This window comes from Eptatretus burgeri, chromosome 7 (genome assembly GCF_056783735.1).
Source record: "Eptatretus burgeri isolate ZD-2024b chromosome 7, Ebu_testis_v1, whole genome shotgun sequence".
NCBI lineage: Eukaryota > Metazoa > Chordata > Myxini > Myxiniformes > Myxinidae > Eptatretus > Eptatretus burgeri.
Genome location: NC_140967.1, coordinates 30480288 through 30624466, shown reverse-complemented (window position 1 = coordinate 30624466; position 144179 = coordinate 30480288). Strand labels below are relative to the sequence as shown.

The following is a 144179-nucleotide window of genomic DNA, read 5'->3' as shown; positions in this document are numbered from 1 at the left end:
TAACCTCTAGCAAAACGACCAGAAGAGTTTACTGTTCATCAACGATCAAGATACTTTAACCTGGGATCTTTAACATCCATCTACTGGAAAGTTCATAGAACACATGACCCACAAGGTGCGCTGTCTTGAAAAACAACAACATCGGCGGGGTCGACGAGCAGATAATTTGGTTGGTCGTGATGACATAAAATGCCGTAATATTTTGGCCAAGCACCGCTAAATGGTAGGGTTTTGAAAGTGCAAAAAGGGCAATTTATGTTCTCCAGTGTTCAAGTATGTATGTAATTACTGTATATTGAAATAAAAAAAAACATGTTAGAGTTCATCGAAAACTTTTTTTCTCCAGAAGTCATCTTTCACACCACCTTATTTTAACCGGTAAATGGTAACCTGAGATTGTAGGAACACCAAGCCCAACATATATTTTCAAAAAAAGTAAAAAAAAAAAAAAACATTTTTCCCCCCAAAAAATAAAAAGTTATTATATGAATTTCAATTTGATATGAACATAATGTTATTGCAATAAAATTCGAACATAACATTTTTTTTCTAAAAATAAAAATTCCTTTGGGTGGGGGAGATCCTAAAGACCCCAGGTTGCCCAGATGTTACTGTGGCATGAAGGTTGTCCATTAAATGTTAACATGTTACATTAGTTATCCATGCCTATTTGTGTCCTTTATGACATCCTTAAAAACAGTGAGTTTCCTGCTTGGAATGATTTTCAATTTTGTTCGACTGCCAGACAGGCAGAAAGAGTGAAACTATTATCACACTCCTCTCTGTGCATGTGTGGTAGGGACTAATTCAGAGCCAACGTACGATTAAATGAGAAACTTGTCTTCTTATTCATGTTCCGATTCGTGTTCAAAATATAACATTCGATTTAAATCAGCCGCTCCTCAATCATAAGCTGACGATCATAACCTGACAATCAAACTGAACAGGCTGCCAGACAGACGGATGGAGGGACATGAACCAATTGCTTAACCCTGCTTTTTTCTTGGCATATATGGGGTAATGACTCAACAACATGCTGACAGATGGGTCCTCTCACCTGAGGTCCTTATGATGAATTTTTATTTATTCATATATGCAGCACAATGCTGTGCAGTCACATCATTGGCTGAGGGTGTGGCTGTACTGCTGATGCAATGCCCTCTGCCGGTGAGGGCAGGAACTTGGAATTTGTTCATGGTGCCGGTGATAGCTTGCCTACTCGTCATGAATCGAAGGATACCATGGGATCTTTAACATCCATCAACGAATGCAGGCAGACGGGACGCCCGTTTAACATCCATTTGAGGGACGCCACACACATTGACGAATCACCCTGCCTGTGAAACACCTGAATGACTGTTTATAGCTGAGTCTGGATTCAAACTCAGGCTATAGACAACTTAGAGGCGAGTGTACATATGTCTAGGCCATCCTGTCAGCCCCTTATGATGAATGATGCACACATCGAGTTGTAGCCTGACAAACAAAATACCTGGGTGATATTTTATAGCTGGGTCGGGATTTCAACACAGGCTAAACAGCTCGAGTGTGAGTGCGCACACCTTAAGGATATCCTGCCAGCCCTGTTTACAAGAATTCTGTACAGACCGTAAAACTATTTTCCAGATTATAATTAACATTGAAGTTGTCAAAGGTAATCATTGATTAAGGGCGTTGATTACAAATTCTGTATGTACGTCAAAATAGAAACATTTTTCTATTATCTTCTACCTTGAAATTTGAAACATTTTCATCCTTATTTAATGATAATTGAGCTTGCAGCGCTTTTTCAAAACCCATTGTAAGTGAGGAATAAAAGTAATATAGAAAAAGGTCAAATGTATGCACACTTAGCTTACTGTACGCTCTAATGATACAAAAGCAAATACAACTCTGATTACATGTCATGATAACCAAGGTCTATTCTAAGTTATTTCACAATCTCCTATTATACTTCATAACCTTGACGTGCTTTCACATAAACGATAAATTATAATCCGGTTCCCTATAATTCAAGTCAAACTCCTAATTATACAATGCAGAGAAGCTCTTGGAAGTGACATTTTAATCTTCCTTTACGTTTTGCCCTGTAGGCAAGTCCAACAGGAAATTAGAAGGCTCCAGATTTCAGAGCAAGATTACTTTTAACTCAAAGTCTCACTGCTGGTGAAATGTCTTTCACAACTTTAGAAAAATCAGGTGCACTTCCAAACCTCCCATCATTTTCACAACTTCTTCCCGAAAATAATCCTTCCACTTACTGCTTGATACCATCAGATCTTGAAAGCCAATGAGTGGAGCTGGTGAGAACTTTGAAGAGACCTCCATGGAGAGCTTTATGTTGTCAGCTGAAAGACTAACATATCTCAGTAGTTAGAGTTATCATGTCTTATATCTGTAGTCTATGATTTGTTCCCCAGCCTAGAGTCAAATCCATCCATAATTGTCATTCTGGTGAAATCCCAGAAAGGGGCACTGCATCTCAGAGTTCACCATCCTTTGGATGGGGGACATAAATCTGAGTATCTCAACTATTAAACCCAAATACATTTAGGTTGTGAATATAAAAGTATGCACCATATCTCTCAAAAGGAGGGGGCCATTGGGTACTGATAACTACATAATAAATGGGCTTTATAAAATTCATGACATTAGAAACACCTGCTCCCTACAGGAATGGCAAAGAAGAGGATACAACCACCAAGTTTCAATGCGCACCCCGAGTACAACTAACTCGTTTTGATGCATTTCATTCCACAAACGGACAGCCAGACACACATTTCAACACATTCACCCCACATTTATGATGACTATAGTTTTCATTGTTTCTAACAAAGAGAATTGGCATATTTTAGAATATGTACAACTTCCAGGAGATTTTTTGTTGTCGTTTTTTTAAACAATAACTTCCAGTTTTCAAGTTATTCTGGCTAGTGCTGCAGGAGTGCATGATAATTCACCCACTTTAAGAAAAATTAAAAACTTTATTTGGAGGTGGCCATCCTAACTAAGTAAAACATTCCATGCGCACCCAGAGTACAACCACCATTTTTGGTTCACGAAAAAAATAAGTGACCACTATATTCGTTATTGTTGTGTGTCTCTCTGTCTGTCCGTCTGTCCCGAGCATAGCTCCGTGGGTTTTGATCCGATCCTGACAAAATTTTGGTGGGAAGTTTACATCATGACCTAGTTGTGCGTTTCCTGAGAATGGGCATGGTGCGCCCATTATGAGCGGAGCCACGCCCAAAAAACGTGTTGTTAGGGGGTAGCCGATTTAAATTTGCATCTTCTCCTTGGGGGTTTGTCGAATCTGACAGGGGTTTCGGTATTTGGTTAGCCCAATGGCACCTGCATAGCCCCACGGAGCTCGATTTTTCATTTTCGTCCCAAGGTCAAGGTCACGAACTTAGAAAATTGCGAATTTTGACATAAAAATCCATCTTCTCCGAGGGGTTTGTCGAATCTGGCAGGGGTTTTGGTATTTGGTTAGCCCAATGGCACCTGCATAGCCCCTCGGAGCTCGATTTTTCATTTTCGTCCCAAGGTCAAGGTCACAAGGTCACGAACTCAGAAAATTTTGAATTTTGACATAAAAATCATACGACCGCCCAAACTTTGAGAGCTCGGATGACAATATTTTTTATGCATAATCTTGAGGTCATTCCCCACATAAAGTCTTGAAACCATTTTGCTCCATCTCGAACACCTTGCCCGTGGCGCCCCCTTCAAGTTTGTTTTTACGCTGATTTCATCAAAGTATGGATAATCCGAGGAATGTGAAATGCCATATAGCCTATATGACGTTATATTGTCCCTGTAATGTTCCAGAGGAAGTTTTGCACGAAAGGTCATAATCCTTGACCTTTGACCTTTAAAGTTCTTCTTCTTCTTTCGGCTGCTCCCGTTAGGGGTCGCCACAGCGGATCATCCGTATGATCCGCATAGTGATTTGGCACAAGTTTTACGCCGGATGCCCTTCCTGACACAACCCTGGTCGCCTCTTACGACACAGGGATATGGTACACCTATTTTAACCGGGGTATACACCGGCCCAGTATACTGGTACTCACTTCGCCGACCTCAGAAGGATGACAGGCTGAGTCAACCCCCTGGTGTATTAATTCAGTGGTCCAACGGGGCTTGAACTCAGGACCTTTTGGATCCCAAGCCGCTGCCCTAACCACTGCGCCAACACCAGGCATTTGACCTTTAAAGTTCACAAAGGTCAAATTTTCAAAGTTGTGGGAATCAAACCGGGTTTTCGACCTTCTTCGACGAACTAACTCCAATAAGCTATAGCACGTATCCTGTTTCCTTATTTTAATATCCACAACATTGTTTTGTGACCTTTAAAGGTTATGCAAAGGTCAAATTTTTAAAGTTGTTGAACGAAACTGGGTTTTCGACATTTTGCAGCTAATAACCTATCACTCGTACCACATCATGTTGATCATTTTTATAACTTGGTCAAACATTATCACATTGTCTCATCCTTGACTTCTGAAACAATCTACATCATCAAATACCGCTCATGAACCATCGTAGTCTTCAGACTTGTTCAACTTATTTTGTCCTATGGTTTAGGAGTGCATAAAATACAGAGCACGTATGTAATTTAGCCAAATAGTTTTTGACTATATATCATTTTTCATGCAGAAATTATATAATATCGGTACTGTAAACCACTGGTACTTGAAATACAATCTCACACCGATTGGCGAACGGGAGTGGCATTACAAGATACACATTTACATAGAGAATTTGTCATTCCCCACCCCCCACTCCTGAATCTTCATGACTGAATTTTTTAACACCGAAAATTTTTCCAGGCATACCCCAAGTGCAACCATCAGATTTCAACTCATTCCATCCAGCAGAGTGCATACAACACACACACACACACACACACACACACACACACACACACACACACACACACACACACACACACACACACCTCTATATATAAATGATTATAAAAGGCTGAATATTTTGCTGTTGGTAAGGAGATAACCAAATTGATAGATTAAGTTGAGGTGTGGATACTGCATGGACATGATGGGCTCACCTGATCTTCCTGTTGACTTGTACAGTCTATCCACTGTCTCGGAGATTCTTTCAGTCTCAGGTTGTGGTACTTGGGACATGTTTAGAGAACCAGAAAAGGCATGGAGTGCATCCAATCAGTGGCCAAAGCTTGGTTTATATTATATACTTCACTGAAGTCAACACAGAAAAATGTTATCCTTGCAATGCTGCAAGAAGAAATAATTATAGGGCCTCCATATTTACACCTATGTTGCATTACAGGAGCAGATTCAATGAGTTGAATGATAGGTAAATTTGATGATCTCTTTTTCAAAGTTGTTGAGGGGAAAATAAAAATATTTTGTGATGGATCTCAAGAGAACATTATCTCAGGACCTATCCGAGAACCAGACTAAGGGGCATCTGGCCTTCTGAAAGAATATACTGCCAACAACACTGGGTAACAACAGGGGTGTGGTAATGCACCCTCCTTTGTACATATGGCACTAAGGTGGCAGCCCCCACCAAGCTGAAAATGTCTGCGCTGGTCTGCCAACAAAAGCAGCTATCAAAATAAATGGACATAATTCAACGGCTTTTCGACATGGGCAAGCTCTCGACCTCTGATTAAGTTCATCAACTTGTATCGCATCCCACAGCTCTCACAAGGATACACACAAAGAACTTTGATGTAGGAGGAAGCCATTTGGCCCGTCATGCCTGTGGTAATCCAACCCCGGTATGCATCACCCATCCACACACAAGCTACCTCCAGGTCCTGATAATATCCCTGTACCCCGTCTATCTCCAATGCTTCTCGCTAAATATCTAACTCCAAATTAAACCTATCTACTCTTTCTGTTGACACTACCTTTCTAGCGAGACTATTCTATGCATTAACTACAATGGCACTTGGTAGAGCACATATCTCTGCCAGGCTAAACAGCTTACGTTTTGTATCCCACCGATAGGCTGGACCTGCATCCGGACCTTAACAAAAATCCAATTGGCTCGTTCTTGACACCTACCCAACTCATCCACCAAGTTTTGTAATAACTCATCCACAAATTTTTGAAATATAATGCTATATATTGTTTTTTTTACCCCATCTCTCAATGATGCAGAATCACTTCAAAAATTTCCCGTATTCAGATCTGGAGATGGATCTTCACCAAAATCAAATAATTTCTTCCTTGTCACACATCCAACCTGTCCACCAGGTTTTGTCCGTATCCATCCATAACTTTTTTGAGATATCATGCTCTAAATCGTTTTTGGTCAGATCACGGTAAAGAATCACTTAAAAAATTGTAGTATCCAGATTCGGATATTCACCAAAATCTAATCAATTCATCGTTGTCACACGCCCAACCTGTCCACCAAATTTAATCCTAATCTGTTCACTTTTTGAGATATCCTGTTCAGACAGACAGGGGTGAAAACGTAACCTCTATACACCTTCAGTGGCAGAGGTAAAACTGGCTGAAAGACCCTTGCCTTAATACTGTCCCAACTCTCACCTTCTTTACTCTCAGGCTATGTCCCTTGGTATAACACCGTCAATTCTGCTGAAAAACTCTTTTGCACCTATCTTGTCCATACTCTTCATAATTTTAAACATCTCAATCAGATCTCCTTGCAATTGCCTGCTTTCTTATGTAGAAAGTCCTCTCTCCTTCAAATGTTCCTCATAGTTTAGTCGAGCAAACACGAATCAATCTCGTGGACCTACGTTGAACCCTCTCTATGGCAGCTATGTCCTTCCTGAGATGTGACCTAAACGGTACACAATATTTCAGATGAGGCCTGTGGTGGAAATTTATACAAAAAGAAAACACTTTATAATCTAATAGATTGCTTATTGTATAAACACATGGTGGAGAGAAAGGCTCGTCTCAAGTATACAAGCAGATCTCCGACTCTGAGCCAGAAAACATGTTTTTTCATACGATTGGAAAATAGGGAGGGGTCAAAGCATCAAAGGGTACTGGTTAATCAACACCAGACTACAAGAAAGCTTTGTTAAACAAAAGCTCCTTCAAAGCAAATGAGAACAAGATTACAAAGGAATGCATGCCTTGTTCCAGGGCATGCATGTACAGACTTACAAAGGCAATGATTCAGCGCAGCAGGCTGGTGGAGCATCTGTTTACACAGATAAGGTATAGTTTTGCAAGATTAAGAAGTTCATAGCCTCAGCAGTCCAGCAGAATGAGACTCCTGTTTTACAACCTAAATAAGAAACAAGTTTGACGATGAGACTTGTGTTTCTACAAACTTTGCAGTACAATGGGGAGGCAGAATTAATGAGATTTGTGTTCATACAACTTTGCAATTGAATGGGAAAGCAGAGTTAATGAGACTTTGCACTGTCACTGGTGCACGACTCACTTGTACCAACCAAAGCAGCTTTAATTTAACTTGCCAAACAAGTAAAATAAAGAAAACATGATATTTTTACACAGTTAACTAACACACTATATCTATTCATTATAAAATAACCATCAGTGAGCAATGGTCCATTATTATCAAGTGTATTTTAAAGTATCAGAGCAGCAAACATAACAGAGGGGTACATATTTCATTTAAATTAAGCACGGACATTTAATTAAATTAAGCATGGCATGGACAGAGGGGTACATTTAACAAGATCTTTCATCAAGTCCAGATGTGCTTGGGCCAGGGTATGGATTATATATTCGTAATTGTCATATGGTTTGAAAGTCATCTGGTTTGAAATGTTCACTTTGAACATTTACGAGTGGATTCAGGAGAGCACTTTCTCAACATTGAGAAAGCCAAAGAATATATTAATAAGATTTTAAAAGATATGTTACAGTTTCTGGAATTAACAAGACCATAGTATATTTGAATAGAGATTCTACCCACTCGTGGCCTGTCATAATAAGTTCTGAGCAAACAAAGAAACTTAAACCATGAGCAGCCCTTATTTGCAAACTCAATGAGCTCTGACTTTGTCATTGTGAGAGAACTGATAAGCATATTGTTGCGGTTTTCGCGCCCGCCGGCGTGCGACGGCCACGTAACTCGAATCGCGGCACGTCGCCCACCGGACGGACAATCCAGTCGTGACCCTCTCGGACTAACGCCGGGAACCAGTCACGGGTGGACCTTTCGGTCTCACCACGATCGAGCCAATCAGCCCCCGCGTGGGATAGGGTTGCTCGCCAAATTCGAACTACCTAAGTACCCACGCGCGGAGCGGTAGCCGGGCGTCGCACCTCGCCGCAGGTCGACTTCGGACACGGGCCACTTAAGCGACCCGTTCCGTACTATCAGAATAACCGAGCGGTGTTATCGTCGACCTCGACGGTTCGATTAATTATCGGGCGTATTCAGCCCACTACCAACCCTTTACGTGAAGCAAGATGGGGATTCAATGGAGGAAAAGACGAAGCGAAGCGGGAGAACAGTTCAACAATAAAGCACATTTATTCGCGACGAACGGAAAGCACACAAATACAATTCCACCAAATGCACACAAAAAAAGAAAACACAATTCCATTTACACAAAAAGCAAACATAAAAGTGAAAACACAGTGCAGAGCTAATACCGACTACCGAGCACACGGCAACACTTATACAATTCTACTTCACAGACGGCGCCGACAACACATACCCAAAACCAAGGAAAAGAAATCCCCCAAGAATGAGGTAGGCCTGGGGCCGAGACCGGGTCGGGCCTACCCGTCTGGTGATGAGACGCGGAGCGCGATGGCCCGCAACCCGCGGCCTCGTGGACAGTGCCTGGCAGGGGGTGGGAACGGGGCCCCCTTGGTCGCACTATCTCAGCGCGGGGGAAACAGGAGGGGGTTGCTGATGCTCGGGGTATAGAGGATCTTTATTATATGCGACGAGCGTCTCCACCTCGGCCAGGTCGCGCTGTCGGCCTCCCTCGGGTGCAGCTTCCTGCACGACGCGAGCACCCCTCGTCTGGTGTCGCCGCCTTTCCACAGCTCCGTCCCCTCCGTTCCGACTCCAACGCACACGACGAGCAGCTCCACCGCCCGCGAAGTCTTGACCCTTTGCTTCCGACTCTCCTCTTCTTGACTCTCCGACCTCGTTCTGCTCCTTCTCTCGTTCCGACTCTGACTGCCGGACACCGTCCTTTTATCCCCCGTAACTTCGCCTTTGACCCCCTCCCTTTGACCTTTCACCTCGCTCCCCATTGGCCCGAGAAAAAGTGGGCGTGAAGGCTTTTTGATCCACAAATTTGCATATATCGATCGTTCTGGAGGCGGGGCCAAATCGCCCCTCGCTCACCGATTGGACGGCAAAAAGTGGGCGTGTGTCGTTTTTGATCCGTTTTTGAAGCAGAAAATCCGTGATTTTGTACACGCTGTTCAACGTGCGCCCTACACGAGACCAGCATCGGTGCCCATGAGTGGCGCGAGATGACGGTGATGCGATGGTGGCGAGTTGTGACGGTAAAGGTCGTGGCGGTTGTGGTGAAGCGGCGTTGTGGTTGGTGGTTGTTGTTGTGGTTGTGATCATGGCGGTTGGTCCAAAATAAAGATAGTAAAAAGAAAAACGGCTATCCTGAAGAGTCGCAGCACGTATAAATGACATGTATTCCCACTAGACAACGGGTTTGGGCCTAACTACACATGCACTTACCGAGATACCTCACCTAAGGGACCTGAATGGTGGTTTGCGAATCTGGTAACCACAACACTACCCCCTTCCCTTTTTACAGACTCGTCCCGAGTCGTCAAATTTTCGTGTGCCATCATGTGTAGTTTTCCCCTAGTACATTTTACCTACGGATCCCTGAGTGCGACATTCATGGTATTCGTGTCCCCAAAATAAATAACCTAAGGGCTGCGTAACTATCTAAACAAACTCACTCACACGGACGACTTAAATAAAATTGCCGGCGCTAAGACATACATGCCGCGGGCGCAGTCATATTTACACTACATCTTAACCTTAACTTACAAATTTTACACTAAACCATGGCCCAGGATCATTGAACTCTGCAAAAGAAAGCAGTTAGCAGGGAGCCAGGCTGCCACTTGTCATGCAGTCTCTGGCTCAAACAATGCAGGTGACAGGGAACGTGGCTGGCTGTTCACACGCAGTCCAAGTCCTTCACTTTTGAACTGAACGCAGTGACCCACAACGGTGCTTGGGCTGCACAAACGCAGTCTCCGTGCCAGCTCAAGTGGCACACGCCATGAGCACAACGAATGGATGCATGAACACAAACACGGTGCACGGGCCGCCACTGCAGGCCCGTGTTGTCGCTGCCAACAGGGCAGTTCTTGCAGCTTGCAAACTGTTGCCTTGTGGATCCTGGCGCACATGAAATGAACAGGGGGGCAAAGCAAAAAATTGAACGGGGCTGGTGAACGTGGGCAGTGGCATGGCATGGCAAAGGCAGCAGGCAAACACAGCCCGCAGAAGAAGGCCGCTGCAGGCAAACACAGCCGGCAGATGAACTGGCCGGCACAGGCCTTGAAGCAAAACCCGACCAGCCGATGGCACAGGGCCTTGCAGCAAAACAACAGCTGCCGATGAAGTTGGCCGGCACCGGCCTTGAAGAAAAACAGCCAGCCGATGAAGCTGGCCAGCCTTTGCCGTTCAGTGGAGGTTGGTGGAGGGAGTGCGGTGGTGCTGGCCACTTGGAGGGCGGGCTCGGACCTACCTACCTGTCTCCCTCCCAACCTATCGCCTTTGCCTGTCACTGTACATACCCACTCCCTTAATTTGTCAAACCCCAATTTAGCCCCAACTTATTTTTTTGTTGTTTTTATTTTTACTTCCCCTCTATAAATCGTCCCCTAACCCCCTTTATCGTCTTTGTTCGGCTAACCTATCCTGTCACCCAGCCTACTCCCAACCCCTACGTTCCCTTCCCGGAGGGGAATAAGGGAGAGCTAACGTCCTGTGTCGAGGCCCAACTCAAGCCTCAGAATGGCCTCCCCAGAGTTCGGCGATCTATAACCAAAAGTGGGTCCAGCGGCCCACAACGAGAGCGAGGGATGGATGGTGCGGAGGGGTACATCTCCTAATCTACCCTAACCATTTAACTGTTAAACTAACCCGGGGCTTTCAACAAGCGCCTCTCGCTTAAACTATTGGTTCTAACAACCCAGATTCCCGTCGCCTGTGTTGGTGTCCTTACAATTTCGGGCCCTCGCCCCCAATTTTCTCTCCGTGCCCTCACACGGTCTCCTGGCTGGGACACGTGGCTCCCTTTGGCAGGCACGACCCTCTGCCGATTCTCCGACGATGGCACCCCCGGGCACTACACTGCCTCCAAGCCTACCAGCTCCCTAACACCGGGGAGTGCCCCCCATGGCACCTCCCCTGAAACGCACACGTGGCAGGCTGGCTTCCCAGGCCCCTTTCCGGTGCCCTTGCCCACAACACTGCCCACGCGGCTAATGGCGCCCCGGGCCCCCGCACCAAGCAGGCGCACCCGTGCCCACTACTCTATCCCGGCCCCCCATGGGCCCATGGCCTACCGCGGCCGACTAGCCTGGTGCCCGGGGTACCCACTCAGCGATACTCACCTTTCGCAGCCACGCTCCCAAGCCCGTCAACAGGGCTCCTGCACCCCTCCAAATGGGTCTCGAGCCTACTTTCCCACCAACAACAAAACAACCTCCATTTTTCAATTTGACTAACCCAGCAAACTCACTCTACACTGACCCCGGGGTCCCTTGGGCGGGAGTCACTCCTCCCCCCAATCACTCATCGCACCATGCATTCCCCATTCACTCCACACACACAGACCCGCTGGCCTCACTCACTCACCAAGCACATGCTTCCAATTCACTCGCCAACTCTTCAACACATACACCGCTGAACTCTGCCATCCTCCTAACTACATCCCCTAACTAACTCGTGCTCCCACGTCATCCCTTAAACTACAGCACGTTCCATTTAACCTACGTAGCTAAACTACGTCCCCGCTACACATCCACAAGTCTGTCACTGTTTCCAAATCATTCATTTTATTTCCCAACCTAAATCTGGCTACAATCCCTCTACCTAATCCATTCCACGGACTCCATGAGGACTTACCCCTGCCCCATGAAGTCGGTCTAACTAAGCTAACCCTTCCCCCTAACTAGTTTCCATCCTGTGCCCCGGCAAGGGGGTCTTTCACCCCTTGCCCAGGAATCCTGTACACCCGAAAGTGAGGCTTGATTTTTTTTTTTTTTTTTCCCATGCGCAGCACCTGCGCGGCAACTCAGAGCTCGCGCACTTTACACCTGCCCGTGACGTCATGCAGCTGCACGTGTTCCTCGTCCCTCCTTGGACGCTACCATCCGGCAGAGATACCCCTCCTGCCGGATTCCAACCCCACGTGCAGCCATGACGTCACCGTGCGCATAAAAAAAAACACAAGCCACACGTCTCGAGGGGTTCCCCACGCGAACACATGTGCTTTGCCCGTTGGAGCTTAACACACACGATCGCGTGGAGAACCCGTCCGGTCCAAATCCATTTACCTGCCTAAACTTTGTCCGTCCGCGGGATCGGCAAATCCACCGCGTGCGTTTCCGGACCGGGGCTTCACTCTCGCAAGCGAGCACGTGGCGGTCTCGTGCGTTGCACAGCACGTACCGCGTGCTCACTGCTGGGTGAACCCGGCACGGTCCTCGAAACAGCCACAGCCGCTACTCGGCTTTCTCTCCTCTGTCGCCGTCGTCGCCGCCATTCCACACACGCACTCCCGCGTGTTACGACGCACACAGTCCACACCATCACATTCACACGGGGAGACGCGGCTGCGTGCTCCCGCATGCCAACCGACATCTCCCTCTCATACCGCTCTCTCACACACACGGTCTCCCTGGCACACAGCGACCTTGCACACGGCCGTTCACTCACGCGTGCCTCACTACTCTCACACCGTGCCTCATCCACACACGCGGGGGCACTCACCCGCGGTACCTCACTCACACTCCGTGCCTCATCCACACACGGCGTGCTGGGAAGCACGCACTCTGGCACCATCGCCACCACACCACTCACACGTGGTGCCTCACTCATACTGGCCGTTTCACTCACACACACACGGCCTCACTCACACACACGGTGCCCCATCCACACCCGGCGTGCTGGGAAGCATACTCTGGCACCATCGCCACCACACCACTCACACACGGGGTCACTTCCACACACGGTGCCGCACTCACACCTTGCACCACACACACAGGGACAACCACACTGGGGATTTGTGTCCCCACAAGGGTCTCCGGGGCCTCTACACCCCAAGCTCTCCGTGCACCCGTCCACAGCACTCGTCCCCTCAACCTCGCAAAGCACGACCGAACTCACCTGGTCGTGACTCGCCTCAAGGGGCATACTCCCTCCCTCGTTCCTGGAGGAGGCCATCCAGGTGCTCGCACCGGGTCCCAACACGCTCCGCGAGCCTCAACCCCATTGTCCTCCACTACCTCCGTGTGTGCGTGCGCGTCACTTACCCCGTCTTCATCGTGTAGTCTTCCCTCTATCGTTCCCATCTCCCGTGTCTCTGCCAACTCTTCACCCTTTACCTCCCTTGTCTCAACTATTATTTCTGTTGTCGTCACCTCGTGTCTCGTCTCACACGTTTTGGTCTCCCCATTTAATTTTCCCTTTCGGTCATCGTCACGACCCTCGCCCAACACGTTCCACGAATTATTTTTCACCCGCCTCCACCGCGGGCCTGTCAGCCGTTGCACCCCCACCCAGCTCGTTTGCTCCCACACGTGAAGTCGCCATTCCCAGCTCCCTGGTCACGGCCTTCATGCCCGCCTGCAGGCATCGGCCCATGTTCTGCGTCTCACCCCGCAGCTCTTTCATTTCTTCCCTCATTTGCTGTGTATTCGCATCCATCGTCGTTTTCACTTCATTTGTATTTGTATCCATCGTCGTTTTCACTTCATTTGTATTTGTATCCATCTTTTCGTTCTTTTGTTCGTTCATGCCTTTCATTTCGTTTTTCATATTCGCCTCCATCTTTTCGATCATTTGTTTGTTCATGCCTTTCATTTCGTTTTTCATTTCATTTGTCATTGCCGCATTCATTTGTGCCAGCATGGTGAATAGCTGGGCCATGTCGGATGCACTCAAGTGAGCCGTTTCGGTAGGGGGTTGGGGAAGGGTCTTGGTGGAGAGGGGGGGAGGTGTCATACACCGCGGCCGCTGCCGCACACCTCGGGTCCTGGGTTCAGTTGGGCGAGTCCGTGTTCCTGCACAATCAACATTTCCTGCTCGGGGATTCCATCCTGGACCATGGATCCTACACATTCTACATCCATTTCTAATACCCCCGGCTCCCGCTCGCCTTGAGACGCCATCTTGCTTCTCGTGAAGGGTTAATTTGCTCGCTCGTAATTTGGAGGGAATCGGGGGTCGCTTCTCTCACCCCTGGACCGATTCCCGTGAATTTCGCTGGAGACAGGAGAGCCTGTTGTCCCGCTCTCCAATACCAGTGCCGCGAGGAGGGCGATGAATTTGTATCCCACTCCTGACATCAGTGTTGCGGTTTTCGCGCCCGCCGGCGTGCGGCGGCCACGTAACTCGAATCGCGGCACGTCGCCCACCGGACGGACAATCCAGTCGTGACCCTCTCGGACTAACGGCGGGAACCAGTCACGGGTGGAGCTTTCGGTCTCACCGCGATCGAGCCAATCAGCCCCCGCGTGGGATAGGGTTGCTCGCCAAATTCGAACTACCTAAGTACCCACGCGGAGGGTAGACCGGGCGATCGCACCTCGCCGCAGGTCGACTTCGGACACGGGCCATAGCGACCCGTTCCGTACTATCAGAATAACCGAGCGGTGTTATCGTCGACCTCGACGGTTCGATTAATTATCGGGCGTATTCAGCCCACTACCAACCCTTTACGTGAAGCAAGATGGGGATTCAATGGAGGGAAAAGACGAAGCGAAGCGGGAGAACAGTTCAACAATAAAGCACATTTATTCTCGGCGAACGGAAAGCACACAAATACAATTCCACCAAATGCACACAAAAAAGAAAACACAATTCCATTTACACAAAAAGCAAACATAAAAGTGAAAACACAGTGCAGAGCTAATACCGACTACCGAGCACACGGCAACACTTATACAATTCTACTTCACAGACAGGCGCCGACAACACATACCCAAAACCAAGGAAAAGAAATCCCCCAAGAATGAGGTAGGCCTGGGGCCGAGACCGGGTCGGGCCTACCCGTCTGGTGATGAGACAGCGGAGCGCGATGGCCCGCAACCCGCGGGCCTCGTGGACAGTGCCTGGCAGGGGGTGGGAACGGGGCCCCCTTGGTCGCACTATCTCAGCGCGGGGGGAAACAGGAGGGGGTTGCTGATGCTCGGGGTATAGAGGATCTTTATTATATGCGACGAGCGTCTCCACCTCGGCCAGGTCGCGCTGTCGGCCTCCCTCGGGTGCAGCTTCCTGCACGACGCGAGCACCCCCTCGTCTGGTGTCGCCGCCTTTCCACAGCTCCGTCCCCTCCGTTCCGACTCCAACGCACACGACGAGCAGCTCCACCGCCCGCGAAGTCTTGACCCTCTGCTTCCGACTCTCCTCTTCTTGACTCTCCGACCTTGTTCTGCTCCTTCTCTCGTTCCCGACTCTGACTGACGAACACCGTCCTTTTATCCCCCCGTAACTTCGCCTTTGACCCCCTCCCTTTGACCTTTCACCTCGCTCCCCATTGGCCCGAGAAAAAGTGGGCGTGAAGGCTTTTTGATCCACAAATTTGCATATATCGATCGTTCTGGAGGCGGGGCCAAATCGCCCCTCGCTCACGGATTGGACGGCAAAAAGTGGGCGTGTGTCGTTTTTGATCCGTTTTTGAAGCAGAAAATCCGTGATTTTGTACACGCTGTTCAACGTGCGCCCTACACGAGTCCAGCATCGGTGCCCATGAGTGGCGCGAGATGACGGTGATGCGATGGTGGCGAGTTGTGACGGTAAAGGTCGTGGCGGTTGTGGTGAAGCGGCGTTGTGGTTGGTGGTTGTTGTTGTGGTTGTGATCATGGCGGTTGGTCCAAAATAAAGATAGTAAAAGAAAAACGGCTATCCTGAAGAGTCGCAGCACGTATAAATGACATGTATTCCCACTAGACAACGGGTTTGGGCCTAACTACACATGCACTTACCGAGATACCTCACCTAAGGGACCTGAATGGTGGTTTGCGAATCTGGTAACCACAACAATATTATATACTGCAGACAATTTAAATCTCTATCTCAACTCTATCTCAGCGCACACAAACTATTCCTTATAAAGTGTCTGTCGCCAATGCTTTACAACAGATTTCATACTTCCATATTGTTTATTAGTATATCAAGAGAAATGAGTACATAATTTGTGGACAAAGAACACATCTCAATATGATGAAAAAAAAAATTCAGCATGATCAATACAGAAACACCAATACTTTGCGATAGTCATGTGATCCAAAGAGCTTTCCATCACCATATATGTCCATGCTCACATTTCACAAGGTGGAATTAATTATTTTACTTCCACAGGCCTCACAAAATTACTGTACAAAGTTAACAATATCCCTTTTGATTTATAATTTATCCCACTACGAATATTACCTAAAACCCAATTGGTGCTACCTGCAGTTGTCTGGTTGAATTTCTTCAAACCCTCCTTTGTACATCTCGGTCTAAGGTAGCACCCCACCAATCTGAAAATGTGCTGTCTGCAGCTCCCCCCACCCTTTCCCCCATATCTATTTGCCACTTGGATCTACATATAGATCCTTCTCCTTGGATCAGTACCCTTGTCCAGGTCCCCTGTTGCGCCTGTTACACCACCTTCACAAACTATCCCTCCTCCTCCCACTTACTTAAACACCAACATCCTTTTGTCCTTTGTAATTGCCTCTCCCCAAAGCATAGTTTTATTCCACCCATTCCCTTATGTGCCATGTTGCTTACTCCGATCCCCTACTTCTGCTGTGGCCTTTCTTCCATCTCATCAAACTCTGCTCTCACCTTCCATTTCCAACTAACATTCTGCACCAGGAAAGCATTTATTAACACCTGTTTGCTGAAATACCTCAACATCATGTACTGTCTGATCGTCACCACCTTGAATCTCTTTACCCTCCCTTGTCAAAAGAGTCAATAAAAATTGAAGCTTTCCTTTACCCTCCTCCATCAAAACAGTCAATCAAAAATTGAAGCTTTCCGCCTCGTCTATACAAGTACCATGTTGATACACCCAGCTGTTCCTGAACTCTGTGTCCTTTTCTCCTGATAAGGTGGAGAGCTTGCTGTCTAACCTCGACTCAGATTCTGCAACTGGTACATATGGCATCAGCACATGTGTCCTAAAATCCTGCTCTGCTGCTCTTGCTCACCCTCTCTTTGTTCTATTCGCCCTCCCTGCTCACTGTCATCCACAAGGTCATGGAATCCATCATCGCTTCCGAAATCAAATCCTTCCTCTTCTCCAGTGGCTCAATTTCCAATCATCAATTTGGATTCAGAGCAGGTCAGTCTACCCTCCCTGGACATGCTGCTTTTGCTTTCCCAACAATGGATAGAGGTCCTCAATGCAAGACATAATATCAGAGCCATATCCCTAGATATATCACATGCTTTCAATACGGTCTGGCATCCTGCCCTGCTCACCAAACTCTCTTCCTCTGGTATCCAAGGCAATCTCCACTCATGACTCACAGACTTCCTCTCCTGTCGCAGTCAACGTGTGGCCCTAAATGGAATTATATTATCCCCTCTTCCTGTCCAGGCTGGAGTTCCTCAAGGTAGCATTCTGGGAATTGTTCTTTTTCTGGTTTTCATCAATGATCTTTCCGACTCTCTGGAAAATCCTCTTTATCTCTTTGCTGATGACTCCACCCTCTGCCGTACCATCTGCCATGTCATCCCTTAGACCGGCAAGCAGCAGCTTCTTCACTCTCTGCAGATCTGGGTAAAATCACAAGCTGGTCCAACATCTGGAACATGTCTTTCAATTCTGACAAATCTCACACGCTCACTTTATCTCTCTGAAAGGAACATATGGACCCCCCCCCCCACGGGAAAGCCTCATTTCCAAGCTGAACTCCAAAGCCAGTCGCGAACTGGGCATCCTCTGTCGTGCAAAGTCCTTCCTTGACACACCTGAGCTCCTGACAACAGACAAAGCTTTCATCGGCAGCCTGATGGAGTACTGCCCTCCCCTCTGGGCTGGTGCTCCCACCTCACACCTTTCTCGGCTTCACGCTGTGGAAACTAAGGCATTTAGGATCATTGGTATCTCCTGCGATGAAGCAGAGTCTTTGGGTCTCTCACTCTCTCACCGCAGGCAGGTCGGTGGTCTTTCCGTCTTCTACTGTCTCTGCTCTGGCCTTACCTCCCCCTCCCCTTGTCGCCCCACTCTGTCTGTGATCTGTCTTCCTCATATTTTCACAGGGTGCACAAGGTCTGCCAGCAACCCCTTTCTGGTGAAACTACCAAAATCAAGAATCACTGCTCACCATCACTCTTTCATTCCTCTTTTCCCCCACCTATGGAACAAACTCCCACACTCTCTTAAATCCCACTCTTACCTCTGTGGTGTTGCGGGCCTGCGGGGGCAGGGCATGATGTGGGGCAGCGTCGTGGAGGAGTGGTTGAGAGTGATCACGTGCTTGCAAGGGATATAGGAGTGCGCGCCGCCTGAGGCGTCGTAGTGGTTGCTGTAGCCGTTGTGGCCTGGGAGCCTGTAAGTTGTGTGGCTTGTAGAGTGCATCGAGTACGTAATAAAGGGGAGTTACGGGCAACGTACGCTCACGCTCTCGCTCGTGCAATAAAGCGGGATCGAACTGTTCCCCCGCTCGTGTCTGCCTTGAAGCACCACTACCACGACACCACAACCTCCAGGTCTTCAAGACAGCTGTTCACCACCACCACCATCTCTTATTTTTCCTCATCCAAAACCTCTCTTTTCTACCCACGCTAATCCACCCCAAACCCACCTCCTTCAAATCCCCTGCTTTCCTTCCTAAAAGTCCTTGTAATGTCCATCTTGTTTACCCCATGTTCCCCGCCCCATCCCTCTCTCTCTTCCACAGATCTCCTAATGTCTCTGTTCCCCACTTTTTTGTGCTTCCCTCTCCCACCTCTCTTGTCTCCTGCTTCCTTTGTGACATTTTGTGTATTAGCTCTAGTACAAGACTCGATATCGTCAAACATTGTAGTATACCAAACCATATCACGAACCAAATCCGAACACTTCACTTGCTCCACACGATCCGAGCTCAAGCCAGTGGGGTAACGTACCCCCCCCCGCCCCCCACGACTTGGTGAGACGAACGTTTTTAGGAGCTCTAAAGTGCCCAAAAACGTTTTTGATTGGTAACATTGGAACAAACCGAGCTCCTTTTGAAAATACGCGCTAGATACCTTGTTTAACAAAACATGATTATCTTGGTTTTTATTTTGACTTTGATTCCAGTTTTATAGTTTTGAGCATGAAGAGGTGGTGTATTTTGGAACCATATTTCTGTTGCATCTCTGTTGTGGTTAAATGAGGCATGTTTGTGTCCTCTCGCTCACCGGATACAAGCCCGTGAGCTCATGTTGGTCCCAACGAAAGAGAGGGCAGGGGAGAAAGAAGAGGGGAGAGAGAGAGAGAAAAAGAGAGAGAGAGAAAAAGAGAGAGAGAAAAAGAGAGAAAGAGAGAGAAAAAGAAAGAGAGAGAAAGAGAGAGAAAGAGAGAGAAAGAGAGAGAAAGAGATAATTTAGATGAAAAGAGAAGACACAAAAGGGCTTCGATTCCTTTACACAAGCACATTGCATATTCTCTTTCCAATGATGAGAGAGGAGAGGTAATTTAGCAACAAAATATACTATGGAGTTAACTGCACAAGGGTTTGTCTTTGTGTCCTGTGTGTGCCTCACCGGGATTCTCAAAAAACCTTCACAATATATTTATTATCTCTTCCGTAAGAGAGATGTTTGTCTGTCTGTCTATGTGTGTTGCCATTTTTCTGAGAGATGGCCAAACGGATCTTTTTCAATTTTGAAAAAAGCAAGTTTGATTTTTTTTTTTTTTTTTTTTAAATCGCTCAATTGTGCCTTAGCCTTTGTAGCTATGTAAAAGGTAATAGTAAATGATCCCTGACCCTATTCCTTAGTGAGTATAGGGAAGTGTTTTAGGGCCCCACAAAAAAAAATAGAAAAAAAAAACGATTTCTTCAAAATGCTAACAGGGTTATAACAGCACCGAACAATGCTTGGTACCTCTGCTCGTGCTGTACATGGTAATAAATAAGTATATCTCAATGGTAACTCTCTCTCTCTAGAGTGCAGCCTATGGCTGCTGGTTGCATCATTGGTTGGGACGCGGCTATGCCACTGATACAGTGTCCCCCTTACAAGTACACTGGTACTTATTTTGCCGACCTCGGAAGGATGACAGGCTGAGTCAACCTCCTGGTGTATATTAATTCAGCAGCCAACGGGGCTTGAACTTAGGACCCTTGGATCCCAAGCCACCACCCTAACCACTTAGCCAACACCAAGCTTATCAATGGTAACTGTAAAGAACACTCGATTTACTCGTACCACCCCCATGCCCACCCCTCCCCCCACTATTTTATTTGTGTGCAAAAAATATAGTGTGAATATGTCAACACATGGAGAATGATTTGTCTTGCATCATCTCTTTGACAATTATTTTAGCTGTGTGTTTTAGTTGGGCTTCAACACACTGATTGTTTACTGCAGCATTTTGAGTACTTGGACTGAACTCAATACTCTTTGTAGTGAACTCAAGACTCTTTTGGGATAGACTCTTGAGTCATAAGCTCTGGCATTAAGCCCATATCTGTCAATCTAGCCAGTGCATGTTGATGGTGGAATGTCAGGATCTGCCATCAGGGAAGAATTCCAAACACACAATGGTAATTAGGATTCTTGATCTGCTGTTGCAGCATGGTAGTAAGCTTTGATTTGGTTGAGGTTTTCTGCAGAACATTTGCTTCTCAACATATCTATGTCATGCGTATCAGACTTTGGCTGATATAGCTTAAAGACATATTTTATGCACATTCTTTTCAAAGAATTGCCAAAGTCAGTAAGATCCTCAAACTTCTTTTTGTTTTCCTTCAACATTCCCAAGTAATTTTTTCAATCACTTTCCTTTGAAGGAACTTTGGATATCACAGCCTGTTTGTGCATGAAATGATAGTAAAAGAGAGCACAGATCAGCATCAATGATGTCAGAAATGTAACACGTTTTCTCCTCGCTTCCATTTTTGAAGCAGAGCTGAATGCGCAGTTGAGAAAAGTATGTTGAAAGCATCATCGCAGCAGTTTCAGGTGTCCAAACTATTGCGTCTGCAACGTTATGACTCTTCTTGGAATCAATGATATGTTGAAGCAGTCTCGTAACTGCTTCCTACTGGGTTGAATAGAGGTTTTCAAGTTTCTGGATACTTTCTTTGGATAAGAGCCTCTTTCATGATCATTGAAACCATCAGCTAGCACCAGTTTTTGAGATTCATGAAGTGTACCATGTGGCGAACATAGTCATTGGATAAAAACAGTAGTCATACAGGTTGTCTATATTGATTGTAGGCATCATGAGTCGAAGATAAGAGCTGAAAGATTGGCTACTAAACTATAGAAGATAATGATTACAGATAATTCTGGAGGGTGGTAAGTAGAGAAACATCCAAACACACTCCGCTTACCTCAACTGATGTGGGGGCCTCGGGACCAGCTGATTTTGTTGCCATGTGGCAAGACCATTTCAGTTCTTTGTTGAATTCTGTGTAGAGCGACAAGCACAAGTTGATTGTCATGGAATCACTATGGTCCACTAATTACTGATAATGACGATGTTTCTGTCATAACAAATGAAATTGTTGCTCTTGTGAGAGATATGAAATGTGGCAAATCTGGAGGGACTTACGGACTATCTGCGGAGCATTTAAAATTTGCTGATGCTCGGCTAGTTGAGCTCCTCAGTCTTCTCATAAGTGCTATGCTTGTTCATGCTGTTATGTGCCTCAAGCCCTTACCACTGTTATTTTTGTACCCCGAGTGAAAAGTCAGGCTGGTGTTCTCTCCAGTAAGGACTTGTATCTCATTGCTCTTGCTACCATGTTATCAAAAGTACTTGAGTGTGTTTCTAGCCAGCTATGCCAACATAAGTATTTGTGATAACCAGTTTGGTTTTCAAAAGGGTCACTCCACTGATTTAGCTTTGTTTGTGTTGAAGCAAGTTGTTGATTTTTATGCTACACAGGGAAGTCCTCTATTTACCAGGCGTAGTGGCGTGCGCCTGTAATCCGGCTACTCGGAGGCTTGGGTTGGAGGATCGCTCGAGGACGGGAGCTCTGCGCTGGGCCGTGCTATGAGAGGGTGTAGAGCAGCCCGGAAACATGGCGAAACCCAATCCTTATCCCTGTGTCGAAAGAGGCGACCAGGGTTGTGTCTGGAAGGGCATCCGGCGTAAAACCTGTGCCTAAAATCACTATGCGGATCACAACGGATGATCCGCTGTGACGACCCCTAACGGGAGCAGCCGAAAGATGAACAACAACAGGGAAGTCCTGTATTTGTTTGCTTGTTTGGATGCGCAGAAGACTTTTGACAGAGTTAATCACTGGGTGCTGCTCAAAAAGTTGATGGAGCATGGTGTGTCTACATGCCTTGTACGTCTTTTGCAAGACTGGTTTGCAAATGTTTCTGCTTTGGTGAGGTTTCTGTTCTCCGATGCCTTCTGGGTGTCTAACGAGGTCAGACAGGGTGATGTCATGCATGTCCGCCTTTCTGTTTAACATGTGAAAAAGTTTGAATCGTGCAAAGGTTGCTTGGAAAGTGTCGAGGATGCCTGTGAATTTCATTTGTTATGCTGATGATAGGAGTTTAAGAGCTTCTTTTATGTTTGCCTTATGGATGTTATTGGAGATTTGTCAACACAGAGCTGCTGAATTTGATGTTGTGTATAATGCTGATAAATGAGTATGCATGGTGTTTCAGATTCGACAGGTTAGGTTTGACCACTTACCTGATTTTTACTTGTGTGGTGACCTATTTAAATATGTTGACAGGTATACATACATGCCTAGGTCATATCAATGACATGCGTGATGATCACGACATTAAGCGACAATATCGCTCCCTCTATGTGTGAGCAAATATGCTGCTTCATCGGCTTTTCATCTGCTTTTATAAAATTAGATATCGTTTGTTGAAATCCTTCTGTTGCAACCTGCATTGTTCAGCTTTGTGGAGCAATTTTTCTGAGTCACCCTTGCATAAAATCACTGTCTGCTTTAACAATGCCTTTCAATGGATGGTTGTTGGGCCTTACTACCTGGCAGAGCGCTTCCCAAACTTTTGTGAATCATAAGGTGATGTCTTTAAGAACTGCTTTGGAAGTCAGTGTGTATTTTTAGAAACCATGTCCTTCTCATTGACAAGCTTGTGAAATAATTCATTGTTGTTGGCCTTAGTGCTTCATCACTTGTGCAGAGGTGGAACAACCTCCTTTTTGTGTAATACTAATACTATACAGTGATGATTGATGTATGGACTTTGTGTCTGAAATAAAGGAGTATTATTTATTTATTTATTTTTTGGGGGGTGGATTTGACAGGAATTATTTCATATTTTTTGGGATACTTATTGCATTGAATGAATGCAATAAGTTCTCTTTTATTAGTCAAACTTTATAACAATATACACAATAAGTTCGTATTGTATATATACACAATAAGTTATTTATACCTTTATATGTATGTAATGGAAGTATAACATCGAGCTTAAAGTCCACTACCAAAGGACAGTATACAATAGTACAGGATGAAATACCTTGCTTGTAGAGCAACGAGGATGACAGTTTATCATTGGATCTTAAACCCGTCGGGAGTCAAACTGAGGCTCAACTACTCAAGGGCAGTTGTGCTATCTCTGAGATCCATTGGTCTCATGATTGCTATACAGCAGCATTTATTCTATGGGTCTCATAAAAAAAAATAATTTTTGTTACATATCACTCACGACACTGGCCAGCTGAAGTTTTTGCATCTCATGGACAAATTTGCATGCACACAGGTAATTTAATTGTCCCTTTTGTCATCCTACTCATGCGAGGTTTTCCGCTGCTTCACCTCAAGTTTGCCATTGGACAAAGAATGCGTAGAGGCACCTTGGCTGTCTGAAAAATCCATCCATCCCTGTCTTATTGGTTGTGTGAGTTGAGGCAGATTGTCAAACCAAAGTAGCTTCATGGGGTGTCCTGTATTTGCAATTCGTCATGATGGCGTTCTGTGCATATATTTTTTATTTCCACCGCTTCCCACCAAACAGGAACGTGCCGATGAATCGTGTTATGAAATTATGTATTTATAATACTGCTAGGACATAGTAAGGGTCAAAACCCTAGTAAATCTGGTTATTTACTGATGATCTGGTAAATCAAAGATTGATGGAGTCCAAATGAATATTTTATATCATGCGTGTACATGCATGCTTTTCATCACCTTCATGTTTTGAGATAAGTTTAAGGGATAAAGAAAAACTGGAGATCTGTCTTGCTTTCTGGCTGTCTTTGTAAAAAGCAGGGTTGAAATTAGTTTACCTTTTCGCCATATTGAAAACTCTAATAGAAAGAAGATTGAATAACAATGGCTTATTACAATATTATGCTAAAGCGTCTTATTTATATGTGTAAAAAATCTCGATCCTCTCTGAAGTGAGTTTGTCGATATGCTTGTGCAGTATACATATTGCACAAGCTCTGGTATACTTAACTTGGTGACAAGGTGCAGGATCAATGCCTATAATTGCCATTTTGTACGTCTGACTTCTGTTCCATATTCAAATGCACTTTGCTGCGGTGTGTGTGTGTGTGTGTGTGTTACACACATGCATGCAATAAAATTCTGTTAAACAAGCTCGAGCTGCCTGGATTATCAATAAATGCCAAAAGAGAGGTTTTCAACCTCAACAAGCTGAATACCTCTCAGGTTTATTCAGAGGGTTATCAATAGTTAATGCTACTCCATCCAACCAGCTCTGAAGATGGTAAAAATACCACCTCCTCAGATTTTGAGCTCTTTCCCAAAGTGGCGATTGGGGTGACTGCTGGAAGTATACAGTGACTTGGTTAATCAGAAATGATTTTTGTGAAAGAGATGGAAAAAATACATGTGAATGAAATAACACACAGACGCTCATACATTCAGACATACAAAGCATCCTTTCTTTGTACATTTCCAAGCCGAAGTGCTTCCACAGTCCTTTTCACGTCTTAACAAAAAGGCCAACATCCTTCAGGAAGCCAACCGCTGAGTGTACAACAAAACCTATGAATCCAACTTCCATTGCTGAAATCTCAATGGACCAATCCTTTTTTCATATTCTGCACGCAGAAACTCATAACAGTTTATATTTTCAAGCTCTACATCAATCCATTCTTCCCTCAGTACAGTTACTCGTAAATCAACTATGTTGATATTTTTTTGGGAGTTCGATGTTATTATCAGACAGAGTAGACCAAAGTTTGATTGCAAAAGATATCTGAAAGATAAACCCTGATAATTATTCAATGGGTACCTTCCAGGCTCCAAACCTGTTCATTTTTTTTCGTGAAAAGGACTTTGCTGAGGCTTTTCTCACTCCTTCACAAAACAATGAATCTTTGAGATCTCATCAATTTTTTTCATCTTCTATAACACTACTAACAATAGCATTCCAAACGACATCCTCGTGTTAATGCCACTGAAAATTCACGCAATATGCCTGAAGTTGTCACCGTACTTAAATATCCACCGACACTGGTTGGTGACAACAAAATTTCAAAGAGAGAACTTAAGATAAAAAATTTTTCTGTGTGGCCTCAGCTTGACAAATATCTGCTCAAAACAACCTGCTGATCGAACCAGGTGTTCCCAAAATACCAGCACACCTTTCTGCTTCAACATATTGCAGAAAACGTGTTTTTCTTCCTGGTGTTCTCCTACCAGGGCTTTGATGAAACGTCCCGTTACGTTTTTGTTTCCATATTACCAAAGTATGTTCCATTTGCAATCATAGCTTTATTTTCCCATTTGTATTGTCCCTAAAATGTTTGCGCTTAACTTCACACTCCACCTCAATAAATGACCAAGTGGAACTCCACTTCTGACCTGATTTTATACCTTTACCTCCCTCATGAAAGACTCAGGAGAATTATGAAGCATGCAATAAGATCTAACATTTGCTACTTTAAATTATTCTGCTTGTGATCTAACTGGGAGACACACTTTGACAATTTTACCATACAAGGTTACACTGTTATGAAAGAGCAAGGAGTATATGAAGCCATCCATTTGCTCAAACAAGCTACTGTTGCCGAATGGCAGAGACGTAACAAGAACAACAATGTGAAAGAAGCGACAACAACTACCCTGAGAGAAGTAGCTTGTGATTAATCATTCTCAAGGAAAGGCCGCTGGCGCCCCCTGCCATCAAAGTGTGAGAACCAAGAAAACTTATCTGCAGGTGGACGTGGCACAAATCAGACACAGTATTTTAGTTTGTCCTTCAAATTATTTGTGAAGAATACTTTTTTGCCTTATATTTTAAAGCTGCAACCTTTTATTTATGAATTTTTTCACAGCAACTAATAGTAATATATTTACACATCCTGTGATTGTGAAACAGACTTGATGGATGTAATAACCTTTTCTCGTTTTATTTATTTATTATCGTTGATGTTATGTTCAAGTCACATAAAAATAGCAGCTTAGTATGGCACATAAAAAAAAAAAAACATTGAATACCAAAACAACCTCAATGTCAAATGAAACATTTTTCGATCAATGACTTGTTATTCTACAGCAATATATTTGAAAAAGAAATTGCACTTTTTTTTTTTTTAAGACTCCTATATCAAGTTTCAACTCCTATATCCGATATCAAGTTTGCTTCTCCATTCATCTTGTCCAACCAGTGGTCCTCCCCTTCCACTCATTGTTCCCCACATCCCTTATTTGACCAACTCCCTCTATTTTGTTCCGCTTTTCCTTTTGTTCTGTTGTGTCCTGGTCGTTTGTGTTCTAGCTCTTCCACGAGCCTTAATTTGTATACAAAAAGGGCAACAGGCTCATTAATCCGCCCTCATTGTTTGGCAGTCGCATGCTACCTTTGAGCCTTTGAGTCCACAGTTAATTCCAATTGGAAACAAATCCGATAGGTATGGTGCCCTTTGTATCAATTACGAGCACGATGGGGCATTCCACCACAGAGAATGCTGTGAAGTTGGATAGCCTTCAAAATTAAAACTTTAATTATTGTATGCCATTTTGCCAGATTGGAAAAGAGTAGGGTATCACTGCATCTTTTTAGTTATTTATTCTGGAATGAAAAAAATAATTTTTGATAATATTTTGTGATGTACAACGTTGAGTTTATTTTTTAAGTAAAACACAAACGTTTAAGTACAAAAAACCCAAAACAAATAGATCTAATCATTGATTGAATGATCATTGTGATCATTAAACAAATTGAAGTGCAAAATTGCCCCAGGAATGCCAATGGCTGTATCACTTTTCAGCCTTTTTTGGTATTGTGAATTAACTTGATTCAGATTCTAGTAGGAAATGAATAGAGGGTTGACAATCCGATCACATTACAAGTGTGAGGCTCAATGAATTGTAAGCCTACAATGAGAGCTCTTTCTCTTCAATGAGCCTATATTTTGAGATGCTGTTTCTTCCATGATCCTTCCCATCTCTCTTCCCACAAAAGAATTTTTGCAGGGTGTATATTTGGATAAATTAGCTAAGGTGGTAACTTTTTTTTTACAGGGGGGGGGCAGTATGCAGACAGGACAATGCCAGGCAGCTATAGGTAAAGTAAATAGGGTTTTAGGTTGTATTCATAGAGGAATCAATTGTAAATCAAGAGATAGTTTTAACATTGTACAAGAATTTAGTGAGGTCCATATCTAGATTATGTGCAGTTTTTGGCACCACAACTCAGAAAGGACATAGCTGCCACCTGCCATAGAGAGGGTTCAGCGCAGGGCAAGTAGATTGATTCCGGCCCGAGCTCGACTCAGCAATGTGTGTGTGTGTATGTATATATATATATATATATATATATATATATGTATATATATGTATATATATATGTATGTATATATATATGTATGTATATATATATATATGTATGTATATATATATATGTATATATATGTATATATATATATATATATATATATATATATATATATATATATATATATATATATATATATATATATATATATATATATATATATATATATATATATATATATATATATATATATATATATATATATATATATATATATATATATATATATATATATGTATATATATATATATATATATATATATATATATATATATATATATATATATATATATATATATATATATATATATATATATATATATATATATATATATATATATATATATATATATATATATATATATATATATATATATATATATATATATATATATATATATATATATATATATATATATATATGTAGAGCCTGGTGTTGGCGCAGTGGTTAGGGCAGCGGCTTGGGATCCAAAAGGTTCTGAGTTCAATTCCCCTTGGCCACTGAATTAATACACCAGGGGGTTGACTCAACCTGTCATCCTTCCGAGGTCAGCGAAATGAGTACCATTGTACTGGGCCGGTGTATACCCCGGTTAAAAAATAGGTGTACCAGATCCCTGTGTCGTAAGAGGCGATCAGGGTTGCGTCAGGAAGGGCATCCGGTGTAAAACATGTGCCAAATCACGATGCGGATCATATGGATGATCTGCTGTGGCGACCCCTAACGGGAGCAGCCGAAAGAAGAAGAAGAAGAAGAAGAAGAAGAAGATATATCGTCGACCGAGAATTAACAGGGTCTATCTGACATTTCATTCAAATTTAGAAGTCCATGTAGAAGGGCAACAGAGGAAACTAAGTAAGATTATTTTATGTAACCTTTATATGTACCTGTTATGAAAATAAAATGTTATGAGATAGCGGCAATTCCACTTTGAATTTTTGATTTTATTTTTCTCAAACTTTAAAAAAGTGTAGTTGGACCCTGTTAATTCTCGGTCGACGATATATATATATATATATATATATATATATATATATATATATATATATATATATATATATTTATATTGTTACAGAAATGGCCCTTATTGGACTACTAAATATAGGATTAGCTCAGATCCCCCATTAAATGCATGTTTAGTTAGGTTGTATGGTAAAATGGACGTTACATGTGTGTTGGGAGGTGTAAGAGGCTGTTTTTATGTTTGTGTGGTGGTGATGGAACGAGAGCTCCCTCTTCTTCCTCCCCGCATCCTGGACGAGGCCCCGACCAGTCAGCTGAGAGGGTGTGGCCAAAAAGAGGAAGTGAAACTCAGAGGCCACGAGTGCCGAAAAGGAAAAGTGAAACTGAAGTACAAAAACTGCGGGTGGCTTCAAAGCGAGCGAACGAAGGCTTGCTTCGTAAAAGGGTTCAGTGGGTGTAAACAGTCGCTTTTGAGGCGTGTTCATGTTTCGAAGCGAGCAAACGTAAGAGAACGTAATGCCTGCACATAGAGTCTACCTTTTTGGGGCAGTGGGAGAGGCGGCCTACACGTCAAATCGGCGATCGACTCTTATGAGGAGGTGATTCTGCCATGAGAGAGACGGCAGCCAGCTTTGAGAGGTGAGCGTGGAAAAGGAAAGAAAACGTGATTCTACAGAGAAAGAAACTGAGAGGACGGAGTTGAGAAGTCGGGCTTGTAATGTCGTGGTAGAGGTGCGCCAAGGCAGACACGAGCGAGGGGATAGCACAACCCTGCTTTATTGCCACGAGCGAGAGTGTGAGCGTACGATGCCCGAAACTCCACTTTATTACGTACTCGATGCACTCTACAGCCACACGACCTACAGGCTCCACAGACCACAACGGCTACAACCACGCCTCAGGTGGCGCGCACTCATATCCCATGCAAGCCCGTGACCACGCCTCCACCACACTCCTCGCATCACGCCCTGCCCCCGCAGGCCCAGTACACCACAGGGCTTTGAGGCGGGAAGGCAAGAGAGGAAACGACGGAGCCTCTGATGGTCGCTGCTCACACCAACGGCTCGACACGTTTGCCGATCCGTTTGCTGGAGCCCGGCACCTCAATTTGGGCCTTGTCTGGTGCACAGGCTAGGCCTGGATTTGTATGCTGGACCTTGAGAGGGATCAGCTGAGGCCCATCGTCGACCTTTTTTTTGTATACCTTGTCGAGGCTCGTATGAGAGGTAAAACACAACGCACAGCAAGGGGGCATGAGACAAGAGGGGTGGGAGTGGGAGAGACAAAACAGTGGGGAACAGACACACTTGGAGTTCTGTGGAAGGGAGAGGGATGGGGAACATGGGGAAGAGAAGATGGACATTACAGGGACTTTCAGGAAGGAAAGAAGGGAATTGAAGGAAGTGGGCTTGGGTGGATTATCGGGGGTAGAAAAGATCGAGTATTTGGATGGGGGATGATAAGAGGTGGTGGTGAACAGCTGTTTTGAAAGCCTGGAGGAAATAATGGGAAAGAATAGAGTGAGGGAGTTTATTCCAAAGGTGAGAAAAAAAAGAGGAATGAAAGAGTGAAGGTGAGCAGTGATTCGTGATTTTGGTAGTTTTACCAGAAGGGGGTTGTTGGCAGACCTTGAGTCCTGTCGAAATGTGGTGGGGCCAAATCGCAGAGAGAGCGGGGGGGGGGGGCAAGGCTGGAGAGGAGACAGTAGAAGACAGAAAGACCACCGACCAACCTGCGGTGATAGAGTAAGAGGCCCAAAGACACAGCTTCATTGCGGGAGATGCCAATGATCCTAAATGCCCTGTTTTCGACAGAGTGAGGCCGAGAAAGGTGGGAGGCAGGAGCACCAGCCCAGAGGGGAGAGCAGTACTCCATCAGGCTACGGACAAAAGCTTTGTAAGTGGTCAGGAGCTCAAAGAGGGCCGAGGAAGGACTTTGCATGACGGAGGATTCCCAGTCGGCGACTGGCTTTGGAGGCGAGGTTGGAAATGTGACTTTCCCAGGAAAGGTCATGGCAGATAGTGAGACCCAGAAGCTTGAAAGAAAAGACTTCTTCCAGAGGATTGTTGAGAAAGTGGATGGGGGGGGGGTTCTAAACGGTCCTTTCGAAGAGACATAGTGAGATTTGTCTCGATTGAAAGACATGTTCCACATGTTGGACCAGTTTGTGGTTTTACCCAGATCTGCAGTGAGCGAAGAAGCTGCTGCTTGCCGGTCTGAGGGATGACAGATGGTACAGCAGAGGGTGGAGTCATCAGCAAAGAGATAGAGGATTTTCCAGAGAGTCGGAGAGATCATTGATGAAAACCAGAAAAAGAACAGGGCCCAGAACGCTACCTTGAGGAACTCCAGCCTGGACATGAAGAGGGGATGAAAGAACTCCATTTTGGGCCACACGTTGAATGCGACAGGAGAGGAAGTTTGCGAGCCATGAGTGGAGATTGCCTTGGATACCATGCGAAGAGAGTTTGGTGAGTAGGGCAGGGTGCCAGACTGTGTCAAAAGCACATGATATGTCCAGGGATACGGCTCGGATTTCCTGTCTGGCATTGAGGACCTCCATCCATTGATGGGGGAGCAGAAGCAGCATATCCAGCGTAGAGTAACCTGGTCTGAAACGAAATTGATGATCGGAAATCAAGCCATTGGAGAAGAGGAAGGATTTCATGTCTGAAGCGATGATGGATTCCATAACCTTGCTGATGATTGGGAGAAGGCCGATTGGTCTGTAGTTGCAGGGATCTGTTTTTGCACCTTTTTATGCAGGGCAGTGATGTTTGAAGATTTCCAAGCAGATGGCAGATGACCTTGAGCAAATGAGAGTGTGAATAGAACAGAGAGGGTGAGCAAGAGCAGAAGAGCAGGTTTTGAGGACACGTAGGCTGATGCCGTCTGGACCGGTTGCAGAATCTGAGTCGAGGTTTGAAAGCAAGCTCTCCACCTTGTTAGGAGAAAAGGACAGAATCCAGGGACAGTTGGGTGCGACTGGGTAAGGTGGGTAGAGAAAGTGATGGGTTTAAGACACAAGATTTAGCTGCAAACACCGAGTTTAGGCATTCAGCTTTTTCACGTGTGGTATCAGCAGTGCGGCCATTTGAGGTAAGGGAGGGGATGGAGGGGGAACATACACCAGAAACAGATTTGATTAAATGCCACCAGGATTTTGAGGAGGGAGTGGTTTGAGAGTTCAGACTTGAGATGAGAAAGATGTTGTTTTCTGGCTCCCCTGAGTGTAGATACACACTTGTTCGGAGCTATGTGGAAGGAACTGAGATTGCCCTCAGTTGGGTTTGCTTTCCATGAGGCAAAGGCAAGTCGTTTCAGACAACTGCCTCGCCACAAGCTTCAGGAAACCAAGGGAGGGAGGAAGGGTAGGACAACTGAAGACGAGAGGGGATAAATCTGTGCATGAGGGAGAGCAAGTTTCTTTGAAAGAATTCCCAGGATGAGTTGATGTTTGAGAAAGTAGTGATAGGAGACCAGTCTGTAAGTTTGATGGCTGCTCGGAGACCCTGCCAGTCGGCTTGAGTGAAATGCCAGACTCGACGGCGGTGAGGTGGTTCTCTGATAACAGCCAGAGAGATGTCCACTTTGACAAGGACGTGGTCAGAAGAACCGATTGGATCGGAGGAAGAGCAGCAGATATTGTCAGGAAAATGTCAAAATCAGATCCAGAAGAGATGGAGTACCATTGGTTGAGATCTGGGTCGGGAAGTTGACTGATTGAGTCAGTCCCAGTGAGTCGCAGAAAGCTTTTGCTGAGGTGCCATGACAGGTGAGAGAGGTACCCACACCTAGCCAACTGGTATGATGACAATTGAAGTCACCACATAAGAGGAAGAGAGAGAGAGTTTGGATGAGAAGATAGAAGATGGTCCATGTTTTCGGATAGTGAGGTGTAGATGGAGTTATCACTGTGAGGTGGACGGTACAGTACACATATAAACATGAGGTGGGAGTGGAGGGGAAGCCATAGCCAGAGGTATTCCTGGGGGTGTGGGGGAGTGAGAGCAGTGCATGGAGAGTAAGGAATGGAGTCTGATGAAGAGAGCAACACCTCCACCAGGACGAGGTTCAGGTCTGTCATACCGGAGGAGGGAGTAACCGGGGAGAGATACTTGGGAGTCAGACACGTCTTGGGAGAGGAAAGTTTCTGTTAGGCAGATTATGTCTGGTTTGTCAGTGGCAGCCTGTATGGAAAGATCTGAAAGGTTTGAGCGAAGGCCCCGGATATTTAAGGTCCACACTTTTAATGAAGAGGTAGGGGAGGAGGCTTTGGGTGCAGGGGGTGTGGGGGGGGAGGGTAGGACAAGGGACGAGGAGGGGGGGTAAAGAGGGTTGTTGAAAGTGTGGGGGATTGCAGAATAGCTTGGGGAGGGGTCAAATGAGGAGGTGGAGTGAAGAGATGGAGGTGAGAGGGCAGTGGAGGGAGGAAGCTTGGTGGTGAGAGGGGGGGCAACTTTGAGAAGGATGAGTGAGGGGGATGATAGGTGGGAGAAAGGTGAGGGGGAATTTTTGAGAGAGAGGTGAGAGGGAGGCTTGGAGGGAGAAGAGTGGGATGGTCGCTTTGAGAGTGAGAGTGAGGGGTGAGAGGGGTGAGAGGGGTGAGTTGCCACTGAAGTTGGAAAAAAATAATGGTTGATGGAAAGCGAACATTCATAGCAAACTGGGGTTTTTAAAAGTTTTAGGTCAGAGATGCGATTTAACACAATTCTTGATGGATGCAATAAAGGCGAATTCAGAGAATGGAGAGAAGAAACGCTGTAACAGTTGGATTGTTTTTTAGGCAAGGAATGAAGGAGAGGTCGAAATGAGAGCACTCTGTTAAAATAGCAGAAGAGTAGTGCATTATGAAACAGTAAAGAGTACCACATGTGTGAGAGAGGAAGATTAAGCATTATAAGATCGTTTTTGTTATCTATATATTAATACTGAAGGACCAATTTTGTGCTCCTCCCAACGGTCGCGTCACGTTTTTCTCGGTACTGTGACCTGGACTGAAAGAAACTTCGTACCTGTAAGAATGCATCGCACATAGTGGCAACAGTCAACTTTCAACACTGAAGCAGAATAAACACTTTTCTTTGAGTCGGGGGTGAGGAGTGAAGAGGTGGGGGATGAAGAGACGGGGCAGCAAGTGAAGAGGCGGGGGCGGGGGATGAAGAGACGGGGGCAGGGAGTGAAGAAGTGGGGGCAAGGTAAGCAAATTGAAAGCGGGAGACGGGGGGAAATGGGGCGGGGGATGAGTGGGCGGGGGCTGGGGTGAATTAGACGGGGTTGAGTGTGAGGGGGTGGACAGGGGTGCGGGGGTAAGTGGGGCGGGGAATCAAGAGACCGGGGGGTTGGGGAGTGAAGAGGCGGGGCGGGGAAGGGGTAAGCAAATTGAAGGTGGGGTGGGGGAAATGGGGTGGGGGCTGGGGTGAATTAGGCGGGGTTGAGTGAGGGGTGGACGACTGGGGAAAAGTGGGGCAGGGAATCGAGGCGGGGGCGGGGTAATTAAATTTTTTGGTTGGGGGTAAGCAAATTGAAGGCGGGGAGGGAATGGGGCAGGGGCGGGGGATGACTAGGCGGGGCAAGCACGCCCTGTCCAGTCCATGTCCCTCGAGTGTGGTTGAATGAACGGAATCCGTCTGTGATGGGGTTTCGGCTAGTTATTATTAATGTTTGAGTGTTTTCAACAAATTAGGTGATTGAAGTGTTGAAAAAAAAAAAAAAAAAAAAAAAAAAAAAAAAGGGGAAGATAAGAGGAAAAAGAAGAAGCAGAATCGGGAGAAGGTTAGCATATTGTTGTTGTTTTTTCATTTTTTTTTGAAATAAGAAAGACATTAGTTGAGAGAATGGGGGACATTAGGAAAGTGGAGAGGATAGAAATTGAAGGTAATGGGGAGAAAAAAACAAAAAAAAAACAAAAAAAAAACGATCGAACACCGAGGGGAACCGGTAGGCCTCAAGCCGAGGCCAAGGCCTAGGCCTCAAACACCCGGTAAGAACGTCGACAAAAAAAAAAAGCACGATTTTTGAAACAAAACCGAACTAGGAACACACAGTAACATGTAAGTGAGAAAATTAAAGTTAAAATGGGACAAATAACGACCGGAAACTTAACTTTGAGAACGTCAGCAGAGAGCCCCTAAGGAGACCTCTCATCACTCCAAACCTGGAACCGGAAGTGGAAGAACCGCAACAATATTATATATGTATATATATAATTTTTTTTTTTGCGGATCCGGGGTGGTGGGATTCTCACCTGACACTTGGCGCCACCCTCACCACTGCCGTCTCCGCTGTTTATAACGCCGCCTGACTCGGCACAGGCCTCGGGTCACGCATCTTCAATCGCGATACCAACGTAATCCTTGTACCTTACCAGTTGGGGAAATAGAACCCCGGTTACAGACTGGCAGAAAACGCTAGGCATCCGACACAATCAGTCTGTAACCATTTTGGTTTTATTTGCCAATCGAATGGATCGCTCCTCGACGCGACACAAATTAATCCATAGCGGCAACTTCATACGAACCAACCAGATTACTGGGGAACATGACAAGCAAAACATTCACGACAATGTTTTTATTAACAATCTTTAACGCGTTCTTAACGGGGGAACTATGGACTACAGGTTTCGAGGGGGTCCCTACTGAGATATGCCTGAAACAACGTACAGACAAAGACAGACAGACAGACAGCGTGCATACATACATACATGCATGACAAGACAGAGTACTTGGTGAGGTTACATGGACGAGAGAACAGCGTCAAAAGCATGAATGTCGCTCGTAACAAGCGGATGTCCACGGATTTGAGCCCCCAGCTCGAACGCGCCACGTGGCAAGATGGCGGCGCTGTACTCTTTCTTTTCCGCACCGCACGCGCTCTCCGCACGCTCTGACCCCGCGTAAGGTCGATGATGGGCCTCACCTGATCCCTCTCAAGGTCCACCATACAAATCCAGGCCAGGCCTGTGCACCAGACAAGGCCCAAATCAAGGCGCTGGGCTCCGGCAAGCGGATCGGCAAACGTGTCGAGCCGTTGGTGTGAGCAGGGACCGTCAGGGGCTCCGTCGTTTCCTCTCTTGCCTTCCCGCCTCAAAGCCAGACTTCTCAACTCCGTTCTCTCAGTTTCTTTCTGTAGAATCACCTTTTCTTTCATGTTCCACGCTCGCCTCTCAAAGCCGGCTGCTGTCTCTCATGGCAGAAACACCTCCTCATAAGAGTCGATCGCCGACTCGACGTGCAGGCAACCTCTCCCACTGCCCCAAAAATGCGGACTCGACGTGCAGGCAGGTTCAGCATCTCTCCAGGCAGATCCAACACTGTGCCTCCTTCGTTCGCTCGCTTCGAAAACACAAGCACGCCTCGAGAGTGACCGTTTCCACACACTGAACCTTTTTACGAAGCCTTCATTCTCTCGCTTTGAAGCCACCTCGAGCATGCTTCGAAAACCCGACTGTTTTCCAAACTCTGCACTCTTTCTCTCCAGTTTCGCTTTCATTCGCTTGCTTCGACACACGAGCACACCTCTCTCCGCTGAGCCGACAAACTCCTCCCCTTAGCTTCACTTCCTCTTTTTGGCCACACCTTCTCAGCCGACTGGGCGGGGCCTCGTCTGGGATGGGGAAGGAACAAGAGGGAGCTCTCACTCCACCACCACCGCACAAATAATAAAACAGCCTCTTAAACCTCCTGACACATGCAACGTCTGTTTTACCAAACAACCCAGCTAAACAGGCATTTAATGGGGGATCTGAGCTAATCCTATATTTAGTAGTCCAATAAGGGCCATTTCCGTAACAGTACCCCCACCTTTCTCCAGAGGCTCTCCCGAGCCTCCATCTGGGGCAGCCCATGGCAATGGCCCTGTCTAACGTACAGCACAGATCTCCCATTTACTCTAACCCACATGGGAAGCACTTAACTCCAAAAACCAAAGTGTCAGTAAGATTGGCATGTCCCTATCTTAGTGTGTCGGGTCACCAATATAACAAACAAATTCACACTCTATGCACACTACTTAACATTCTAATTATATATTTGAACAGGAGGGCATTCAATTTTACTTTTAACACCAATATTGGCATTGGAGCAGACCATTCAAAGTTCTTCCACATGTTCGCTCCTTCATGCCCCCTCCCGGCAGTATTGTCCATTCACCCCTGAGGGTTTTCTCACTTCGTGGCCTTATTGGCCTCTCACCAGGTTAGTTGTCGGCCCAGTGGCCTAATCTCACAGAGTTCTTCGGCCCACTGAGCCCACGAAATGGCATGAATCTTCGGCCACAACGGCCCACAGAAGCACATTAGCCTCAATGGCCCACAAAAATGCTTCAGCCCATATGGCCTACTCACAAGCAGCAACAGGCAACAAGCCCTGCATTGGACAGCAGGTGACGCAGCAATGGTGGCACAGCGATATCGATGGTAAGCAAATGCAGTTTGGAGATGTTCTTGAGGACGCAAATGGGTGTGATGACCTTAGACCAGGTGAGATGGAGTGTACCCTTAACCTTCCTTGCCTGACTTGTTTTGGTTAAGTTCTTTTTCTTTTTTTTTCTCTTTACAGACGGGATGGTGTGTTCATTACTCAACGTTATCTTCGTGGATGTGTGCTCATGACATACTGGTGGCCTCTCTGGCATTTGGAGAGCGTGACCTTGCCTGGCCCTTGCCAAATTCTCCCATCAACGCTACTCGTACCAGGTGTCACACCTGAACGGTGCGGAGGAGAGTCCATCGAACCTAACAATTTACTTTGAGCTTTAGACAATGCAACAAACCCTGCTATGGCTAGAATGATCCTAATGACCCATTTTTCCCGACCTGGCACACTGTTCCATTCTATTAAACCTGGGCAAGGCCCTTACTTGTCTTTTTCCATTTGGTGGTGCCAGGCATAACTTGCTGGCTGGGGAGTGTGACTACTACTAGGCCTCTTTGCCTGCTTCCAATCGGGGGTGGAGGACACCCAATGACCTCGGGGTTCACCTGAGCGTGCTTCTGGTGCTCCTAAGGGGTGGCTCTCTCTAGCCCCCATACTGTGCCCTCATAGCACCTACACTGTGCTCTCCTGGCACTGAACCTACCGTGCTCTCCTGGCACCGAACCCACCGTGCTCTCCTGGCACCTCTGACAACCTTCACCTGCCAGGAACCCCCAAAGCCCTGGTGCCCTATTTCCCGACTCACCAACTTCCAATACCATGTCACACTCTCATCCAGTATCCCCATACTTTGCCCTGCACCTACCCCTCACAGTTCGCCTGCACAATGGAACAGCAGCCAGAATCCATGTCATATCCTCTAAGTCCCCCTAACCTGCACTAACTTGGTTAAGAGAATCCTACCAACAGGGAACGTTATTCACACTCACTCTCCTCATCTGCACAATCACGCCATTCACACAAACACTTTAGTCATTCATTCCACAGTGCCACAACACCATCCAACACCTTTCACATTTATGTGAAAACAAAAACACACCAGTCCCTCGGATCCCACTTGGTCATCAAATTTAACTGGTACACTTTTTCATCAAACCCCAAATAATTTGTCACTACGTCCGTCGTCCATTGGCCTCCTCCATGCTGCCCTAATCGTTTATTTCCAAGACTTTAAACCAGACATCAAAATCTCTTCACCAGCCTCATGAACCTCTGCATGGTTCTAACCAGGCATTTCAATCCTTTCTCAAACAAGCCACTCTTTGTCATCCACTTGTTTCAGGTGCGTTTAATGCTCTGCCTGTAATGTCTCCACCACTTTCTTTTTTTCAACAATCACCCAAATCCACTCGTGCCACTCATGCTCTGTGTCATCTCTCAATCTTGCAATCACTTTCGGTACAATTTCCAATCAAAATTTCTTACATCCCCATATGGCCTACTTCTTTGGCTCATTGGAAGGGGAGTGAGGGAACGAATCCCTCATTTCCCATTACATGATCCCGCCGCCTTTCCGCCACGGCTCAAGGGGGTCACGCCTCAATGGGGGTTGTGGTCCACCCCCTCCTTTTCTCCAGAGTTCGCGGAAGTCAGGCAAACCCCAATCTGTGGAATGGCCTCCCCCTCTTTTCAAGGGTTCACGGAAATCAGGTAAACCCCAATCGGTGGAATGACCTCCCCCTCTTCTCCAGGGTTCACGGAAATCAGGCAAACCCCAATCGGTGGAATGACCTCCCCCTCTTCTCCAGGGTTCACGGAAATCAGGCAAACCCCAATCGGTGGAATGACCTCCCCCTCTTCTCCAGGGTTCACGGAAATCAGGCAAACCCCAATCGGTGGAATGGCCTCCCCCTCTTCTCCAGGGTTCACGGAAATCTGTTTGCTCTCATACGAGCCTCGACCAAGGTATACAAAAAAAAAAAAAAAAAAAAAAAAATCAGGCAAACCCCAATCGGTGGAATGGCCTCCCCCTCTTCTCCATAACTCCCTCAAGACAGATAAACCCCACTCAGCTAGCCAAACCACACATGTGCTCAGAAAGGTCTGAAGACCAAATGACACACGCCAGTGTCGCCTGCTACTCATATGCGCTCTACCCCAAAGTTCCTGTGAGGCTGACAGATATTAAAATCCAATTTCTAAAGCCTGCTTCTGGATGCAGCACCTCCAACTCTGTAAGAACCAACGCAGAGCTGTCAATTATGGTTTCCGTCCCCTGGCTCAAGTTCTGTCCTGGTGGCATTTATATTTCCCCTTGCACCTCAAACCTATTTCCTACGTCACCACTCATCCCATGCTCAGGACTCCCACACACAGCAGGCTGCACACATTCCAAGGTTATGTGTTTACCTTCCACCCATTCAACCTTGCCTGCGTACTGACTAACTGCCTCGCACTCCAGGGTTACATTCTCGACTGCCAGGTGAGTACCCACACACGTTTCGACCTTGGCAGCACACACCGGTGCTGTAGTCTGGACTGTGGGCTCACAGCATTCGTTCACAGGCACTCCACACATTCAGAGGTCACGCATACGTGCACCCCATCGGACAGAGTCTCTTCATTAACATAAAATTCAATTTCTACCTTAAGCTCATCGTCCACACCATGTATGCACCATGTACCCACGTACCTGCTTCGTTTCAGAGTCACCTTGGTCCGGTCGCTTCTCTCCAGAAGGTTACTCATCATTGATTTGCCACACTCCTCCGGGGCTGTCAGCTCCACATGCTGGACCTGCTCAAAATGTATTTCATTCGTCAACAACCCCGCATGCTCCCTCAATGTCTCCTTCACCAGGGTTTTCTCTAATTGTGGTGTCATCCGACGAGTGATGTCAATCAAGTCCCGCACCACTAACATTACTCCCTGTGGTGATGTCACACATCCCATATTATTGTGCTGTTCTATTTCCTGGCTCCATTTGAGTCGTTCTTCCTCTCCGAGCCTTTTTTCGTTGTCCGTTATCTTTCCGGAGTTTTTCCATCTCCACGTACTCCAACTTTACTCTCTTCTTGAGTTGGTCAGTTTCAAATTCGTATTGTTTTCGTTTTCTACCCCACCGTCTCTCATGTTCTTCATTCTCCAATCTCATAGTTTCTTTCAATTGGCTGATTTCCTTTTCCTGTTTCATTCCTTGTTCTTTTTGTTTCTTATCCCACTGTCTCTCTTGTTGTTCCTTCTCCAATCTCATAGTTTCCCTCAATTGGTTGATCTCCCTTTCCTGTTTCATTCGTTGTTCTTTCACGACTCTTTCTTGCATCTCATTCTTTAATCTTGCTTTGGCTTCTAACTGTTCGATCTGCACAGTGTGGTTCCTTAACGTTTCATTCTCCGTTCTCTTTCTTTCCTCCCTTAACATCCTCAGCTCGTTTTGTAATTCCCTCTCTTTATTTGTGTTTTTGCAACTCAGAAGCTTTTTTTTTATTCCTCTCTTCTCCACACCTCTTTCGCATGCTTCCTCCCTCAATTCGTCCATTCTCTTACCGTTGTTGATTTCCAGTTCATGTGCCAATACATTTCCCTTGGACTTTAATCCCGATGCTGTTCGGACTTTTCCAACAATTCTTCCTTCCTTTTCTCCAGATTTTTCTCTCCTCTTTTTATCTTCTGTTCTAGGCTCTCTTATCCGATTGCCTGGTCTTACCTCTTCCTTCAGATGTTTCAATTCCAAATCGTGTTCACATTTTTCCTTTTTTCTTTTTCCAAGTTCTTTCTATTCCGGGAATGACTAATTTGCTCCTCCTCTATTCTTTTGTTCAGTTTGCCCTTCTCTTGTTCCAAATTATGGGTATAAAACACTACTAAATTCTTTTTTCCAGATAGTTCGTCAACTCTGTTGGCCAAGTCCTCTTTCAGCCACCGAATTAGTTCCCGTACATCGGCCAATCGTTGTGTCTGCCCGTACACAATTTTTCTGATGCTCGTCTGCGTACCGTTGTGCCTCGTCCACTTTAATTTGTACCTTCTTTATACAATTCTCATAACTCCTCACCTCTTCCAAGGCATCCTCCAATTGTGTCTGAAGCTTGCCAATGTTCACGGAGTCGTCCTGCTACACCTGCCATGACCACGTGGTTTGAACCGGTGGCTGGGAGCCTCCGCCTCGTGTTGTGCCGTTCGTTGCGTTATTATTAGCCCTCTCCCGCTTCGTGTCGCACCAAAAATGGAGCCGCGCCGCCACTTTCTTTATAATTTGCAAGTTTTCCACCCGATTCGCTCAAACATAAAAATAAAATTTGGACCGTTTTTTTTTTCCTCGCTTCTCGTAACAAATGTTTAGGGTGCGAAATGCACCACTGGTCCAAATATCCCGCTCCTGACTACCAGTTGTTAAAGGTTCGGGGACGGAGGGATTCGAGCGGTGGCGGGATTCGAAATCTGTCACCAGTTGGTGTTTTTTTTTCCTCTTCGGGCGGATTTATTCCTCTGTGCGCCCACGTGTTAATTCGAAGCAAATTTCATCTGAATCAACCACATTTATTGGGGAACATCGGGGAACACGACAAGCAAAACATTCACGACAATGTTTTTATTAACAATCTTTAACCCGTTCTTACCTAGGAAACTACGGACTACAGGTTTCGAGGGGGTCCCTACCGAGATATGCCTTAAACAACGTGCAGACAAAGACAGAAAGACAGACAGCATGCATGCAAGACAAGACAGAGTACTTGGTGAGGTTTCATGGACGAGAGGACAGCGTCAAAAGCACAAATGTCGCTCGTAACAAGCGCCGAACTCGAACGCGCCGCATGGCATAATGGCGGCACCGTACTCTTACTTTTCCGCTCCGCATGCGGTCTCCACACGCTCTGACCCAGCGTAAGGTCGACGATGTGCCTCAGCTGATCCCTCTCAAGGTCCAGCATACAAAGCCAGGCCTGGCCTGTGCACCAGACAAGGCCCAAATCGAGGTGCCGGGCTCCGGCACCGGATCGGCAAACGTGTCGCACCGTTGGTGTGAGCAGGGCCTGTCAGAGGCTCCGTCGTTTCCTCTCTTGCCTTCCCGCCTTCTCAAACACCGTCCTCTGTTTCTTTCTGTAAAATCACCTTTTCTTTCCTTTTCCACGCTCGCCTCTCAGCAACCGCTCGCTGGACACAAAAATCAGACCAGCGATAGCCAAGAATTCTTCAAAGAGACCTGGTACAAAAGGAATTAGGTCTTCATCCCAGATCCCTGGTTAGAGTACAAATCTCACATATGTAGAGCAAGAGCAGAAACACCAAGGACCTGAACTCAGATTTTCGTCATCCTGCAAAGGCACCGACAGCACCACACCCTGTGCTCCAGTGAATCCACGAGTCCCCAGGACTGACCGACGTCTATTGACCTCTTGCTCACAGCCAACAGAGACATGACTATCACTGCCAAGGTAAGTGAATCTGTGACCTCAACATCCTCACCACAGACAAGATAGCAGCATCCAAGATGTCATTGAAAGCCTGGATCTTAGTTTTGACTCAGAAAACCCGTAATCCCAGTAACTGACTCCTCATTCAGCAACTTGAGGGCACCCCAAATAGATCTCCGGTCTCCACAAAGATAACTGCATCATCTGCGAAATCAAGGTCAGATATCTTGACATTCCCAAACGACGCACCGCAGTATGATCTCTGACATCCTCCCCAGAATCCAGCCCATACAAGCGCTGAAAAGTGTGGGGTCTAGCACACACCCCTGACAAACTCCACGAACAACTGGAAATAAGTCGGAGATGGAATCACCACATCTCACAGCACGCTCCGTCCCAAAGTAGAGTTCAGACATCAGATTGATCAATGTTGGTGGCACCCTACAAAGACTAAGAATCCTCCAGAAGGCATCCTGATTCACTGAATCAAACGCTTTCCAGAGATCAACATTGGCTGGAAGCAACCCCTGCCGAATCTCTGGTCTGCGTTTGGTGAGGACCCAAAGGGCGAGGATATGGTCAATCATTGACATCTTTGGTGTAAAGCTTGAGTGCTCTGGGCTCTGGTGCTCAAGAAGATGGTTGCGAACCCGATCAAGAATTATCCGAGCAAAGACCTTGCCCGGCACCAAGAGAAGCGTCACCCCTCAGTAGTTGTTGCAGTCCTGTCGATCACCCTTCTCTTTCCAGAAAGGAAGAGGGGCATTGTTGTCCCTGTCAGTTGAGATGTTTGTGTTCCAGGCAGAGCACAGAACTGCATGCAATGACATGAGTACAGCATTTCCACCAGCCTAGAGAAATTCATCATGGATGCCACAGATCCCAAGAGGTTTACTCCATTTCAACTGGTTCACCACAGCGTTTCCACAAACGAAGGTGGGTTACAGTTGATTGGAGTTCAGCAACAGGGATCGTAACACCCCTGACATCAAACTAAACAGCTGGTGGATCAGCCTGGTACAGCTGCTCAAAGTAACCGGCCCAGCGGCCCTTCACTTCGGACTCCTCTGTCAAGAGCCCACCACCCTCTGCTCGAACTGCAGTACACTGAGGGACGGGCTTGGAGGAATGTAATGCGCAAATTCCCCTGAAAGCAGGATGAGAATCACCTGACCACAGGTGATGCTCTAACCCCTCACAGATTCCTCGCACATAGGCCCCCTTGTCCACCCTCAGCACATGTACAGTTTTACACCTTAAATCTCTGGACAGCTCAGCTCTGACATTAAGCCTGATCCTGTGACTTGTCAATGGTATCCATTGTCCCTCGAGACAAAATTCTTCACCCTTCAGTGAGTTCTAAGACATCCACGAGCAACATCAAGGATGGTGGTCTTGAAGGCACTCCACAACTCTTCAGAATTCCCCAAAGCAACCAGACCCTCCCCCCCCCCCCCCACAGCAAAATCCCCACTTAGCCTTTTCACAAGCTACTCACCTGCCCTCTCATCCTTTAGCTTGCCCACATCCAGCCGAGGCTGGGATGGTACTATGCTCCCGGATTTAAGCTGCAACTTCAAAGTAGCTACCACAAGCCTGTGGTTGGTATTGAGGAACTGAGCACTCTGGTAGACCCTGCAGTTCTGGATCATTCTCCAGCGACCAGCAATGAGCACATGGTCAATCTCCTTTGCCACACCACCGGTGTTGGAATAAAGTCCATCGATGCACCTGTGGGCGCTAAAACCATGAACCAGCCACCCTATGTCCATGACTTCTTGCAAAGTCAAGGAACTTAGTGCTGTTCTGGTTCATCATTCCAGAACCATGGGAACCAGCACATGTCTCATAACCATCCCTATCAGTTTGTCAATGCATTGAAATCCTCCAAGACAAGAAGAGTATCTCGCCTTGGACACTGATCAACCACAGCCTCGAGCGTGGCATAGAATGTGTCCATGATGAGATCACTCGCCTCAGTAGGAACATATACAGAGACCAGAGAAATGACACCCAAGGAGTGACGAATCCTTCGTCCCATAACACGCTTGTGGACCGGTTACCTCAATTACCATTGGAATCAGATTATTGGACAAAGCTACAGCAACATGTTGGGAATGGTGACCATACCAAAGTAGGTGTAACCACCCCACCCCCCCATGATCTTGCCACTATCCGGTCTCTGAATCTCCAAGAGTGCTGCAATACCGATGTTCAAACACTCAGATAAGACAGGTGATCATCCTCTCTTAGGGATAGTACATTCCAGGTAGCCACCCAAATGGACCGTCTCAAGTTAACCCAAGGACACCACCTTCTGGTGGACGACACCTCAGTACCACCAAGACACACACTACCCCAATCTGACAAAGGAAGATTACCTTGTGTTTTTCCTCCTATCAAAGTGTGGGGTCCTTAAGGGATTGCCCCAATCCAGTCATCCGGTGAGCTGCCTGGAGGAATGCAGCTGCATAGGAGATACTCACACGGAGTGAGTTTTCAATGTTCTTATATTTTGTGGAGTGAAGGGTTTTGCAGTGGTCACAGTGGAAATCCTGCCACGAACCTTCGAGAAAAAAAAAAAAAAAAAAAAAAAAAAAAAAGTAACCCAACTGCAGGAAGATGTCCAACCACAGACAGTTGGGCATTAGATGAAGAGTGGTGGTTCAAATGTCACACATGTCGAAGCCTGTGGTTTTCCCATGGGTGTCCTACTAGTGTAAATAATCTCCATTAGTCAGTCTGTTTATTCAGGAAGGGGCTCCAAAATCAAGTCACCACCATTTTGTTCACTCAAGAGCAGCGTTTCTCAACCTTTTTACCCTTGAAATAGTTTTCATGTCTCGGGAACCCCTGCATAGAAATTATATACCATTATTAATATCTAGCTCTTTATTTTTATCGTAGTTCACGTGGTAAATATAATATTTTTTTTTCGGATACCTGGTTTAAGGAAAAAATGACCCCCTTTGTCAAATTTATTGGCAATGAAAAAAAATATATATACTGCTCGTTTGAGACCTCACACCGAGGTTTTAATTCACAAAATAAAAAAACACCTCATGTAACTGGATAAACAAAACTTGAACAAATAAAGCTGAAGCAATAAAGGTAAACAGAAGAACTAACCTAGAGAGAGAGAGAGAGAGAGAGAGAGAGAGAGAGAGAGAGAGAGAGAGAGAGAGAGAGAGAGAGAGAGAGAGAGAGAGAGAGAGAGAGAGAGAGAGAGAGAGAGAGAGAGAGAGAGAGAGAGAGAGAGAGAGAGAGAGAGAGAGAGAGAGAGAGAGAGAGAGAGAGAGAGAGAGAGAGAGAGAGAGAGAGAGAGAGAGAGAGAGAGAGAGAGAGAGAGAGAGAGAGAGAGAGAGAGAGAGAGAGAGAGAGAGAGAGAGAGAGAGAGAGAGAGAGAGAGAGAGAGAGAGAGAGAGAGAGAGAGAGAGAGAGAGAGAGAGAGAGAGAGAGAGAGAGAGAGAGAGAGAGAGAGAGAGACAGAGAGAGAGAGAGAGAGAGAGAGAGAGAGAGAGAGAGAGACCGCGCTAGGAAGCACAGAGAAGATAGATGGACACCGTGCATGCGTCCAATATTTGAGTCAGTCACTCAATGATACACGAATCCGCTGCGTACAGGCCGGACGTACACTAACCAGTGAGGGCGGTTTCACACTGGCACCATATAGACATCGTTAAATACATTCCCTATAGTTCTTATAATTGTAAATAATATAAGAGGTTGAAGCCTCTATTATAATAAGCAAGGAGTTTCCAACAAGATGCCGTACGTGTATAGTAAAATTACGAATATTAAATCAAACAAAAACTACTCAAAAATACATTAGCCTATTTATTACTGTTTCTCACGGAACCCCTAGTGACCTCTTGCGGAACCCTATGGTTCCGGGGAACCCTGATTGAGAAACACTGCTCTGGAGCCTCTCTTACCGTCAATGCTTTATCTTCAATCAAATTCCATATCGGATTTAATTTTTCTTGGTCACAAACATGGTTTAAGGCTCGGTTACAAAACAACGGGAAGAAAATTGGACGAAAATTAGCGTTTTTAGACAAAAATGCATTTTAAGTGTAACAAGAAGGGCACGCCATAGAGCGCATACCTCCGTCATGCAATGCCTAATCCAAGAGAACACGTTGGGCCCATTACATTTTTAAAATATCATGCCAGACAGTACCGTATAGTTTTTGACCCCATTTCGCAATGGTGAAGAGCCTGGTTTACAAAAAAAAAAAAAAAAAAAAACCTTAAAAAAAAAAAATCCTCATATCCAGATCTTTATCAAAATTGAATTAATTCATCATGGTCATACAACCAACATGGCAACCAAGGTTCATCAAATCTGTCCACAATATTTTGAGAGATAGTGCTCTTTCTCAATGGTGAAGAATTACTTGAAAATTATAGGCTCCGGATCTAGATCTTCACCAAAATCTAATCAGTTCGTCCTTGTCACACACCCAACCTGCCCACAAAATTATCTGCATCCATTCACAACTTTTTGAGAAATCCTGCACACAGACAAACCAACAAACAAGAATAAGTGGTGCCAGGCACAACAAATCCTGCCCATTTAAGGCATAAAGTTATTTTGGGGATCAAATTTAAATTTGATACATCCTTAACCCCGATCTTCACAAATATGCATTTTTCACTTTAGGATTTTAAGTCACAAATAGAATAAGGCTCACGAAAAGCTTATTTTGAAGTAAATCGGATCATTGACGAAGTTTATGAGCGAAAAACGATTTTGACCTTTTACCTAATTGGACCCAAAAGTTGATGGGGTCGTCAGAGGTTCATTACCCACCTGTGGATACAATTTGACAGTGTTTGAGCTAGCCATTTTCCCGTAAAGTTGTATTTTCGTAACCATGTTTTAGTTTTAATGGAAAATTTGTAATAAGTGACAAATAGAATACGGTTAACTATAAGCTTAGTTTGAAGTAAATGAGATCATTTTTGACGAAGTTATGAACGAAAAACGATTTTGATTTTTTTTTGTGACCTTGACCTTTGATCCAGTTGGACCCAAAGGTTAATGGGGTCGTCCAACGTTCATTGCCCACCTGTGGATTAAATTTGATAGTGTTTGCTAAAGCCGTTTTGCCATAAAGTTGCTAACAGACAGACAAACAAACCGGACGATTACAATATCCCGCTCCCTCCCTCTGGGAGGGGGTGGGATAATAAGACGTCATGCAGAGCACGATACTTGCAAAATCTATAAAACAAATTTCACCTCAAAAATAAATGGTGGTTGAATTCAATGACCAAATATGCAAATTTCAAGTCAATCGGATGAAAATTCACAATTTTAGAAATCTAGCCTATGTTGACCTTTTGGCCAATGTGGACCTCCAAATTAATTGGTGGTTGAATTCAGTGACCTGAAACAAATATACACTTCAAATTAAGTCAACAGGATAAAAATTGAGGATTTTAGAAACAACACCTTAGTTGTTGGCCTTTCGGTCAATGTTGATCTCAAAAATAATTGGCTGGTTGAATTCATTGACCAAATATGTAACTTCTCTTCAAATTAAGTCAATTGGATGAAAATTGACAATTTTAGAAAGTCAGCCAATGTTGACCTTGAAAATTGGTGGTTGAATTCTGTGACCTAATATGCAAATTTCAAGTCAATGAGATGAAAATTGAGGATTTTAGAAATACCACCTTAGTTGTTGACCTTAAAAATAATTTCCTTGTTGAAATCAGTGACCTGAAATATAAATCCAATTCAAACTAAGTCAATGGGATGACAATTGGGGATTTTAAAAACACCACCTTAGTTGTTGATCTTTTGACCTCAAAAACAATAGGCTTCTTCCATGTGACAAAAACCAACCATGTGAAGTTTCGTGAAGATAGGTTTAAAATTGTGACCTGTGGGCGATAAACAGACAAACGCACAGACAGAATAACACAATCGACTAACCAATATATTTGAAAAATCTTTGATTTTAAATGTAATAAACAGAGAAACGGTTGAAAACGTCACCTCCTTCACATTCGGTGGTGGAGGTAATTAAGGTTTGTAATTTAATGTCCATTCAGACTGTCTGTTTCAAACTAGAATTCACAATCTGATTTCATATTTTTTGTTGTCCCCAAGATGGTAGAAGTTTCAGTTCAGCACAAGGTAAGAAAATTGGACAAATATTGGCATTATTAAACAAAAATGCATTCTCATAGCAGTTTTGAATGTATCTGGTGAGACACAGAGAGAGACAGAGAGAGACAGAGACACAGACACAGACCAAACGATGGAATTCAATATTTATTCATAATGTTTGGTTTTAAGGAATTTAAAGAACACGACGGCATGTTCCCCGGTAATTAGGTCACGTGATTATTTTAGGTAACCGGTTAAACCTTAGAGGGAGGACCCTAGGTCACGTGGTTGAGTTATTGGCGTTCACGGTTGGTTAGCGACCCGCCGCATCAGAGTTATCGATGTGCTGATGGCCTGTGATTCCGGAGAGTCTGGTGGGAACCCAAGAGAGCTTTCCACCCCTCTGTCTTCTCGCACCAACGCATTTACATACAATTTTGGTTTTCTTTTCTCCATGGTCATTGTGGTACACAGTGATAAAACCACAGAATGACTCCTTTTCTCCATTCAAACTGGTTGAATGGGTGATTTTTATATCGCAGGCACTTGCGACTTACAAGCGAGTTAAAAAGAAATACATATGTTGTTCGTCTTTCGGCTGCTCCCGTTAGGGGTCGCCACAGCGGATCATCCGTTATGATCCACATACCAATTTGGCATACGTTTTACGCTGGATGTCCTTCCTGACGCAACCCTGGTCGCCTCTTATGACACAGGGACAAGGATTTCGCCATGATTCCAGGCTGCCCTACACCCTCTCATAGCATGGCCCAGTGCCGAGCTCCCGTCCTCAAGCGATCCTCCAACCCAAGCCTCCGAGTAGCCGGATTACAGGTGCACGCCACTACGCCCGGTTGTTCAAAAGAAATACATATGTGAATACCAAAATATATATTTTTTATTTCAACAATTTTCTGGAAGAAATGGTGCATTATTTGAAAAAAAAAAAAAAAAAAAAAAAAAAAAACACATGTGCAGTGAGCAGACCGAGGCAACACTTGCCAGCTTGTATTCATTTAAACTTTCCCACAAATTTTCTGTTCTTGCTCCCCCAGGTGTCTGCAAGTAACCTACTTCTCATGAAACTCACAAAACCCATTGCCCATCTCCATTCCCTCTTTCCACCCCCCCACCCCCACCTGCAGAACAAACTTCCTCAGCCAAGTAATTACAAACATAATACCATCACAAAAAGGACTACAATGTTTTTTGCAATTTGTCATAATTTTTCCCAAAACGACGTTGTGGTTTCCACGCATTGTACTCTGGTGGCACTACACCAATCTGTTGAATTTCAACTCAGACAGCTCCGAGGTGTGGAAGTTCACAATAGAGCAATCCGATCATCCTCAAGAATAAACAAGTAACAATCCCAATTTTTGTGATGAAAATTCACGTGCATACGAGTATTTTTAAATGAAAATGACCAAAAGATACTGCCAAAATTTTTTTATTTTTGCAAACAAAATATACAATGCATCAGCACAGAAAAGCAGAGGTTCATTGATCAAATGTGAAAAGCCCATATAAAATGATATACTTTGTCATTACGACTTGGTTTTCATTGAAGCTTGTAATCACAGCTTTCTGTATCTCCTGACAAATACAGTTTCAAAAACTCCATGTGCATATTTGCATCATTCACTGTGGCTTTGATGGCAGGCTGTGTCATCATTGCTGCTTGCCATGTCTGGAGCTTGGGTAAGCCATCAAAAACCCTGCACACACCAAGGAAGCACTCATGAGGGTAATTGTCACACTAAAATAAGCAATTTGGTGTCCGTCTGTCTGTGGCCAATGCCTTTGATGCGTACTTTTCCAATCTCAACCAAATTTGCCAGGAGAAGCAAGGGTCAGAAGACAAAGGATATGTTGCTTTACTCAAGGCCGTCACACCTTGACGTTTTAGCCAGCTTCTGCCGATTTTTGAAAAATTTGTCTAAAAACGCTGGCACACGTCGAATACGTTATGGGTAAGTTTTGGAAACATTGAGAGCACGCTGAAAAACTCTGCCATACGTCGTAGTACGCTGGCTTTCATCGTTGTACTTTGCGGTTGTCCTCAAATTTTAGCATGCTTGAAATTTTACGACGTATGCCAGCATACGACTCAAGTTCCGCTACGCTGGCCATAAGTTGTTGGTACGTTATGCGATCGTTGACACGTTAATCACAAGTCGAAACACGTCGAGGTAATGTTTAGCGTACCCGAAACTTATTTCTAACTTATGAGTAACATGTTGTAGACACGTTACGCGATCATTGACACATGTTACTAATAAGTCGAAACGCGTCAAGGTAATGGTTAGCGTCAGTGTTCGACTCCCTGGTTTATTATTATATATTTTTTCTTCGGTACGACGGTGACGTTGACACTTCGATTTCTAGTGCGGTTATGATTTAAATTGTCGAGCGGCAGCCTATTAATTATATTATAACCGCACTAGAAATCGAAGTGTCAACAACACCGTCATACCGAAGAAAAGAAAAGAAAAAAAAACCAGGGAGTCTGGAACACTGATGCTAACCATTACCTCGACGTGTTTCGACTTATGAGTAACTTTTGTCGACGTGTGCCAATGATCGCATATCATGCGTACAACTTATTCCCAACGCATGCGGAACGTGTGAGGCATACGGTAAGTACGTCGTAAAAATTTTAACACATTTAAAATTTCAAGACGTACGATAGCGTTCTATTCACGTATACCAAACTTACCCATACCGTATTCGACGTGCGCCAGCGTTTTAGACGCATTTTTCAGAGGTCGGCATACGCTGGCAAGATCGCCAAGGTGTGACTGCAATGTTGACACTTCCATTTCTCCGGCGGTTATGATTTGAATCATTGTGCGGCAGCAATCAAACGTGCAGCGCGCTATTATACATAAGTTAGACTATCGTTGGGCATATGTTGTGAACGCCGACAACAGGCTAAGCATTCGTTGGTACAAGTTATCAAAATCAACGAAACGTTCTGTGTCCATTACTAATATGTTAATCATACGACCAACTCGTTATGAATACGTCCGAATGTTTAAAAACAAAAAACAAAAAAAAAACATGAAAAGTTCAGCGCAATCCAGCGTTTTACATCCATTTTGATACGTTGCCATTGCTGGCTAAAATGTCAAGGTGCGACTGGGCCTTCAAATGAAAAAAAAATCCTGAGAAATTCCCATGTTTTATTGCCTTTTCCCACCTTGGTAAATCACCATGTTAAGGTGTATAGATAGTAGATTGTGTATTGTTTCATGTTATTGTGGTATTTTTTCCAAGGCCACTTCCAAAAACAAAAGTAACAAGAAAAAGAGCAATCAGAGATTGCAGACTCTTGCCAGGACTTATTGTGTGGTGTGGTGTGTGTATGTAACGTATTTAATGACATAATTGGAGCTGCCACTTCATAACTGCTTGCAGTGATGACTGGGTACCAAGAGGTCCCCACTTGACCCAGACCCATGATATTTTTATTAAATTGAATTTAGAATGGGATCAAAATAAATTAACTTAAAATCAAATAGAAGACCAAATCAGTACAGGCCAGCAATTGGAGTAATCAGAAGGAGAACCCAAACAAAAAGCAAAGATAGTCATCAGGAGGAACCTGGATGAGATTCACATTTCAGCTGCTACTCCTATACCCTCAAACCCATCCCAAGCACAGCCAAGTGACCCTCATTCAAAAAACAAACAACCATAATAATAATCTTACTACAATTTACAATCTGTCTATCTGACTGTGTTCCCAGGTCCCGCAAAAAATGGCTGAACCGATTGCAACCATTTTTGGGGTGTGTAATCCTGGAACCCCTTGGAGTAAAATAGGCATAAATATAATATGATCCCATTGACGGCTCCTGTAAGACGCGGGGGTTTCTTATAATAATCTCTATAATTCCAGCAATGTGTGTGGGTGTGTGCGTGCGTGTGTCCGCTGTTCCGATCAAATTGAAACTTGCCAACTACATTGCTGGAGACCTGAGTATGTACCTTTTCAAGGTTTGATATTAATCAGACAAGTGCTTCCCAAGTTATGGCCATTTATTTACCAACCAATGACAGGACACGTTGCTGCGTGGGCAGCATGGGGGAAGAGAAACTCAGCCGCGTTCCCCATTACGGGTTACAATGTACGGACTTCCGGATAGTGATGACTTCGTGTATGCTAAAAATCTCAATTACTTATGCACATTTATAGATAAACACAATGCCCAAAGTTATGATAGTTTTCATATTAGACGGTGCATAAATTTCGGTAACATCAGAGTGAGCTGGTATGCTCCGAACCAGGAAGTAAATTTTTTTCTCTTCTCTGCGTTTTTCCTTGCGACGACATTGCGAAAAGGCAAAGTACATTGGCGCCAGTTGAATAATTGGCCATTAAAACTAAATTGCGAATAATTGTAACTGCGATATGCGAACTTCCGGGCCACGCACGTACGGGCACTCGAGAGCGAAGAAATGGCCTGTGTGGTTGTTTCTTGCTCGCGGTTTGAATTTATTTATTTTTAACAGGCACGTACTAGCAATAATAAAAACGAGCCAAAACCCCGTCACACAGATTCCGTTCAACCACCCTCACCAGCTCACCCACACTTGAGGGACATGGACTGGACAGGGCGTGCTTGCCTCCGCCGACTCATCCCCGACCCTGCCCCATACCCCCGCCTTCAATTTGCTTACCCACGACCAAAAATTTTAATTACCCTAGCCCTGCCCCCACCTCTTCACTCCCCACCCCCATCTCTTGATTCCCTGCCCCGTGCCCCCCTGTCCACCCCTTCTCAACCCCGCCTAATTCACCCCAGCCCACTCATCCCCCACCCCATTTCCCCCCAACTTCACCTTCAATTTCTTTACCCCCGCCGAAAAATTTGCTGACCTTGCCCCCGCCTCTTCACCCCCCGCCCCCCGTCTCTTCATGCCCTGCCACTTTCCCCCAGTCCCATGCCCTCGTCCACTCATCCCCCGCCCCCAATTTGCTTACCCCTGCCCCACCCCCGCCTCTTGATTCCCTGCCCCACTTACCCCCGGGCCCCGACCCCCCCACTCATTTCACCCCAGCCCCCAAATTTGCTTACCTTGCCCCCCGCCTCTTCACTCAATACCCTGCCCCCATCTCAACAAAAAGTGTTTATTCTGCTTCAGAGTTGAAAGTTGACTATTGCCACTATGTGCGATGCACTCTTACAGGTACGAAGTTTCTTTCAGTCCAGGTCACAGTACCGAGAAAAACGTGACACGACCGTTAGCACAGAATTGGTCCTTCAGTATTAATATATAGATGCAATACAATGTTTGTTACATTTTTTGTGTGAAATTCACATTCTGAGGTAGTCAGCATGTGCAGAAAAGGGTTTTACATAGCAGACACTATTTTCGAGGAGTGGCATTACACCTCTCAGCGGTAATGGTCTGTCAACGACAGACGTAATGACATCAGTGAATGACCGATGTCATGACGTCCTGACGCCTCTCAGCGGTGATGTCACACGTCGCCATGGAAAAGGAAAAGTGTTTATTCTGCTTCAGAGTTGAAGGTTGACTATTGCCACTATGTGCGATGCACTCTTACAGGTACTAAGTTTTTCAGTCCAGGTCACAGTACCGAGAAAAATGTGACGTGACCGCTAGGATGAGCACAAAATTGGTCCTTCAGTATTAATATATAGATAATAATAATAATACTTCTGGCTGCTAGACCATGTATCCGATAAAGTTGAAAATTAAAACATGTATTCCCATCACGACTACATCACATCCTACCTCTGCTCTTGGCACCTCTTCACCCTCTCGTTTCAGTATCAGCTCCTACTCTGGGCTAAAGTGTGTGGTGTTCCAACATCTGTGGGCTCAATTCTAACCTAAGATATCTCTCTCAATCAGCACACTCATCACCACAAACATGCTCCTTCCTTCCTCCGAGCACACCTCTTACCAACCCCTCAAATCTTGTACCTCCCCCTACCTGCTCCCTTCTTCACCATACCACTACCAAGTCTCATTTTTCCCCTCTCCCATTGCCCACCTGCACCTTGGCCATGCCTGCTCTCATCTCCCTTCTCTCTCTCAAAGCAATCTTCACACTCTTCTCCCTCAACTCTCCCCTCTTCATCGATTAAGCAGTTCCAGAGAAAACATTAATATTTTTCTTAAATGCAATCTGGCTGCCAAACCATGTGGCATCAATTATTCCTTCACCCTTGAACACACATGCCTTAAGAACATTTATGTGAGTTTCACCTCACTATCTTGCTGTTCTGGAGAAGATTTTTTTTTTTTAAATGTTTTCGGGTAAATCCAATATGGCTGCTAAACCATGTGACCTATGACATCATGTGTGACCCTTTTGTTCATGGGTAGGTAGCCATATGTGTAAAGTTTTTCCTCAATCTGTTCAGCCATTTCATAGAAGATTAAGGGTTTATTTTTTTTTATATTTTAAACAATATGGCTGCCAAATCACGTGACCGATGAAGTAATCAAAAAAAAGTGCCATTTCATCCTCTATGACTCTCAAATTTTCATACTGATCGGATGTAGCGTTGTACACATGCAATTATGATGTCATAACAAGCACTTATGACGTCAAAATATCACAATCCCCATGGAGTACTTGCTATGTACTTTTTCAATTTTTTTTTCTTTGGTACGGTTTCAGCGATAGAGGTCCAACATGGCGACCACACCACGTGACCGATGATGGCATAATTATCATTTAAACATTCTGCACGAATAATCACACCAATGGTGAAAATTGTGTCAATCCGAAAGCGGTCGCAGAGAAAAACACAAAAGTTCTGTGTGGACAAACAAACCCAAATGCAATACCTTCTCCTTTGGAAAGGGCAATTGGAACTGCCACTTTATAACTGCTGGCAGTGATGACCAGGAGTCAAGACGTCCAGCTTTGATACAACATGGAATCGACGAGTTGTGAACCGAGTAACACTGCATTCAATCTATTTATTACGTATGCAGTTAGCCATTTTTCCTCAATACATAGTTGGTAAAGTATTGCCTCAATCTGTCCTGGAGAAGATTAAAAACAATTTTTTTTTTATACAATTCAAAACAATATGGCTGCCAAACCACATGACCTATGCCCATAATATTTTTTTCCTTCAGTGAATTGTTGCGTAGACTACTCAAATTTTTCCGATGCAGCATTCTAAGTGTCGAATTTTCATCAGTTCACCGATGACCACGAAAAATCACGTCTTCCCACGGGGAGTTCTTGCCATGCGCCAAGTTTCAATTTTTTCCATTGTGTAGTTCGAGATGGAGGTCAAGTTTTGCAATTTTTCAAAGATGGCGCCAATACAACATGACCAATGACGTCATTATTATACGGAAAAAAAATATGCATACAATGGTGAAAAATTGTTGATCAGACTAACGGTTGCCAAGAAAATGAATATTAAAGCGAAAAAAAACCCCTGAAAATTGCTGGCAGAATAAGGAAAATAATAAACAGAAAAAAGCAATAAGGGTACCAAGCCAACAAGGCTGGGTAACCAACAACTAGAACGGCATGCGATAGAGCACATACCTCCGCCACGCAATGCCTGATCCAGCAGAACATGTTGAGCCCAATACATTTTAAGCACTAAAAAAATATATATATATATATATATATACATACATATATACATATATACATATACATATATATCACACACACACACACACACACACACACACACACACACACACACACACACACACACACACACACACACACACACACACACACACACACACACACACACACACACAATTCTCGTATCCAGATCTTCACCAAAATCAAATAAATTCGTCCTGATCACACACCCAAGGGTTCACGTTAACTGCAAACCTGTCCACAAAGTTTCTTTTGAATCATAAACACAAAATTGCCACAAGTCCAAAACAAATAAATAAAAACGGCAGAGGAAACAAAACCACATGCACCATTAGTCTGGTAAAACATATCTATATTGTGGAATATAGTACAACTCTATTAATAGCCATGTAGTCCTAACAACACTACAACAATCAAATGTACTGTATGTACAATGATGAAATACTATAGCACAGTTTTAGTTAGTTTCCACTTTGTAAGGATCTTTGCAGCCTCAATATTATCAAATAGATCAGTGCTTTTCAAACATCAAAAGGAATCCCACCAATGTATCCATTTATTTATTTATCCATCAGCTCACTCACCCTTTTGCTATATCTGATGGCAATCGCTCTATCCATGGCCATATCATGTAGTCAGCCATGCCTGGGGTACCACCACCAAGGAAAGCGTCGTTGGCATCTCGCAGAGCATCCTCAAATACTTTCAGGTGATCGTGCAACTGCTTCAATGCATCATTCACATCCTCACCACTCATAGTTAACTTCAGTAGTTTGAATGAAATAGCTGGCACCTGTGGTGGTTTGGGCATGAGGCACAAGACGAAGCAAATGAAAATCATGAGGCAGATGAAATTTGTAAATGTGGAACTGACGTTTCACATTTATTGTAACATCTCCAAACATTCTTTCCTCATTGGAGGGTTATTACAAGAACCTCACCAATCCATGGGTTGAGATATCAGATTTCTAAAAATGAAACATGGTCGAGTTTTATGTTGTTTAATTTACACATTCTCAAAGGAATGAACAAAAGGCCTGCTGCTGTTCAAAATATAGCATTAAGTTACATCTTTGATGCCAAAGACAAATATTAAACTCCCCCTTAAAATGATGGTAGACATCAAGATAAGACCATGGCGATATCCTTGCTGTCCAGCTTAAATAGAAACGAGCACCTGAGCCTTGTTGGACAACATTTCCTTTGCTGGCTGTCTGAAGCCATACCACAAAGTATAAACTTGGCTGTCCATTATTTACAACTTTTCAATCCATCCATAAATTGTGACCATACTCTGTGCAAAGCGTTGGTGCTGCCGAAGCAGTCTCCTGGGCTATTGGGCACAATCCTGGATGGGTCACCACTGACACAGGATACCAGCAAGCTGGTAGTCATTTTGCCGACCTCGGAAAGATGACAGGCAGTCAACCCTCCCCCTCCCCCCCCCCCCCCCGGTATGAATTAAACAGCTGAGCAGGATTTGAACTCAGGATCCTAAGATCAAGCCCACCACCCTAACCATTAAGCCAACACCAGGCATACTGTTGTGGATTTCAGAATCAGATCCAAGTAATGCACACAACATCCAGGTCCTCAGACTGTTATTTCCATAAATGCATGTTCAGAATAGACCAATCCCCTTGTCTGGTGAGATTCTGACTGATGTGTTGAAAAGGGTAAAGAACAGATTCCCTTTCTTTCTCCTCTTCACAACACATTCATAACGTACGATTTTATGCATTTTCATTTCTGCATGAGATGTTCACCGTTCATGCACGCGATAGATAGCCGTTATCCCAACGGAGACTCATTCTATTCCCTTTACATAAAGACACATTGGCTTGGAAATAACGATAAATGTACATATTTTATTTTGGTAATCATTTTCACTTTTGACTTACAGGACACTTGAGTCATTAAATCACACCACAAGCCTTTTCTGGACAGTTTATTCTGACGGTCAAACATGGCTGTGGATCATTTACCTCAGGACCACCTTTTCCCAATGTTTGATGCCCCGGTCGGCAGCTCTATGGACGCTGGCTGGCTCTTGTTCGTGTCGGGCTAAACGGGGAGGTAATAATTACCTGTTGACGTTTTGTCAGCATTTCACGTTTTCGCTGAGTTTTCTCCGCAAATGGCTGCTTTCTGGCATCCTGACGCCCCGAACATGGTGTCGCAAGCCAGGCCTGTATTAATTGGGAGCGAATCTTGTTCGATGGTGAGGAGAGAATGATCGCAAGTCACATGCAGCGATGCATCAAGAGTGTGACCACTCCTCATTTTCATAAATGCCAAGGTGAGCCAATGAAAAAAAAAAAAAAGCCAAGAATTCACAAGGTTTCGGAAAAGCGATGACAATAGAAAACCTATAGAAAACAAAGACTACAAGATCTTGTGAAAAAAGCCAAGGAGTGGTCACACTGCTCAAATAGGCAAGCTGTATTTGGCTGAAGTCGTGCTTGAGGCTCCGCCAACACTGGTCGCCTATAAAAAGGACAACAGGACTGCCTTCTGACCGTTGGTGACAGCACCTGATCGTTGGTGACCACTCCTTACAGTTAGGGACAGCTGCAACGGTGGTTGGTGAAAGTTGGACTGTCCCTGCTGGTTCTGGGTGTACCTGGTTTCTGGAGGTGACGACATGACATTGATTGATGTTCGAGCCTGTTTGCGTGTGGGTGCATGGCGAGGCAGGGCGCTGGCAGCAGACCAAGGCACGCTCACACATTTGGGTCATTTTAGTAGACGCACAACGACTTCTGCCTTGGTAAGCAGAGACCGGATTTATTTTTCCCCCTGAATGATCTGCTGGGTTCCCATGCCTCATGTTTCATTGTCAAGTAAGGCATAGTGATAAGCATCTGCTCTTTGTTCATTTTTTCTATAAATGCCTGTTCACGTCAGTCGGCGTGAACCAGCGGTAAACGCTCAGCCGCCTTAAGATCTAATCAAGATAAGATTGGTGCAATGCCAAGGGTGTGTTCCCCGGTCAGGAGGTCACGTGACCTCGAGTTAAACGGCAAATAAGATGGACACTGGAACTCCTGGTTAACCGATTGGCATTTGTGGTTGTAAAGCAACCCACCGCACCACTAAGTTAGTTGTAAGCGGTGGCCCCATGTCTGGTTCTTCGAGGAGAAACGAGGATCAACCCCCTCATAATACACGAGGTACCCGTGGCAGTAACAATACTTTTCCATGGTGAACTCATTAATTATTCCCTAATCTGATCGCTTGAAATAACTACGAATTTAATCTTTCAATTTCACCGACTGAACACATTTTCATGCAACACTTGTTTTCTGTGCTGAGTAGACTACTTTGACCTCACCAATGTGGTAAACTTAAACACCATTATAACCTGACAATAATTGGCAAGCTTGGGTGGAGAGCCCAAGTGCTTTGCATGATAAAATAAATAATATATAAAGCTCATTCTAACCACTGACTCACGAACTGATATTAAAGATCGGTACCTTCCAGGTGATGTCGAAAGATGAAATTTTGCATACCGATGGCCAAAGCCGATACATCGGGGAGGAGTGTGGATAAAAAACAAAAATAAATAATAATTTAAAAAAATATTATAAATATCATAGAACTGTTGGAAAGCATAAATACATGAAAAAAAATACAGGTGAGCGACCCAAGACAATGGGGAAGCATGTTTCGTTATTACTTAGAATGTGTAAGAACACACACACGTTGGACAGCTGGCCTGAAGCCTCCAACTGTAGCTTAACCAAATAAATAAGTCTGCCATTTTGGTGCTCTGGTATGCCCAGACACCTCTTCAAAAGTGCCATATTCGCAATTGCCACGTCCTCCCTAAAAGTTTTCCGTTCAGTGCACAACAACCCAAGCGACTGTTGAAAGGATCAAATATTGAAAGGTTGGAGCCGATATGCGTCACAGGCCTTGGGAAGGAAACGGTACATATAGGCCTCCGGTGTCAGGCGATGTGCCAGTGCAATTGGAATAATCTGAGCTATACAACCACAATTTAATATTACGTAAGCAGTACGCATGTCTTTGCTTCATGTACATAACCCTGGTTATTTAAATTTGAGAGCGATTTAGGCAGCAACCTGATGCTTATACACCATTAAAATAAAAAGGGACACATCAGAAGAACATGATTGCTTGTAGGGCAGGTACTCTGCCAATAAATAATAATATTATCAGTTCTCAAGGAAGGAACTTGGATTCAGGAGGACATTCAGCCCATCAAAGCCTCAACACCAACCACCAACCTATGGTTGTTTGTGCATGCTCCATCCCTTTTAAATGCTGAGCATCAAGCAAGGAAGTCGCACGTACATTTTTTTTTTTTAAGTCAATGGTATTGTTGCGGATTCGCGCCCGCCGGCGTGCGGGCGGTCACGTAACTCGAATCGCGGCACGTCGCCCACCGGACGGACAATCCAGTCGTGACCCTCTCGGACTAACGCCGGCAACCAGTCACGGGTGGACCTTTCGGTCTCACCACGATCGTGCCAATCGGCCCCCGCGTGGGATAGGGTTGCTCGCCAAATTCGACCTACCTAAGTACCCACACGGAGGGTAGACCGGGCGATCGCACCTCGCCGCAGGTCGACTTCGGACACGGGCCACTTTAAGCGACCCGTTCCGTACTATCGGGATAACCGAGCGGTGCTATTCGTCGGCCTCGACGGTTCGATTAATTATCGGGCGTTTTAGCCCACGACCAACCCTTTACGTGAAGCAAGATGGAGATTCAATAGAGGAAAAGACGAAGCGAAGCGGGAAAACAGTTCAACATGAAGCACATTTATTTCGCGATGAACGGAAAGCACACATATACAATTCCACCAAAAGCACATGTAAAAGAAGAAGACAATGCAATATTACACAAAAAGCAAATGCAACAATGCAGATCTATCCGACTACCGGGCACACGGCAACACTTATACAATTTTACTTCACAGACGGCGCCGACAACACATATTCCCAAAGCAAAAGAAAAGAGAACCACCCTCCAGGATGAGGGGGGTAGGCGGGCCTGGGGCCGAGACCGTGTCGGGCCTACCCGTCTGATGAGACGCGGAGCGGCGGTGGTGCCTCAACTCCGCGGGCCTCGCGGACAGTGTCTGGTAGGGGGTGGGAAGGGGGCCCCCTTTGTCGCACTATCTCAGCGCGGGGGGAAACAGGAGGGGGTTGCTGATGCTCGGGGGGAAGGAGGATATCACCCTGTCTCGGGTCCTGCGGCGAGCGTCTCCTCCTCCACCTCGGTTGCGTTGCTGGCCTCTCCCTGTGCAGCTCCCGGCACCGACGCGAGCACCCCCTCGTCCGCCGTCACCTCTCCACAGCTCCGTCCTCTTCACTCTGACTAGCACCACTTCTTTCCAGCTCCACCGACGACTCTCTTGAACTCCGCACACTTGAACTCTCAACTTCCAACTGAACTGAACTTGACTGACGAACGCAGCCGTTTTTATAAGCCCCGTGGCTTCGCTCTTTTCACCCTTAACCCTCTGCCTCCGACCCTTCACCTCTCTAACTGGCTCCACATTGGACCGAGGAAAAGTGGGCGTGAATGCTTTTTGATCCATGAATTTGCATATAGCGTCCGACCTCCAACGCCCTGGAGGCGGGGCCAAATCGCCCCTCGCTCACCGATTGGACGGAACAAAAGTGGGCGCGAGTCGTTTTTGATCCGTTTTCTGCGGAAAGTCTGTGATGTCTCTGAACACGCTGCTCGGTGCGCGCCCCGCACGAGTCCAGCATCGGCGCCCACGAGTGGCGCGAGATGGTGTGGATGCGATGGTGGCGAGTTGTGATGGTAAAGGTCGTGGCGGTTGTTGTGAAGCGGCGTTGTGGTTGGTGGTTGTTGTGAGCGGCGTTGTGGTTGGTGGTTGTTGTTGCGAAGCGGCGTTGTGGTTGGTGGTTGTTGTTGCGAAGCGGCGTTGTGGTTGGTGGTTGTTGTTGCCAATCGGAGTTGGGGTTGGTGGTTGTTGTTGCGAAGCGGCGTTGTGGTTGGTGGTTGTTGTTGCGGCGGCGTTGTGGTTGGTGGTTGTTGTTGCGAAGCGGCGTTGTGGTTGGTGGTTGTTGTTGCGAAGCGGCGTTGTGGTTGGTGGTTGTTGTTGCGAAGCGGCGTTGTGGTTGGTGGTTGTTGTTGCGAAGCGGCGTTGTGGTTGGTGGTTGTTGTTGCGAAGCGGCGTTGTGGTTGGTGGTTGTTGTTGCGAAGCGGCGTTGTGGTTGGTGGTTGTTGTGAAGCGGCTGGTCCAAAATAAAGATAGTAAAAGAAAAACGGCTATCCTGAAGAGTCGCAGCCCGACTGATTGACATTTATTCCCTCTAGACAACGGGTTTGGGCCTAACTACACATATACTTACCGAGATATCTCACCTAAGGGACCTGAATGGTGGTTTGTGAATTTCGTCAACCACAACACTACCCCCTCCCCTTTTTACAGACTCGTCCCGAGTCGTCAAATTTTCGTGTGCCATCATGTGTAGTTTTCCCCTAGTACATTTTACCTCCGGATCCCTGAGTGCGACATTCATGGTATTCGTGTCCCCAAAATAAATAACCTAAGGGCTGAGTAACTACCGAAACAAACTCTCACACGGACGACTTAAATAAAATTGCCGGCGCTAAGACAAACATGCCGGGGGCGCACTCATATTTACAGTACATCTTACCTTAACTTACAAATTTTACACTAAACCATGGCCCAGGATCACTGAACTCTGCAAAAAAAGAAAGCAGTTAACAGGGAGCCAGGCTGCTCGCATGCAGTCTCTGGCTCAAAACTGCAGGTGACAGGGAACGTGGCCGGCTGCTCACACGCAGTCCAAGGCCTTCCCTTTTGAACTGAACGCAGTGAACCACAACGGTGCATGGGCTGCACAAACACAGTCTCCGTGCCAGCTCAAGTGGCACACGCAATGAACACAACGAATGAATGAATGGATGCACGCAAACACGGTGCACGGGCCGCCACTGCAGGCCCGTGTTGTAGCTGCCAACAGGGCAGTTCTCGCAGCTTGCAAACTGTTGCTTTCTGATCCTGGCGCACATGGAAATGAACAGGGGGGCAAAACAAAAAATGAACGGGGCTGGTGAACCTGGGCAGTGGGCATGGCATGGCAAAGGCAGCAGGCAAACACAGCCCGCAGAAGAAGGCCGCTGCAGGCAAACTCAGCCCGCAGAACCAGGCCGGCACAGGCCTCGAAGAAAAACAGCCAGCAGACGAACTGGCCGGCACAGGCCTTGAAGCACAGCAGCTGCAGACGATCCAGCCGGCACAGGCCTTGCAGCAAAACAACAGCTGCCGATGAAGTTGGCCAGCCTTTGCCGTTCCGTGGAGGTTGGTGGAGGGAGTGCGGTGGTGCTGGCCACTTGGAAGGCGGGCTCGGACCTACCTACCTGTCTCCCTCCCACCTATCGCCTTTGCCTGTCACTGTACATACCCACTCCCTTAATTTGTCAAACCCCAATTTAGCCCCAACTTATTTTTTTGTTGTTTTTATTTTTACTTCCCCACTATAAATCGTCCCCTAACCCCCTTTATAGTCTTTGTTCGGCTAACCTATCCTGTCACCTAGCCTACTCCCAACCCCTACGTTCCCTTCCCGGAGGGGAATAAGGGAGAGCTAACGTCCTGTGTCGAGGCCCAATTCAAGCCTCAGGATGGCCTCCCCAGAGTTCGGCGATCTATAACCAAAGTGGGTCCAGCGGCCCACAACGACAGCGAGGGGATGGATGGTGCGGAGGGGTACATCTCCTAATCTACCCTAACCATTTAACTGTTAAACTACCCCGGGGCTTTCAACAAGCGCCTCTCGCTTAAACTATTGGTTCTAACAACCCAGATTCCCGTCGCCTGTGTTGGTGTCCTCACAATTTCGGGCCTCGCCCCCCAATTTTCTCTCCGTGCCCTCACACGGTCTCCTGGCTGGAACACGTGGCTCCCTTTGGCAGGCACGACCCTCTGCCGAATCTCCCGCTATGGCACCCCCGGGCACTACACTGCCTCCGAGCCTACCAGCTCCCTAACACCGGGGAGTGCCCCCCATGGCACCTCCCCTGAAACGCACACGTGGCAGGCTGGCTTCCCAGGCCCCTTTCCGAGGGTCACCCGTGCCCACAACACTGCCCACGCGGCTAATGGCGCCCCGGGCCCCCGCACCAAGCAGGCGCACCCATGCCCACTACGCTATCCCGGCCCCCCATGGGCCCTTGGCCTACCACGGCCGACTAGCCTGGTGCCCGGGGTACCCACTCAGCGATACTCACTTTTCGCAGCCACGCTCCCAGCCTGTCAACAGGGCTCCTGCACCCCTCCAAACGGGTTTCGAGCCTACACTCCCACCAACAACAAAACGACCGCCATTTTGTAAATTTGACTAACCCCCTAACTCAGTCTACACTGACCCCGGGGTCCCTTGGGCGGGAGTCACTCCTCCCCCCAATCACTCATCGCACCATGCATTCCCCATTCGCTCCACTCACACGGACCCGCTGGCCTCACTCACTCACCAAGCACATGCTTCCACTTCACTCACCAACTCTTCAACACACTCACCGCTGAACTCTGCCATCCTGCTATCTGCATCCCCTAACTAACTCGAGCTCCCACGTCGTCCCTTAAACTACAGCACGTTCCTTTTAACACTACGTAGCTAAGCTACGTCCCCACTACACATTCACTGTCTGTCACTGTCTCCAAATAATCCCATTAATCAATTTCCCAACCTAAATCTCGCTACAATCCCTCTAACTCATCCATTCCACAGACTCCATGAAGACTTACCCCTGCCCCATGAAGTCGGTCTAACTAAGCTAACCCTTCCCCCTAACTAGTTTCCATCCTGTGCCCAGGAGAAGGGGGTCTTCCACCTCTTGCCCAGGAATCCTGTGCACCCGAAAGTGAGGCTTGCTGTTTTTTTTTTTTTTTTTTTTTTTTTTTTCATGCGCAGCACCAGCGCGGCAACTCGCGCACTTTGCACCTGACCGTGACGTCATGCAGCTGCACGTGTTCCTCGTCCCTCCTTGGACGGTACCATCCGGCAGGGATACCCCTCCTGCCGGATTCCAACCCCACGTGCAGCCATGACGTCACCGTGCGCATAAAAAAAAAACAAGCCCCACGTCTCGAGGGGTTCCCCACGCGAACACATGTGCTTTGCCCGTTGGAGCTTAACACACACGATCGCGTGGAGAACCCGTCCGGTCCAAATCCATAATCCTGCCTAAACTTTGTCCGTCCGCGGGATCGGCAAATCCACCGCGTGCGTTTCCGGACCGGGACTTCACTCTCGCAAGCGAGCACGTGGGGGCCTCGTGCGTTGCACAGCACGGACGTCGTGCTCACTGCTGGGTGAACCCGGCACGGTCCCCGAAACTACTACAGCCGCTACTCGGCTTTCTTTCTTCTGTCGCCGTCGTCGTCGCCATTCAACACACGCACACCTGCGTGTTACGACGCTCACACTCCATTCCATTACATTCACACCGGGAGACGCGGCTGCGTGCTCCCGCATGCCAACCGACATCTCCCTCACATACCGCTCTCTCACACACACGGTCTCCCTTGCATAAACCATACCACTCACACGTGGTGCTCCATTCACACACCGTGCCTCACTCATACACGCGGGGGCACTCACCCGCGGTTCCTCATCCACACACCGTGCCTCACTCATACACGCGGGGGCACTCAACCGCGGTGCCTCATCCACACTGGCCGTTTCATCCACACACACGGCCTCTTCCACACACGGCGTGCTGGGAAGCACGTACTCCGGCACCATCGCCACCACACCACTCACACACGGGGTCGCACTCACACCTTGCACCACATACACAGGGACAACTACACTGGGGATTCGTGTCCCCACCAGGGTCTCCGGGGCCTCTATACCCCCCAAGCTCTCCAAGCACCCGTTCGCAGCACTCCTCCCCTCGAACTCGCAAAGCACGACCGAACTCACCTGGTCGTGATCCGCCTCAAGGGGGCAGACTCCCTCCCCTCGTTCCTGGAGGAGGCCATCCTGCTGCTCGCACCGGGTCCCTGCACGGTCCGCCAGCTCACCCCCATTGTCCTCCACGACCTCCGTGTGTGTGTGCGCGTCACTTACCCCGTCTTCATCGTGTAGTCTTCCGTCTATCGTTCCCATCTCCCGTGTCTCTGCCAACTCAGTCACCTCTTCACCCTTTACCTCCCTTGTCTCAACTATTATTTCCGTTGTCACCTCGTGTCTCGTCTCACACGTTTTGGTCTCCCCATTTAATTTTTCCCTTTCGGTCATCGTCACGACCCTCGCCCAACACATCCCCCGAATTATTTTTTCACCCGCCTCCACCGCGGGCCCGACAGCCGTTGCACCCCCTCCCAGCTCGTTCGTTCCTACACGTGGAGTCGCCATTTTTATCTCCCTGGTCACGGCCTTCATGCCCGCCTGCAGGCTTCGGCCCATGTTCTGCGTCTCACCCCGCAGCTTTTTCGTTTCCTCCTTCATGTTTGCTTCCATTCCGTTTATTTGCTTGTTCATTCCTTTCATTTCGTTTTTCATTTCATTTGTATTTGTATCCATCTTTTCGTTCATGTTCGCATTTATCTTTTGTGCATTCGCATCCATCTTCGCTGTCATTTCCGCATTCATTTTTGCCAGCATGGTGAATAGCTGGGCCATGTCGGGTGCGCTTGGGTGAGCCGTTTTGGCAGGGGTTGGGGAAGGGTTTTGGTGGAGAGGGGGAGGGGAGGTGTCATACACTGCGGCCGCTGCCGCACCCATTTCGGGCTCTGGGTTCAGTTGGGCGAGTTCGTTTTCCTGTACAACCAACATTTCCTGCATGGGGATTTCATCCTGAGCCATGGATTCTACACATTCTACATCCATTTCTAATACCCCCGGCTCCCGCTCGCCTTGAGACGCCATCTTGCTTCTCTTAAAGGGTTAATTTAGCTCGCTCGTAATTTGGAGGGAATTGGGGGTCGCTCCTCTCACCCCTGGACCGATTCCCGTGAATTTAGCCGGACAGGAGAGCCCGTTTTCCCGTTCTCCGATACCAGTGCCGCGAGGAGGGCGATGAGTTTATATCGCACGACCTGACACCAGTGTTGCGGATTCGCGCCCGCCGGCGTGCGGGCGGCCACGTAACTCGAATCGCGGCACGTCGCCCACCGGACGGACAATCCAGTCGTGACCCTCTCGGACTAACGCCGGGAACCAGTCACGGGTGGACCTTTTGGTCTCACCACGATCGTGCCAATCGGCCCCCGCGTGGGATAGGGTTGCTCGCCAAATTCGACCTACCTAAGTACCCACACGGAGGGTAGACCGGGCGATCGCACCTCGCCGCAGGTCGACTTCGGACACGGGCCACTTTAAGCGACCCGTTCCGTACTATCGGGATAACCGAGCGGTGCTATTCGTCGGCCTCGACAGTTCGATTAATTATCGGGCGTTTTAGCCCACGACCAACCCTTTACGTGAAGCAAGATGGAGATTCAATAGAGGAAAAGACGAAGCAAAGCGGGAAAACAGTTCAACATGAACGGAAAGCACACATACAATTCCACCAAAAGCACATGTAAAAGAAGAAGACAATGCAATATTACACAAAAAGCAAATGCAACAATGCAGATCTATCCGACTACCGGGCACACGGCAACACTTATACAATTTTACTTCACAGACGGCGCCGACAACACATATTCCCAAAGCAAAAGAAAAGAGAACCACCCTCCAGGATGAGGGGGGTAGGCGGGCCTGGGGCCGAGACCGTGTCGGGCCTACCCGTCTGATTATGAGACGCGGAGCGGCGGTGGTGCCTCAACTCCGCGGGCCTCGCGGACAGTGTCTGGTAGGGGGTCGGAAGGGGGCCCCCTTTGTCGCACTATCTCAGCGCGGGGGGAAACAGGAGGGGGTTGCTGATGTTCGGGGGAAGGAGGATATCACCCTGTCTCGGGTCCCGCGGCGAGCGTCTCCTCCTCCACCTCGGTCGCGTTGCTGGCCTCTCCCTGTGCAGCTCCCGGCACCGACGCGAGCACCCCCTCGTCCGCCTTCACCTCTCCACAGCTCAGTCCTCTTCACTCTGACTAGCACCACTTCTTTCCAGCTCCACCGACGACTCTCTTGAACTCTCAACTTCCAACTGAACTGAACTTGACTGACGAACGCAGCCGTTTTTATAAGCCCCGTGGCTTCGCTCTTTTCACCCTTGACCCTCTGCCTCCGACCCTTCACCTCTCTAACTGGCTCCCCATTGGACCGAGGAAAAGTGGGCGTGAATGCTTTTTGATCCATGAATTTGCATATAGCGTCCGCCCTCCAACGCCCTGGAGGCGGGGCCAAATCGCCCCTCGCTCACCGATTGGACGGAACAAAAGTGGGCGCGAGTCGTTTTTGATCCGTTTTCTGCGGAAAGTCTGTGATGTCTCTGAACACGCTGCTCGGTGCGCGCCCCGCACGAGTCCAGCATCGGCGCCCACGAGTGGCGCGAGATGGTGTGGATGCGATGGTGGCGAGTTGTGACGGTAAAGGTCGTGGCGGTTGTGGTGAAGCGGCGTTGTGGTTGGTGGTTGATGTTGTGGTTGTGGTGGTAATCATGGCGGTTGGTCCAAAATAAAGATAGTAAAAGAAAAACGGCTATCCTGAAGAGTCGCAACCCGAATGAATAACATTTATTCCCTCTAGACAACGGGTTTGGGCCTAACTACACATATACTTACCGAGATATCTCACCTAAGGGACCTGAATGGTGGTTTGTGAATTTCGTCAACCACAACAGTATGTTTTGGCCAAGGTTCAAACCACCAACCTCCCAGACTCAGTGGACGCTCTAACCATTACGCCACAGAGGTTGCTTTTATAACACAAAAATTATTTCATCAAAATGCAAAAAAATTGTCCTCAGTTGAATCAGGAATGAGAATTTATTACAAAACGACACTGTAAACCCCATCAACACGAAGCCTTGAGATCAAATCAATAAAAATTTCCAACATGGAGAAATTCCTCTCAAAACCTGTTCATCCTTATGGAGGAGTTTGTACATGCATCACAGGTAAGATATTACAGACATCAGTTTAGTTTTACACAAATTATATGGACATTCATAAACAATTAACAAATCAACATGCAGTGTGTTGGATTTGAACCTGAGGTACCAGTACAACGACTGGAGCAGCAGGATAGCTGACAGGGATCAGCTCTGAGTTGTCAAGTTTGGACTTGAATCTTGACCCAGCTATAAACCGTCATCCTGGTGTTTTGAATGCAGGGTGACATCTTGATGTCCACACACATTGATGCGAGTATCCTGTGTGCTCGCATTAGTTTGTGGATGTTAAAGATCTCATGATGTCCTTTGCAAAGAGTAGGTGAACACATCCCCACCCTTGCAAAGTTCTAAATTCCTGCTCTAACTGACAGGGGGCACTGCATTAGTGGCACATCCACTCGTAGTAAAAAAGAAATAATAAAAAAAAAATAACTGGGCAAACTTGCAGCAATGTGCTGTGGACAAAAGAGGTTCAAGTGGTCAGAGAAAAACTAAATAGGCAAACCCAATAATTATGAACGTTACAGATGAATAGCAATTACTGTGACCTTATTTACCGATCAACCCCAATGCTTGCATTCATAGATTGATCATCGCTTTACATGGTCTACAATGTCTCTAGATCCGAAACCTTACAATCAATCTCCTGGAGTAGTCTCAAGAATCAAATTTGGAAACAGTATCTAAGAATACAGACCATCTCTCTTGTGGCAGCCAAAGAGGCATTTCAAAAAATGTCTGAAAAATATCAATGTGTTAAACATTTGTCATGAAAATTAGGAATGTTTAACACATCGGTAAGATAAAATGCCTGAGGAGGTACACACACACACTCACCTTGAAGCCGTTGAGCCTGGGTTCAAATTCCAACCCATATATAAACGGTCATCCAGTATTTCACAGGCAGGGCGATTCAATGTATGCGCCGTCCCTCGGATGGATGTTAGATGGGTATCCTATCTACCAGCACTAGTTTGTGGACATTAAAGACCAGTGTCCTTTACAACCAATAGACAGTTGGCACTGTAGCCAAATTTCTGCTGGGAAGGCAATGGCAAACCACAGAGTATAACCTTTGCTCATGAAGTTGTTTCAGCAGCACTTACACTCTGATACTGATACAGATTCAGAGACAGAGACAATGCCACTTACATCAATAAATGGGCAACATGAAATCAGCATCGGTGGCATAATGGTTAGAGCATCCACCGAGTTTGGGAGGTTAGTGACCAAGTCACACCAAAGACTTTACAAATGGTACATGCTGCTTCCTTGATTGACACTCAGTATTTAAATAGGATAGAGCACAGACAAACAACCATAAGTGGGCAATAACAGCACAGGCTTTGATGAGCTGAATGGACTATCGAAGTTCCTTGTAAGGGAACTCAAATTATTATTCGTTGAATATAAATGTTGAAGATCAGCAAGTGTTGGATGTTTTATCGATCACCTTGTCAAAGTTGGTACAAGCCAAAACTGTTGGAAGTTGACGTATCAACGTGTGCACAAATAGCTTGGCCTTTATATGCCCTTTGTTGAAATGTACGAGCACTCTGCCAGCAAAGGTAAAACATCGAAGCATACCTCAGAGAAACGAGTGATAAAGATCCGTTGCCGAGCCTTTCCATATGGGTCTGATGGGTACAATGCAGGTGTGGGAAACAAATCTTCCAGAAGCTCACAGATGATGAGTGATTCAAACACAAACTTTCCTTCTGCATTTTCTAGCAGGGGAACCTTGCCTCCTGGAGAGCACTCAAGGAACCATGAAGGCTTTAACTTCAAGTTCACATTCACAGTCTCATAGCTGCCAATGGCACAAATAAATTGGAGGAAAGGGGAAACCAAAACACTTCTTATATTAAAGATTAAAAAAAAAGAAACCATTGTTCAGATGCATTTCAAAATAAATAAATAATAACAATTAAAAAAAAAAAACTACACTGATGGGTTTAAAACACAATGTTGCACTTCAAACTTATTGCATATCTATGCATCAATGAGAATGTTAAAAAAAAAAAAAAAAAAAAAAAATGAAAAAAACCACAAAAAAGAATTTTTTAATAACACGTAGTTTTTGTTATGGCTGTGGTTGTTATTTTCGTTGTCATCTAGCCCGAGACAGTTCTCTCAAACAAACCCACAGCACAGGACAGCCCATCAATCTCCCAGAAGCAACGTAGAGATCCCCCACATTCAGGATGGTGCAACCCCATCTTCACAAAGTCAGGGCCACGACAAAGTTGGAGAGAGAAGGGACAGAAGCATGAGGGAATGGGCCGGTCCATGGGGACCGGTCAGGACAACATGCATATACATGTTGGTTATATAGCTCGGATAATTTTAATTGCAGTGGCCCATCGGCCGACAGACGCCTGAAGCCTATACAAGGCCCATGACACATTTAGGCTCCAACCTTTCTATATATATATATATATATATATATATATATATATATATATATATATATATATATATATATATATATATATATATATACACACAAGAAAGACCACTCTGAGGCTGGTTAGCCAACCTCGAGCAACCCTGCAAATGCCAACCCTGGCTGAATCAAACCAAAGACTTGGAAAAAAAAAGTGGTTCATGTTGGCTTCTTGCTTAACATCAAGCAATTAAGTGATAGAGCATGGATAGTGCCCTGTGAAGTTACTGAAACATCCAGCAGTCATGCACCACATCTATCATTTGTCAGGAGAATAACTGGACAAGGGACATTGCCAAATTTGGCACATAGATTCATGTTGTGAATGTCTCAAATGAGTTCAACTTTGAGTTTGCAAAGGAGAAAATAAATAAATAGTAATAAAATTAGTCCTGGTCTATATTTACTAACACCACAGCCATGCAACAGTATAGGTCAGCATCATCTGGAGTGGTTTTGCATGGAGAAAAATTGGCATGACCTCTATCGAGTGTATTGTAGTTGAATATGTGTCTATGCCAGAAAGTCTGAATATGGCTTTCTGGAATTTATAAATTTGAGAGAAGTTAGCAATAAATATTTATCATTCTTATTTCATGCCTAATAGAGACTTCACATGCATAAGCCATAAATCTTTGCCCCAAATGTAAGGTGCTCTCATAAGCAGAGCATTCCACACAGTGCAAAGCACATGGCAAAATGACGTCAATCGGGGACAACAGGAAATATTGCAAATGTGATGAAAGAATAATCAAAAATGGTGCTTACGACACATTCTTTACGTGTAGCACAAGATGCACACGCTGAACAAAAGGACAGAATCGCATCCCGTATATGCGCAGGCCTTTGGGGTTACCTGGAGCATCATCACCTACAAACAAGGAGGCATCGCATAGAGGAAACTTGAACGATTTAAACATCTTTCTGTAAGGCGCAAATTTTAGTTGACGAGCAGTGCAGCATTAGCCATTTCAAATTTCCAAACAGCACGTCATGACATCATGTGACAACATAGGATTGGAATGATGGACTTTCAAATCACCAACCTCAAATGCAGGCACACGGATAAACAGCAAATCAAGGTAAAGGACAAAAGCCAATACTATTGGAGGTTTTTTTTTTTTTTGCAGACATGACAAAACAGTTTAGCATCCCATTCAAAACATGGTGTATTCAATGAGGCAGAGCCTAAAATATACAGTATTAACTGTACACAGGGATCCACATAATGCTGCTTAAAACATGACGGCCTACTGGGCAATGACCTGGTAAACATGGAAAACTCGATAAGGGACATCTATTATTAGCTCAACTGCACTTTAGTCCAGTGAGCTTATACGATCGAGCAGTGTCTGTAGGTGAGTCGGTCAGTGTCGCTTGAACCAAACACAATTTTGATGAAACTTGGCCACAAGCTTCACGTCTGATGCCCAACGGTGGTCAATCTGCGCTCATTAAGGGGGTCTATGTAGGAGTTTTGACCCCCCCCCTGAAATAGGTATTTTTCTTCTCCGAAATTACGCACACAATTTCAACGAAACTTGACCACAACCTTCATCACCCTTGATGTACCAAAGATTGTTCACGGCATTTAAAAATATACATACAAGGGGGTCTGGGGGGGGGGTTGAGTGACTGTTGCTCCTGATCCAGGTGAGCTTCAGGATGCACGGTCCGATTTTTACCTCCGCCACCGAAGGTGAAGGTGGTTATGTTTTCACCCCTTTGTCCATTTGTTACCCTCGCCAAAGGATTTGGAGAGAGTATTGCATTTGGGTGTCTGTCTGTACAGAACTTTCATGCTTTTCTCTGCAACTGCTTGTCAGATTGAGACGAAATTTTCACCATTGGTGTTTTAATGTAGAATGTTTTATTGATAATGACATCATTGGTCACACGGTGTAGCAGCCATATTGGAAAGACAGAAAAACTTTGGACCTCTCTCTGAAACCACACAAAGGAAAAATTTGAAACTTGGCACAAAACAAGTACTCATGGGGAATGAGTGCGATTTTTTATGGCATCATAGGTGCTTGCCTTTGTTATGACGACACAATTTCATACGTAGAATGCTACATCCGATTCGTACATTTTTTGAGGATCATCTTGAGATACAAGTCCACAAAAATTTTTTTGAAGTCATCACCAGTCACAGTTTTTTTTTTTGTTTGTTTTTTTTTTAACTTCAAAAATGGCTGAAAAGATCGAGGCAAAACACACATATGACCGCCTATCCATGAGGAACAAAAGTCACACATATGTCATAGGTCACATGGTTTAGCAGGCATATTGTATTTACTTGAAAACCTATAAAAATACACCACTCAACAGATGTCCTGGCAAGGGTTTGCAATCTCCGATTGTTCTTTTTCTTGGTTGTTTCGGTGCAGGATATCTCAAAAAGTTGCGGAAGAATCCAGATGAAATTTTATGGACAAGTTGGGGGTGTGACAATGACGAACAGATTAGATTTTGATGAATATCCGGATACGAGAATTTTTTTTTTTTTTTTTTTAAGTCATTCTTCACCAATGAGAGATGGGGCCAAAAATGATATTTAAAGTGTATTGGGCCCGGTATGTGGTCATGGATCAGGTATTACTTGGCGGAGGCATGCGCTCTACAGAAGGCCCTTGAAGTTACATAAGCATGAGGAGGAAGAATAAATTGAGACAGGGAAGAGAAGGGGAAAAGATCTTGAAGAGGAAAAGTTTGGGGAATGTGGGAGGAAGGGAAGAGAAAAAGAAAGTAGATTGGAAAGAGACATGTGGGTTAAGGTAAATTGAAGGAGGGAAGGGTTGGAGAGTCGAATACTGGAGGGCTTGGGTGGGGAGGGGGGGCTACTGCTTGTTATACAATTTTTAATTCATTATTTTTTTGCATTTTTCATACATAATAAGTAGAGAGTTCCAACCAAACATTCAGTTCTCACCAAGATTTTGCACATGGAAACATAGCATTCATGGATAAAAGGATGAATTGTTTCTTTCAAATCTAAATCCATTATTTTGACAATGACAGAAGGCTGACTGTTTGGTATTAATTTGTTTTTGGGTTTTTTTTTTCAAAAGTTTGTGTGACGTTTGGTAAAGTTCAACAAACCCTGATAAAGTGGTTTGGGTCTGATTACATTCACGTAATTAAATTTTGAGAAATAGCTCTTTGGTAAGGTGCGTATTGTTGAGAATTCGCGCCCGCCGGCTCGACTCGAATGGCGGCCGCCTCACCCATCGGAACGGACAATTCAGTCGTGACCCTCTCGGACCAACGCCGGGAGCTAGTCACGGGTGGGGGTTTAACCTCACCACGATCATGTCAATTGCCCACCCGCGCAGGATAGGGTCGCTCGCCAAATTCGATCTACCTAAGTACCTGCGCGAATGGTCAACCGGGCTATCGCACCTCGCCACAGGCCGCTTCCGATTAATTACCGAGCGTATTAAGCCCACTACGAACCCTTTACGTGAAGCAGGATGGAGGGTCAATAAAAAGAAAAGACGAAGCGAAACGGGAAAACAGTTCACACAATGCACATTTATTACGCGACACACGGAAAGCACATATACAGCCAAACAGTCAAAATGCACAGATAGCAGTTAAAACAAAAGAAACAATGACGCAGAGTTACTACCGGATACGCGTACACACGGCAACACTTATACAGTTCTACTTCACAGACGGCGCCGACAACATTCATTCGAAAGCAAAAGAAAAGGCCACCCTCATAGACAAGGGGGCAGACGGGGCCCGTGGGCCTTTATGGCGTGGGACTTGGCAGACCGAACGAGTCCCACGAGACCGTTGCAGGTTACCTCCACCCTCGTGGTGCGATGTTGGGCGAGCTCTCTCCGGCGCTCTTTGTACGAACGCGCAGGTCTGCGCGACAGCTGGCAGAGAGGCGGCTCCAGTCCGCGTCCCCTCCGTGACGTCCGGACTCTCCACCGACTGCAAGCTCCAACGAGCGGGTCGCTCTACGGACTGCTTCTCCAAAACCCAGACGGGCAGAAGACCATGAACCGCCGACTGACACTCTCACCGACCGTCCTGACCTGACCTCTTCAGCGGCGCCTCCGTGCGCCATTTTATTTCCCCGGCACCCCGCTCCTCCCTTCGCGGCACGCGTGGGGGGGGGGGGAACATTCCCCCAGAGAAATCGGGGTGGGAGTTGTTGTTGTTCCCCTTTTGTGTTCGTGGAGATGACGGTTGCTTGCGGAGTGGTGAGGATGGCGTGGTTGTGGTTGTTGTGAAGCGGCGTTGTGGTTGGTGGTTGGTTCAAAATAAAGATAGAACAGAAAAACGCCTAACTGAAAGCGTCGCAGCCCGAATGAATCACAAATTCCCTCTCGACAACGGATTTGGGGCTAACTACACATGTACTTAGAGATATCTCACCTACGGGCCCTTCATGGTGTAATGCGAATTTCCACAGCCATAACAGTATGAAGGTGTACCTCTATTGCAGGTATAAAGCATTCCCACTATAGTCAAACAATCACCAGTCATACAATCACTAATATTACTACCACTTATTTTTTTTAACATAGTCGAGGCTGATATTAGTGCACTGAATGGATCACGACACAACACAAAATGAACAGAAGAGACGGGGGGGGGGGGGGGAAACACCAACAGCAGAGTTGAAGGCAAAGATAAAGGGGGCTTGGATAAACAATAGGTGTGGAGAAAAATATGAGGTGCAGGAAAGGATTCATGGGGTAGACAAGATGGATACAGAAACTCTCAGGAGGGAAAACTGGAAATTTGGAAGGAGGGCAGCTTTGGATGGGGTGGGGGAGGGGAGGGGAGGGTGGGGTGAGCTTAACAAGGGTAGAAAAGATCTGAGATGGTAGTGAACAGCCGTCTTGAAGACCTGGAGGGAAGAATGAGATTAATGAGGAAATGAAAGTTTGGTCCACAGGGAGAGGAAGAACAAATGAGTGGAGGTGAGCATCGATTCTGGATTTTGTTTCGACAGAAAGGGTTGTTGGTTTACCGTGCGCATCTTGCAGAAACCTGGAGGGGACAAAGCACAGAAAGAGCAAAGGGTGCAAGACCAGAAAGGTGGAAGAAGACAGAGACCTCCAATCTATCTGCAATGGCAAAGTAATATACCTGGAGACAGCTAGAGCATGGGAGATTCCAACGATCTTGATTGAATGGTGTCAAGCTGAGCAAGACGCAAGGCAGGGGAGCCAGCCCAGAGGGGAGAGCAGTATTCCATGAAACTGCAGATGAAAGCCTTGTAGGTGGATAGGTCAGGTGTGACAATGAAGGATTTTGTATGACGGATGATGCCAAGTCGGCAGATGGCTTTGGAGGTAAACTTTGAAATGTGGTTTGCCCAAGAAAGATCATTGCTGATAGCAAGACCAATGAGTTTAAATGACTGAACTTCAAGAGGATTGCTAAGAAAGTAGATAGGAGGGGTTTGCCAGATGATCCTTTCGGAAAGACATAACGACAGTGTGGGATTTGTCAGGGATTGAAAGACATATTAAGTGTTTGAACGGTTTGTGATTTTGTCAGTCTGGAGAGAGGAAAGAAAGAGGCTGCAGTCTACCTGTCTGACCGCCTACCTGTCTGAAGGGTGAGGGATGTCACGGCAGAGGGTCAAGTAATCAACAAATGGACAAAGATAATTTTCCAGTCAGCGAAAGTCACTACTACTACTAGTTGACAATCACCTCCACCACCACTCCTACTACTACTACAGCTGCTAGTTAGACAATCACCACCACGAACACCATTACTACCACCAGTTATATTTAAAAATAAAAATCACTCCTACGACAACTACTGCTACTACTTCTAGTAGTCATAAAAAAATAATAATAAAAAGTCGTTGGGACCGCATAGACACTCAGCCTATCGAGCGGAACCTTCGGACGACGACGACGACGTGTCCCGATCAAACAACCGACGGAACATTCATCATATCGGACGATGTGGTACCGAATGGATCACGTGGCCATCTCTTACCTTGTCGCAAACCTTTACCTCCCAGTCGCAGCATTCTCGGGCCTTTCCGTGTCTCCGAATTCGATGATTGCAAATAACACCCATTAGTGTTCCTAAGTTTGTCTCGGATTTTATACCAAACAGACCCAGCTGCGTTGTTGTTGTTGTTGTTGTTGTTGTTGTTGTTGTTGTTGTGGTTGTTGTTGTTGTTGTTCCAGCCCTGGGGAATGACGTAATCAAATACGCTGCGATTGTTGCGGAGTAAAAAGGTAAAGGCTCTTTTTAAGTCGCCGTGACACGCACAAACATATTTATCAAGGATCTAATGGAGGGGTTTCAGAGCGATCCCACAATTCCGTGCGCGCCGTCCTGTTGGTTGTCTTCACTTCCCTGGCAAGGAGACCATCAGTATGACTTCAATCTATCACGTCCATTTTGAGATCCTGACCGATTGCAATGGAACGTCACGCTAATTATTTGGCCTTGTGAGGTCTTCTTAACCTTTTCTTGCTTGTTTAGCTTGTCAAACAATATGGCATCCGAGCACTGCTTCATGGGTATTTGAAGCCCACTGTAGTCTTCTAGGGGAGAACTTGGGGCCGGCTGACTACTTGGTGTTCGGCGTGCGCCTGGCACGGAGCTGTGACCCAGGAGGAGGCTGTTCGGCCCATCAATACCTGCACGATACCAACACCAGATGACATAAATCGGTCAAGTCAACGACTTCATGTCATTGGGGAATGGTGATGAGAAAGGTGCAGCAGGCTCAAGGATATCACCAAGACGTGGATGTTAAAAATGAAACTCCAAAAGCACTCAATGGAGTGCGTACTGTACCTCCGCCAGACTGAACAGTTTACGGTTTGAAACCCACTGATGGACCAGATCTGGATCTGGATCTTCACCAAATTTCGCCAGAATCCGTCCACAGCGTTTTGAAATATAATGCTCACAGACAGGCAAACAGGGGTGAAAACACAACGTCCTTCCACCTTTGGCTGCAGAGGTTATAAACTTTTACCTTTTTGGGGAGGGGAGAGGACCACACTGCCCCCCTTTGTTTCAGTTATTTGTTCCCACAACTTTCTCATTGCAAAAACTTACTCTCACCACCATTCTTCCAGCCAGAGGTCGGCATTATATTGCTCACAAATTCTATTTTATTTCATAATCTTGGACGAATACCACGAGGGCCGAGGCAACGGTGTGTGTGTGTGTGTGTGTGTGTGTGTGTGTGTGTGTGTATGTTTGTGTGTTGTTGGTTGTTAGCTCGATATGTGGGATTCAGAAGGTGGAATTGAGTCCTCCCACGTCTCGAAGTATCCACCCTCGTGTGTATGTGTGGTTGGTATCTCCATATATAGCTTCCAAAAAGTGGAATGGAGCCCTCCCAGGTCGGTGTGTGTGTGTGACTACAAGTTGTTTTTGTTGTCTGCTATCTCCACATGTGTGGGTTTCAGGAGGTGAAACAGAGACCTGCCAGGTCTCAGAGTGTGTGTATGTCGTTGATTGGCATCTGCATATGTGGGTTTCAGAATGTGGAATGGAGTCCTCCAAGAGTGGGCTCAAAGTATCCACCTTCTTTTCGGTCAGGGGTCACAATTCACGGACCAAGGTGTGAAGTTTTCTGTTTTCAAAGTTTTGTGCCAAGAGCTCTCTTCAGGATCGTTACTGAGCCAAGGACGGCTTCCAACTGTAGTTTGTTTGTCGTGATATTCCCAGAGATGGTTTTTAATATCTCTGTGAGGTTCTTCATCATCACAGGTACCACCTTGGTATGTTCAGCTTCCAGGATCTTTTCACTTCATGCTTGAGGTCTTGGAATTTGGTCATTTTCTTGATTTCTGCATCGTTAGTCTAAAATCAACGGTGTAAACACCACAATTAGCAATGCCTTCTTTTCTTTTTTTTTTGCATCCAAGTATGACGTCTGGTTACAATGCTTTGTTTTCGATGTTCACGCCTGATGGGATCATGAGGTCGTATATGAGCGGTACTTCAATGTTTCCAGTGATTGCTTTTGGTTCATTTTCCCCAAAAAATTTCTGGAACTGGAATATCAAAGTTTTTGCAGATGTGCCAGTGGATTACTTTCCAAACTCTGGTGTGTTATTGTGTGTACAACTGTTCTAAGTTTTTTTTTTCATGTTTAGTCATTAAGCATCACATATCATTCTCTTTGATAACTCCACCTCCACCCCTCACCTGTCTTTTTTCTCCTCTCTCCCCCACCCTTTTCTCTCACTCTGTCCCCTCATTGCTCCCCCCTCCTCATAAAATGCAGCACTCTCCTCCCACACCTGTCACTCTCATTGTCTTTGTCTCTCACAACCCCTCCCTCCTGCAGTGAATAGCAACGTTTGGTGAGGTGTCGCTCTCCCCACCTTCCCCCAATTCTCCTTTCTTCATCCTCTCTGGCTACCCTTCCCCCTCTCACCCTACACCTGCCTATCTCCCCCCCCCCCACTTTACTGACCCGTTGGCACACGCCACACACCGAATGGGGTCAGCAGATAGTCGATGCTCATATAACTTGTACTAGTAAACTGAACAGATCAGGTGCAACAGGCCAAAAGAAACACTCAAGAGAGGGGGGGGACACCAACAGCAGAGTTGAAGACCAATATAGAAGGGAGGCTTGAATAAACAATAGGCATGGGGAGGAATTAGGGGTGGGGCAGGAGAGGATGCATGGGGTGGACAGGATGGATATAGAAGGAAACTCTCGGGAGGGAAAACGAGAAATTTGGAAGGATGAGGGTTTGGAGTGTGTGTGTGTGGGGGGGGGGGGATTAACGAGTGTAGAAAAGATCATGGTTTTGGATTGGTGACTATCTCAGATGGCAGTGAACAGCCCACTTGAAGACCTGGAGGGAAGAATGAGATGGAAGAGGATGTGGAAGTTCATTCCACAGGTGGGGTAAAAAAAAACAGAGGAACAAATGAGTGGAGACAAGCAGTGATCCTGGATTTTCGTAGTTTCACCAGAAGGTTGATGGTGGACCGTATGTGCCCTGCAGAAACCTGGGGAAGGAGACAGAGCACTTAACGTCCATCCGAGAAACCTGCAAGAGCAGAAAGGAGGCAGAAGACAGAGAGACCATCGACCTGCTGCGATGGGAAAGTGATAGACCCATCGACTCAGCTTCATTGCAGGAGATTCCAATGATCTTGAAGGCCTTGGTTTTTATGACATCAAGCTGAGCAAGGTGTGAGGTAAGGGAGCCAACTCATTGGGGAGAGGCCTTGTAGGTGGATCAGAGTTTAGGTGCACCAAGTAAGCACTTTGTATGATGGAGGATGTCCAGTGTGGTTTTCCAAAGAAAATGTGGTTTTCCCGATGGAGATCGTGGTTGATAATGAGACCTAGGAGTTTGAGTGACTGAACTTCCCCAAGAGGATTGTTAAGTAGATGGGGGATGCAGGAGAGGGAGTTGCCAGATGGTCTTTTTGGAGAGAGATCGTGAGAGTAAGAGATTTGTCTGGACGTTGAATGGTAAGATTATTTGTGACATTCTTGAGATGACATCACATGTGATGTTCTGTATGCAAATACAAATGGTCTCCAAATATTTGTATTCAAAGGTTTCTGAACAGCAGATATGGTTTTATCATCGCCAGAATATAGCAACATTAACTTGCATACGACCGGAAAGTCCAATGTTAAAGGCAGTTTTAGAAGAGAAACAAGAAAATGCAGTTTAATGCGAGAGAGATAATTTATTGCAAGATCAATATGACTGCACAGTACTGTACTATAAACAATAGAAATTGTATTTACAATTTATATAAAAATCGTAGAGGGACTTCTTAAAAAATTGATCAAAATTGTAAGGAAACAAGAGTATAGGTAAAACTTTATTCAGCAGCTTAAATTCCATTTTCTAAAATTTGAAAGAAGCGATTTTTGACACGTCTCCAGAAAACATTCTGAGTGTTTGTGTGTGCAGTTAATGACTTAAATGCAGAAACATTAATTTCAGTAAGTTATGTGGATTTATACTTGTTTCAAGTAAAACATCCCTTATGTAATATTAGTGTTGCTCTTACATAAACAACGCTATTTGGTGAGCTTATGTATTTCAATCTTCTTTACTGGTCACAATTATTCTCACGTTATTGTGGGGTTGGCTGGGGTTGGAGATGTTTGGCCCATGGCTTTCACAAACTGGCTGGCCGTGCCTGATCACGAACTGGCTGGCCATGCCCAACACTCGACTCAGTAGTTAGGGCAGAAATTTCTAATTTGGCCATTGTGCTGGCAATATCTCGCCTACTCTTCACGAAGGACACCGTGGGGTCTTTATCGTCCACCAACTAATGTCGGCAGTCAGGTCGCCTGTGTCACATCCATCCAAGAGTTGACAGACACATTGATGAATTAATTATCTGCCAGTGAAACACTGGTATGACAGTTTATAACTGGGTCAGGATTCAAACCCAGGCTCGACAGCTTGGAGGGGAGTGTGCATACCTGTAGGCCATTTTGCTAGTCCTGGCTTCTTTATTAGAATACTACTATTTACGATTTTTAATTTTTTCATTATTTGGTTAGAATGAAATGTATACCATATTAATAAGTGTTCTCAGCTGAAGGTAAGTTCCAGGAATCATTTACATCTCACACGCGCACACACACACACACACACACACACACACACACACACACACACACACACACACACACACACACACACACACACACACACACACACACACACACACACACACACACACACACACACACTCTTAATTGTTCCTAAATATAATATAATTTAAAGGATTGCTGTAAATGATGTTAATTTCACAATATCCTAAATTCAAGTTTATTTAAATTGTAAAACTCAAAACAAAGTTCTCTTACATTAAGTAATCACCTTAACCTGGAAGCCATTGAATGGTTTCCTGACCACATGTATCATCAGCTGGCTGCGAATAAGCTTTTGCTGTAAGTAAACTCGCAGATGCAATTCTGACAACCCCAGAAAAAGGCCTCAACCTCCCCCTCCCAACTCTGTCCGATCTTTGCTTCCCCCCAAACCTCCAACCCAAAGTCGTCACCTTCCCCACCCAGCCCTAAGGCATAAATCACTCAAAATTATGACATTGGCCTTTGACCTTCTGACCAAATTATTGATTTGTCTTCTCCATGTTCTCATAATAAAGTTTTGCTGAAAAATTGATGACAAAAGCTCAAATGGAAATGAAGTTAAGGTCCGGACGTGTGCATGCATGCGCACCCACATACACACCCGTCTCTCGCTGTGCGAGGGACGGGATAATAACGGGTTTCCCACGTGCTCTCCTGTCTCTTAGGAACCAATGTAAATGTTTAAAAATGTATTTATTTGAATGCTTCATTAATTATTTTACCATTTCCATTGTATTTATAAATTATATTTGGTGTCATTTTGTGATGTTAAAAAAGCACTTGTATCTCATAACTGTAGTTCCCTGTGTTAGCATACATCAGACTTGCTGATGTAATGCATTGACAAGTTCGGTGCTGGCTGTGTGTAGTTACTCTCACAGTTCTGATTATTACACCGGAAACTCGACCACAGAAGAGAATTTTAGGAATATTTTTGTTCAATATCAATGAACCTAAAGATCTTTTCCGCACCTTCTCACAGATGTTAGTTTATGACTGTTCTGGACCCAATCAGACTTGTACATGTACAGAAACAAATTTGCAAAGAAAGGGACCTGCTCCAAATTATTGGGTATTCCCACTCTCTGCTGGAATATCCTGTTTCCAAACGTAAAGTAATCATTATTCAAGAGAAATCGAATAGTGTCTTGAAAGTTTATTTTTATTTTTTTTTATGGCTCTGCTGACGAAGTCGCCACAGGCATTATGTTTTCGGGTTGGCCGTCCGTCCAGAGGTACGTCCGTCCGTGCTAATCTTCTGTTTTCTTTGCAACCACTTATCTGATTGACACAAAATGTTCACCTTAGGTGTGACTACTCATGTAGAATGTTTTAATGATAATTATATCATAGGTCACATGGTTTTGCAGCCATGTTGGGACAAAGGAAAAAAAATCAATTTTTTTACTCCGAAACCGCTCCATGGAAAAATTTGAAACTTGGCACATGTCAAGTACTCCTCATGGGAAACAAGTGTGATTTTTTTGATATCACAGGTGGCATCATTATGACTTCATATGTCAAACACTTTATCCAATCAGTATGAAATTTTTTTTAGGGTCATCTAGGGCTAAATTGTGTGTGTGTGTGTGTGTGTGTGTGTGTGTGTGTGTGTGTGTGTGTGTGTGTGTGTGTGTGTGTGTGTGTGTGTGTGTGGTGGTGGGGGACATGGATGATGTCATCATTCACGTGGTTCGGCAGCCATATCTTTTTAACATAAAAACTTTCAAAAATTTTCTTCTCCAAAATGGCTGAACAGATCGAGGCAAAAAAATAAAAATAAAAAAATAAATAAAAAAAACTTTACAGGTATGATCGCCTATCCATGAAGAACAAAAAGTTCTCTATTTATGATGTCATATGTCACATGGTTTGGCAGAACAAGAAGAAACCTTTAAAAATCATGGTCTTCAGAACAGCTTAACAGATCGAGGGGAAAGTTCACCCACATGTTCCCCAAGTCTCAGGAATACCAGGGTGTTCACAAATAATCAATATGTCACATGGTCTGGCAGCCATATTGGCTTGAAAGAAAATCTTTTGAAAAAAAATTATTTCGCTTGAACTGCCTCATCAATCGATGTGAAACATCACAATTATGATGTAGTTGTCATGGGGAATATATATGTATGTATGTATGTATATATATATATATATATATATATATATATATATATATATATATATATATATATATATAATGTTTTAAATTTCAACCTGATGGGAGACATGGTCTGACAGCCATAATTATTTAATATTTTGAATCTGGGTTCAGGGATTTAAATCAAACTTGGTACAAGTGTTATATTGATGTAATAATGTAGGCGGAGGCATATCTGATGACGTCAAAGTGTGCCCTTCTAGTTTAAACTACATGAAGATGAGACTTTCCTCTACGGATCAGTATATGCTCTTTTTTTAGAGACAGTAATGTACGTGTGCCTATAGATTGTAATATTTACCTCTGGTAAATGCTTTATCTATTACTCTGTGTGATACCGGCATGAGTTTGTCAAGTGGAATGTTCATATATAACATGGAAAAATCACAAGTTGATATTCATTTAGCTTTACCCCTGCTGTTAATGTTGTGAATGTTATCGATTACAGGTTTGGAGTTATCAATGACAACACACACACACACACACACACACACACACACACACACACACACACACACACACACACACACACACACACACACACACACACACACACACACACACACACACACACACACACACACACACACACACACACACGAGAATCTCATGTGTAATATGTTTGGATAACACCCCCTCCCTCTACCCCCCCCACCCTTCCCCGTATTTTATGCGTCGTTTTGAATTATCGAGCACAATCTAGTTGATCAATTTAAGCTTAAACAAGAATGCTGGAATTGAACAGGAGTGACTGCATTGCAAATGAAAACACAATTGGATCCAATTTTTCTATTCCCACTGAGAAAACATTCTCTGTGCCTGCAAGGCCCAACATAAAGTGTGCGAAGTTCTTTCGTCAGTTATTTTACTGAGGCACTTGTGGAATTGCCTGCAAGTGGACCCAGAGTGCTGATGAAAGTGATGGCAGTTTGTAGGGAGGTGAGGCAGTAACCCTTCTCACCCAAAAGATCACTGAAACATAAAGAGTGTTGGATGCCTGTTAAACAAAACAATCACATTTTAAACATAATTTGCTGAAATTTTTATTTTAAACAGAATGCATGTCACCTGTAATACACCCTCCCCCCAAAGCACTGCACCCCCCTCACCAACCAACCCCCTCCAAATAAAACAAGAAGATATTTAACAAAGATACACTGGCTGGTATGGAATTATCTGCAACATCTAAGTGTTTAGATCCCACAAATATGTATAGTGTTACCTAACAGCTTGAATAAGAATGCATTCACATATTCTTAGGTTAACACACCTTTGGAAGTATCTTGTATCGGCATCTTTACAGAACTACTTGAACCTGTTGAATAACTGTTCGCACACATATAAAAACATCCTCCACAAACTATCCTTTTACACGAACAGGTTCACACTTTGCACATATACACGCTACTGAAACAAGTTTGGAAGTGAAACTCCAAAATGGCAAAGCTTTGCTTTAACTTCTCGCTATTACATTTGTGGTTAAACAGAGGATGAGCAATTGAGCTCTTTTTCTTATTATTTGAAGTGCCAACCTTTCAGAAATGAGCTCGCCCAGCGCAGCACACTCTGCAGGAAGTTGGACCAGCCGACTGCGTAGAACAACAAATGTCAGGATCGGTAGAAGGTCATCAGCTCCTCTGTAAGAATGATGGCATACAAATAAACCACCTATTTGTCAATTAACATGACACTTGTAAAACACAAAACATTCTTTATACGATTTTCAATATATTTATACTTCTTTCGTATGCAGCACAAGGCTGCGGGGTAACATCATTGGCTGAGGGTGTGGCTGTGCCACTGATGCAATGACCTCTGCTGATTCGAGTAGGAATTTGTAATTTGGTCATGGTGCACACAATGGCTCACCTACTCTTCATGAATGACACCATGGGATCTTTAACGTCCACCAACGAACGCTGGCAGTCAGGATTCCAATTTAACGTCCATCAGAGGGACGGCGCACACATCGATGAATCACCATGTCTATGAAACACCGGGATGGAAGTTTATAGCTGGGTTGGGATTCAAACCAAGGTGAGACAGCTGAGAGTCAAGTGTGTGTACCATATTGTCAGCTCCAATATATTAATACTGTGAACATTAAAATGGAATACAAAACCACTGGAGTCGCTGGGTACCCCCTCTCAGTTTACCAGATTTCGAAATGTTTTATCAACAACAAAACCAGTGTCAACTTCGTCAGTGCAATTTCTTCCTCGTCAAACCTGCTCGTTCCTTGGGCAGAACTGGCTCTATCGATGTAATCTGAGCCAGCCAAAGTCACTTGAATGGGACAATACTGTATTTACTTATGCGACCACAGTTGGTCAATGTGTAAACACAGTATCTTTACTTAACTGCTAAGTTCAACAAGTGTTGCTTACTGTTGATTTTGGTGTCTTAAAAGGAAGTAAGCACAACCATAATCCAATATGCACCTAAGCAATACCAGTTAGAGATTAAATTCCCTCTTCCAGTTTGCTACAATTATGCTGCAATACAAGCCACACCCAATGACACTCACATTTTCTCAAAATCCCCATTGCTTGGCACTGCTTGCTCTCTCTGAAACTCCTCCACACATGCAGAAATCTGCCGCATCACTCTGACTACACACACACGTGCACCATTAAAAATTTTTTAAAAGAAGTACGAACTACAGGGAAATTATACAAAATATATTTATTACACATTTACTTTAAAAGTGACAAGTGCGATAACATTTATATTAAATCAATAATAGGGCAGCTGGGAGTGAATAGCCACTCAAAGTGATCAGTTTAAATATAACGCTTCCCCCTCCGAATCCCATTAGAGGTCAAGCACATAGATTCTGGGAAATGTGTATAATGGAAGGGATGTGATTCTGGGAGATGGGAAGCATTAAATGGAAGATGTGTATAATGACAAAGATTGGCAGGGGACAAAATGTCTTCCCATTTCAAGACCAGGTCACAGTGCACACAGTTACCATGAAGCTCCCTAACCCCTCAATTACATTGATAATGCCTTGTCTGGCTGAGTTACCGATGCATTCCAGCTTCCTCTGGGGACTATATAGAAGCAGAAGTCCTCTGAGCTCATCAATAGCCGCTTTGTAAGGCAACCTATCATTTCTGACCGCTTCTTGCACTCGTTTGCCTTCCTGATGATTGCGGATGTTCTCCACATGGCTTGTGGTGACATCGCCATGTTTGGAGTTATTTGAGACATCCTCAATTGTTGCAAATGATGGGCAGGAAGACGATGACGACATAGGCATCCGATGCACCAGCTGAAGTTGATAAGGCATGCCAAGGTCAGCTGGGAGTGCATTGGCATACCACGTGAGGCGCAGTGACAAGGCAGCCTCTTGTTCTAAAGTTGCAAATCTGCACCAATACAGCCAAAAGGACGTGGGGTGGAAGATCGAGAAAAGGAAATTCATAGAGAATGGGTCATATATCCACAGTAATTATATCTGTCAATAATTTTAACTTGTTACATCCAACTTCAACTTTCAAAGTTGTCTCCTTCCTCAAATACCTGGTAGCACCTTGTGAAGTGTCTATGGAGTATGTTCCCCCTCCATCCTTTCCCTCATTTCATTTGGTACCACAGAAGACTCTGCTCATGAGAAGGCCGAATGCCTCAATTCTGTGTTTGCTTTCAAATCTTGTCACAAACCCCTCGATCACTGCACCAACCCAACTACCCAGTCACATCGCACTGCTCCTAGAATTCATGTCTCTTTCACCCGAGAAGGTGGAGAAGTGTCAGGCATTCTTCAACTGATTCTACAACTGGCCTGAATGACATCAACTCACGTGTCCTAAAAACATGCTCTGCTAAAGACACTGTCACACCTTGACGATTTAGCCAGCGTATGCCGACTTATGAAAAATTTGTCTAAAACGATGGCACACGTCGAATACGTTATGGGTAAGTTTTGTATACATTAAGAGCACACTGAAAAACACTGCCATACATCATAGTACGCTGGCTTTCATCGTTGTACTTTGCGGTTGTCCTCAAATTTTAACATGCTTGAAATTTTACGACATATGCCGGCGTATGACTCACGTTCCGCTACACTGGCCATAAGTTGTAGGCACATTATGCAATCGTTGACACACGTTACTTGTAAGTTACTCATAAGTCGAAACACGTCGAGGTATGATTAGCGTACCCGAAACTTATTTATAACCTCTGAGTAACGTGTTGTAGGCATGTTACACGATCGTTGCACACACGTCGAGGCACGTTATGCGATCGTTGACACACGTCGAGACACGTTACTTGTAAGTTACTCAAAAGTCGAAACACGTCGAGGTAATGCTTAGCGTACCCGAAACTTATTTCTAACCTATGAGTAACGTGCTTTGAACCTATGTGTAACGTACCTCCAACGCATATTGACGTATGTGGACGTATTTGATTGACGTCTTCCGGATGACCACAGAACTTACTGAACGTGTTTCTAATTTACAGCTACCGTATAATGGCATATTGGCAGTGTTTAAAAAAAAACAACAACAATAACTTCCGATATTTCATCACGTGCCGTTACATCACGTCCGATTGCCTCTTCAGTTTGCTCATGTCTTATTCTTAGTTCCTCCTCTGTGAATATTTTCTGTTTGAGGATATTGTCACGTCGACGTCGAAACTTAAAAGAAAATGTCCGAATATATTTTAAAAATTTGTGATAGACTAAGAAAAAAAAAACAAAAACAACAACAACAACTTCAGCTATTTCATCACGTGCCTTCACGGAGCCAAGGAGAAAAAAAGAAAATGTGCCTTGATGGAGAAAATAAGTTTCGGCAATGCTAAACATTACCTCGACGTGTTTAGACTTATGAGTAACTTACAAGGAACTTGTGTCAACGTGTGTCAACGATCGCATATCGTGCCTACAACTTCTTCCCAGCGTAGCGGAACGTGTGAGCCATACGGCGAGTACAACGTAAAATTTTCAGCATGCTTGAAATTTCACGACGTACGAGACGTACCACGAAATATGACAGCGTATTTCATCGTTTTTCAGTGTGCTCTTTAACGTATACACAACTTACCCATAACCTATTCGACGTGTGCAAGCTTGGTTCAGCAAATTTTTCATACGTCGGCATACGCTGGCTAAATCGTCAAGGTGTGACTGCGTGGTTGACACTTTGAATTTTCAGGCGGTTATGATTTAAATCGGTGTGCGGTAGGTTTTTAACAGGCTACGCCATGAGTTCGTCGGCGATACGTGCAGCGTGCTATGCCTAAGTTAAACTATCGTTGGGCATAGGTTGTGAACGCCGACAACAGGCTAAGCATTCATTGGTATAACTTATCTATAAGACAACGAAACGTTCTGTGCCCGTTACTAATATGTTATGCATACGACCAACACGTTATGAATACGACCAAAACTTAAAAAAAAACATCAAAATGTCAGCGTACGCCAACGTTTTACATACATTTTTATATGTTGCCATTGCTGGCTAAATCGTCAAGGTGTGACAGCGCCTTAAACTTGCACTTCCTCTTCTGCTCTGTTCACCCTGTCATTTGCCGTCAGTCATCTTCTATCTGCTTGCAAGTTAGCAAACCTCACTCCATTATACAAACACGGTGGGAAAACCAACCTCCTGAACAACAGACTTATTAACTTTCTTCCAATCAGTAAGGTCATGACATCCATCATTGCAATTGACATTAAATCCTTCCTTTTTTCCAATGGCCCGATTTCAGACCGTCAGTTTGGCTTTAGACCAGGTCACGCTACACTCTGACCAGGTCACGGACACCCAGCAGGATTAAAAACAAAACCTGTCAAAGGGCGGAGGAGCTCCTTGTGAGCCAACGGCCATCCATATCTAGTGCCCAACTGTGTCTGCGGACGTCCTCCTGCAGTTGGGTTACTTCTTATTAGGAGGTTGGTGGCAGGATTTGCACTCCAGCCACCGTAAAACGCTTCATTCCGCAAAACGCAAAAACGCAAAAAAATCTGAAAACCCACTCCGTGGGAGTACCTCCTGTGCAGCTTCCCTTCGCAGGGCAGCTCACCGGATGATGGGATTGGGGCAAAGCCTTCGGGACCCCCAATCTTTGATAGGAGGGAAACCACGGGGTAACATCCCTGGGTCAGATTGCGGGAGAGTGTGTCGGAGTGGTGCTGAGGTGTCGTCCACCAGACGGCGGTCTCCTTGGGTTAACCTGAGGCGGTCCCTTCGGGTGGGTGCCTGGAATGTCCTATCCCCTAAGAGAGGATGATCACCTGTCTCTGTTATCATCTGAGCTCAAGCGTTTGGACATCGGGATTGCAGCTCTCTCTGAGGTTCGGAGACCGGATTGCGGCGAGATAATGGTGGGTGGTTACACCTACTATTGGTCTGGTCACTCTGATGGTTACCATACCCAAGGAGTTGCTGTAGCTGTGTCCAATAAGCTGACCCCAATGATAATTGAGGTAACACCGGTCAACGAGCGTATTATGAGATTAAGGATTCGTCACTCCTTAGGTGTCATTTCCCTGGTCTCTATTTATGCTCCGACTGAGGCGAGTGATCTCACCGTGAAGGATGCATTCTACGCCACACTCGAGTCTGTGGTTGATCAGTGCCCCAGACGAGATACACTTCTAGTCTTGGGGGATTTCAATGCATCGACTGGAACTGATAGGGATGGTTATGAGGTGTGTGTTGGTCCCCATGGGTCAGGAACTATGAACCAGAATAGCACTAAGTTCCTTGACTTTGCAAGAAGTCATGGACTTAGGGTGGCTGGTTCATGGTTTCAGCGCCCGCAAGCTCATCGCTGGACTTGGTATTCCAACGCTGGCGGTGTGGCAAAGGAGATTGACCATGTCCTCATTGACGGTCGTTGGAGGATGATCCAGAACTGCAGGGTCTACCGGAGTGCTCAGTTCCTCAATACTGACCACAGGCTTGTTGTAGCAACTCTAAAGCTGCACCTTAAATCCTGGAGAATGGTACCATCCCAGCCTAGGCTGGATGTTGCCAAGCTCAGGGATGAGAGAGTAGCTGAGGAGTTTGCGAACAGGCTGAGTGGACACTTGGGGGGTCTGGGTGCTTTGGGGGTCCTGAAGAGTTGTGGAGCACCTTCAAGACCACCGTCCTTGATGTTGCCGGTGGATGCCTTGGAGTTCACCGCAGGGCAAAGAAGAATTTTGTCTCTCAAGGGACACTGGATACCATTGACCAGAGTCGCAGGGCCAGGCTGAATGGCAGAGCTGAGCTGTTCAGGGAGCTGAGGCGTAAAACTGTACGTGCACTGAGGGTGGACAAGGAGGCCTATGTGCGAGGAATCTGTGAGGGGGTAGAGCATCACCTGTGGACAGGTGATTCTCGTCCCGCTTACAGGGGAATTCGCGCATTACGTTCATCCAAGCCCATCCCTCGGAGCACTGCAGTTCGAGCAGAGAGTGGTAGGCTCTTGACAGAGGAGTCTGAAGTGAAGGCCCGCTGGGCCGGTTACTTTGAGCGGTTGTACCAGGCTGATCCCCCAGCTGTCGAGTTGGACGTCAAGGGTGTTACAATCCCTGTTGCTGACCCTCGAATCAACTGTGGTCCACCATCGCTTGTGGAAACACGGGCTGCGGTGAACCAGTTGAAACGGGGCAAAGCTCCAGGGATCTGTGGCATCCATGCTGAACTTCTCAAGGCTGGTGGAAATGCTGCACTCGCGTCGTTGCATGCAGTTTTGTGCTCTGCCTGGAACACAGGCATCATCCCAACTGACTGGAAGAGGGGCCTTGTTGTCCCTCTCTGGAAAGGGAAGGGTGATCGCCAAGACTGCAACAACTACCGAGGGGTGACGCTGCTCTCAGTGCCGGGCAAGTTCTTTGCTCGGATAGGCCTTGATAGGGTTCGCCACCATCTGCTTGAGCACCAGCGTCCAGAGCAGTCAGGCTTTACACCAAAGAGGTCAACGATTGACCGTATCCTTGCTCTTCGTGTCCTCACTGAACGCAGACGAGAGTTTCGGCAGGGGCTGCTTGCAGCCTATGTTGATCTCTGTAAAGCGTTCGATTCAGTGAATCGGGATGTCCTCTGGAGGATTCTTGGTCTTCGTGGGGTGCCACCGAAACTGATCGATCTGATGTCTGAACTCTACTCTGGTACTGAGAGTGCTGTGAAGTGTGGTGGTACCGCCTCTGACTTATTTCCAGTTGTTACTGGAGTTCGTCAGGGATGTGTACTTGCCCCCACACTTTTCAGCACTTGTATGGACTGGATTTTTGGGAGGATGTCGGAGAGATCAAGTTGCGGTGCATCGTTTGGCAATGTCAAGATCTCGGACCTTGATTTTGCAGATGATGCAGTCATCTTTGCGGAGACTTTAGACATCCTCTTGGGGGCCCTCGAGGTGCTGAATGAGGAGTCGGAGCCGTTGGGATTACGGATTTCTTGGGTCAAAACAAAGATCCAGGCTTTCGGTGACATCTTGGATGCTGCTGTCCTGTCTGTGTCTGTTTGTGGTGAGGATGTTGAGGTCGTGGATAGATTCACTTACCTTGGCAGTGATATTCATGTCTCCGCAGGTTGTGAGCCGGAGGTCAATAGACGTCTGGGTCGGGCCTTGGGAGTCATGGATTCACTGGATCATGGGGTGTGGCGCTGCCGGTACCTGTGCGGGAGGACGAAAGTCCGAGTCTTCAGGTCCTTGGTACTTCCAGTCTTGCTCTATGGGTGCGAGACTTGGACTTTGACCAAGGATCTGAGACGGAGACTTAATTCCTTTAGTACCAGGTCTCTTCGGAGAATCCTTGGCTATCGCTGGTCGGATTTTGTGTCCAACGAGCGGTTGCTGAGAGAGACTCGGATGAGATTTGTCACCTGCATAGTCCGTGAGCGTCAGCTGCGGCTGTATGGACATGTGGCTCGTTTTCCTGACGCTGATCCTGCTCACCAGATTCTCTCAGCGAGGGAGTCTCATGAGTGGAGGAGGCCAGTGGGCCGACCACGTGCCTCATGGTTGCAGCAGGTTGACCATCATCTCAAGGAGATGGGGATGGGCCTGGCATCTGCCTGGGGGATGGCCAGACGGAGGCCCCTGGAGTACCGGCGGAAAGTGGACGCAGCGACGCGCTGTTCTGGCACATGCTCCCATACCTGACCTGACCTGACGCTACTCTGGACATGCTGCTTCGACTATTTCAACAATGGATGGAGGCCCTAAATGTCAAATATGAGACCAGGGCTGTCTCTCTCAACAAATCTCGAGCGTCCAATACAGTCTGGCATCCTGCATTGCTCTCCAAACTCTGCCTATGGCATCCAAGGCCAACTCCACACATGGCTTGCTGACTTCCTCCACTCTCCTAGCCAATGCATAGCTCTTAACGGGATCCTCTCATCTGCTCTCCCGCTCAAGGCTGGAATGCCCCAAGGCAATGTCTTTGGCCCAGTCCTATTCCTAATCTTCATCAATGATCTCTCTGACTTTCTGGAAAATCCTACTTTATCTCTTTGCTGATGACTCCACCCTCTGCTGTAATATCCCTCATCCTTCAGATAGGCAAGCAGCAGCCTCTTCCCTTTCTGCAAACCTTGATAGAATCACGAGCTGGTCCTACACTTGGAATATGTTGTTCAATGCTGACAACTCTCACACTCTCACTCTATCTCTCCGAAAAGACCATCTGGTGAACCCTTCCATCTGCTTCCCAATCATCTTGAAGAAGTTCAGTCACTCAAACTTTCGGGCCTCACCATCAGTCATCATTTTTCCTTGGCAAACCACATATCTGAGTTGGCTTCTCTGTCTTCTATCACCTCCTTTCTGGGTTTGCACCCCATGCCCCTTCCATGCTCGCCCCTCCCCAGGTTTCTGCAGGGTGCATACGGTCCACCATCAACCCCCTTCCGGTGAAACTCCCAAAATAGACACTCACTGCTCACCTCCCCTAATTCGTTCCTCTTTCTCCCACCTGTGGAACCAACCTCCTCAATCTCATCAATCTCATTCCTCCCTCCAGGGGTTCATGACAGCTGTTCACCACCATGTCAAGTCATCCCTCATCCACAACCATGACTTTTTTATTCCTATTAACCCTCCCCAAGCCTACCTCTTTCTAAGTTTCTCGGTTTTCCTTCCACTTCTGTGATTGAGAGTTTGTAGCTGTATTCATCTTGTTCACCCTTGGTGATGTCCCCTTGCTCTCATTCTTCCCCATATTCCTTATCCCCCACTCTATGTTGTCCCTCATTTCTGCCATCAATGTGTCCTCCCCACCCCTCTCTTATTACTGTTCTCTTCATTCTGTTCCATTCTGGTCCATTCTGTATGTACGTTCCATAACACAATGTTAAATGGGAACCTAAACGCTCAGACCACCTCAACGCTAATCTATCCCTTGATACCCTACAAAATAGATGTGATGCGTCTTTTTCTGAATTCCGATTTATAAAGTAGGTTAATTTACGATTAAAAGTCGAAATATTCTTCTTCTTCAGATTAGCCATGTCGTCACACACGGAAATAGACCACCAGATCCGTAATGTATACGGGTTACATCGCTGTACAACTTAACTCAAATGGTGAAAAATTTTTGATTTTCCACAAATATGTGGAGCGGATGAATCTTTGGTACATGTACAGTAATACAAACCGAGATGGTTTCATGCTACACCAACGGCCGAAATACCCGAAAGAGCCAGAAATTTGATGAGGTTTGTCCGAAATACCCGAGTGTGTAAAATGTTCCGAGCACAAAACTGAACATTTTGTGGTCCGATCCAAAGCACTGTTGTGAAACAACAGAGATGGCTAGATCTAGTGGTTATCTGCCATGATTGAGAAAGGATGCTATGCCCATGATCAAGTGGAAGAAACAGCCGTAGCTCGAAACTGTAACACCGTCTGATCTCTCCCCGAGTTACCAGTACATGTACACGGACGATTTGAGCGGTGAATCAAACACCTGTTGCCATTACCCAGTAGTTTTTGTTACTTTTTTGTACACATTGCCAAGGTTCCTATGAGAACTAACACACGATGCACAGCAAGGGGCATGAGACAAGAGGGGCGGGAGAGGGAAGGACAAAACAGTGGGGAACAGAAACATTAGATCTGTGGAAGGGAGAGGGATGGTGCGGTGAACACAGGGTATATAAGATGGACATTATAGGGACTTTCAGGAAGGAAAGCAGGGAATTTGAAGGAGGTGGGTTTGGGGTGGATTAACGGGGGAAGAAAAGATCGAGGATTTGGATGGGGGATGATAAGAGGTGGTGGAGGCCTGGAGGGAAGAATGGGATTGAAGAGAGTGAGGGAGTTTATTCCAAAGTTGGGGAAAAAAAGAGGAATAAAAGAGTGAAGGTGAGCAGCGATTCGTGATTTTGGTAGTTTTACCAGAAGGGGGTTGCTGGGGAACTTTGAGCGCCCTGCGGAAATATGGGGGCAACAAATCACAGACACAGCAGGGGGGGGCGAGACCGGAGAGGAGACGGTAGAAGACAGAAAGACCACCGACCTGCCTGCGGTGAGAGAGTGAGAGGCCCAAAGACTCAGCCTCAGTTACCACAAGAGCACCTGAAAATAATTATGTTATCAACAGAAATTTCTACAAATCAAATGAACCACCATGTATTTATAGGTGAAGGGAAAGTATGTATGTATCATCTTCTCCACCGAGAGGATTTGACTGAGGATGCTAAAACTTTCAGGGGTTTGACCTCGGACCAAGGACGCTAAAAAAAAAATAATACTCCCTCCCCCCCTTTACCTCACCCCAACCCCCAGCACCACTTCCCCCTCCACAATCCCCCATCAACCATCACCTCCAAAATACCAACCACCATCCCACAATCTCCCATCCACTGGGGAGGGACATCGACACCTCACGGACGTGACGGTGGCACACGGCACGGACACGGACGTAAATAGCATCCGGGGAAAGTATGAAACGGGACGATCCCCTAACATTCAAGACACCTCATCAACCTGCGACAGTGGGACAAAGCATTCGTCACCCATTTTGTCCGCAATGTCCGAGTGTGCCTGGGCAGTGTCTGTGCTGTGCAGCGATGATGGGTATTTCTGCTCGAGTAATATATAAACCGATTCATTAATCAATACAAAATCCCTCCCTTACAAACCGTAAATTGAACGGAAAATCAAACCAAACCGAGCTGAAGTGAACATGTGACCAGTGTTTTCATCTTCAGTAACACTTCCACCTTCTTCCTCTGAATCGTGAGCACAAGACTCAAAACGATTCGGCTCCACAATTCCCCCGAAAGTGTTTCTATCACAAATTTTGTCTCCACTCGTTCCTTCAAAATCCCAATGATCAGTTTCAACATTCTGAGACCCTTCAGTGTTGCGAATGATGGTGGGATCGGTATCGGAATCTGAGCTCGACATGGACTGTTTCTCAATGTAAAACCATGCTTTGGATCAAGGTGAGTTCATAATGTGACGTCACTGGCAAAATCGAAATTCGACACTTTGCGATTGGCAAAAAAACATTTCAAATTTTTTTTCCTCTTCAAATTAAACCATTATTAATGATTCTCAATGGTTTTCAGAAAATAAAAATTTGTGTTTGGGTTTCCCTTTGAAGAGGAGATAGTCTCATTTTGTAATTAATGTGCATGGGTTTGCTAAACCTCTTATCCTTGTAAATTCCTTGTAAGGGGTGAGGTCCAACGGTACCAAGCTTTTGCCTGCATCGACCACAATACTCCTCCACTTTCCCCTATCCTCAGCTCTTTCTCTCCACTTTCCAACCACCCCCACCTTATTGATATCCCTCCTCAAACAATCTTCCCATCTCAACCACAGTCTACTTTCTTTTCCTCCAACCTCGCTCCCTCAACCTATCTGCTGTCTTTGCCATTCTCTCTTCCTCCATCAAAACCAAGTGTCCAGCCCTCTTGAGCCGACTTTTTACCAATCTCCCCTCAAGCTCATCTGCACACCAATCTCCTCCCTCAGTTCATCCATCATCCTCCTATCCACCCTCTTCACTCCCGCAATCCTCCTGACCCAGTTGTTCTCAGAGACCTGCAACCTCTGTTGTAGTCTCTTTGTCAGTGCTACAATTTTGAGACTGTAAAGGTAGGCCGGCGTCACACAAGTCACCAAAATTTTCCCTTTCAATTTCCTCGATATCTTTCTGGCTGCCATTACTCCATCCACCCTCCTCCACACATTCACACCTACCTGAATCCTCTTCCGCACCTATGCCCCCGACTTGCTATCCCCGGTTACTGTTTGCCCCCAGATACTCAAACCTACAGTATTTCTCTGCCTGAACTCCTTCCCCTCTAACCTGATATTCATTTATTTTCTCCGCTGCCTGACCCACATCACTTCAGTCTTCTCCATATACTCATCTTCCGCCCATGCTTCCCGAATGCCTTCTTCCACTCCCACAGTACTTCCTGCATCTCCCACCTACTCTCCACCACAACAGCCAGATCATCTGCAAACAACATGTAAACCTTGGATCGTAAAAGACAATGCAAGATGAAATCATGTCTCAATTGATGTTGCAAAATGTGAATGATTCTTGCTTTCATCAATAGCAATGCATGACATGATCGCACATTCTATGTCCCTACCTAGCCCAATCCTCTTGCGAGCAGGTTATTGCCTTTCCTCCTCTACCCTCTTCCTTACAATTTCCCTTGCTTGTTGTATCCAACTGTGGCTCCACCGTCATTATGTTGCCATTTTACTCTTTTTCAACTTGGTATTCCATGAGTCTTGACATTGCACACAAGAATATACATCTCATACCAAACAAAGCCATTTCAAATTTTGGTCCTATGTTACACTTAGCAGCACAGTTAGCTAGAACTGAGTCTGAAGACTTTAATGTTGCTTGCCAAAGTGATTTAATCACACCAAACCTGAACAGCCTGATAAGGAGCTTCCAGAAGGGCTGGTAGAAGATCTCCTGAAGGATCTCCTTCCAGGCATTCACAGTCCACAAATGCTCAAACACCACTTTGAGGAGGTGTTCCATTCTGGCTATCAAGGAAGGAAGACAATGAATGAACAGAAAAAGGTGCATGAAAAATAAAGCTACAGAACATAACACCACAATGACGAGGAACCAATGATACATGCGCAAGCAAGTGGATTTATGTTCACATGAGCAGGGGCTACTCCGTAGGGGTGGGGTGGTGGGATACCTGGCATTTCCCGGATAGGTGAACTTTTACCGGTGGGGGTTTCATGATGTGTTGGACATTTAAAAACTATGGACGTTACAAAATATACAAGAAGATACAAGGAACTTGGACAGAAGAGGCAATTTGGCCCATCATGCCTGTGCTTTAGCCACACCCCATTATTTTAATCTATCAGTTTATTTAGTGGCCTTATGTGCTGAAAGCTATGAAGATAAGTAGGTAGTAGTATCAATTTATTTACTTAATTTCACGAAGGGCATGGGGGAGGGGGGTAGGAATGGGAAGAATAGTACGGGAGGCACAAGGACATCACCAAGGTGTTTTTTGTTTTTAGGGGAACAAAGGGTGAGGGATGAACAATCAATAGCGTATTAACTTTTTCACTATACCCGCTCACAAACATTACAACCACGACACACGTATCCATACCAAAGCCATCCATACCAAAGCTACCCATCAATCCTGCCAAATTTGTCTTTCCACAAAGAAGAAAGCTTTCACAGCCACTTTGACCACAAATTATCCTGATACCAACTCATTAAATTAGAAGATGCATAAGTAGAGTTCATTTTTAATCACAAATAGTGTGGTATGAAGTCACTGAAACAGCTTATGTAGCATTTTTGTGCTAAAATTGATTTTTTTTGCTGTATTGGGTTTATTTGAAGTCCTGCTACTGGAAAATGATGGGGTTCAAATTGTCCGACCCCTCGACCCCCTGTGGGGGCCCTTTTTCGTCCTGGGACCCCCCCCCCCAAATGACCCCTCACCTATCTTCACTAATAACGATTCAATTTTCACGATCTTTGGGTCGTTTAGGGGTTTTATATCATACTGACTCTATTTATGACACTCTCGAAGCGACTGGAAGTGGTTATTAGCGACTTCCGGTGGCTACTACAGATTTCCAGTGACAATCGGCGTCCTACTTAGGGTCCTTTTCATGCTAGCCAGAAACATAATCATGTCATACCTCTTTCTAGGAGTTTCGGGGCACGAGAAAACGAATGGTGAAGTTAATTTTTTGATCAGACTGACCTGTGATGAGATAAGGTCACTTTACGTTTAATAAGGAATATTGATGTTCATGATTTTGTGTGCTTTTAGGTGAGACGCTGACCCGGAATGAGGACAATCAAGATCATCGAACTTCCCTGTTACTGGATAAGGTCACTTTGAGCAATATTGTTACAATGTTCATGTGTTTTTGTTGTGTGTGCTTTCAGGTGGGAAGTTGAGCTGCTTCGACCACGATGAGGACCATCTTGCAGTCATGTCTGAAAAGAACTGTGCGTGTGTCATCTGCAATGAGGGCGCAACCTCAAGCAAGAGACTGATAAACAATCCTGATATGGTTGATGAACTTGTTTCCTGTTGTAAAGTGCGCTTGTCTTTAGGTGAAACTGGCATCAAACAACTTACTGATCACTTAGTTGGTCTGAGTGAATCTGAATGTAAATTGGTGTATTACCATAGTGAATGTCGGAAACCCATTGTTAATAACAGCATGATCGAACGACTCCAGGGTAAGCGCGAATGGTCGGATTCCCCTCCATGTCCTGTGCGAGGGCCTGGTCGCCCTTCCACTGCCATTGACTCTGCCCGGCTTAAAAGGACAAAAACCATCCCAAAAGCAGAGGTATGTTTGTTCTCAGACTTCTGTCCTAACGACACTACAGTACCTCTCCACCGTGTTTTTTTTTCCAACAGGATGGGTGACAATTTCCTCGAGATAAAGCTCAAGACTCAGGATGACCATGTCCGAACTTGCGTGTCAGAGCTAGAGGACTCTGGGGATGCTTCTGCTCTTGAAAAGTAGTATCATAGACAATGCTTGCGGTCTGCTCAGCGCACCTTTACTCCTGTAGGTAACCATATGATGAGGTTACGATATGACTGAGGTGAACGATGCATACTTGTCAATTTGGAAAATATATTAGGTGGAAGTAAATGAGATGGGAAACTACTGCAAGCACCTGAAAAAGCTTATTTCTGAAGGCCTTCCAAATGTTCAGTTCTTTAAGTCTTTGCGGAAAAATGAGCCCACAACCTCGTCTTCCCAACAGCAGTGAGCAAAGTGATGGACCTTCGGTCTGCACTGCTCGATGATGGTGAAGCAATTGGCTACTTGAAGAAAATGGCTAACATTTTACGACAAGAAATGATGCAGCACCAAAAATGGTCGTTCAATGGCAGCTTTGACAACTTTCAAAATCCTCCACTACTTCAGTTCTTCTTAACACATCTCCTCTTTGGCCCTCATGTCCTCAAAGTTTCTGGAATGCGCAATGATGAAGTGGACAAATCTTTTGATGTTGCTTGGCAGTTTCTAATCCAAAATGCTCGGAGCGATCGACAGGTGAAGCATCAATCGAAGAAGAATGATGGGTTTCAGCAGACTGTCCAGACACCCCTCTCAATCGGCCTACCTCACCATTCATTCCAGAGTACGTGACAACCAACCTGGGTTGGTGCATACATGAAGCTTGATGAAGATGACTCAGATATCAACTGCTTCTGGGAGCTCGGTAAAGGTCCTATTCAAACTGAGCTAGTCAATGGTGAACTGCCACCACAAGTCAATGGTTTGGAGAAGTACATATGCCATGTATACTGTTCCACAGGTCCCATAACTCTGCCAGCATTGAGATGGGAACTGTTTCGCTCCAAGAACTTGGAAGGAGAGATGCTGCCCCCAACTCGCGCTGCCTTACTACCCCATATCACCCAAGCAAATTACATTGCCATTCACGATAAATCTTACCAGGCCAACTTCCCAGATCTTCCTGCAATTGAACACAATGGCTGGCAATTAGAGAAAGGAGTCTATGTTCCTGCGAGGTGTCTCAATCTCCCCGCTCCTCGAGTTGTAATTGAACTCACCAAATGTGCACGTAAAGCAGGTTGCACAGGAAGGTACAGTTGTTGCAAGAACGGCCTGCCTTGTACTCCTCTCTGCAAATGTTATACAAGGGAATGTGCAAATGTAATAAGGGAAGATGTGCATGAGGATGAGGTTGATGAATAAGCTGTCATCTTGAATTCGTTTCCATGAAATACTATCTAAACTGTTCTGTATGTTTTTGTCCTTGATGTATCCCTTTGTTTTTATTTGTATCTGTTTGCTTCTTAAACGTTTGTGCAACTTAAAAAAATATTATGTGTTAATACATCTCATCACAGGTCAGTCTGATCACAAAAATAACTGCACCAATCATTTTCCCGTGCCTAAAAACCCATAGAAAGAGGTACTACATGACTATGTTTCTGGCAAGCATGAAAAGGACCCTGAGTACGACGCCGATTGTCACCGGAAATCTGTAGTAGCCACCGGAAGTTGCTAATAGCCACTTCTGGTCGCTTCGAGAGTGTCAGAAATTGAGTTAGTATGATCTAATAACCCTAAAACGACCCAAAGATCATGAAAATTGAATCATTATTAGCGAAGATAGGCGAGGGGTCAGTCTGGGGGGTCCCAGGATGAAAATCCCCCCCCCCACCATGGAGGGGGAGGGGGTTGAGGGGTCAGAAAATTTGAACCCCATCATTTTCCAGTAGCATGACTCCAAATCAACCCTATACAGCAAAAATAATCAATTTTAGCACAAAAATCCTACGGGATGACACGTCATACCACACACTAAGAGGGTTAGTGAAAGTAGAACTGAAGCTGATAGGTATAAACTGCTGGGGGTCAAAAAAGCCTGTTGTTTTAAGACTGGGCCTCAATTAAATGGAATTATGTTTGTCATTCTTTCACAACCCCTTTGTTATTAAAAAAAAAATCATTTTTGTTTTTCATGGAGTCATGTGATTTGTGATTCTTTTAACAATTACTTACCCAAATGGGATTGGATGGTCCGAGCTATGGAAGCGGTTTCATCCTGCAGCAATGGTGTGGACGTCTCTTTTTCAGTCTGAAATAGTTTATTACCCTGCACATCTTGCTCTGCTTCTTGGCCAATTATTCCATTATCCAGCTGTGCCATTGAGCCTCCAACATGAGGCTTGGTCATGATCACAGAGTTATCACCATGTTCCACTTTTTCATTTTGTGAATTTGACTCAGGAAGAGAGGCATTCATCAGCAGCCCACCCTCTCTCTCTGTCTCTGTCTCAGTATATTCAAGCAGTTCTGAAGAGAAGTCTTTACTGGAGGTCTTTCCAAGAGTCTTAAGCCGATTTTGGTTTCGTAACCTCCGTTGTGCAGCAGTGATGGACTTGTAGATGTCTGAGTACACGTTACACTGCCGCGAAGCAAGCTCTTTTGAAGCAGGATGGTCAGCACAACTGAGGAATGGCAAGTAGTGCAGAAAAAAAGAGAAGAGCCATTATGAAATAGCAGGACAATTCCTCATGAGATGGCAACACAATTCCCCATTTTGATTGCAATCCTTGGGTAATTTTAACTAAAATAATCGAATCGTAAGGAGCAAATGCAATGTGTGCATATATAATCCATGTCAAAAACTTTTTTGATATAGGCTGGTGTTTATAATTAGCACTTTGTCGCCTTAGAATCAAAACGTCCTCACTAAAGGCCCCGTCACACCTTGACGTTTTAGCCAGCATATGGCAACGTATCAAAATGTATGTAAAATGCTGGCGTACGCTGAACTATTGATGTTTTTTTCAGTTGTGGGCATATAATAACGAGTTGGACGTATGCATAACGTATTAGTAACGTACACAGAACATTTCGATAACTTATAGATAACTTATACCAACGAATGCTTAGCGTGTTGTCGGCGTTCACAACCTATGCCCAACGATAGTCTAACTTTTGCATAGCGCGGCAGAGTATCACCGACGATCACGTGGCATAGCCTATTAATAGGCTGCGGCTCAACGATTCAAGTCATAACCGCACTAGAAATCGAAGTGTCAACATCACCGTCATGCTGAAGAAAAAAAAAAAAACCCATGGAGTCTGGAACACTGACGGGTTCCTCCTGTGAAGCCCATTTTTTTATACCAATTCCCCTAAGCGCTGCCAATACGCCATTATACGGTAGCTGTAAGTTAGAAACACGTTCAGTAAGGTCTGTGGTCATCCGGAAGATGTCAAATACGTCAATATGCATTGGAGATGCGTTACACAGAGGTTCAAAGCACGTTACTCAAAGGTTAGAAATAAGTTTCGGGTAAGCTAAACATTACCTCAATGTGTTTCGACTTATGAGTAACTTATAAGTAACGTGTGTCGACGTGTGTCAACGATCGCATAATGTGCCTACAACTTATGGCCAGCGTATGCGGAACGTGCGAGTCATACGCTGGCATACGTCGAAAAATTTTGAGCATGCTTAAAATTTGTCGACGAGCTCGGCGTACTACGACGTATGCCAGCGTGCTTCAGAGTGCTCTTGACGTATACAAAACTTACCCATAACGTATTCGACGTGTGTCAGCGTATTCGCCAAATTTTTATACGTCGGCATACGCTGGCTGAAACGTCAAGGTGTGACAGGGCCTTTACAAAGGTTCAACTGTTAGACAGAACCTTTTGATTCTCAGGTGATGATTTGCTTTTCATGAATATGAATATATCTGAAAGTATTCTAAAACCCATTGGAAACATGACAATCTGAACAAATTATATACGTGTGTATGTGTGTGTGTGTGTGTGTGTGTGTGTGTGTGTGTGTGTGTGTGTGTGTGTGTGTGTGTGTGTGTGTGTGTGTATGTATGTGTATATATATATATATATATATAGATATATATATATATATATATATATATATATATATATATATATATATATATATCTTCTTCTTTCGGCTGCTCCCGTTCGGGGTCGCCACAGCGGATCATCCGTATGATCCGCATAGTGATTTGGCAAATGTTTTACGCAGGATGCCCTTCCTGACGCAACCCTGGTCACCTCTTACGACACAGGGATATGGTACACCTATTTTAACCAGGGTATACACCAGCCCAGTATACTGGTACTCATTTCGCCGACCTCGGAAGGATGACAGGCTGAGTCAACCCCCTGGTGTATTAATTCAGTGGCCCAACGGGGCTTGAACTCGGGACCTTTTGGATCCCAAGCTGCTGCCCTAACCACTGCACCAACACCAGGCATTATATATATATATATATATATATATATATATATATATATATATATATATATATATATATATATATATATATATATATATATATATATATATATATATATATATATGTGTGTATGTGTGTGTGTGTGTGTGTGTGTGTGTGTATATATATATATGTGTGTGTATATATACATATATATATATATATATATATATATATATATATATATATATATATATATACATATATATATATATATATATATATATATATATATATATATATATATATATATATATATATATATATATATATATATATATATATATATATATATATATATTGTTGTGGTTACCAAATTCGCAAACCACCATTCAGGTCCCTTAGGTGAGGTATCTCGGCAAGTATATGTGTAGTTAGGCCCAAACCCGTTGTCTAGTGGGAATACATGTCATTTATGCGTGCTGCGACTCTTCAGGATAGCCGTTTTTCTTTTACTATCTTTATTTTGGACCAACCGCCATGATTACCACCACCAGTCACAACATCAACCACCAACCACAACGCCGCTTCACCACAACCGCCACGACCTTCACGTCACACCTCGCAGCCGTCGCATCGCCACCGTTCTTGCGCCGCCTGTGGGTACCGGTGTTGGACTCGTGCAGGGCGCGCGTCGAACAGCGTGTACAAAATCAGGGATTTTGTGCTTCAAAAACGGATCAAAAACGACACACGCCCACTTTTTGCCGTCCAATCGGTGAGCGAGGGACGATTTGGCCCCGCCTCCAGGACGATCGATATATGCAAATTTGTGGATCAAAAAGCCTTCACGCCCACTTTTTCTCGGGCCAATGGGGAGCGAGGTGAAAGGTCAAAGGGAGGGGGTCAAAGGCGAAGCTACGGGGGGATAAAAGGACCGTGTTCGTCAGTCGGAGAGTCCAGAAGTGGAGAGTCGGAGAGTCCAGAGGCGGAGAGTAGGAGAGTCGGAAGCAGAGGGTCAAGACTTCGCGGGCGGTGGAGCTGCTCGTCGTGTGCGTTGGAGTCGGAACGGAGGGGACGAGCTGTGGAAAGGCGGCGACACCAGACGAGGGGTGCTCGCGTCGTGCAGGAAGCTGCACCCGAGGGAGGCCGACAGCGCGACCTGGCCGAGGTGGAGACGCTCGTCGCACATAATAAAGATCCTCTATACCCCGAGCATCAGCAACCCCCTCCTGTTTCCCCCCGCGCTGAGATAGTGCGACCAAGGGGGCCCCTTTCCCACCCCCTGCCAGACACTGTCCGCGAGGTCCGCGGAGTTGGGGCGCCATCGCCGCTCCGCGTCTCATCACCAGACGGGTAGGCGCGACCCGGTCTCGGCCTCAGGCCCGCCTCATCCTTGAGGGTATTTCTTTTCCTTGGTTTTGGGTATGTGTTGTCGGCGCCGTCTGTGAAGTAGAATTGTATAAGTGTTGCCGTGTGCTCGGTAGTCGGTATTAGCTCTGCATTGTGTTTTCGCTTTTATATTTGCTTTTTGTGTAAATGGAATTGTGTTTTTTCTATGTGCTTTTGGTGGAATTGAATGTGTGCTTCCCGTGTGCCGCGAATAAATGTGCTTTATTATTGAACTGTTCTCCCGCTTCGTTTCGTCATTTCTCCCATTGAATCCTCATCTTGCTTCACGTAAAGGGTTGGTAGTGGGCTGAATACGCCCGATAATTAATCGAACCGTCGAGGTCGACGATAACACCGCTCGGTTATTCTGATAGTACGGAACGGGTCGCTTAAGTGGCCCGTGTCCGAAGTCGACCTGCGGCGAGGTGCGATCGCCCGGTCTACCCTCCGCGTGGGTACTTAGGTAGGTCGAATTTGGCGAGCAACCCTATCCCACGCGGGGGCTGATTGGCTCGATCGCGGTGAGACCGAAAGGTCCACCCGTGACTGGTTCCCGGCGTTAGTCCGAGAGGGTCACGACTGGATTGTCCGTCCGGTGGGTGACGTGCCGCGATTCGAGTTACGTGGCCGTCAGCACGCCGGCGGGCGCGAATACCGCAACAATATGTATATATATATATATATATATATATATATATATATATATATATGTATATATATATATATATATATATATATATATATATATATATATATATATATATATATATATATATATATATATTGTTGTGGTTCTCACTGCGCCGGCGTGCGGGCGACCGCTTTTAGCTAATTCGCGGCCGCACGCGCCCCCGACCGCGGCAATCTAGTCGTAGCTTCCGGATCAACGCTGAAATCCAGCTACGGGTGTGTTTTTAACCACACCGTAGATCAGCCAACTTTTCTGTCCACGCGCTACAGGGTTGATCGCCGAATTGTCGATGTACCTAATTATTCGTGCAGACAGAAATGCCGGGGATTTACACCTCAACGGAGCCTGCACGAAAACGAGCCGATTTTAAGCAGCTCGTTCCGATTGCGATTTGCCGAGCGGTTTTATATCGCCAAGCCCAATCGGATCCGATTACTTTATCGGCTAGTAAAAGCCAGCTAATATTCCGAACGCAATTACGACAGCTCAATGGAGGAAGGGACGCAACGAGCAGGTGAATATTCAACAAAAGGGGACATTTATTTAGAACACATGCACGCATGCAGTCAAGGCAATGAATGGGGGTAGGGACAAGGCACGAGCAAACAAAAGAACTACAGCCGTTCTATTTATTATTATACAATCACTTAGTCAGTTCTACTTATAGGACAAGGCGCCACAACTTCCATGCAAAGGAAACCCCAGGAAAGGAAAGGGTAGAACAGGACCCGTAGGCCTTTAATGTTCCGCGGAGCTGATCCAAAGTATTCAAATTGCGTCTCATCAGATCACAAAATCTTTTGCCTCATGCTCTCAGTCTTTCACATGCCTTTTTGCAAGCTGCAGGCATGCTGTCATGTACCCTTTACTCAGGAGTGGCTTTTGTCTGGCCATTCTCCCATTAAGCCGAGATTCGTGAAGTATGGCAGACACTGTTGTCCTTCTGGCAGGTTCTCCCATCTCAGCCAAGGAATTCTGTAGTTCTGTCAGAGTAGTCATTAGGTTCTTGGTCACCTCCCTCGGTTTGGTCAGATGACCAGCTCCAGGAAGAGTATGGGTAGTTCCATATTCTTTCCATTTCCTAATGCCGGAGCTCACAATTCTCTTAACTTTCAACACTCTGAAAATTGTTTTATACCCTTCCCCAGGTCTATGCCTCCTCACAATTATATCTACGGACAGTTCCTTGGATTTCATGGTGGAGTTTATGCTCTGACATGCACTGTCAACAGTGGGATGTCATATAGATAGGTGTGTTTCGTTCTAAACCATGTCCATTCAATTGAAATGGCCACAGGTGGACTCAAATCAAGTTGTAGAGACGTCTCAAGGATGATCAAAGGAAATTGGATGTACCTGAACTCAATCTGGAGTGTCTTAGCAAAGAAGTTGAATACTTATTGACTCGACATTTCAGCTTTTTATTTCTAATTGATTTATAAAAATGTCTGACAATATATTTTCACTTTCTCATGATGGGTATTTTGGGTAGATAGTTGACAAAAAAAAAATTAAATTAAGGCTGAAACACAACAAAGTGTGACAAATTTCTGAAGGTATTTTACATGTATGTGTGTATATATATATATATATATATATATATATATATATATATATATATATATATATATATATATATATATATATATATATATATATACATATATTGGAAAAAAAGAAGTTATTCTCATCACATTTGTAAAGCAGTGATGCACAAATCTTCTACCTGAGCACAGCTGCCACTAGGCTGCTTGCAGGATCTGCATCATCCTCGTCATACTGCAGTCCACAGCACCAGTTATTCAGCCAACTCTGTGTAAGTACAGCAGTAAAAAGAAAAAAAAGAAAAAAAAAGACAAACGCACAACTGATATTGGTTGTTGTTGGAGAATGACAGAAAGAGAACATTATCCATATCTAACTTGTTATTCAGTCAGAGCAAAACGATTGTAAATGCATAATTATGGTTTATTCATTGTTCACTCCATGTATGTATGACGTATATCAACTCGAAGGGCACTTGTCGACGTCGCGACATTATCAGATACGCCTCCCCCTACATTATTACATCATTATACATACTTAAGCCAATTTTGATTTAAATCCCTAAACCCAGAATCAAAACATTAAATAATTCTGGCTGCCAGACCATGCATCCCATCAGGTTGAAATTTACAATATATATATTTCCCATGAGCACTAGATCATAATTGTGAAGTTTAACGTCGGTTGATGAAAATGTTCAAGAGAAACAATCTTTTTAAGATTTCCATTGAAGCCAATATGGCTGCCAGACCATGTGACATTAATTACTTGTGAACAACCTGGTATCCCCAAGGCTTGGGGGACATGTGGGTGAAGTTTCCCCTTGATCTTTCAAGCTGTTCTGGAGAAGGGGATTTTTAAAGGTTTCTCCTTCAAAAATTCATTGCTGCCAAACCATGTGACCTTTGACATCAATCAGTGGAGAACTTTTTGTTCTTCATGGATAGGCGATCATACCTATAATGTTTCAACTTGACCTGTTCAGTCGTTTTGGAGAAGATTTTTGAAGGTTTTTATGTTCAACAAATATGGCTGCCAAACCACATGACTGATGACATTATCAACCCACCCCCCCCCCATACAAATTAGTCCTAGATGACGCTCAAAAATTTTTTTATACTTATCAGATAAAGCATTCAACGTATGCAATTATGACGTCATAGATGGCTTCGATATGACATCATCAAAAGATCACAGTCGTTTCCCATGGGGAGTACTTGACACGTGCCAACCATCAATTTTTTACATGGAGCGGTTTCGGCGATAGAGGTCCAAAGTTTTTCCTTTTTTCCAATATGGCTGCCACACCACGTGACCTATCGAGTCATAATTATCATTGAAACATTCCACATGATGAGTCGCACCTACGGTGAAAATATTGTGTCAATCGGATAAGGGGTTGCAGAGAAAACAGAGAAAATTTTCACGGACAGAGGAACGTCAGGAAAACACGAAAGCATCATGCCTCTGGCGACTTCATCAGCGGAGGCATATGAATACCCCATGGGCAGAATAAATATTTATTGTCGTCAGCAACACTGTATCTTTGTTATGTGCTCAGAATAACTGTCATGTGAACTTCCATTTAATGTGCCAGAGACTGGGTGTTGAAGTTGCTCCTTGTTATTCCTCTCATCCCTTTGTAATTTCTCCACTATTTGTCCATCATTTCTCAGATTATTTATTGAGGTTTTATTCTCCTCCTTGACCCCTTTTTTTCAAATCATTCACAAATGCATCATGTGTGGGTAAGCCCCGTGACATTACTGAGCCCCAGGCCGTTTCCTGATTGGACGTTTTTGAATGCCAGGTTGTGACCTATCAAGGGACATGGGTGGTCGGTGTGGACCAACATGAGGTCAGGGACTGCATTGTGTGTTGAAGCACAGAGCCACTGGCTTAAAGTCCCTGGGCCAGTGCCCTCATCCAATCAGGGCAGACACACTTTTTGCCACAAACCAATCAGTGAGGGCTGACGCCATGGCCCTGGCAGTTGGTGGCGATCATATAGGAAAAGCTGAGGGCTTTTGGAAAGTCAAATTCCCCTCATTCCTCCCCACATCCCTTATTTGTCCACATCTTCCTCTGTTTTGGCTGTCAGTGACTGGTCCGCTTTCTGGGTTCACTTGCTGCACATCAAAGATCTACAGCAGTCTATGGTTCCACAGCCACATAGCTCTTTGTGTTTCATTATAGCGGGATTTTATTAAACCGTGTGATAAAGTATTTATTTATTCATTAAGCATGGAATGCTTCGTTTTCCTGCCATTTTGTTACCCCGACGAATGCGTTAGTTTGGTTTCCTTGGATCACTGCATTAAAAGTAATCCTATTTTATAAGAGGCGAGGTAATTGACCCCACCGGAGCAGGGATAGACATTAAACACCCGCTGTCAGATCATGAAAGACAGTGATAATTTGGCTATGTTGAAAGCTTCGGCTTCAGCGTTGTGGGTAAGCGTCTCGATTGCGGTTATATACTATCGGGAGGTTGCTGCACACGCACAATTCAAAAAAACTATACATGCATGACTATTCACACTGCCCAGTTCAAATTCAGCTGGAAGTCAAATACGAAGTCAATTACTGCCATTCCGATATAGTGCCAGCAGAGGGCACTCCATCAAACAAACCATATCAAGAGCAGAAGAAATACAGAATGTGAACAGCATTTTTAAAGTAATACAAACAACTAATAATAATTCTGCATCTCTTCTAAAATTACAAGTACATCAAAAACAAAGATTGGGGAGAGAAATAAATGCAACTTATAAACAGTCCAGCAAATATAGAAAATACAGTACGGCATTGTCAGGATTTTCACAAAAATGGTTTCAACGATGGTGAAAGAATGAGCTACTTCAAAGATGACTGCACAGCAGGTTGAAGTCTCAGTGGGAATGATGTGTACTTTGGGAGAGACACCTTGCTGATAAATAGTGGTCGTACCAACACAGACTTATGCAAGGTAAGCTTAAACTATCTTTTACGCAATACTGGTACAATACTGACAGTGCATCACATTCAGGTTGCATATCAATGTGAACTGGAATGGCACTTGGTAGAGCGCATACCTCCACCAGCCTGAACAGTTTACGTTTTGTATGCCACCTCTTGGCCGGATCTGCATCCAGACCTTGAGCACCATCTAAACAGCTTGTTTTTGCCACCTACCAAACTCATACACCAAGTTTTGTCACAACTCGTCGATAACTTTTTGAGATATCATGCTCTGTATCGCTTTTGGCCCTATCTCTCAATTGTAAAGAATCACTAAATATTATTGTATCCAAATCCAGATCCAGATAGTCACCAAAATCGAATCAATTCATCCTTGACACGTACCCAACATGCCCACCAAGTCCATCCTTAACAATCTGAGATATCGTGCTCACAGACAAACACAGAGGTGAAAACATAACCTCCATCCACCTTCGATGGCGGAGGTAATAAATGAATTGTATCGATTTGATACTATCCAACAATGTTGTGTGCCTGAACAATAGCAATGCCGGTGTTTTTTTTAATTTTGACAAATGATGCAGTGCCTGTTTCTATGTATATTTTTTTTATTTTTGGAAGCTAATTCTCATTACTATAATGGCAGATATAAAGTGAAGACAACTCAAATCCCATGTTTAGGTTCAACATGCTGTCATTCTGCATGGCATGCTTACATTTTCCTGTTGATATTCAAGTACATTTGTGTAAAAGGCCTTTTCTTCCTGCTCACTCGCAGCAAATTTCCTGCAAACATCAAATGCATACGCAACAATCGCACTCATACGTGTGGCATTATAAATGATAAACAATACTGAATACTCCCAAGACATGCCAACGAATCTTTTTTAACTTTGCAATATAATATACAAGTACATACTGTATGTCCAACAGGATGGCACAGGACGGGGGCACACTTACTTTTGAGCTGTGTAGTCTTGGTTTAATTCCTGACCAGACTATAAACTCTCGGAATGGTGCTTCGCAAGCAGGGCATTGCACCACAAAGTGCGCCGTCCCTCGGTTGGACGTTAAGCTTGGGAGCAGTTTTGATATCCGGATACGAGAGACACCAAGGTGCCTCACAATGACGTGGATGCAAATGGCAACCGGCACCGTGGAAAAATTCCAAATTACCCACCGAACTAGCTCCAGCAGAATGTCAGGCCTGGCCAGACGGTTCTTGAAAGATTTGAGTCAATCTAACATGCATTGAGGTATTGGTCTCATACAAGATGAAGAAAAATACTGCCTCCTAAAATTATAATAATGGGTGAGTCTGTGTATGTGTGTGCGTGTGTGTGTGTGTGTGTGTGTGTGTGTGTGTGTGTGTGTGTGTGTGTTTCCATTGGAGTGTTCTGATGTGGAATGTGATACACCAAAATGATCGTCATGATCTCGAGTTGATTAGGCTAATTAACTACAAAGAACCCTGAAAAATTCCAATGTTATAAATGCGTGCCATGTTAACCTGCATAGGGCAGCTTAATAGGTCCTTCCATGACATGGCATTCTGATTACAAAATAAATAACAAAAACAATGATGGCATTGCAACAAAGCATATATTAATTAATACTAATAATATAATAGCAACAATAATAACGAACGTATAATCCCTGCCCTGACCCAAGCTCATCTGGGCTTGGTGAAAAGGCAAGCTAATGCTCAAGCAGTACAGCAGGCTGGTATGCTACAAGGCCGTGAAGACAAATGAAAATTTGGTCCAATGGACCAACCAATTTGGTCCACTAGTACTGCAAAATGAAAGAACACCTTTTAATTTTCTCCAAAACAGGTAACGATACTGTATTTGAAACAAAGACAGATATGAACATCAATCTTTATTCTACCATGCTGCATATATATTTCTCAACATAATCACCACTGCGGTCCACACATTTTTGCCAACGTTCGACTCATTTTGTGATGCTGTCACGATAGAACTGCTCATCCTGCCGACTTAACTAGTTCTTCACAGCAGCCTTGACGTCATCGGTGGAGGGAAGGAAAAAAACCAAAAAAAAAAAACCTTCCACATAAAGGTATTCCTCAAGTTTGGGGAATATATGGAAATCTGACTGAGCCAAGTCAGGGCTGGTGATCCTTTGTGGCCACATTGACCATCTCTTACTCTAAGGATCGTAATGGTGCAACCAACTCTCATCTATCGTCATCTCATCTCCAGTTATTCATCCTGACTCTCATCTCCAGTGCTTCTCGCTTCAAGTACTGACAATGTTGTGCTGCTCCTCTGCCATCTTGACTCAGGTAGCACTGACACATTTAGTGTCAGAACCACGAAACTTTGCACCCAGTGGTGGGAAGAACTAATGTGAGGACTGCACTTTGTTTCATTCTGTGATATATTTACCTGTTTTGAGGAAAAAAAATTAAGAGACATTACTTTTCAACATGCCCTCGTACAAAGAGAATGATAAATAAATGCATACAAACAAAACGCAGTGCTTGATGTGGAACAGCATACCTGTCTGCCAGTTGTTGAAAAGAAAGCCGCTGCTCAGCTCTTTTCTTTTTAATCTGATCAAAACTGTCAAAGATTTTCACCACTTTGAGGATTAGTATCAATGTCAAATTCCAGAAACAGTTATTGATGCACAAAAGCAAAATAATACGTGCTTTACACAAATCACTTACAAACTATTTAATAATCACAAACGCATTTCACATACACCTAATGCCACTATTTTTTTTTATTATTATTTAGTAGAAAGTTACAAGAGAAGTATAAAGACCCACAATCGTTCAGAACGATCTCCAGTAACAGGGGAAGGGAATAATATAGGAAGGGAGAGAGTGCAAAGGCAAGGAAAGCTTGTTGGTCTGGTCTGGGCCTTAAACTGCTGAAGGCTGAAAATAGTGGTGAGACCATGAGGAGGCAGCAGATTCCAGAGTTTAGCGGTACAAGGAAAGAAATTTGCCCATCCATTAGTTCTTCAAGAATGAAGGGACACACAGTAAAGGTGGCTCATTGAAGCCAAGTGAGTGGAGCAAGAATGCAAGAACGGGTACAAGAAATGCAGCTACAAGCTCGGCAGAGCAGTGACTATGGTAATTGCCGTAGATGAGGGATAAAGAAGAAACTGCTCTGCAGTAGGCCAAGAGGAATTGTCAGAAAGCCAAACAGCCTCAGATTGCACTCAATAAAGAACACTGAGCACAATCCGAGAAGCTGCACCCCAAATGTAGGACAAATACATCACGGAGTAAACTTGGGGTTTGCAAAGGAGCAGAAGCTGCGAAGAGGTAAAATACACGACGTGGCCAAAATTATGTGGACACCATTTCAAATTAGTGGATTTGGCTATTTCAGCCATACCCATTGCTAACAGGTGTACAAAATCAAGCACACAGCCATGCAATCTCCATAGACAAACATTGGCAGCAGAATGGACCATACTGAAGAGCTCTGACTTTCAACATGGCACCGTCATAGGATGCCACCATTCAAACAAGTCAGTTCATTAAATTTCTGTCCTGCTGGAGCTGCCCCTGTCAACTAAGTGCTGTTATTGTGAAGTGGAAACGTCTAGGAGCAACAACAGCTCAGCCACAAAGTGATAAACGTCGGAAAAATCGTCCGTCATCGATTGCAACACTCACTACTGAGTTCCAAACTGGCTCTGGAAGCAACGTCAGCACAAGTACTCTTCGTCGAGAGCTTCATGAAATGGGTTTCCATGGCCGAGCAGCCACACACAAGCCTAAAATCACCGTGCGCAATGCTAACGTCAGCTGCAGTAGTGTTAAACTCACCACCATTGGACTCCAGAGCAGTGGAAACATGTTCTCTGGAGTGATGAATTACGCATAATCATCTGGCAGTCCGACGGACGAATCTGGGTTTGGTGGATGCCAGGAGAACGCTACCTGCCCGAATGCAAAGTGCCAACTGTAAAGTTTGGTAGAGGAGGAATAATTGTCTGGGGCTGTTTTTCATGGTTCGGGCTCGGCCCCTTAGTTCCAGTGAAGGGAAATCTTCACGCTCTAGACGATTCTGTGCTTCCAACTTTGTGGCAACAGTTTGGGGAAGGCCCTTTCCTGTTTCAGCATGACAATTCCCACATGCACAAAGCGAGGTCCATACAGAAATGGTTTGTCGAGATCGGTGTGGAAGAACTTGATTGGCCTGCACAAAGCCCTGACCTCAACCCCATCGAACACCTTTGTGATGAATTGGAACGCCGACTGTGAGCCAGACCTAATAACCGAAGATAAGTGCCTGAACTCACTAATGCTCTTGTGGCTGAATGGAAGCAAATCCCTGCAGCATTGTTCCAACATCTCATGGAAAGCCTTCCCAGAAGAGTGGAGGCTGTTGTCGCAGCAAAGCAGGGGGACCAACTCCATATTAATGCCCATGATTTTGGAAAGAGATGTTGGACAAGCAGGTGTCCACATACTTTTGGCCATGTAGTGTACCTCTTGGCTAATAAAAAACTCCTGTCATGTGGAGCTTCCAGAAGAGATCTGAATAAATTTCAACTCCAAAGATGAAGATGGAAGAAGTTTGTACAAGAGATGTGCAGGAGATTTGGCCGGTCTCTCGCGAACTAGCTGACAAGGCTTGATATTCGACTGAAGGTGGCCGAAATTTGTATTTTGGCGAAGATGTCAGGAATAACTTGCCCTACGCTTCATTAAACACCGTGGGAGATTTAACATCCACCAATGACAAACGCCTGCAGATGGATCCTCCAGCTTAATGTCAACCGATGGACGGGACACACATTGATGCATCGCCCTGCCTGCGAAACACCAGGATAGTTTATAGCCGGGCCAAGATTCAAACCCAGACTAGACAGCTCAGAGGCTAGTGCGTGTACCTCCAAGCCACTCTGCCAGAAAAGGCCGAATATCTGCCTCCAGGAGATGTATTGGCCAAAATAAATCACAAAGGATGTATCGGTTGCTTCATGGTACATTTTAATGCACGGATGCAAAGTAAAAATTTTTTTGATAAAGATCATATACAATCAATTGAGTTTTTGAAATGCCACTTTTGTTTAACCTTAACATATATATGTCAAACTAATGGGACTATTTTCATACACACAAGCCTGAGTGTTTATTAGCAAGGCTAGTTATAGGGGTAATCAATGTACTGTATTAAGATTTTACAATTACCATATATTAGTTCAGATAAGCAAATTTGACAGAGATAAAGGTTCCATGTAATTTCTGATAATTAACAGGCAAAATAAGAAAATACTTTAACCAACCAAAAACATATATCGAAAGCAACAAGAAAAAGAGCAATCAGCGATTGCAGACCCTCACCAGGACTTCTTTTGAGTGGTGCATTTTTTTTTTATTGCTTTGAGGGTAAATCCAATATGTCTGCCAAACAATGTGACCTATGATATCGTATGTGTGAACCTTTCGTTCCTCATGGACAGGCGGTCATACGTGTAAAGTTTCACCTCGATTCGTTCAGCCACTTCAGAAAAGAAGATTTTTGAAGGGTATTTTTTGTAAACAATATGGCTGCCAAATCATGTGACCGATAACGTCATTAAATTTTATTCCGTGGACCATTTTATCCCTATATGACCCTCCAAAATGTTCATACCAATCAGATGAGGCGTTCTACACAGTGCAATAATGACGTCATTAAAAAAAATAAATCACGCTCATTCCCCATGAGTACTTGCTCGGTGCCAATTTTCAATTTTTTCCTTGGTGCGGTTTCAGATACAGAGGTTCAAAGTTTTTCCGTTTTTCCAATATGGCTGCCATACCACGTGACCTACGGCATCATATTTATCATTAAAACATTCTACATGAGTAGTGGCACCAAGAGTGAAAATTTCATCTCAATCTGACAAGTGGTTGTAGAGAAAAACACGAAAGTTCTGTGCGGACAAACAGACAAACAGACGGACCCAAGTGCAATCTCCTCTGGCGACGGTAATTAAATAGCCAGAAAATGATATCTGTGACCAACATCAGTGGAATGGAAATAAAAGCTTTGTTCACAAAGCAATCATTTTTTGCTTTCTTGTGTAAGAATGACGAAAGCAAATGTACGAATCACAAGTACAAGGTAATTGGATACAATCGGTGAATTAACAAAGGATGTGGGATTTAAGTTTGGAATTTGGGGTGACAGAATCATGAGGCAAGTGCTGAGACCATGACAGCAAAACACGACCCAACTTGTTGGGGTTTTTTTTTTTTGGGGGGGGGGGTTTCCACACATAAATCCCGAGTTTCTCAGAGAAGGATACAGCATCTTCATGAGCTTTAGCAATCCTCTCGTTTTCCATCATCTTCCGATGCAGACCAAGACTCTAAAAGAGGAGGATTAGAGTGGGAATGAGTATTAAAAACATTCAATTGCAAGGATAATATTGATTGTCCAGCAAATTTCAACAAATTCCCAAGTTACAAATACTGTCTCTATCTCAGGGTGTAAGGAATCACTGGCATCACTACATAAAAAAAATTCAGAACTTGGACATACAGTTTACAAACATTACTACAGCTATGAAATTCAGAAACATAATGCCAGAAAAACCAATTTTTCTTTTATGATGACATACTAGCGATACTTTAACATCCATATACAATGGAGGGAAAGAATATCATATGTATTATGTATGTTGTAGGTTTCATCTCCTCCAAGAAAATTTGACATCGGAAGCAGATACTTTCATCGTTATTGAGGGCACACTGAAGTTGTGTATGTGCAAGTTTTGTTTGATTCCATCAAGTTTTGGAAAAAAAAAAACTTTTTTTTGCCCATCTTGGCATTTTCTTCCTTTGGGGAGAGAGAGGGTGGGCTGACATCTGGCATTTCACTAAGGCTGACTGGCAGGGTCTTCAAGCAGCCATCAAACTTCTAGACTGGTCTCCCATCTCCACTTCTTCCGACATCAACTCGTTCTGGGAATTCTTACAGAGAAGCTTGCTCTCTCTGATGCACAGATTTATCCCATCACGTGTTCAGTTGTCCTACCCTTCCTCCCACCCATGGTACACTGAAGCTTGTGGCGAGACAGTTGTCCTGAAACAACTTGCCTTCACCTCATGGAAGGCAAATCCAACTGAGAGTAATCTCAGTTCCTTCCACAAAGCTTGGAACAAGCATGCGTCTACCCTCAGGAGAGCCAGAAAACAACATATTTTCATCTCAAGTCTGAACTCTCAAACCTCTCTCCCTCCTCCAAATCCTGGTAGCGTCGAGTTAAGTGTTTCTGGTGTATGTTCCGCCTCCTTCCCCTCCCTTACCTCAAATGGCCGCACAGCTGACACTGCACGTGAAAAGGCTGAATACCTAAACTCCATGTTTGCTTCTAAATCGTGTCCAAAACCCATCGCTTTCTGTACCCACCTTACCCAGTCGCACCTAGCTGTCCCTGGACTCTGTGTCCTTTTCTCCTGATAAGGTGGAGAGCTTGCTGTCAAACCTCGACTCAGATTCTGCAAACGGTCCAGGACGGTATCAGCCCACATGTCCTAAAAACCTGCTCTGCTGCTCTTGCTCACCCTCTCTCTGTTCTATTCACCCTCTCATTTGCTCAAGGTCATCTGCCATCTGCTTGGAAATCAGCAAACATCACCAATCTAGAAAAAAAAGTGCAAAAACAGATCCCTGCAACGACACACCAATCAGCCTTCTCCCAATCATCAGCAAGGTTATGGAATCCATCATCACTTCAGACATTAAATCTTTCCACTTCTCCAATGGCCTGATTTCCGATCATCAATTCGGATTCAGACAAGGTCACTCTACCCTGGATATGCTGCTTCTGCTCTCCCAACAATGGATGGAGATCTTCAATGCCAGACATGAAAACAGAGCCATCTCCCGAGACATGGGGCGTGCCTTCGGTACGGTCTGGCACCTTTCGCTTTCCCCAGATTTTCGCTTCGTGCACGTGGGGTAATAACTGGACAACAAATGACAACTGAGAATATACTGACAACATAGTGGAAGGCTGCAGGCAGACCAAACAATATGAATGACCTGCCCTGCTCATCAAACTCTCTTCCTATGGTATCCATGGACATCTCCACTCATGGATCGCAAACTTCCTCTCCTGTCGCAGTAAACGTGTGGCCCTTAATGGAGTTCTCTCATCCCCTCTTCCTGTCCAGGCTTGAGTTCCTCAAGGCAGTGTTCTGGGCACTGTTCTTTTTCTGGTTTTCATCAATGATCTCTCCCACACTCTGGAAAATCCTCTTTATCTCTTTGCTGATGACTCCAGCTTGTGCTGTACCATCTGTCATCCCTCAGACCAGCAAGTAGCAGCTTCTTCACTGTCTGCAGATTTGAATAAAATCACAAGCTGATCCAACATGTGAAACATGTCTTCCAATCCTGACAAATCTCACACTATCACGACTATGTCTCTCCAAAAGGACTGTTTGGGAACCTCCCCACTCCCCATCTACTTTCTCAACAATCCTCTTCAAGAAGTCCTTTCACTATCTGCCATGATCTTTCCTGGGAAAGCCACATTTTCAAGATGGCCTCCAAAGCCAGTCTGGGCATCCTCCGTCATGCAAAGTCCTTCCTTGGCACACCTGAGCTCCTGACCACATACAAAGCTTTCGTCCGCAGCCTGATCGAATAATGCTTTCCCCTCTGGGCTGGTGCTCCTGCCTCTCACCTTTCTCAGCTTCACGCTGTGGAAACCAAGGCATTTAGGATCATTGGTATCTCCCGTGATGAGGCTGAATCTTTGGGTCTCTCACTCTTTCACCGCAGGCAGGTCGGTGGTCTTTCTGTCTTCTGCTGTCTCCGTCTGGCCTTGCCACCCCTGCTCTGTTTGAGATATGTCCCCCCCCATATTTCGGCAGAGCGTTGAAGGTCCGCCAGCAACCTCCTTCTGGTAAAACTACTAAAATTAAGAATCACTGCTCACCTTCACTCTTTCATTCTTCTTTTTTTCCTGCCTTTGGAACAAACTCCCACACTCTCCTCAATCCCACTCTTCCCTCCAGGCCTTCAAAACAGCTGTTCTCCCCCATCTCTTATCTTCCCCCATCCAAAACCATGATCTTTTATACCCCCGTTAATCCACTTACTTCAAATTCCCTGCTTTCCTTCCTGAAAGTCCGTGTCGTGTAAGGACCTGAAAGTCCCTGTAGTATCCATCTTGTTTACCCTGTGTACCACCGCCCCATCCCTCTCCCTTCTCACGTCTCTGTTCCCCACTGTTTTTTCCTTCCCTCTCCCACCCCTCTTGTCTCCTGCTCCCGTTGTTGTGTGTTTCCGTGTGTTAGCACTCATACAAGCCAACAGTGAATACAAAAATTAAATAAAACAAAACAAAAACAACAACAACAACATGAGTTCCCTTTCAAACAACGTCAATGCCAGGGGAGACCATTCGGCCCATCAAGGCTGTGCAATTGTTGTTAACATATGGTTTGACCATGCTCTATCCTTTTTAAATGCTCCTCCTCCTAGTTATGTCCAGCATAAGGCTGCGAGTAGCATCATTGGCTGGGGGTGCGGTGGTGCCGCTGATGCAATGCCTCCATTACTCGTACACTGGTACTCATTTTGCCGACCTCGGAAGGATGACAGGCTGAATCAACCCCACCTGGTGTTACTTAAACGACTATACAGGGGCTTGAACTCAAGACCCTTGGATCATAAGGCAGCCACCTAACTGTTAAGCCAACACCCGGCTTCTGTTTTAAATGCTGAGCATCAAGCAAGAAACCAGCATGTACCATTTCTAAGTCTTTGGTATGACTCGACTGGGGTTCGAACCGCCGACCTCCCAGACTCAGAGCAAACACTCTAACCATTAAGCCACTGACTATGTGAGTGGTAGCAAGTTGAACATTGTGAGCACCAAGCCAACAAATAAGTAATATATTAATTAAATGTCTTTCAATTGAACACTCATTGAAATTTTTTTTTTTTTTAAAGAGTAAACAGTGCCAGCTACGGATGATCACGAAGTCAGAATCGTGAAAATAAAATAAAATTACTTAAAATCCCCCAATTTTGTAGGTAAACAGTGAAAACCCTCAAATTGACAGAGGTCTGACGTGTCTGGACATACGATTGAAACAGAAAGGTTAGCGTGTTAATGATGCACAATGCAACAGGTTGTACATAACAAAATCCAAAGTAAGAAAAGGAAAGGCTCGGCCTGTTCGGCATTCCCATCTGAGAACACAGCTCAGGATTCTGGGATTCTGGCACACAGATTCTGGGATCCCAGGTTCAAAACATATCCCATGTTGATTTTCCAATGATCTCGTAATATCATGTAAAAGGACATTGACATTCAGTATTTGAACGTCCTTGCTGTACGTGTGATAGGTGTGCAAACTACTTCATAAGACTCCCAAAAAAACACTTTACACAGACAAGATTTAGCCAGTAAGAATGGAGTCTTGTTCGTAAAACAGACACATTAATCATGGTGGTTTTGAATCTCTTGATGGATGGTGTTGCATTTCTTTTTTCAAACTCCAAGTCTTAAACTACAACGGTAATTTACGCCAAGCTACCCTTTCCTGCAATGTACCTCGATTATATGATATTTGTCATCAAACCGGCAGATGGTGGATTACCTACCGTTTCAAAAACGATAGTATTGAAGCAGAACGAAGTAGTAGCTTTGCTCGTGAAGGCTAATGTCAATATGGGGGCAGCAAACAGGTATGACGATGGATGGAATCAAGAAGACGTTTATTGAGGTATGCTGACTACCTCGGAAGCAAGAAGCTGACATTCCGGGTGTTAACCCTTCATCCGAGTAAAAGAAGCAATCTGGGCATGAAACCCTCGACCCCGAACATTTCGGCTGCAGATTATGGTCATAGTTACCCTTTGCTCATGCAAATTTGCACGAGGCATTGACCCGTTAATGAAGGCTCAGCTTCTCGTTGCTTCCCATAGCAGTTAGCATACTTTGATCAATGGTCTACGGATTCCATCCCTTATAATATGGAATAATATTGAAGTACCTCCTCAAACCCAATTCCCTTGGTTATTGTTAGACAATGAAAATAATTAATCCTCTCCCACCCACCCCCCGCCCCCGGGGTATAAAAACCTACCAATGATGTTTGCTGTCCATGGTACTTTGGCTCGAGTGAAGACATGCGCTTCTTGAATAAATCTGCAAGCCGTCTGTTCTCCAGCTTTGCTTTATCCATGGGTCCGAGTTCTCTAAAACATAAAATAACATTTACATACAAACCACCGCACCCTGCCTCTTTCTCCAAAACAACTTGGGGTCAAAGACATAACCAACTAGAAAGCATCTGAAAATGCAAAGTCCATCCAGGTCCACTTTATATTCGGACTTCTTCTTCTGTATGCTAAACATGATGAAAACAGCTAAAAACACTAGAAGGGCACTCGGTAGAGCACATACCTCCGCCACGTAATGCCTGACCCACGAGAACATATCGGATCCAATCCATTTTTGAAATATCATGCTATACAGTACAACATCGTTTTTGGCCCTATCTCTCAAATGGTGAAGAATCGCTTTAAAAATTAAATAATTCTCGTATCCAGATCCGGATTCGGATCTTCATCAAAATCGAATCAATTCATCCTTGCGACACACCCAACCTGTCCACAACTTTTTGAGATATCGTGCTATATATAGTTTTTGGCCTGATCTCTCAATAGTGAAGAATCACTTTAACAATTCTCGTAGTCAGATCCTGATTTGGATCTTCACCAAAATCTAATCAGTTCGTCCTTGTCCCAACACCAAACCTGTCCACAAAATTTCATCCGGATCCATCCAAAACTTTTTGAGATGTCCTGTACACAAACAAACAGACAAACAAAGACAGACAAATAGACAGAAAGGGGTGAAAAACATAACCTCCTTCACCTTCGGTGGCGGAGGTAATAAATACAAAATAAACTAGAACGGGCACTCAGTAGAGCGCATACCTTCGACAACGCTACGTTTTGCCCCCCCCCCCCCCAGAAACCATTGATTGTGAGGGTATTTAATCCCTTACCACATCTGCCATCTCATACGTGCTATGATGGCTTAAAAACATTAAATTTCCTGTCATATCGTATATCACAAGATTGGGCATTGAATTCACAACATTTTGGCATTGGTTGCATGCAAATTGGATAAAAATCGACCGCACTATGGCAAAATGACGATTTTGACCTTTTCATGACCTCGACCTTGACCTTTGTACTCTTAATTTTGTAATTGGTATTAGAGTGTGGGGAACAGAACAGTCAACATTTTGGTGTTGGTTTCATGCAAATCGGATAAGAATTGACCGTGTTATGACTAAAACCGCACATTTTGCAATGTCGTGACCCCCCCCCTGACCTTTGACTCCCAACCGCTAATAAGGGTTATTACGTCATTGTGTCATGTCACATATCACAAGATGGGGCATTGGATTCTGAACATTTTGGCATTAGTTGCATGCAAATTGGATACAAATTGACCGCACTATGGTAAAAAGACGATTTTGACCTTTTCATGACCTTGACCTTTGACCCGATCGCTCCCAAAATCTAACCAAATGGTCCTCGGATAATAACCAATCATCCCACCAAATTTGCTGCGATTCAGTTCAATACTTTTGGAGTTATGCGAATAACAAACAAACAAACACACATATTCACAAATAAGTAAATATATACACAGCGATCAAAACATAACCTTCGCAACAAAGTTTGCGAAGGTAATAAACATAAAAGCGTTAGTAAACTGGCGACTGCACATCTCTTGCTGCACACATATAGAGCAAGCCTGTTGTAATGGAAATTGTTGACAAGTAAAAACGGCAAAATCAATCGTTCTGATTTTTGGTTAATCAATCAAATGATGTCTGCAAATTTTGTTAAAATTTCAAGTCAATCGGATGAAAATTGACGATTTTATGTGACCCTGTCACTCTCTGCAAGGGGAACGGGCTAATTATGTGCACAGCGACAAATCAAGCAGAATTGTGACCCTGATTTCAGCAGGCATTGCAAATGACCCTGGGACTGGTATCAATTTACAATAACGTAACATACAAACAATAATGCATTTATAGTACGTGTCAGCATCTATTAGTTGAAGAGTGGAAGTAAATTTACAAAAGCAAAATACACAAAACACCAAAAGTGCTGGTAAAATAAAGGAGGGCATCTCGGGCTGTAGTCAGAATATTTTATATTTACAGGGATTTGAGTCCTTGTGAGATCTTGGGATAAATATAATTGAAACCTCGGGTCAATTATACCAGGGGAAATTATTCTTCTTTTGCATGCAACACGTGGTTACGTGTAGCATTATTGGCTGAGGGGGTGGTTGTGCCGCCGATGTAACGCTCCCTATAGGTGTGAGAAGGAACTTAGAATTAGGCCGGGGTGCGGGCGATGGGTCGCCTACATTTCACGAAGGACGCCGTGGGATCTTCAACGTCCACAACCTAATGCTGGCAGACGTGACGTCCAATTTAATGTCCATCTGAGGGACGGCCACACAATGATGCCTCACCCTGCCCGAGAGAAACCAGGGTGACAGTTTATAGCTGGATCGAGATTCGAACGCAGGCGAGACAGCTCAGAGACGAGCGTGTGTACCTCGAGGTCATCCTGCAAACCCTGAAACCTATTCTTTATGACATGAAAACAAAATTAAAATCTTTCTTCCCCTCCAACCGTGATCATGTGGAGAGGCTTACGAGGGGAAGTCTAAATTTTTCCCCCTAACCACGACGGAACGATCCTGGCACAGTGAAACTCAGCAAAGACGTTAGTTCTTTTCGATGTAGTTTCCAGCCAGTATCACACATTTCTTCCAGCTGTGGATACGTTTTCTGGCTAACCCCTGCTTTAGCAGGGAAAATGGCCTTTAAATGCTTGTGTGTGTGTGTGTGTGTGTGTGTGTGTGTGTGTGTGTGTGTGTGTGTGTGTGTGTGTGTGTGTGTGTGTGTGTGTGTGTGTGTGTGTGTGTGTGTGTGTGTATACGTTTTCTGTAGCTATTGAAACAGAAGTCACGTTTGTGGCCCTGAAATTTTTTTTAATGGGGAAAAACCTTTCTTCTCCGAGTTTATTCATTTGACATTGTGATGGCTCGACTAAAGTTGCCGCCATTATCATTTTCTCTCCTCTCTAGTCTCATAAATTGGTGCTAGTTAGAAAAAGTGTTTACAGTTGTGGTTGTGTTGTGTCGACTTTTTATGCATATTCAAGCAACTCTGTTTTTCTTCTCTTCCTGTTTACAAGTCGCTCATGATGAGTGAGTGAGGGAGGAAAGGAAGGAAGTTGATAAAATTGAGAGCCCAACGAGCTCCTCGGATCGCCATCATTTATTTATATCCCCTAACCGAGAGGCTCATATTAGATAGTCGTATTAAATATTGAAAGCTAATGGACAACTTGCTGGTGATTATGGAATTGTAAAAGTTGTCATTATGCCAATTTAATCAACTAAGTGAAAAAAAAGTATAAAAATTGGACAGGTTAGCAGATCGCATCCTCAAGTGCATGCAGAACAAAGCACGCGCAAATTGTGATGCACTTAAAATAAACAGGTAAAAATATAACTTTTAATGGAATGCAACATGCACTTCTATATTTACCTCCGCCACTTTATGCTTGATGGAGCAGTGAGGAACAGAACGCGTCCCATAACAGTTGAAGCTGTGCAAAACTGTGAGCGACTATGGATGCCTGCCACACGAGCACATTGTCTCTGCCTCACTGCCCATCGACCAAAAAGGTGGGATTGCGCTCGGGCGTAATAATACACCAAAACAAAGCCCTTCAGATCCGATAATTACAACAAAGCATAAACACCATGTGCGTATGTGCACCACTTCACCACTGGCCCAGATGGCTTTAACAGGCCACACTCGGGGTCTATTTTAAAGATTGAGGATTTTAAAGGTCAAAATGGAAGGACAGTGGAGTCAACGACCATGCTTTCGCCCTCGTTATGGGCTCGTTAGGACGACAAACAATTGTTTACTTGTGTCATTGCAAGCAATTATGCATTGAAACTTCCAAGAACAAAAAAAGATAACAAGGAATTTGGTGCAGGAGGTCATTTGGCTCATCATGCCAGCACGACACCAACACCAGTTACCATCACCATATGCAAGCTACCTACAAGTCATGCCAATATCCACGTACCTATCTCCAATGCATCTGGTTACCTATCTAATTCCAATTTAAATCTATCTACTCTTTCTGCTGCCACTACCTTTCTAGGGAGACAATTCCATGAACTCTGACTGAAAGACCTCCTGCCTTCTCATCATTGTGAAAGAAAAAAAAAAGTGTTATCAATTGTGCTCTTTCATCATGTTCAGAACAAAGCATAAACTAAATATCTAAACAATTTGGTGTGGCTCAATATCTTTGGGTGAGATATATAAACAATTAAATATAAATGAGCTTCAAGAATTTATGCCTGGTGTTGGCTTAATGGTTAGAGTGGTGGGCTTGGGATCCTAGGGTCCTGAGTTCAAATCCTGCTCAGCTGTTGAATTAATACTAGGTGGTGTTAACTCGGCCTGTCATCCTTCCAAGGTCGGCAAAATGAGTGCCAGCATGTTGGTATACTGTGTCGGAGTGGCGACCCGTCCAGGATTATGCACACTAGCCAAGGAGACTGCTTAAGCAGCACCAACGCTCTGCACAGAGTATGGTCCCATTCTCCTCCTCAAGAATTTAGTCCTAATATCTGTGATTATCAGACTAGAATCTTAACTTAAACATTGATCTACAAGTACATTTCCTTGTTTGCAATTTGGGCACGTTTTGTTTAGTAGTATTATATAGTAGAAGTAGTAGTGGGGCTGGGGAGTGCTTTGGAATAAGGAGGGGCAGTGGATTCAATCTCCACTTGCCATTTATCTGAGAGACATCAACTTCAACCGTCAGAGTTGAACACTTTTATGTTGTTTTCCACCACTACTTTAGGCCATTCAGTCGACCATGGAAATACAGACAGGTCTATAATCATAAGGGATTTGAACCCACCACAAAAATGAAAACTGCACACACTCATCACATTTCAACTCGGTCCGATTGGTATTATTTTGAATCAAACTCACCCAAAACCTCAACTTCTCATGATTGGTTAATAAGACAAAAATGTAAATGTGGGAGTTCTCTTGCTTGTTGCAACGCAGATTGGTATGCGGCAGTTTACGTTAGACTTTTTGAAAGAGAAAATATCGGCCTTGCCCGCTCAGCGAGCATTGCAAACAGTGTCTCAAAATAAAAATGGCAGATGAAACCCCAGTTTTATCCCAGAATTCCCAAAATAAACAATGCACAATTTCAATGATGGTTCGCTCAATTCCTCTTGAACTGCTCTTGTAAACGATGATCACAATTGGCTCCAGGCACGACAAACTTACCGGGCACTGCATGTTGCATGAAGCTGCAGTGATCCTTTGAACTCATCTGGTGTTGGAAGAGTTGCCATCAGATCATGTGGGATCAGCATCAGCACCAAATTATCTTCTCCTGGTGTGGCTGGTGGGTAATTCTCTGCTCCCACATGTTCATTATCGACACGACTGCCACTATATTGATTTGCTGAGGCTGGAGGCCTGCATGTATTCACATGAGTTGTGGAGAAACCTGGTTGAGTCGCTAAGGTCTTGACCCTCTCAACACAGGACTCCAGTATCTGCAGCAGCTGTTCTTCTCCATGTGTCAGCCGTTCCTTAGAATCTGCTTGCAGTGACATCAACATCATGTATTAATTTAATTTAGGTAGCTTTCACGTGCATATTACACCCCCACCCCCAAACCACTGAAAAAGTTGACCAAAAATAAATTAAATTTAATCCATTTATGAATAGAAGCCACCACACCCCAAACACCATACCTTTTACTCGTGTGGCATTCTCGAGCAATTGTGCCAGACAAGCAATTCCTCCCAAATAAGTGCAGAAAGCCTCCTGTAGAAATCACAAATTCATTTGTTAATTGTGTGGTGATAATGAGCCAATTAGTCTTCAATGAATCTGTCAACCATCATTTCCTTTAAAAATTAATTAAAAAGCCACAATAACTGTTAAGTGCGTTTTCGTTACAAAGAATCCTTGTGCAGATAAAGCAACCAACCCTCTTAAAAAACAGACACTGTGATATATTATTTTGAGCATCTTGCAAATAGTACTGTATGAAGAAAGAATATAGCTTTTGCATAAAATCTCACCGCCATTTGAAAGACACTTGATACAACAAGAACAAATGTACACAAAACATTCAAGATGAGACTCGTAAAAAAAAAACAGAGGCAATACCCCTGGGCGTTCACCTGGTAGTGGCTGGATAAGAAAACCAGGGAACCCCTGGTAAGCGTGGATGGCCGACAAAATAAATACTCATGGGGTTTTTTTATGACGTGAACAAACTTTGGTACATCATGGGTGATGAATGTTGTGGTCAAGTTTCATCAAAATCCTTTGTGCAGTTTTGGAGAAGAATATCCAAGTGTTTGCATACTGACTGACTCACTCACATATGGACACCGCACGATGCTAATACCTCACTTGAACTATGTTCCAGGTGAGCTAAAAAACATAAAACCAGAGCGAAGTGGATGGCACGCCATCACAAATCCCCACCGAAAGCAAATTTGAAAAATGGGAAAAAGTTCCACCCAATCTCAAATTTTGAAATAATTTTTTTTTCCCCCATTTTGACCTCTGTGACCGTAAGTCCCCACTCATGAGATCAAATCCAAAACATCGTTGCATATTTCATGCATCTCCCAAAGTTGACTGCATGTATAAAAGTTACATTTGAAAATGTTTAAAGATGTGCCCTTAACTGTATTTTTCATTATTTGACCTTAGGACCACATCCAAGGCTCCAGGAGGCAGAGCTAAAATGATAAAGATTTCGCAGCTTCTTGCCATGTGGTGATCATAACTTCCAAGTTTGGTGAATTTCTGCACAACTATTTTGGAGATAGCATGACTAGGCATCTTTATCTCAGGCTTGGATTCAAGATGGCGGCGAATGTGGTCTCGTACGTGTGCAAGCGCTAAGGTGACTTTGCAGGGACTTTGGCGACACGGCGATTGATGGTGAACCCTACCATGCCACCGCATAGTGCCACAGATATCGACTCCACGGGTGATCGAGATTTTGACGTGCCGACCTCTTCCATTGCTACCTAACTCAAAACGGCTTCTCATAAGTTCCAGGCCATGATAAAGGAGGCAGTCGACTCTCTTATCAAACATATTAAGAGGGGCGACAGTGAACTTAGCAAAGCTGTGGAATATGAGAATCGCCGTGTCATGGAATTAGAGCTGAAAAATCAAAAGCTCGAGAAAAGGTTGAAGGGTATGGAGGAAGAAATTAAGAAACTGAAAAAAGGAACGCAAAAACATCGTGAAGAAATAAATGAAAAAAAATCACTCATAGAGTGACAACTTGGCAAAACAGCACAAAGTGGAATGGCACTCGGTAGAGTGCATCCCCCTGCCAAGTAGAACAGTTCACGTTTTGTATCCCACTGATGGGCTGGATCCGCACTAAAATCCAATCCACTTGTTCTTGTCACCTATCCAACTCATCCACTTTGTTTTGTCATAACTCGTCCACAACTTTTTCAGATATAGTGATATATTTAATTTTTGTCCCTATCTATCAATTTTAGAAATGAGGTCTGTGTTGACCTAAAAATTAATATGTGGTTGAATTCAGCGACCTGACATGAAAATGCTCTTCAAATTTCAAGTCAATCGGATGAAAATTGAGGATTTTAGAAAATTTGGCCCAAATTGGCCTATTGGCTTATGTCGACCTTTTTGCCTACATTTACCTCAAAATTAGTAGGTGGTTGAATTCAGTGACCCGATATGCAAATGTTCTTCAAATTTCAAGTTAATTGGATGAAAATTGAAGATTTTAGAAATTTGGCCTAAGTTGACCTCAAAATTAAGTGGTGGATGAGTTCCGCGACGTCATGTGCAAATGGTCTTCAAATTTCAAGTCAATCGGATGAAAATTGAGGACTTCAGAAACAATTGATAAATTTGGCATATTTCGGGTTGACCTTATGGCTTATGTTGACCTTTGGACCAAAGATAACCTCAAAAGTAATTGGTGGTTGAATTCACCGACCTGACATATGCAAATCCTGCTCAAATTTCCAGTCAACCGGATGAAATTTGAGGATTTTAGGAAATTTGGCTCAAATTGGCCTATTGGCCTCTGTAGATCTTTTCGGTCGACAGAATTTTACGAATCTTCAATGCGGGACCGTCGCAGGGTCGGTGACATTAATCTCTGAAAATTTCAGAATGATCGGTTGAACGGTTTTCGCTGGAGGCGAGCGGACAGACAAACACACAAACACACAAACACAAACAAACGGAGGCGATCAACATACTTGTCCAATAAATAAATAAATTTTGCCAAGTAACAAGGCAGAGAGATTCTCCAGTCGGAACAACTTTCGAATTGTGGGAATAAAGGAAACAAACCAGGATCAAGCAGAGGATTGCATCAAGATCACCTAGGAACTACTCCAAGACAAATTTGTCCTTACAGCGGGCGTCAAACCCACCCGTTGAGACGATGTGAAGAGGCAAGAGAACCCCGCCACATCCGAAAGAAAACGCATTCTTACTGGCACAAAGTGTAAATCATGAAAAGAGCAAGAAGGGTTCTCAATGTAATGGAGAATGTTTTCTCATCGCCGACGACCTGTTCATCAGGTATGACTAGTAACCTGCACAATCTACGTAATCTTGTGATAACTGACCCTGTCTCCTTCTTGGTTACTGTGTTTCACTGAACGCTTGTGTTAAGTGTCAATGCACCGTTAATGTAAAAGCCAATCCCATTCAAATTTTTACGCTGTGGGCATGCACGACATCTGATATCGGTCTCAACTCTAAAGCATGCGGGGAATTAATCATGCATGACGTGTGTTACCTGCATGCACGTGCACGCAGCGCAGGTTAGGCCGAGCTGGCCGTACGCAGGCGAGGATTTTCGTGAATCGAAACAGCAGCATGTGCTTTCAAACTCACAGTCCAGTCTACTCTACTCTGCAAGCTCTGGTGATGGGAAATTCAAAGGTACTTTGAGATAAAACTCAAGCAGATGAAGGTTTTTTTCCCATGAAGCCCAGAGATAAAGGAATGGTGAGGTACCAGTATCATTATGTGGTCTTTTAAACTCGGAAGAGCCCATTCGCTATGTAGATCTCATCATGTAAAACAAGCTAATGTTCATGTAGGCCTACATGCATGTAGTCTCCACATGTGTAATACTGTTGCGAATCTGGAAGCCATTATCGCACTCATCATTCAGGTCCTTTAGCTCAGTTATATCGGTAAGTACATGTTCTATAGATACCTCGCCTTCAATAGTTTAATGGGTAAATCTATGTAAATGTGCTGTGATTCATTTTAATAGTTAGGATTCAATCAGAACGACCCTCCTCTACAACTAAGAAGAAGAAGAACCCTCCCGTCCCGTGATTCAACGGGGCGTAAACAGGAATGACGGTTGGGGCGGGTCCGGCAGAAAGCAAGGTAAACAGCCCCCACCCGCGTTTGTGGGGGGCGGCGCACGAGGCCGAATGAGTCACGCCGGTAGCGAGGCGGGGCTGAGAGGGATAAGAAGGGGACCCTCTGCTTGGCTTGATGGTTGTTGTTCTGGTGCTGGTTCAGCTCGGCTGGAGTAGTTGGTTCTTCTGGTGGCTGTTGTTCTGCTTCGTGGCCTCATCTTGGCTTGGCTGGCTCTTCTTGGTGCGTGGAGCTCTTCGCGATCTCTGCTGGGTTCCCGGTTTGGTGCGACTTCTTGGCCTCATCTTGGTCGGTGGTTCTTCGGGGAAGCGACGCATCGGGTCGCACGTGGTCCGGCACGACCTTTACATTCCGGGCGATCAGTCGAGCCGGCTCGCGGCTCCATCGAGCGGTCGTGCTCCCGGTTGATGTCTCACCAGCACGTGGTCCGGAACGCGAGGGGATCCGCCGGAGCTCGGAAAGGATCGCGGCTCACTGTGATTGGATCCAGCTCGCCCACGCTGGTGCCCGGTCCAAACAGCTTGAAGACCACACGAGGTGGAAAGGTCCGAGGCAGACCCTGGGCTTCAGCTCATCTGTCCCTCCGAGCTGAAATCCGCATTAAAGGCACCAGCCACCATTTCTTGTGTGTGTGTGTCCGTGGGCCCGTCTAACAAGTAGAAAACTGTTAAGCGCTTTGTTCGCTGTATATACTTGCATTCATTGTATTCGGTATAGTTCTGCTCTATTGTGTTCCCTAGTTCCCCATTATTAATGTATAAATAAACCCCAATTGTTGAATGTATCAGCTCGTTTTGTGTCTCTTGCATTGGCTCGACATGACGCGTGTTTGAGGATTAGTGTTGGTAACTTGTTCATTTGGTCCGGCCCGACTTTGGTAATTCCGCTCGGTTACGCTGGATCCGAGTCGGCGATAGCGACTCGATTCGGACAAAGTCGGCCGAGGGTGAACTTCCCCGGTAGTCGGACCACGTGGGTACTTAGGTAAATTGAAATTAGCAAATCGACCCTACCCCATGTGGTCTATCCATTGGCGAACTTTGGTCCGATAAAGGACCCGTCAGTTCCAGAGTTATCCGGGGCGACGACCTTTACATTCCGGGCGATCGGTCGAGCCGGCTCGCGGCTCCATCTAGCGGTCGTGCTCCCGGTCGACGTCCCGGCCCCGTAACAATACATTGTGCCAGTGAGTGTATCTACATGTGCATGCATGAACCAACCGTGAGAGGAAGGAAACATCATTGCGCATGGGGAAAGAAACCGGCCAAACAGTTACAAACAATGGTGTTTCGCTTGTTATTCATGTGTCGTTTTCCTTTTGTCAGTGGCAAGTTTGGAGCTAGGCACCTTGAATGGGGAAACGAGTGTGAAGGCTTTGTGCCGGCTGCATTCCCACCGAAGGGAAAGGATGACTCAAGACAGGTTGTCTGCATTGGCCCAAATGCACATTCGCTCGAACTTTGACGTCGATGAGGAAAGGATGGTGGATCAGTTCGTCAGGAAGCATCTGAGAAGGCTGGAACTTGGAACGCTGCTGAAAAATTAAGACATTAACTGAAGTTGCCTCGATGTATTTTTAAAATTTCATCAGAACCCCTCGTTATGCTGTGCAGGGCCTAAGTTTACCAGTGAAAAGGATGTTTTTGATATTCCAATTTGTGTCCAATATATTGTTACGGTTGTGGAAATTCGCAGAACACCATAAAGGTCCTTAGTTCAGTTATATTGCCGAGTGTGTGTTCAGTTAGATTTCCCCACCGTTGTTCAATGGGATTATTCATGTGGACAGGGCTGTGAATCTTCAGGTAGCCGTTTTTCTTTGCTATCGTTATTTTGGACCAACCCCTTCACACAACCACCTTAACCACAACCCTCATAACCACACCATTGCGTTTCCACATCGGAACACGGTTGCCAGAGGCCTGGCCTTCGTCAAGGGAAAGCAGGCGGCCCCCGTTCCCCTTCCCCCGGACGAATGGCGTCTCCACGGTGAATTACACCCGGCGTGTGGAAGAAGAAAAATACAGCGGAGAGGGAGCATCTCCAATTTGGCGGGAAAACGCTTCCTTCAAGAAGTTTCCTGCATGTTCTGGAAGTTTCCCACAGGTTCTAGAAGGAGGGCGGGGTGAGAGCAGAGGGGCGGAGCGTGGGTAATAAAAAGCACGCACGGAGCGTTTGCTCTCTCTCTCTCTGTCGTTGCTGGAGTTGTTGCTGCCGCTGGATGCCGTGGAAGGAACTGTGCTGCTTCTGCCGGAGCTGCGTGAAGATCTGGGCTTGTGTCCGAGTCAGGAGCTTGAAGCAGTCCGTCGGTGGAGGTCCGGGCGTCGCAAAGAAGACACGGGCTGGAGGCGCAGCGCTGCTGTGTCGCGCGAACCTGCGCGTGCATGTTGGGGGAGCCGGAGAGAGCTCGCCTGCCGCTTGGCAAGGCCTGGGCGCAACCGCGGCTACGCAAGCTGCCGTGGGGACGGGATGTCACGACTCGCCCCATCAAGGCATCACGAGGGTGCAGGTAACCTGCAACGGTCTCGTGGGACTCTTTCGGTCTGCTCAGTCCCATGCCATAAAGACCCAAGAGGTCCAGTCTGACTCCCTTGTCTATGAGGGTGGTCTTTTTCCTGGGGTTTTTCTTTGAATGCATGATGTGGCGCAGAGTCCGACAAATAAAACTATTAAGTAAATGTACCTGTGAATAATAATAATAATAGTCGGTTGTATTGTTTTCACCGTGCCCGTGTCTTTGTCCCCGTCCCGCAGACTTCAACAAACAACTGCATGCATGTTTTTTCCATCACTGCTTACCTGCATGATTGTTTGTATATGTGCTGTATAATAAATGTGCTTGTGTGAATGTTAACCCGTTCGTCGTGTCCTTTTCCCCCCCATTGGAACGCCATATTGCATCTCGGAATAATAGTTGGTTGTTAAATACCGATAATAGAATCGGGTCCGGCGAGAATACCCGCTCGGTTATCCCAGAACGGAACGAACCGCTTCAGCGGTTCGTGTCCAAACAGGCCTTCGCCGAGGTACAGTCCCTCGGTAGGTTACCCGCGCGAATACTTAGGTATATCGATATTCAGCGATTGACCCTGTCGCGTGCGGGTAGAATACAGACTGGGCCGTGGTGGGATTAAAAACCCACCTGTGACTGGTTTCTGGTGTTGTTCCAGAAAGTCACGACTGAATTGTCCATTCGGTGGGCGAGCGGCCGTTATTAGTTAACGTGGTCACTCGCACGCCGGGCGGGCGTAGATTCGTAACAATATTGTTTCTCATCTTTTAACCCCCACACTCCACCCTCCACCCCCCTCATGGGTATTGACCACATGCACTACATCGAGGATAGACCTTAATGATGAACTTACTTGTCACATTAGAAGAAGAACAGTACATGTATTCATATAATGTTCCCTTTTCTGACGTGGTGTTTCCTGTCATGAGTCACTTGGTGAACTGAACTGAAACTTGAACTTCGATTGGTATTTGACGACTTCAATTATTGAAATAGTATTTTATATGCTGCCATATTGATGCCATACTGACATATGGCCTGAAATGACAACCCATTGAGCTCTGTATTTTCAACACTTTCATTTTCCAGAGTAAAGCAATGCGGTGTGTATCCCATCACACAACGGGCAGGATGGTGCGGTGTGCATCCCATCCCTCAATGGCCATGATGGTGCGGTGTGCATCCCATCCCTCAATGGGCACGAAGGTGCGGTGTGCATCCCATCCCTCAATGGGCATGATGGTGCAGTCTGCATCTCATCCCATTTCATCCCTCAATGGGGATGATGGTGCGGTGTGCATCCCATCACACAATGGGCTTGATGGTGCGGTGTGCATCCCATTACACAATGGGCTTGATGGTGCGGTGTGCATCCCATCACACAATGTGCTTGATGGTGCGGTGTGCATCCCATCACACAATGGGCTTGATGGTGCGGTGTGCATCCCATCACACAATGGGCATGATGGTGCGGTGTGCATCCCATCACACAATGGGCATGATGGTGCGGTGTGCATCCCATCACACAATGGGCATGATGGTGCGGTGTGCATCCCATCACACAATGGGCATGATGGTGCGGTGTGCATCCCATCACACAATGGGCATGATGGTGCGGTGTGCATCCCATCACACAATGGGCATGATGGTGCGGTGTGCATCCCATCACACAATGGGCATGATGGTGCGGTGTGCATCCCATCACACAATGGGCATGATGGTGCGGTGTGCATCCCATCACACAATGGGCATGATGGTGCGGTGTGCATCCCATCACACAATGGGCATGATGGTGCGGTGTGCATCCCATCACACAATGGGCATGATGGTGCGGTGTGCATCCCATCACACAATGGGCATGATGGTGCGGTGTGCATCCCATCACACAATGGGCATGATGGTGCGGTGTGCATCCCATCACACAATGGGCATGATGGTGCGGTGTGCATCCCATCACACAATGGGCATGATGGTGCGGTGTGCATCCCATCCCGTCCCATGGCTTTGTCGATCTCGCACCGATATCAATCTCGTCGATCAAAGGCAAAATCCTTCATTGGTAACTTTGTCCTTCCTCCAACGCGGCCGCCGAACCTGAACACAAACTCGAGATCAGTCCTCACCAACAGCCGAACATGAACACAACCTCCTTCCACCTCCTTCCACAAACTATCTCTCTGCGGGTACAAATTGCTGTCTTCTCCAAACAAACCTCACCTACCCGGTCGTTGCCTTCCACGTCCAGAACCTGCGCCCTTCGGACGCGCTGCTTTGCATCCAGGACACGGAGCTTCCATGGATCTTCGGTATATCCAGCCATTCGCAAACGCGAGTCCAGGACGTGCGATTACACTCTGTTAATTACAACTGGACAGCTTAAAGTCTGAATGTCTAACGATCGTTTGTTGTACAATCAGAAGCATTTTTATCCCTATCAGCAAGATGAATGAAACAAGAAAAAGATAAACTGCACAAAAAGGAAACTCAAAAAATGACAACAAACGGAAGTACATTCAGGTTTCACAGATCTACTAGAATCTATATGAAAAAATGACAACGCCGAAGTACGTTCAGGTTTCACAGATCTAGGAGAATCTATATGCCAAAAATGACAACGCACGGAAGTACATTCACGTTTCACAGATCTACCTGAATCTATATGCACAGGAGCTGATCCACTATGTCTCTCCAAACGGAATAAGCTCTTCATACCTACATTGCTTGTCAATAATCCGAAAACAAATTATATTTCGACACATTTTAATTTTGTTTACATTGTGGAGGCTCGTATGAGAGCAAACACACAACGCACATCAAGGGGGGGCATAAGACAAGAGGGGAGGGAGTGGGAAGGACAAAACAGTGGGGAACAGAGACATTAGGAGATCTGTGGAAGGGAGAGGGATGGGACGGGGAACGTGGGGAATAGTAGATGGACATTACAGGGACTTTCAGGAAGGAAGGCAGGGAATTTGAAGGAGGTGGGTTTGGGGTGGAATATCGGGGGTAGAAAAGATGGAAAGATAGATGGATGGATGGGGGATGATAAGAGGTGGTGGTGAACAGCTGTTTTGAGAGCCTGGAGAAAGAATGGGAATGAATATAGTGAGGGAGTTTATTCCAAAGGCGGGAAAAAGAGGAATGAAAGTGTGAAGGTGAGCAGTGATTCGTGATTTTGGGAGTTTTACCAGAAGGGGGTTGTTGGCGGACCTTGAGCGCCCTGCGGAAATGTGGTAGGGACAAATAGCAGAGAGATCGGGGGGGGTGAGGCTGGAGAGGAAACGGTAGAAGACAGAAAGACCACCGACCAACCTGCGGTGATTGAGTGAGAGGCCCAAAGACTCAGCCTCATTGCGGGAGATGCCAATGATCCAAAATGCCCTGGTTTCCACAGTGTGAAGCCGAGAAATGTGGGAGGCAGGAGCACCAGCCCAGAGGGGAGAGCAGTACTCCATCAGGCTGCGGACAAAAGCTTTGTAAGTGGTCAGCAGCTCAGGTGGGCCAAGGAAGGACTTCACACGATGGAGGATTCACAGTCGGCGACTGGCTTTGGAGGCGAGGTTTGAAATGTGGCTTTCCCAGGAAAGGTCACAGCAGATAGTGAGACCCAGAAGCTTGAAAGAAAGGACTTCTTCCAGAGGATTGTTGAGAAAGTGAATGGGGGGGTTTTCTAAACGGTCCTTTCAGAGAGACATAGTGAGAGTGTGAGATTTGTCCGGATTGAAAGACATGTTCCACGTGTTGGACCAGTTTGTGATTTTATCCAGATCTGCAGTGAGCGAAGAAGCTGCTGCTTGCCGGTCTGAGGGATGACAGATGGTACGGCAGAGGGTGGAGTCGTCGGCAAAGAGAAATAGAGGATTTTACAGAGAGTCAGAGAAATCTTTGATGAAAACCAGAAAAAGAACAGGGCCCAGAATGCTGCCTTGAGGAACTCCAGTCTGGACAGGAAGAGGGGATGAAAGAACTCCATTTAGGGCCACACGTTGGCTGCAGGCACAGGCACAAGTCTGTGCCTGCTGTCCTCTCTGTGCCTGTTTGTGGTGAGGATGTTGAGTTCGTGGAGAGATTCACTTAACTTGGCAGTGATAATCATGTCTCTGCTGGCTGTGAGTCAGAGGTCAATAGACGTCTGGTTCGGACCTGGGGAGTCATGGATTCACTGGATCATGGGGTGTGGCGCTGCCGGTACCTGTGCGGGAGGATGAAAATTTGAATCTTCAGGTCCTTGGTACTTCCAGTCTTGTTCTGTGGATGCGAGTCTTGGACTCTGACCAAGGATCTGAGACGGAGACTTAATTCCTTTGGTACCAAGTCTCTTCAGAGAATCTTGGCTATCGCTGGTCAGACTTTCTGTCCAATGAGTGGTTGCTGAGAGAGACTCAAATGAGATTTGTTACCTGCATAGTCCGTAAGCATCAGCTGCGGCTGTATGGACATGTGGCTCGTTTTTCTGACGCTGATCCTATTCACCAGATTCTCTCAGTGAGGGAGTCTCGTGAGTGGAGGAGGCCAATGGGCCGACCACGTGCCTCATGGTTGCAGCGGGTTTATCGGCATCTCAAGGAGATTGGGATGGGCCAGGCATCTGCCTGGGGGATGGCCAGATGGAGGCCCCTGGAGTACCGGCGGAAAGTGGACGCAGCAACACGCTGCTCTGGCGCATGCTCCCATACCTGACCTGACCTGTTGGCTGCGATTGGAGAGGAAGTTTGCGAGGCATGGGTGGAGATGGCCTTGGATATCATAGGAAGAGAGTTTGATGAGCAGGGCAGGATGCCAGACCATATCGAAGGCACGCCACATGTCTAGTGAGATGGCTCTGATTTCCTGTCTGGCATTGAGGACCTCCATCCATTGTTGGGAGAGCAGAAGCAGCATATCCAGGAAAGAGTGACCTGGTCTGAAACCAAATTGATGATCGGGAATCAAGCCATTGGAGAAGAGGAAGGATTTAATGTCTGAAGCAATGATGCACTCCATAACATTGCTGGTGATTGGGAGAAGGCTGATTGGTCTGGGGTTGCAGGGATCTGTTTTAGCACCGTTTTATGCAGGGCAGTAATGTTTGCTGATTTCCAAGCAGATGGCAGATGTCCTTGAGCAAATGAAAGGGTGAATAGGAGAGAGAGGGGGTGAGCAAGAGCAGAAGAGCAGGCTTTTAGGACACGTGGGCTGATGCCGTCTGGACCAGTTGCAGAATCTGAGTCGAGGTTTGACAGGAAGCTCTCCACCTTGTCAGGAGAAAAGGACACAGAGTCCACAGTTTTTGAATTTGCTGAATGTCGGGTCAACAGCAGAGTTATCTGCCACTTCACTTGCAAAAAGACATCCATAGCATGCAACTGTTTAATATATATGGCAGAGTGTGTGTGTGTGTGTGTGTGTGTGTGTGTGTGTGTGTGTGTGTGTGTCACAGTTTCAAGGCATCAAGAAGAGTAAAGGTCTTAGTTTTTGTTAAAAGCTCCTTCTGGAAGTCAGGAATTTGGCTACAGTACTTGCAATGATCTGCTAACCCAGCCACTGTGGTTGCACAAGTTAGTGCACTCTCAGCGCCGGTCCCAAGCCCGGATAAATGGGGAGGGTTGCTTTAGGAAGGGCATCCGGTGTAAAACCTGTGCCAAATCAATATGCGGATCATAAACCGGATTTCCATACCGGATCGGTCGAGGCCCGAGTTACCAACGCCGGGATTACTGTTGGCCAGCAGGGTACCAGTGGAAATTGTGCTACTGCTGGGCGAAGGAGGAGAAGGAGATGGGGAAAGCGGGTCCAGAGGCAGCGGGAGAGGGGAAATGGTAGAAGTGTGGAGGTGAGAGTTGGAACTCTGAATGTTGGGACTATCACTGGCAAAGAGCGAGAGTTGGCTGATATGATGGAGAGGAGAAAGGTGGACATACTGTGTGCACAAGAGACCAAGTGGAAGGGGTGTAAGGTTCGGAGCCTCGGAGGTGGTTTCAAACTGTTCTACCATGGTGTGGATGGGAGGAGAAATGGTGTAGGGGTAATCCTGAAGGAGGATTATGTTAAGAGGGTATTGGAGGTGAGGAGAGTGTCATACCGAGTGATGAGTGTGAAGTTGGAAATTGAAGGGGTGATGATGAATGTCATCAGTGCATATGCCCCACAACTGAGGTGTAAGATGGAGTATAAAGAAGATTTCTGGAGTGAGATAGATGAAGTGGTGGAGAGTGTATCCAACGATGAAAGAGTGATTGGAGCAGATTTCAATGGGCATGTTGGGGAAGGGAATAGAGATGATGAGGAGGTGATGGGCAGATACGGTGTCAACGAGAGGAATGTGGAACAGCAGATGGTGGTGGATTTTGCAAAAATAATGGAAATGGTTGTGGTAAATACGTATTTTAAGAAGAAGGAGGAGCACAGGGTGCCGTACAAGAGTGTAGGAAGGTGCACACAGGTGGACTACGTCTTAAGCAGGAGATGCAACCTGAAAGAGATTAGAGACTGTAAGGTGGTGGCAGGGGAGAGTGTAGCTAGACAGCATCGGATGGTGGTTTGTAGGATGATTTTGGTGGTGAGGTTGAGGAAGAGAGTGAGGGCTGAACCAAGGACCAGATGGTGGAAGCTGAATGAGGAAGACTGTTGCGTGAAATTCAGGGAGGAGGTGAGACAGGCGTTGGATGGTGGCAAAGAGGGGTGAGATGACTGGGCAACTACTGCAGAAGTAGTGAGGGAGATAGCTAGGAAGGTACTTGGTGTGACATCTGGACAGAGGAAGGAAGATAAGGAGACTTGGTGGTGGAACAAGGAAGTACAGAAAAGTATAAGGAAGAAGGGGTTGGTGAAAAAGAATTGGGATAGCCAGAGAGATGAAGAAAGTGGACAGGAATACAAGGAGTGGCGGCGCAAGGCGAAGAGAGAGGTGGCAAAGGCTAAGGAAAAAGCAGATGGCGAGCTGTATGAGAAGTTGGATACAAAGGAAGGGGAAAAGGATTTGTACTGATTGGCAAGAAAGAGGGACCGAGCTGGGAAGGATGTGCTGCAGGTTCGGGTGATAAAGGACGCAAATGGGAATGTGCTGACGAGTGAGGAGAGTGTGTTGAGAAGGTGGATGGAGTACTTTGAGTAGCTGATGAATGAAGAAAATGAGATAGAGATAGAGATAGAGATAGAGATAGAGATAGAGATAGAGATAGAGATAGAGATAGAGATAGAGACAGAGAGTGAGAGTGAGAGTGAGAGACAGAGAGTGAGAGACAGAGAGTGAGAGACAGAGAGTGAGAGAAAGAGAGAGAGAGAGAGAGAGAGAGAGAGAGAGAGAGAGAGAGAGAGAGAGAGAGAGAGAGAGAGAGAGAGAGAGAGAGAGAGAGAGAGAGAGAGAGAGAGAGAGAGAGAGAGAGAGAGAGAGAGAGAGAGAGAGAGAGAGAGAGAGAGAGAGAGAGAGAGAGAGAGAGACAGACAGACAGACAGAGAGAGAGAGAGAGAGAGAGAGAGAGAGAGAGAGAGAGAGAGAGAGAGAGAGAGAGAGAGAGAGACAGACAGACAGAGAGAGAGAGAGAGAGAGAGAGAGAGAGAGAGAGAGAGAGAGAGAGAGAGAGAGAGAGAGAGAGAGAGAGAGAGAGATAGAGACAGAGAGAGAGAGAGAGAGAGAGAGAGAGAGAGAGAGAGAGAGAGAGAGAGAGAGAGAGAGAGAGAGAAAGAGAGAGAGAGAGAGAGAGAGAGACAGACAGACAGACAGACAGAGAGAGACAGAGACAGAGACAGAGACAGAGACAGAGACAGAGACAGAGACAGAGACAGAGACAGAGAGAGAGAGACAGAGAGAGAGAGAGAGAGAGAGAGAGAGAGAGAGAGAGAGAGAGAGAGAGAGAGATAGAGATAGAGATAGAGATAGAGATAGAGAGTTGGAAGTAGTGGAGATAGTGAATCAGGAAGTGGGGTGGATCAGTAAGGATGAAGTGAGGACTGCCATGAAGAGGATGAAGAGTGGAAAGTCGGTTGGCCCAGATGACATACCAGTGGAGGCATGGAAGTGCTTCGGAGAGATGGCAGTGGGGTTGTTAACCAGATTGTTTAATAAAATCTTGGAAAGTGAGAGGATGCCGGAGGAGTGGAGATTAAGTGTACTGGTTCCGATTTTCAAGAATAAGGGTGATGTGCAGAGCTGTAGAAATTACAGAGGGATAAAGTTGTTAAGCCACACGATGAAGTTGTAGGAAAGAGTAGTGGAAGCTACGTTGAGAGGAGAGGTGATGATTTGTGAGCAGCAATATGGGTTTATGCCAGGAAAGAGCACCACTGATGCAATGTTTGCTTTGAGAATGTTGATGGAGAAGTATAGGGAAGGCCAGAAGGAGTTACATTGTGTGTTTGTGGATTCAGAGAAAGCTTATGATAGGGTGCCAAGAGAGGAGTTGTGGCATTGCATGAGGAAGTCGGGAGTGGTGGAGAAGTATGTGAGGATCGTGCAGGATATGTATGAGGACAGTGTGACAGCGGTGAGGTGTGCGGTAGGAATGACGGACCGGTTTAAGGTTAAAGTGGGATTGCATCAAGGATCAGCGTTGGGTCCTTTCCTGTTTGCAATGGTGATGGACAGGTTGATGGATGAGATCAGACTGGAGTCTCCATGGAGTATGATGTTCGCGAATGACATCATGATCTGTAGAGAGAGTAGGGAGCAGGCTGAGGTGAGCCTCGAGCGGTGGAGGTACGCACTGGAGAAAAGGGGAATGATAGTCAGTCGGAGTAAGACGGAGTACATCTGGGTAAATGAGAGGGAGGGTGGTGGTATGGTGCGGTTGCAAGGAGTTGAGGTGGTGAAGGTGGATGGGTTTAAATACTTGGAATCAACTGTCCAAAGTAATGGAGAGTGTGGTAGAGAAGTGAAAAAGAGAGTGCAGGCAGGATGGAGTGGGTGGAGAAGAGTTGCAGGAGTGATTTGTGACAGAAGTGTAGCTGCAAGAGCGAAGGGGAAAGTATATAAGACGGTAGTGAGACCAGCTATGTTGTATGGTTTGGAGGCGGTGGAGCTGACAAAAAGACAGGAAGCGGAGCTGGAGGTGGCAGAGTTAAAGATGCTGCGATTCTCGTTGGGAGCGATGAGGATGGATAGAATAAGAAATGAGTGTATTCGAGGGACAGCGCAGGTCGGACGGTTTGGAGACAAAGTGAGAGAGGATAGATTGAGGTGGTTTGGACATGTGCGCAGGAGGGAAGCGGAGTATATCGGGAGAAGGATGCTGAGGATGGAGCCGCCAGGTAGGAGGAGAAGAGGAAGGCCAAAGAGGAGTTTATGGATGCGGTGAGGGCGACATGCAGGTGGTTGGTGTGACAATGGAAGATGTGGAGGACAGAGCGAAATGGAGACGGATGATCCGCTGTGGCGACCCCTAACGGGAGCAGCCAAAAGAAGAAGAAGAAGACTTGCATTGATCTGCTCCAACAAACATTCATCTTTGTCTTGGGTTTGCCCGGCTGATATCACGTTTCTGGGAGA

The 144179-nt window shown here is 45.3% G+C and overlaps 2 protein-coding genes, 1 long non-coding RNA gene and 1 pseudogene across 7 annotated transcripts; 2 read left to right on the top strand and 2 right to left on the bottom strand.

Moving 5' to 3' along the window:
* The first annotated feature begins 22279 nt into the window (after positions 1 to 22279).
* Positions 22280 to 22420, top strand: LOC147022950 (signal recognition particle RNA; annotated as a pseudogene).
* A 28019-nt stretch (positions 22421 to 50439) lies between these two features.
* On the bottom strand, positions 50440 to 78255 carry LOC147022949 (glutathione S-transferase omega-1-like). Of its 3 annotated transcripts, none has more exons than XM_085887909.1 (5): positions 78097 to 78255; positions 72886 to 72988; positions 71259 to 71481; positions 57217 to 57425; positions 50440 to 50723 (listed from the first exon to the last, which is right to left on the bottom strand). In XM_085887909.1, the coding sequence occupies exons 1-5, from the start codon at positions 78128 to 78130 to the stop codon at positions 50567 to 50569; spliced, it is 726 nt and encodes a 241-aa protein (XP_085744035.1). In that variant the 5' UTR covers positions 78131 to 78255; the 3' UTR covers positions 50440 to 50566. The 3 variants fall into 3 exon arrangements, with proteins under 3 accessions (XP_085744035.1, XP_085744034.1, XP_085744036.1); XM_085887908.1 differs by lacking the exon at positions 78097 to 78255 and adding an exon at positions 77997 to 78015; XM_085887910.1 differs by lacking the exon at positions 78097 to 78255 and adding an exon at positions 77230 to 77797.
* Positions 78256 to 80844: 2589 nt separating this feature from the next.
* On the top strand, positions 80845 to 103959 carry LOC147022948 (uncharacterized). The gene is made up of 2 exons (XR_015059960.1): positions 80845 to 81291; positions 100258 to 103959. It is a non-coding gene; the product is annotated as an uncharacterized LOC147022948 (long non-coding RNA).
* On the bottom strand, positions 85372 to 137209 carry VPS9D1 (VPS9 domain containing 1). Of its 3 annotated transcripts, none has more exons than XM_085887906.1 (15): positions 136934 to 137209; positions 128535 to 128607; positions 128059 to 128377; positions 122761 to 122872; positions 117957 to 118019; positions 114194 to 114246; positions 112385 to 112454; positions 108889 to 108974; positions 102873 to 103321; positions 98747 to 98867; positions 87918 to 88261; positions 87415 to 87499; positions 86420 to 86524; positions 86158 to 86213; positions 85372 to 85859 (listed from the first exon to the last, which is right to left on the bottom strand). In XM_085887906.1, exons 3-15 carry the CDS (start codon positions 128145 to 128147, stop codon positions 85753 to 85755), a joined length of 1740 nt encoding a protein of 579 aa, XP_085744032.1. In that variant the 5' UTR covers positions 128148 to 128377; positions 128535 to 128607; positions 136934 to 137209; the 3' UTR covers positions 85372 to 85752. The 3 variants fall into 3 exon arrangements, with proteins under 3 accessions (XP_085744032.1, XP_085744030.1, XP_085744031.1); XM_085887904.1 differs by having other exon boundaries at positions 136938 to 137209; XM_085887905.1 differs by lacking the exon at positions 86158 to 86213 and having other exon boundaries at positions 136938 to 137208.
* Between the last annotated feature and the right edge of the window lie 6970 nt (positions 137210 to 144179).

What these genes read in the sequence shown, in the direction of transcription:
- LOC147022949 (XM_085887909.1), bottom strand. Translation starts at nt 78,130, where the DNA reads ATGCTGCGACTGGGAGGTAAAGGTTTGCGACAAG. An exon ending in AGGTAAAGGTTTGCGACAAG is followed by an intron (nt 72,989 to 78,096) that starts GTAAGAGATGGC and finishes CCTTGTTTGTAG; the next exon opens with GTGATGATGCTCCAGGTAAC. An exon ending in CCATCAGATATAGCAAAAGG is followed by an intron (nt 50,724 to 57,216) that starts GTGAGTGAGCTG and finishes TGGTGTGTGCAG; the next exon opens with GGTTTTTGATGGCTTACCCA.
- VPS9D1 (XM_085887904.1), bottom strand. Translation starts at nt 137,036, where the DNA reads ATGGCTGGATATACCGAAGATCCATGGAAGCTCCGTGTCCTGGATGCA. An exon ending in GAGGAAGCTGGAATGCATCG is followed by an intron (nt 87,500 to 87,917) that starts GTAACTCAGCCA and finishes GTGTGTGTGTAG; the next exon opens with TCAGAGTGATGCGGCAGATT. An exon ending in GGCGAGCTCATTTCTGAAAG is followed by an intron (nt 86,214 to 86,419) that starts GTTGGCACTTCA and finishes GTGTGCGAACAG; the next exon opens with TTATTCAACAGGTTCAAGTA.